The 144,179-nt window shown below is 40.9% G+C and overlaps 1 protein-coding gene across 3 annotated transcripts; it reads right to left on the bottom strand.

Moving 5' to 3' along the window:
- Positions 1 to 47,539: 47,539 nt before the first annotated feature.
- On the bottom strand, positions 47,540 to 103,548 carry TUBGCP3 (tubulin gamma complex component 3). Of its 3 annotated transcripts, XM_075708273.1 has the most exons (23): positions 103,459 to 103,548; positions 91,922 to 92,029; positions 89,986 to 90,053; positions 86,580 to 86,647; positions 86,534 to 86,544; positions 85,729 to 85,915; positions 78,276 to 78,448; positions 76,013 to 76,131; positions 73,190 to 73,315; positions 69,561 to 69,629; positions 66,128 to 66,260; positions 64,612 to 64,778; positions 62,710 to 62,820; positions 62,189 to 62,297; positions 57,789 to 57,978; positions 56,363 to 56,498; positions 55,651 to 55,719; positions 54,223 to 54,358; positions 51,510 to 51,598; positions 51,244 to 51,375; positions 50,721 to 50,861; positions 50,035 to 50,151; positions 47,540 to 47,749 (listed from the first exon to the last, which is right to left on the bottom strand). In XM_075708273.1, the coding sequence occupies exons 1-23, from the start codon at positions 103,532 to 103,534 to the stop codon at positions 47,591 to 47,593; spliced, it is 2,694 nt and encodes an 897-aa protein (XP_075564388.1). In that variant the 5' UTR covers positions 103,535 to 103,548; the 3' UTR covers positions 47,540 to 47,590. The 3 variants fall into 3 exon arrangements, with proteins under 3 accessions (XP_075564388.1, XP_075564399.1, XP_075564377.1); XM_075708284.1 differs by lacking the exons at positions 51,510 to 51,598; positions 86,534 to 86,544 and adding an exon at positions 53,511 to 53,515 and having other exon boundaries at positions 54,208 to 54,358; positions 85,729 to 85,946; positions 86,570 to 86,647; XM_075708262.1 differs by lacking the exon at positions 86,534 to 86,544 and having other exon boundaries at positions 85,729 to 85,946; positions 86,570 to 86,647.
- Between the last annotated feature and the right edge of the window lie 40,631 nt (positions 103,549 to 144,179).

Raw genomic sequence — 144,179 nt, 5'->3', positions numbered from 1 at the left:
ACATGTGTGTGTGTGTATGTTTGTTCACATTCATAAAATTAAAGCTTTTGATCCATATACTATAAATACAAATGCTAGTAGCCATACAGGAATGTGAGCAATCCCCATGACTTGTGGTAAGAATATGCATAAACAGTTCAGGATCAGACACTTCAGCTGACTTTTCCATTGAGTGTTCTGCTTCTAAGGTGACTACAGCCATATAAAAAAAGCCTACTTAGATAGGGAGAGGGGTATGTACCTGCTGATACAAGGGGCCATTACAGCTTGATGTGAAGTTGCAGAAAATACCAGTGAGCAGACAAAGAGTAAGAGAACAGGGAAACCGTGAGTTAGTCACTCTCCGTAGATCCTGATACTGTAAACACTTCCACAAGGCAAACCAACGGGACCCTTCCCAGGAGCGAAGCTGGGCACAGGTTTAAGAGTTGATAGGACCAGGGCTCTTAAAATTTAAAAATGTTATGTGGCATAAGGTACAACTTGGTGGTGGTATAACAATCCCACCAAGAAGACTCAGTAGATACTGAACATACACGTGGGCTGCGATCTTCTCTGGCAGACCCTGGTCCTGCCGCATCCCACATGTCAGTGCAACCACGCTAAGGGCACCGGAGCAGTGGTGCATCCCCAGGCTGCGATCCAGGGCAGGGGGGAGCTGGGCTGTAGGTGTCCCAGGTCAGTCCAGCGTATCACTAGGGAAATCCGGAGGGCATCACTCCAGAAGCCAGCTCACTTCCCATGGGAGGGTTGCCACTTCTGCACAAGCATATACCCAGAAGCATACTTTCCTGACTGTAAACAGTGTCTGCCCCAGAAGAGAAAAGTTTGGAAATCTCAGCTGCAGGTATGCCTCTCCTCTCTGATTTCCAGCTCCTTCAGGTCTGCGTTGCTAAGGCTGGAGGAGGATGCCCTCCTCTGGCTACGCATCCCCTTTTCATCAAGCCTCGGCGACTGAAGAGAAATCACTTTGAACACTGAGGCGGGGAGCTGGAGGCAATTACTTGTGATTGATAGCACTAAATATGAAACCGCATGTACCTCATCCATGAAGCATGGAATCAGCAGCATATTGTTAGTGGGGGAGATGAATGGGGCTTGAGATAACCTTGGCAAATTAGGCATATGTTAGCATTAAGCTTTGTCAGTAAGCAGGCTATAAATTACAGACATATTGTAACTCCATAAACTCATCTAATGAATTGAATGACAGTGGTAATTTAAGGCAGAATGGAACTGTTTAACCCTTTTAAGAATTTAGCTGTATTTCTATATTACGCAACAATCCAAACTGTATTAAAAGGTTGGTGTTTCCTATATACTGCAATATACCATAACCATAACAGGGAAACGATTCTTCCATGTTTCATGTATGTTTTAACAAACAGTTGGCAACCCGCAAATTATTTTACTTACAAGTTGATTAAAAAAGAATGGAAAAAGAATGGAATAGCTGGGAGGGATATTCCTCACACATTCTCTTGCTTTATCATTATTCTTCTATATGATCAAGCTAAATATATTTAAGCTATAAGACACAGCATGCCATGCATTTCTGGACTGCTGCTGAACACCTTCAGAGGTGTTATAAGACACAAGGCTAAAGGGCAAGTGACTTCAGTCATAAGAGAAGTGCAATAATCCCTTCAAAATGCATGGCCTGCAGTGTCTTATTGCTACTCTGAAATGGAATTAATAAATAAAAATAAGAGGAAAAAGTCAGTCTCCCGCATTTACTGGCTGCTATTGACAGACATATGCCACCAGTGACAGCTAATCCAGGATTCTGAAGCCATTTTCTATTTTACTGTGTATTTCAGCCAAAGTAACATTGGAAAATCACTGGCACATCAATGGCATAAAAGGGCTTAAAATATAAACCGGAAAATTTAATGCAATATGTTATTAATTAAAATGTGTTGACATAATAAAAAAGTATTTTTGCTTTTATTCAGTAAAAGTAACTGAAGAAATGAATGTATCAATTATACTACAGATATAGTCCACTTCTAAGGAAATTTTAGGAAAACACACTTTTCCACACACTTCTAGGCACTTGATCTTGGCACTCATACAAACCATGGAAAAATTCCTCATCAAACTTTTGTAGAATATTTGCCTTTACACACATCGTTCCCTTTAAAAAGATGCATCAGACGAAACAAACAGGAGCATTCATCTCAGTACAGAAATCAGGGGAGGCAGTCCTGTGGGATGCAAGGTTGGAAGGGGGCCTCAGTGAAAGGGACAGTAAGCAGAAAATGAAATCCTCAACATATGTCATTTTTTATTAAGTAAATAATCATTACTTCTGCTGCCCACCCATGACAATAAGCCATATAAGAATTAAAATGATAGGATTCAGTGATAGCTCAGTGTGAAAAAAGGAGGGAGAGGTACAGTTTCAGATATTTTTTTTCACGTGTGACACTTTGCAGTTAGTCCTTCACACACATTTCTTTTTAGAAAAGAATAATCTTTATCACAACGTCAGGAAATACAGCTGCATTGCTAGCTCTGCTTTGGCCAGTGAAGAAAAGAAACCTCTTTGGGGCTCACCTGGAGTTTCATGAGGAGTCTGCAAAAAAGCCAGGAGGAAGCCCAGTCATCATCAGTCCCCTTCTTTTAACACATGTAGTGTTAACCCTGTGCTTGGGAACGTGTCTGAGATCAAAGAGAGGTTTGCTGCTGCTACTGCTGCCAAGAGTTGCAATAGAATAAATTTGAGAGTGCAAGGAAGATAGCAGGCTATTGCAACAGCCAACAGAGATGTGAACCCTGAATAGGTCAGGGTAAAAAGGTGATCTGTGAGCAGCTGGCATGGAGAGCTTAGAGGAAGCAGAATTTATCAGGCACAACTACGTGCCCCTTCTTCCAAACCCAGCTGCCTCCTTTGCTTGTGTTTCCCATATGAACTGGGGCTTTCCTTTCCCCAGAGTTCCCAGCCCCACATTACCCTGGAACAGAGTTGAGGGCTGTAAAAGGTAAATAAAAGTGTAATAAGGCTTGTTACCTTGCTGTGGAACCAAATGTAAAAGGATTTTTTTTTTTCTTTCATACAGTGCAATTATAGCACACTTTTCTGTTGACACACGTGGAGCAAAATTTGGGAGGGCTTCCTCAAGACACTCATGGTTATTACTTCCTTCAGTTCTGTCCATGTTGGTTTTTAAATCATGTTTCAATAAATAGGACTAAAACTTAAGTCTCATGGTTCAAAAATCTACTGCTTTTTCTCCGGATTACTGCTTTCTTCCAAAGGAAAAAATTCTGCAGAAAACTCCATGACTTTCATATATATTTATGAAATATATATATTATATTTTCTTATAATAATAGTGCACAAACTTATGTCTGCATTTTGTGGGTGTTCAGTGTACCACAGGTTCAAGGATGTTGGCTTTTGGGACACAATGTAAGGAGTACAAGGAAAGATATCAGCATTCTGATTGAAAGTAAAAAGGTGTAAGAAACAGCTAAATGAGGCAAAGGGCGTTATGTTCATAGTGAAAGAATTTAAAGTAAGAGCAAGTGCGAAATCAATATAATTCCGGTAAAACTGACAGAATGAGATAGGAATTTACACAGAAAATGCTCCATTTACTCAACTCCGTTTTTAGCCCTGGTACCTTGAGCCAACTGGTGAGGACTTTTATGAGAGGAGCAAGTAAAAACATTCAGTAGCAAGTGGCCTTTTGTGCAGTACCACAACAAGGAGGAGACTTCAAGTACTGCACGTTCTGTAACCACGCTTTGTTAATTCAGAAAGGCTACACCCTCCCGGCCAGAGGAGAACAAACCCCATACTGTAACAGCTGGTGCTGCAACATCCTTCTTCTAGCATGGCATGGCTGGCACCAGCCTTTGGGTGCAAACGGTTCACCACAGCCTGGATGTGGCCACGAAGCTCAGTTGCTGATGATGTTTGAGCTGGTAATAAGATGGAAAGGGAGATGCCGGCTGTGGCTGAAGTGAATATTGTCTTCTAGTACAGACCTCCAAACTCTGCTCCCAGTGTGGCGGCTCCCGAGTGGTGGAGCACACTAACGCAGGCGAACGGCTGTAGTTAAGCCTTAAACTCAGGGGATTCTGAAAAGCAGCTTTCTGCACAGCCTAACCTCCGCGTTTTGACAGCTCTGACTCGAGGCTGCCTGCTCTCAGCTGTCCCTCACCTCTTAGCACAGAAGCTCCAGGGAAAGTGGTGCAGGTGCCTCATGCCATCAGGCACCCTGCGCAGCTGAGACATCAGAGAGGCTAACAGATCTGATCCAGGACCTACTGGAGACTTACTCTTGCCTTACAGGATAGCTGGGGAGCCAAGTCATGCATCCTGAGGCCATCTGCATGGCTCTAGACCCCTGTGTTTAGACATCTGAATTTCTCCCAACATTTATATGCTAAGGGCTTAAAAGGTGTTTTCAAGCACTCAACAATACCTTGTGGTTGTAAAAGCCAGTCTGTTTTTCCAAGAAACAAATATTTAACTTTCATACTTATACTGCCTTCTTTTAAATGTGAAAAGGTTTTGTTAAAACACATTAAATATCTTCCATGTGCAAAAAGAAGAAATATTAAATTAAAGTCAATAAATTCATTTTATCTCATATAGCAGAAAGTATTTTCTCTAAGTATCCCTGGAGGAAAAAAGTGACTGCTCAGAAGAAAAAAGTGATTATTTGTGAGCTTATGGGTATGTGTCTGAGGCAGATCCAAGGTCCTTCTCCACACTACGGTCAGAGATCACACGGCCAATACAAACACCTCGGTAGGATGAAGGAGTACAAAAATGACTATGAACAATTGTCCTGCTTGCATAACATGGGAAATTCACAACCCATGCGTAGAAGGAAAGAAGTTGCTTCCCACTTTTCCATCTTCTGTTGAGCAATGTTGTGTTTCACAAATGTTGTATATCAACAAAACTTTGTAAATGTTTAAATAATGGCATAGTGTGAGTGTTTCAGAGTTTTTGGTATAAATCTGACCTCTGAATAAAATTGGTTCTTCATTCCAGAAAAGATTACTGTGACCTTTACTTCTCCATTTTCCTAATGGTTTCTTCACTACAATGACAAAATTGAATGACTATCTTAGCCATCTGTAAGATTTGGAATTAAATTTACCTAGTGCAAATCAATAAAGTGGAAATCAAAACTAAAAGCCTAGGGTTATTTTTGCAATACTCTATGTGTAATACAACTTTGCATTTAACCTCTGGACTAAATGGTGACTCCATAACTGTCAGTCACTGAATGCATGCTTTACATACTTCAGTGGGATCAAACTGTTTAGATCAGCAATGATTAATGAGAAGATCTGTTAAAAGTGGTTTAGAAAAATGATACCTACTCAATCCCATGACTTTGTTAGGCCACCAAGTCAGAAAACCTGCTCAAGATGATGTTAAAGGTCTTTTCCAACCTAAATGATTCTATGATTCTATGATTCTAAGATACATATAAATACTCCTTTTCCAGTCAGTGAAGTTCCCACTGACTGGAAAAGGGGAAACATAACCCCCATTTTTAAAAAGGGAAAAAAGGAAGACCCGGGGAACTACAGGCCAGTCAGTCTCACCTCTGTGCCTGGCAAGGTCATGGAGCAGATTCTCCTGGAAACTATTGGGATTGAGCACACCCTCAGCAAGTTTGCTGACAACACCAAGCTGTGTGGTGCAGTTGACATGCTGGAGGGAAGGGATGCCATCCAGAGGGCCCTAGACAGGCTTGAGAGGTGGGCCTGTGCAAACCTCATGAAGTTCAATAAAACCAAGTGCAAGGTCCTGCACATGGGTCAGCAATCCCAAGCACAAATACAGGCTGGGCGGAGAATGGATTGAAAGCAGCCCTGAGGAGAAGGACTTGAGGTTGTTGGTTGATGAGAAGCTCAACGTGACCCAGCAATGTGCGCTTTCAGCCCAGAAAGCCAACCATATCCTGGGCTGCATCAAAAGAAGCATGGCCAGCAAGTTGAGGGAGGTGGTTCTGCCCCTCTACTCTGCTCTCATGAGACCCCACCCAGAGTACTGCGTTCAGCTCTGGGGCCCCCAACATAAGAAGGACATGAACCTGTTGGATTGAGTCCAGAGGAGGGCCACCAGGATGATCAGAGGGCTGGAGCACCTGTTCTATGAAGACAAGCTGAGAGAGTTTGGGTTGTTCAGCCTGGAGAAGAGAAGGCTTCCAGTACCTGGAGGGCCCTACAGGAAAGCTGGAGAGGGACTTTTTACAAGGGCATGTAGTGATAGTACAAGGGGTAATGGCTTTAAACTAAAAGAGCGTGGATTTAGATTAGATATAAGGAAGAAATTCTTCACTATGAGGGTGGTGAGGCACTGGAACAGGTTGCCCAGAGAAACTGTGGCTGCCCCATCCCTGGAAGTGTTCAAGGCCAGGTTGGATGGGGCTTTGAGCAACCTGGTCTAGTGGAAGGTGTCCCTGACCATGGCAGGGAGGTTGGAACTACTTGATCTTTAAGATCCTTTCCAACCCAAACCATTCTATGATTCTATAATAAAATGATAATATAATCTTTTCAATGGAAAATAGGATTAATTTTGTTTCAGCTGTACAATGATTACATGTCTGAGTTCTAGAGAGGGCATGTCTATGGGGGAAGGAGTCCCCATCTCAGCAGTGCCAGTGGGAAGTAGGGTAAGACTGCAGCAATCTCCCCCAATTCCAGCTGTGGGAATCTCACAGCTGTGGCCTCAGGTCTTCTCCTGGTGACAGCCAGCTTCTCAGTGGCACTCACAAGACCATCTGCATAAGAAACTCCCTGTTCCTAGGGCTACCATTGAGCTGTTTATCAACAGACCTTGGAAAAACCTGCGAATATCTGATTTTACAGCTGGCAAGCTGTACGTGTAGAAGAAGCTGAAAGAATTTGCCCAAAATAACGTCAGCAGGGAAGCAGTGTCACAGGGAGCTGAACCCCACTTTTTCCAAGCTCAGCCCCCTGTGTCTTCTGGACTGCAGTGCTGCTGTGCTGTGATGCTGGAGGATCACAGAAAACAGGCAGCAGAGTCAAGACCCTCCAAAAAGCCTGGTCTGTGGTACCAGCACTGCCTATCCCACTGCCCTTTCCCAGTGACAAGAGAACCTCATTTATCTTAAGGGAATAGGGGTCAGGCCCAAAAAATACTGAAGGTCACCAGGATATACTGGCAGCTACCACTTAATGAGACTATTTATTATTACCTTACCCCAAGAGTCAGTAACCTGTCTGATGTTTTCTTCCCCAACCTAACATTTAAGTACATTGGTAGACACTCAGCAAGAGCCAGGGCACACAGCTGCTCCAAGAGAAGTGATGCCATGAATCGCATGACCTGCAACACCTCATCCGCCTCCCCAGCAACCGACCCCAGCGTTCACTGCGATCCAGGCGCGGCGACAGCCAGGAGCAGAGAGGTGCTCACCCTTTCGTGGCGCTGCCAAGTGCCACGCAAAATCTGTCTGTTCACCAGCCTCAGGCTGCTTGCCTCAAGCTGCTGGTGCCGGCTCTCCTCTGGTTCTTCAGCAGCACAGGCACCGTACGGAGGAAGAAAGAACCTGTGCTCCTGCTACCGCAGCTGGAAGTCTCTCAAGGGCTCTCATCAGCTCACAGGGGCTGGGAGAGCTCCTCAGGCTGGGCAGACAATGGGTAACCAGCTCCTTGCAGGTCTCTCCCCCTCTACCACGCTGATGTAATTAGCCAGTGTTTTGCTGGAGGTAAATATTAATTAACAGAGATGAGCTTTCTTTTTACCTTAAGGTTTCAATTTAGATTTTATTCTTGCATCCAGGATATGTGTCATACAAGAAGAACACATTAGTGCATTAAAACTGAACATTAGTGGAGACTGTGAAAGGATGGGAGGTATAATTAACTTTCAAATAACATACAAGTGTAAGTGGGCAATATGATAATATACATTAATAATATTATATTACTGATTAAGATAAAAACATCTATTTTAACAAAGGACACAATTAAGATGATTTCTAAATATGATTTTGAGAAGTGCCTGTTCATCCCAGCCTTCTCTGAAACAGTCTACAGGAATGCTCTTGTGGTCCAAAGTGCCAGCGTGGCCGTGTCCCATGCCCAGTCAGGGGAAAGACCAAAACAAAATGTCCTCCTTCATCCCACCACCTTCACTTTGGTTTCTCCTGGGAGCACAACTCAGGCAACTAGGTTAAAAGAAAGCCACAGCTTTTTGGTGAAAATTATTCTGGTCTTAAGTCCTTGTCTTTTATAAAGACCTCAGCCTTATTCCTGCAAAATAAACTTTTTACAAAAATGGTGATCTATGCATCTCCTCAAGCACTGAATAGAAATAGAGTAAGTTTTTGGAAGTTCTGGATGAAGACCGTTTGCCCAAACTGGTACTGTAGTGTTAGTTTCTAAGTGCAATTAGACTAGGTCTAAATCCAAAACCATGATCACTGACTCCAGATGCCTTACTGCAGATGGCAGCCTATGTTGGCTGAATTTGGCTCTTACCATGCATTGCTGGAGTAAGAGGCTGGTCAAGCAAAGGCGGGAAGCCTCACCAGATCCTATAGGTGGGAAGTTAAGCCCTGGCTTTTCATACAACTTCCTAAAATCTTTCCTGCGTGCACTTTAGGACTTCAGTCATGTCTGAGGTGACATTTTCTGGATGGGCTTGTGGTACCTGTTGACTTTGGTGTGGTCAAGCTTTCACAGTGTTTCATTCAGTAGGTAGCAAAGTTAAGCCAAAACTGAGGAGGCATGTTCTGAAAAGTGGAAACAGTCTGTCAATCTTTGATAAGATGGATTTCAGATTACAAAGAGAGAAATCCTCTAATTCAAAGTTCATGTGAGTTAAGAATAGTAAATCATAAAAAAGAATATTAAGTAAGTGTTTGTATAGTTTCAAAGTACTTCACAGGCATGAATTAATTAGCTGTAATATGAGTAAAAGCACTAGATGTCAAAACGTTCACGGATTTTACCAGGGCCTTGGATGTCATTACATAGAAGAAAGCCTACAGATAAAATAGCTTGCAACAAGCTCTGACCCCATGGGAGCTTTGAAGGCATTAAAAGGGTCACATTTAGCCCCATGCCAAAGGGAAGGGAAGGGAAGGGAAGGGAAGGGAAGGGAAGGGAAGGGAAGGGAAGGGAAGGGAAGGGAAGGGAAGGGAAGGGAAGGGAAGGGAAGGGAAGGGAAGGGAAGGGAAGGGAAGGGAAGGGAAGGGAAGGGAAGGGAAGGGAAGGGAAACAGCTTAAAAGCAACAGCACTTTTGAGCATCACAACCAATTTGCAACATTTATTTTCAAGGAGACAAGTGAAAAAATACTGCAATTGTTTTAGAAAATGAAGAGGAACAGATGCAGCTAGTAACTCAGAAAACAATGATTCATTAATTAAATTAGGGATCAGAGTTCTTGAAACAACATGTGAGGAAAGAAAAATAGGTCTGATGGATGACATTAAACGTCAGACGATTAGGATCACATTTGGCAGAACAGAGGTTTAGCAAAGAAACCTAAAGTTTATAAAGAATACTGCAGTAGCTTCTGGAAATATCTGCATTACAGTAGATTTTCCCAGATAAAGCAGATGAAGATGGAACTCTGTCAGCAAAGGCAAGTTTGAAATTCATACAAATTAATTTTCAAGACTGTTTTAATCTCGGTTAAAACACTTCCCATAACAACATACTGAACTTTGACCAACACTTTCTTGTTTATCTCAAAATGTTTGTTGCCCTTTCAGACATAAATTGCTAGCCAAAATTCATAGACTTGAAGGTTTGTTTCCATTATGGTCAGAAAATGACTGTATTTACTAAAAATGTTCACACAGGCCTTTTCTCCACAGTGAAGAGACAAACAACAGTATTTCTGACCCTGAAATCCTTGTATTAGTGAGAACAGGCCCCAGTGCTTCTTTTAAGTGTAGTACAGGTGTTGAGATGGTTTTTCTCATTATTTGAAGATGTCACTCCTTACACTTTCTCCTGTTTTCCGCTTACCTGTGATTCCTGCAGCCTGCAAGCAGTATACTAGACCTGTTCATCTTGCGAGCAATTGTGAGGTAAGGCTCTTGTCTATTACTACCTCCCTTCCCATAGCAGCCACAGGGGCAAAATGAAGAGGCAGACCTAAGGCTCTGTGTTGAGGTATCCAGACTTCACCTACAGACCCTTGTCCCCAGACTTCATGTGATCCAGCCAATACATTCTATTTAATCTGGCCAGAATTACCTGATCTGAAATCACCATGATAGGGGATATTAAAATCTTGCTCTCCATTGAAAAGTTTTGTCTGAACAAAGATTTCAGGCTAACCCTGAAAAAGTGTTCTACAGCAAGTCCTGAGATGTAAACAAAAGGGTCTGTCCAGCAAAGTACTCAGTGCACCTTCACTCAGTGTACCCTCACAAGAGTTTCAAGGGTTCTGCACTCCACAAGAGGCAGTCCTAACATTTCTGCTTCACATGGGTTCCTAAAAAATATCCAGTCACCCTGGGTGAATTCCTCACTTAATCTAAAGCAACAAGTCTTTCCACCGACTTCAGTGAGGGGACAATTCCCCTTTTTGAGTGAAAATTAATTTTACTGTATATGACTCAATGACCCTATATTGTATTTATCAAGATCTTCCTTCATTTTCTATCACACTTGCTCCTTTTCAATCCACCTCACCAAATCATTTTAGAAGGAAGTTCCTTTTAGGCTTCAGTGCTATGTATAAAACAAGTGATGTCTTTAAATGGTGAGAAAAGTGAGTTAAGTGACTGGTAATCATTATATATTCTAACTAAATGTTGTCATGTTAACCATAGGGTGTGGCACCACTTCTCTTTGTCAGAGAATGGGGCTGTCCCCATATTTATAGGTTGTGCAACCAAGTTGTGTGCTCTTGTATCCACAGACTGCTTCTTCTGTTGCCCGTGTCCTGTGGATTTTCCCTTCCACTTTCCTTGACAGCAGCAGTACAGCTCACCCCAAGGAGGTGGTGGTGTTTACAACTACAAGCAAGTAATACTAGAAGGGAAACAAATTTTCTGGCCTCCAAGTAGCTGGTGGTAGTGTCTAGTAATTAAATACTAGAGGCTCTACTTAGGTGACATGCATCCTTCCTTGTGCAAGGCAAGACCTGAAACAAGGGCAGAGGAGATGAACTCTGCTGCCTTCATGGCTGCTGTTAGCCTTTGATGGGTACTGTAGCAGGTGCCCTATCTCCCAGTATTCCCCCAGCAAGGTTATGGGCTCTGGAACCTGTTTGTATACTGGTAAACTGATCCTTCCCTGTTCTTGATAGCATTCCCTGAACTGGTCTGTCCAAGACTGTCTCCACAAAACACCGGTTAAGGTAGGTGAGCTCCACAGTCAGATTGCTCTGCCAGCACCTCCACGCACACAGGGTCAATCCACTACCAGGCCTCTATGTTTCATCCTTTGCTAGAACGATGGAAAGAAGCATGTGCTTTCTTTTCTATAATAAGTGTTTCCACATTTTTTAAAAACCTTTATGGTTTTGATTAGGTTTTGTTGAGTAAATAATAACTAGTGTATTTTCTTATGTGTGTCAGGAATTACAATGTACGCATGCCTGATGATGAACCGGGTACAGAAAGGTAACACTGAGGCAAAAATTGCGATCTATGAACTTCATGAAAGAAAGAAGGCAGAAAAAGAAAAGGAAAGTAAGAGGTCTACCTGGGCCCTGGTACATGGATAGTCATGTAAATTATTAAAGTGCATAAGGGGAGTCATGGGCTATAAATGATTGTTTCCCTCTGCTGACCATAAAGCAGCCTTGAGTGACTAGTTCTTCAGAAGACATATAAATGATATCATGTCCTATGAGCATCTACAGTTAGGTCCCGTCCTTTGTGCTTTGCTATAATAGACTGATGAGCTTATTAAGAAAATCTGTCCATGCCTCTCTTCTGCACCAGAAATGTATTAGCACAGGGGAATAGATTTACTAGAAACATGGAATTTTCTCCCTTTGGAAAATAAAAATATCTGCCTGGAGTCAATGTTTTTTGTTTCCTTTCTTTTCAATTTTATTTTCTTTTAGAGGGTTGGGATGGAAGGTTGGCAATTCAAGGGTTAGTACTACAGTTGTTCGGGTTTTTTTTTTAGTGGAAAGGCATTTTCAAAGAGGACATTTTGAAGAAAACCCCAAAAAGACAACCCTTGGTTTAACTGGTCTTATTTGGAAAGTTGTTTCAGCTCCTAAGACTTTGATCTCACCTCTCACAGGGTTCATCCTGGCTTTTGTGATGTATGATGATGTAAAAGAATATGACTGCATCAATGATTCACAGAAATGTGGTCTCCAGTATAGCAGGGGCTTTACTGGAAATTCTATTCCATTTTTAAGGTTAGAAGCAAAATCTTACACTATGTCACAGGCTGCCCAGGCAGAAGCGAGGAAAGCTGCAGTGACCCCAGCCAGAGAGGTGTGGAGACTCTTTTTATATCAGATTGCATGCATTACACTTGCCTTTCCCTTCAGACCCAATCACTCAGTCACTGTAGTCACTGGAAGTGACACGACACAGCTTTAGTTTGAAAGACATGTCACAAATACAATCAGAGTTCACAGAACAGGCAAAAGGGATACTTTCTGGTCCAAAAAAAAAAAAAAAATCAGAGTTTAACTAGGCTTTGGTTCCAAAGAGAGGATGTGTACCTACAAGTCAAGTAGCTGTGCATAACTTCAGGGTGCTGACTTACAGACTGGAGTTCAGAGTCTATCCAAGGATTAGAACCATTCTTCTCATTTCAGATTAAAAGAACTCAGGAACAACTTGAATACATAAAGTAATATGCTGGCGCTTTTCACATCTTCCCTGTTATTTACTCCCCAGAAAAGTGATGCTGAGCACTCCGATTTCTCTCCTGGTCTTCATTCAGCTAGACTAAGCAAGCTCAGCTCTTTAGGTCTCCTGTTAAACACACAAATTCTTTGTCTTTATCATCCAAGATCTTGCCTGGTCATTTTTTAAAAGGTGGATACAGATGCATTTGCAGACAGTGCATCTTGTTTCAGAAATGCGCTTAGACCACAACTACCCATTTAGGCTTCCTAAGGGATTTGGACAGAGCTTCCCCTTGAGCTAGATCAGACACAAGCAGATTAACAGGGCCACAGCAGCTCTGGGTGATATGCAGCACAACTGCAGGTATCTAGACAACCTTCAGGACAAAGAAAGACCTAAGGGTTTGATGAGGAACAGAATTGTTTCAGGGTTTTTAAAGTAACACACCTCAAGTCCACTTAGTAGTCCTGCTGACTCATCCAGGACAAGGGAGGGCAATGTTGTCATCATCATCTGCTGAACTCGCAAATTCCCAGGGCCCAGTTTTCATTCAGAAAACCATTTAACACATGCTTGGAGCCATTCGTATTCAGGAACTGACAAGCCAGCTTGTCCCAAATACAGCACTACAAATCTGTTCTGTGGTAGGATGTGGCTCAGAGGATTCGTCCATCCAGCTTGCCACCTTTCTTCCCAGGAGACGGGAAGGCTGCTCAGAGCCATGGGCTGCCCAAAGTCCTCTCTTATCCCTGCACACAGCATGGTGCTGAGGCAGCCGTGGATACCTCCCACCTAGCTCCAAGCATAAGACTGATGTTCTGCATTAGAAACCCTTCTCCTGCACTACATGCCCGCCCCTGCCTGGCCATCTGCTTCTGACCCACAATCAGACCCCAACCTGTGGGATGACCTTGGCCCATCCTCATCACCACAAACTTCCTGATGACCTGCGTCTGGAGCAAACACTATTTTACCAAGCCCTTCTTCTCTCACTCTGCCATCACTGTTGAGCACTGGAGATGACTGGGCATGGCAGAGGTTCTTCTGTTTCCCAGAGGAAAGCTGGTAAAAGCTCAAAGGCACCACCTTGTAGCTGTGGTGCCTTCCAATAAAACAAGATAGGAAATAAGATTAATTCATATAACATATTAAAAAAAAACAACCTGATTTTTGACATGGCTAATCTGCCCTAGTGACACTTTACAGGCCTTTGTACAAGAAAAAAGTAGAAAGGACAATTACATAAACTGCATGAAGACAAGAAATAGAAAGTAAAAAAGCCAACAACAATATACGACAAACAGCTCAGTAAATAATAGTGCAATTTTCCTAGCTAATAGAATGGTTTAACACCTGAATACACTCACACGCCTGATTAAACGCTAACAACATAAACCCATGAAAGAAGATTATAAGTTGTAATATCTCTTTGCAAATAATAGCATATTAGCCACTGTTGCATACTTCTCCAATTACATCCCTTTAATTCTTTTCATCTGGAAAACAGTTCACAGTATAATAGTCAGCATCATTTGTGTTTTAAAACAAGCGATTACTTTACATGCAGTGTATATTGCCAAATTGCAGGTCTCTTTCTATATATATCTACTAAGTATACTCTCAACGTTAATAAAATCAGTTATGCAAGTTATCTTTAACTTGGCTTTCTATGAAAAAATGTTTAAACTTCAATGAAGTGTTACCCCCTGTCACACTGGATGCTTTTCCCAGGCTTTTTTCCTTTTTCTTACTGGACGTTGCCAGGAGCATGAATGATACCTAACAGGAGCACCCTCATGTTTACCAAAATGCGTGAGCCTGCCCAGATCCGAATACATACAGCTTTGCTTAGCTTCTGTTCGGTTGACTTGAAACAAATGTGGGGTGGCTTGGAAAGAAACGTGGGAAGCCAAAGCCTCTGGTTTCAGTAACAGCAATCTCTGTTTACCACCTTTTCTAATCGATCACCTCTATCCCTTCTCTTTTCCATCCAGCTCCAGCTATGCAATTCACTGTCTCTTCTTGCTTGGACATTCAACAACTGTAATTTACTGACCTTCAGGCCTGCCCTCCTGCTTGAGTTTCTTGGAAATCCCCAGCTAACTTGAAAATCCCCCGAGTGAGGCAAGAGAAGAGAGCCCCTGTAGATTATTCTGCTCTGGAGATTTAAGCTAGTAAACAAATTTTCCAACCCAACAGCAAAACACTGGAAAGGTGTAACTCAGTGTGCTGTAGCATTTCTACTGCTGGAGATTTTTAAGGACAGGATAAACAAACATTTCTCAGCAACACTTTGGGTATACTCCATCCTGTTTTAGTGTGCTGGGTGAGACTCCATCATCTGCTGCATTTCTGTGATTCCTTCGGAGCACAGAGCGCTGTGGTAAATGAAGCCTGCGGCTGAGCCAGTATGGCAATTTATGTGTTTCAGAGCATGTTCAAAGTGAGGAGGAAAATCAGCCCAGTCTTTTTAAAGCATGCTGTTTAAAAAGAGGTGATACTCATTCACAAAAGGTAGCCTAGGTGGAAGTATCTGTTAAGAACAACGGTACTCTACTTTGCAGATAGCTGCTCTCTCTTTTTTCTTGGAATTTTGTATTCCAGCTATTGAGGCATATGAAATATATGGTCATGATTTATTCACCATCATACAGGGAAGGCTCTGTTTTGAGATTTTCTCCATGCTCTTCTAAAACATCAGCCATTGGTGATCTACTGAGACAGACCAAAGATATCTGAACCAGTCTTCACAACTGATACGGCTAATCCCATGCTTCCTACTAAGAAAGTTCAAATAGGTTAGATTTATATGATTTTTTTCCTTCTACTTTTTTTGACTCCTAGAAGTTTGCAATTTGCAGGGTCTTTATTGTCAATCTATCCACTAATATGCCTCTAGTTCATTTACTAACTTTCCAGTGAGTTTCATGACAAGGTATTTTTAAACTACTCTCATAACTGGGCCAAAATGAGAAATTACATCCCTGATATTTCTAGTAAACATTTGTCCTAGACTGTAAACTCTGGGGTGGATTATCCAGTATGATCCTGATAGCACCCCACACACCTCTTACCGAAGAGCCCTTAGTGTGCTAAAAAGTCTTATTGGACACAGTTTCCTTGGAGATAAATCAGATAAAACAGAAGAGAGAAGAGGAAATGTAAAGACTGAGAGATTCATGAGGGAAGTTAACATGTTTTGGGGGCCTGCAAAAGAGAATTTAACCTGACTCTAGTCCCCTTCTACCTCCTCTACAGGAATGAAAACTATTATTGAAGGAGACAGATTAGCTAGTTTTTCTCTCTTTCTTATAGAGAATGACAGATACTTACTGCTAGTTTATTTTGCATTTTTGTTTTCTTGTGCAGAACTATGGGTCTGTACAGAAATGGTGTTAGAATTGAAAAGCAGGTAATACAAAAGGATGAATAAAAAAACAATTGAAGAAGTAGGAGAAGGCCTGAAAATAGTTGCCTGGTGTAATCTCACACCCAACACCCATCTCAAGAGCAACAATACCTAACTGAGAGCTGACACTGTCTGCCAGAAAGCTCATCTGACCCACATGTAGGTGCTCCAGGTTAGTAGATTAGGAGTGTCTTTTATCATTGTTATTATTAAAATAGGTGGGTACAACAACAAGACAATAAGACATCTACAGGACCCAAAGAAAATGTAGGTTTTATTCACCTTTTGCTACCTGCTCAGATGAGAGCTCTTTTAAGCTCCACATTTCTCTTAAAGGCTCTGGATGAATTTATGTTGACTGCAACTGTCTTAACATTTATCAGCATAAGTACAGACTATATAACAATGTACAGACTTCTGATTTAGTGCAGTAACTGAGGACTGGGAGAAGGATGTTTTAGAAATGCCAGTGCTGGGCTGGAAGGTGCTTCAAGAAGTCACCTAGTCCATTTCCTGTGGACTACTGTGAGATCAAGATGGGACTTCCAGGTGGATGCTGCTCAGGCATGGCCATAGCATATACAAAGGAAGCAATAGCAGACGGGAGTTTGAGACTAAGTGACCTACCCCACTCCAGAGCAGGGTTCAACTCAGCTGTCCTCACCAGCAGGCCACAGTTTGCCAAGCTGGTCTGTTCTCAGGAAATCAACTCGCCTAAATTATTTTAGGAATCTTTTCTTTACAATTGGCCTCCAAAGTTTTTATGGCAAATTAAGCTTCTTGACAGCTTCACACAGGACAGGACAGGATAATCATCTGTCCTCCTAAGTAGTGAAAGACCACCATCATGGCAGTCTTCCTTGCTTACCTCTCTCTTGAAGTCTAGGGTGCAAAGCCAGTCAGGGGATTCCACTGCAAGTTTCACCAGCATTTTCCCATGTCTTACATTTGATGTTTCTTCTAAGACAATGCAGAATTAGGTGCTTCTGGAAGAGGATCATGTCACTGATTCAGATTAGGCTTCTGATCTCCTGCAAACCCATGATCCCTCCCAATGATGCTGTTACTTTGAGAGATAATACATATTCTCCACATTTCATCGATTTCTTCTTCCTACATGTAGTGTTACACAGTTCATATTGAATTTGTTCTTTTTTTAACATCGTCATCACTTCAGTTTGTCAAAATCATTCCAGATTATGAATCTGTCCTCCAAAGTGCTTGACAGACTGCCCCAAATTTCATCTTATGAAAATTTTATACTCATCTGTTGTCTTTCAATATCAAGGTAGTTAATTGAAATATTGCATGAATGTTGGTTGTGAATATAATAACTGGACAGTTTTAAAAAGCTGTGCATGAATTCAACATAAGAAAGTCTACAATATGTGTCTGTCTGTATAGCTTTATGTAGCAGTATGAAGCATTTAATGCCCTGACCATTTTCAGCAAATATAGCGTTTTTTGAGTTGCAGTAATTAGTAGTCACTGACATAGAAAAGATGCATGTGAACAGCTTCCATTGAAAAACTCACCAGGAAGTTATTAAATAATAGCAGTGGAAAGGTTAAACTGCTCAGAAATCCTCAAACATGTTAAATGTGCTGAGTACTCACATCTCAGTGATCTGATTTTATCTTAGATCTGCAACCTCCTCAGGGCAAGTCTGTACCCTACAAGAAATCATTTCCTAAACAGGTCTAGCAAAACGTTGCTGTCTCAAACACAGATATTTAAGACCTCTTCAAAGCATATTGTTGTGGTTGTAGCTCAAATGGTTCCTGATGTTGCTACTAATGTTTTCTTCTACATCAAAATGAACTCTGAAATATATACCTTCAAGATGTATACCTTTTTGTTCTTGCCTCTTTGCTGCACTCACTTGCACTTGTGCCAACATTGCTGGTAGCCTGGATAAGCTCCAAGGCAGATGACTGAAATGACCTGCATTGAAAATAAATGAAGACAAGGGGTCCACCACACCATCCCAGCAATCTTTGTTAGGACTGTCTGGATGAGAGGGCAAGTACCCTTGCTCTGCCACAGAGACAGCAGAACCACAAGGCTGCCAAAGCTTGCACTTGCTGCCAGAGCAAGCATCATCCACCCTTGGTACTGGGGGAATGGAAATGCCAGTGAGAATTAAGCTCCCAGCTGGACTCCTAATAGTCTTTTAAAAACAACACCACCAAGGCATGGAATCAGAAGCACCAAATACTAACTGAGCTGAAAAGTAGGATTAATGATTCTTAGTCTGGCTGGTGTACTTTAGAGCCATACCTGGGACCCAACCAGAGCATCTGCCTCTGCAGAAGAAAAAAGAAAAGAAAAACATAAAAAAAGAAAGGACAACCTTTTCCCTGGAACAGTTGCTCCATGGGAGTTACCCTGGGTACACAGCAGTGGGAAGAGTCAGGAAGCAGACCTGCAGTGTCTGAACTGAACCACTCAAAGTCAATTCATTAAAATAGAAAGCCTCCTGGCATGTTAGCAGCTTCAGTTTTATTCAACTCATTCCTTACAAATAAGCTTTGGAAGAAACACAGTATAATGATGTAAAAAAGGAAAAATATATATACTTTATTTTTCATACATATATGGCATGCCTCCCTACTCTGGAGGTGGGTAGCAAGGGAAGGCAACAAGGTAAGAGCAAAAACATAAGTAGTCACTATTCGCCCAGTGAGGATTTGAGCACCACTTCAAACAGCTAGAATCTCTTGAAATGGATGGGGGCGGTTGCATGCTAGAAGATTGTTTTGCACATCGAAAGGCTGTGGTCCAGCCTACAAACTCTTCCATGAGCCCTGCTCTCTGCAGCTGTTACATGCAACGTCAGAGCCCCAGTGACAAAGCAGTTGCACAAGTGTTCATGCCCTTCCCGTTCACTTATTAACATATTGTTTTCCCTTGGCTTCATATTCTTGCCTTCTCTTTACCCTTCCGCATTGCAGTGGTGTGGCTGGCTGGGATGCATTTCAGGTGGGCAGGGGTGCAGATTTGGGCAGGGCCCCTTGCCACTCCTGCTTCGCCCTCCGTCCCCGCTCAGGGGGATGCCCTGAGAGCAGCCGGCCTGGAGCGCCCGGTGGGTGCCGCAGCAATCGGTGAGGGGCCGGTGGGGGGGTCAGGCCACACCGTGCCACTCCCTGCCACCGGGTAGTTGTAAAATAGAAATGTGTTAGAGCGTAAGCTCGCTGCCTGCCTCGCACAGTGTTTCTGTTGCAATTACGGAAAAGGCGCAGAGTCAAAACAGTGTGTCTAACAAAGTGCTCGTGTGATGCAGCTGTATCCGCTCTTAATCCTTCATTAATGCCTCATCAAAAGAGTACTGTACTTTCCATTTGTTTCATTTACCGAAGGTCAGCATACTTGGAAGCTATTGTCATACAGCGTTGCAGACTTTTACATATTTCTCTGGTATTGTTCCAAGCTATCGTATACGCAAATGAGTCAATTGGTATGCAGATTGTCTATCATTAAAACCATTTCAAAATCAGCTTTGTCGCTGGTTTAGCGTTGGAGCTTGCATACCCTTCCTGAATGTAATGCGTTGTTCTGCATGGGTGTGGTGAGGTGGTTGTGCCAAACTCCCGCGGGACCGGTCCTGGTTTTCGTATTGGCAGAACTTCCACTGAATTGAAGGGAAATTTTCCCCGGGACCAGGCCTGCAAGCTGAAGTCCTCAGCTTACACTGCCTTCTCTTTGTTAACCATGTAGCCTACGTGTGACCATAGCAGTGCCTGTGCTTTTCATATAATCATAGAATCATAGAATGCTTTGGGTTGGAAGGGACCTTGAGAGATCATTGATTTCCCTCCTCTATTCACTGGGTTGCATTTTGCCTCAGTGTCTGAACACGTTTATATGAAAGGCTGCAAAAGTTTTTCCTAGCCACCTTGGAAGAACTGTCAGCCCCGGAGCTGGTCGCACGTTTCCAGCAGGTTTTCACGTGTCCCACAGCTACTGGCACTGCCTGCGCCAGCAGCTGCCTCCCTGCCCATGGCACTGAACCCACACCACATCCATACACAGCCAAAATTCACGCACACCCTTGGCGGGGTGTTCTGCTTTGTTTTTACTATTGAATTTCAGCTTCGAGCAAGAAATAGTGCTTCAAAAAATGAAGGCCACTTGCCTTTTCTATTATCTTCACCCAGCTATTTAGTGTTTCCTCTGGGGTTTTTTTGGCAGTTCTTATTCAGGTATCACAAGCTCTTGGTGCAGAACCTGGATTCATTCATCTACAAAAAACTTCTTAGTTACTTCTATGTGGGGAAAAAAGAAGTATTTTTATTTGCAGCTGCATTGTAGATGTGTCAAATGGCATAAAAGTCCTCTCTTTAACAAGTGAACTATATAATCATAATCAGAACAAAATGAAAGTAAAAATTAAAAACTACATTTATATAAAAATATTCAGTGACAGGAAATAGTCATTTTAACAATGTGCAATTTTTCAAAGGGTTTAGAAGAACAGGACATGTAGATATACAATTCTTACCAATAGTGGGGGAGAGCTAAGTTAGGGACCATCTGTAGAAAACCAGTATTTACAAGTCTATGAGACCTGATGAGATGCAGCTGAGGGAGCTAAAAGAGTTAGCTGACCTCACTGCAAAACCACTTTCTATGATCTTTGAAATATCATGCAGGTCAGGGAGTCCCAGACAAGTAGAAAAGGACAAAAAGAAAGATCTGGGAAACTACACACCAGTAGTTTTTCCTGGGAAAATTGTGGATCAAGTCCTCATGAAAGCTATTTCCAGGCAAATGAAGGACAAGAAAGTGACTGAGAAAAGCTACATAGTGGGTGATAGAATCATAGAATTATGGAATCATTTAGGTTGGAAAAGACCCTTAAGATTCATCCAGTCCAACCATTAATCTAACATTCTATGATTCTATGATTCTATGATTCTGTGATTACCAAATCCACCACTAAACAAATTAAGGGTAGAGTAGCAATTTCATGTTTCTGGCTTGGTGGCTGGATTATTTTTTAATGAAAGTAAAAACTAGGAATCATTAAGATTGGAAAGGATCTCTAAGATCATCAGTTGAATCATCAACCCAACACCACCATGCCCACTAAACTGTGTCCCAAAGTGCCACATCTACCAGTTTTTTGAACACCTTCAGGGATGGTGACTCCACCACCTCTCTGGGCAGCCTGTTTCAATGCTTGACTACCCTTTCCGTCAAGAAATTTTTCCTAATTTCCAACCTAAACCTACCCTGGCACAGCTTAAGCCCATTTCCTCTCATCCTATCGCTAACTACTTGGGAGAAGAGACTAACACCCACCTCACTACAACCTCCTTTCAGGTAGCTGTAGAGAGCGATAAGGTCTCCCCTCAGCCTCCTCTTTAAGCTAAACAATCCCAGTTCCCTCAGCCGCTCCTCATAAGGCCTGTGCTCCAGACCCTTCACCAGCCTTGTTGCCCTTCTCTGAACACGCTCCAGCACCTCAATGTCTTTCTTGTATTGAGGGGCCCAAAACTGGACACAGTATTCCAGGTGCGGCCTCACCAGCGCCGAGTACAGGGGGACAATCACCATCTTGCTCCTGCTGGCCACAGTATTCCTGATACAAGCCAGGATGCTCTTGGCCTTCTTGGCCACCTGGGCACACTGCTGGCTCATGTTCAGCCGGCTGTCAGCCAGCACCCCCAGGTCCTTTTCCGCCAGGCAGCTTTCCAGCCACTCTTCCCCAAGCCTGTAGCATTGCATGGGGTTGTTGTGACCCAAGTGCAGGACCCGGCACTTGGCCTTGTTAAACCTCATACAGTTGGCCTCAGCCCATCGGTCCAGCCTGTCCAGATCCCTCTGCAGGGCCATCCTACCCTCGAGCAGATCAGCACTCCCACCCAGTTTGGTGTCATCATAGCCTTCTATGATGAAACAACTTGCTTGGTAGATGAGGGGAGAGCTGTGGAGAACACTATCTTGATCTTAGCAAGGCATTTGACAGCGTCTCCCAAAATATCCTTGTTAACCAGCTGGAAAGTTCTGGACTGGACAGATGGACCAGAAGATGGATGGAAAACTGTCTGAACTGCTGTGATCAAAAGTGGTATTTAATGGTTCAATGTCAAACTGGCAGCCACTCATGAGTGGAGTTCCTCAGAAGTCAATACTGGGTTCAACACTATCCAAAGTTTTTACAAACAATATGGATGAACAAGTTTAAATGCACCCTTGCCAAGACTGCAGACAACACAAAACTGGGAAAAAGCCACCGTACAGATAGGCATCAACTGGCTGGAAGATTGGGCTAACAATGCTTATGCTAGTCAAGGGCTTTTCAGCTTCCCATGCTCTGCCAGGTGCACAAGAAACTGGGAGGGGGCACAGCCAGAATAGTTGATCCAAACTGACCAAAGGGCTATTCCATACCATATGATGTCATGCTCAGTATATAAACTGGGGGGGAGTTGGCCGGGAAGCAGCGATCGCTGCTCGGGAACTGTCTGGGTATCGGTCGGCAGGTGGTGAGCAATTGCATTATGCATAATTTTCTTTGTATATTCTTATTATTATTATCATTATTATATTGTTATTATTATCATTACTATTTTACTTTATTTCAGTTATTAAACTGTTCTTATCTCAACCCAGGAGTGTTTCTCACTCTTACTCCTCCAATTCTCTCCCCCATCCCATCGGGGTAGGGAGAGTGAGCGAGCGGCTGTGTGGTGCTTACTTGCTGGCTGGGGCTAAACCACGACACAAGACTTGCATGAGATTTAAGAACAATAAATTTAAAGTGCTGCACCTGACAGAATAATCCCAAGCAGCAGTACAGGCTGGGGTCTGACTGGCTGGAAAGCCACTCTGCTAAAAGGACCTGGGGGGAAGCAAGCTGAACATGAGCCAGTAGCGTGCCCAGGGAGCAAACATCCTCCTGGGCTGTGTCACCAAGCACACAGTCAGCAGTTCCAGGGATGTGATTATTCCACTCCTGTTGGCACCTGGAATACTGTGTCCAGTTTTGCTTCCCCTAGTTCAAGAACAGCATTGAAAAAGTGTGGAGGGTCCAATAGACGGCCACAAAGATGATTAGAGGACTGGAGTACATATGAAGAAAGGTTGAAAGAACAGAGTTTTCCCAGCCTAGAGAAAAGAAAGCTCAGGAGAGATATAATCACAGTCTTCCAATGCCTAAAAGAGAGTTATAGAGGAGATGGAAGTGCTCCCTTCACAAGGATGCACAGTGCCAGGATGAGAGGCAATGGATGTGAGTTCCTTCAGGAGAAATGCTGTCTGGATACAGGGAAAAAGCCTTTGCTGTGAGAAAAAATAAACATTGAAATAGGTTGGCCAGACACATAGTAGAATCTCCCTCACTAAAAATATTCAAGACTCATCTTGTCAGGGCCCTGGAAGACTTAACTGAAGTCTCTGCTTTCAGCAGAAGGTTGGAGCAGATGATCTACAGAACTCTCTTCCAACCCAGACTTTTCTGTAATTTCCAGGGTTTCTACCACAGTAATGGCTAAGTAGCATGTAAGCTATGCAAAAAATCTAAGTTAGGCAAATGAACAGCCACAGGAAGTACCACCTTAGGTTACTTAATGGAAATACACTCTTGGAGTTGGAAACCACCTCCCAGCATCCCCTGAAAAAACGTAACATTACTTAAGGACAAGGCTACGTGCACTAGTCCAGACACCCAGTCACCACAGAGATTCTGTCTGGAGAGATTCTCTTTTCATTCCTGGGGGGGGAAATTAACCAAGATGGGCACATGCTCATAAAATACAGTGAAGGCTGAAGAGGTCGTCACTCAATAAACTAGGAATAATACAATACAATAATCCCATAAACTTGGGATGTTCTGGTTTCTGGTCAGTGAGAAAGTATTGGCCGGTCACAGTAATTCTGACACCACACAGAGCAGAAGCTGTGCAAGTGATTTGCCCTGTGTGATGTTGAATAGCAAGGTCACCCACGTCTCGGTGTCCCAGCTTCTCTTCCAGCTGGGTGTGTTGCTTCCCACACTCTGTTGCCTGCAGAGTAGGTGGTACCACGTGGCCCTATAGCACTGGAGACATGCTATGTCAGATGTCAGACCTTTGTAGTTCTTGCTTTTTGACGTCATACACAGACCCATTTCTTATCATAAGATTACATTTTGCTTATATTGCTAAATACCCAGTTCAGAATCATGTACAGGGAGTTTTGTGCCATCTTGCCACTCTACTGCAAGCATTTTCACTGGTAGTAACTACTGCATGCCCTTGCAGTTTTATTAAGTAACATATTTTAGGATTTGCTTCTCTGTCACAGGGATCTTCTAGTTGTACAAGAGACCCATGACATACCTCACACACATCCCTGCTGCTGTCAGCATCTGCACTTGTGTTGTTATGCTATTCCTGTAACTGAGGAAACCAGTACACCATTCCAGGACCATCAATATATTCATAGCTATTCTAAAATATCCTCAATATAACACTATGTGAAGGTGCAGTCTTCTCAATTTCAGCATTGCAAAGGCATATTTAATACTGTACAATTTACTAAAGTAAATTTACTTTGGGAATAATTTCTGTACTTATTTGACTTGGGGCAATTCCATGGTAAAGTAATAAAAAGCTATTTATTTGAAAGAATAAAAATTTACTTTTAAATACTTTATTCAGGCGAGATTTAACTTAAAATGTTCTCTTAAGACACTCAAAGAGAAGGTTATGAAGGTATAAAAGCAAAACATTCTGAAGTGCCAGCTGAAAGGATGGAGGACTTACTGTAGGAACTGGGGGAAGCATGATGGGTCTGTTTCTGCCTGTGTGAACTGTAAGACTTGTAACCATGGGCTTTTAGAAACACGTATGGATAAGCTACTGACGCAGCAGGAAGGGATTGATCAGAGCTGTGCCGCAATGACGGTCTATGTCACAATTTGTGTTTGCTGGCAAGCCGCAGAGCTGTTCCAGAGCCTCTTCTAACAGTTCCAGTCTAAGCCCCAGAGGATGTTGCTACCCCTGCTTTACAATGACTGCTCAGAGTTGTGCTCTGCAGACGTTGGTATCCAGATGTCAGGAACTGGTGAGTGTCTTCAGCTCATGCATGAGCCCTGCCTGCAGCTGGACAAGTTCAAGGCAGGAATGATGTTGAAAACAATACTGGCTGCCCTTTCCTGATGCAGGAAATCAGGTCACAATGCTGACTCTGCAGGCATTGCTATCAGTGCTTAATTTTCAGTCTGCGAACTGTCATGTGCCTCATCACCAGAAGTGTTCTAAGTCAGGCTGGACAGGGCTTTGAGCAGCCTGATCTAGTGCAAGATGTCCCTGCTGGATTTCCCTGCCCATGGCATCATGGACTAGATGAACTTTGAAGGTCCCTTCCTACCCAAACCCTTCTGTGATTCTATAATTGTGGTGGGATGAATGTGGCTGTTGATGGTGCTTACACCGAAGTGCACAGGGGACTTGATGAGAGGCCAGCTCTTTATTAGCTGTCACAGGAGAAGCAGCCTTACCATTGCCCAAGGGGAGAATGGCCTTGGGCCTTGGAGAAGATACACAGCCAGGTCTGGGTTGCTGAGAATGGCAGACTTTGCCTGGCCTGCAGGCAGTGTCCCAGCCCTGGAGTGAGCCAGGCTGGCCCAGCACCCTTCTTTTCCACTACCTCTGAGGACCTTCATCAACATGTCAGAGCAGGATGTTACCCATGCTCCTGCACTGTGTGGCCCAGGTTAAAGAAGCCTGCCATGTCAGAGACGTGTGATCCCCTGCTGGTTTTGTGCTTCATCTGCTTTTGCATTTGCAGGGACCTTAACACTTCTCATATGTGTGGCTGTCAGACAGAAAGCAGTGGTTGCTAGAAGAAGTCCTACCCATTGCCCCAGTGTGAGGGTCCGGTATAAGCAAGAGACACAGTCAGCGCACAGAGCCAGGACCTGGCTCACCAGACTGGGTCTTGCGTCCTGTCCCCGTGCAGATTACTGCCTGCTAGCCTTGCGCTCCTTTTAGCTTCTAGCTTTGTCCCTGGGAAATGAGAATGTTTAAAACCTGGTAAAGTTAAGGGAAATATCAGCTCATGATACAATTGAAGAAAAAATTATCTACGTTTTAATAAGCATGGAATTACAGCAGTTCTTGACTACTGAAACCTACTGCCAATAAGACATATTTTTCAATCATGGCTTCCAAAGACCAAAGTCAAAATAATAAGTGCCAAGTCACTTTCCATTACTTTCAACTATTTCTTTTTTCAAGATTTATTGATGCAAGTCAGCCATTCATACCATATGATTTGTCAATGGTCTTTTTTTTGTCACATCTGAAGAAATCTGTTAAAATAGATACCCAATCCAGATCTTACTAAAACATTGGCTCTTAGTTGCAAAAAGACTGCTTCCGTCAGTGCTCATCGGTGTCTGGGGGAGAGATGTCACTCTTTGACATCACTGTTTGTGGTGCAGGTGCTAGTTAGAATGCCCATGGGCATTGGGTTTGCTAATGTCCCTTGAAGGCAAAGTTTAGCCCAGCCTTGGAGCATGATTTGTGGTCTACTGCAGTTACATGGACTGGTGGTTATTCATCCCTATCTCTGTTGGATTTAAGAGCAACTTGTGCTTTCCCAGCAGACTGGATATTACATACTGGTTTAAAAAGGTACTTGCAGAAGCAGCATCTTCTGCACAAGTAAATTTTTGTCCTTTGATTTGTGTTTTAAAGCATCATTGCATAAAGGGAAATTATTATTTATGTTCTGAAAGCACCCTCTGCCCTGGTATCTGTTAAATTCTTGCCAGACAAAATCTGTCCAAGTGAATCTTCCTGCTAGAGAAAATGGCAGTAAGTTGTACATGGGCATGCAATGCCTGATGGTGCACTTCTCTGATGGAAACTTCAGCGGTGGATGGGTGCTGAATGCTATCAAAGTAGCTGCACCTAAACCATCTGTCTGAAGAAGGAGAAGAAGGAACTAGGGTAATCTACCATTTGTGCTCCATTTCCCCCTGACAGGCCTGAGAGGAGAGATCTACCCCCTGGTTCTCCGGGCGTTTTGAAGAACAGGGAGAACTCCTTCTCTGTTGCCCACCAGCAGCCTCTACCTCCCTATGGCAGGGGGAAGAAAGGGGCTGCTGGGAGCTTCTACTAGCTCTGCCTAGTCCTAAATAAAAGCAATTAGATCACTTCAGTACACGGAGCAGCAGCACCCAAACAGCACACAAACACACATCCCAAAATGTCAATTTATGGTTTTCAGCTCCAATGCAGCAACCCAGCAACTCTGGAGCCCTAGCATAATGCTAGGCACCTTCTGCTCCTCATCATCTCTTGCCCACTGTGGTGTCCAACCTCATTTCAGGTTTTCAGCTGCAGTATCCAAGCTAAGTGGTCACCAGAGACACCATCTGGTCAATGTGGAAAATAGTCACCTCCAAGCACAATTCCCCCCAACTAAAATACTAAAGTTATTAATTTTCCTTCTGTTTCCAAGGTCTTTCTGCTTGAAACATTCCTCACATTTCACTAGGCAGAGTAAGTATTTCCCAAGGCCATTGTGGAATAATTGCTGGAAGTGACTTAGAAATTAAACTGATATTCACATTTTTAGGAAAGGTACAGCACTGAAGAAGCTTCCAGGATGGAGTGCAGCTGGCATGCAAGGAATCCATTCCATGGAAAGTTCCCTAGGCCTGCAACCTTAGATGTCAGCAACACCAGGGGAACTTGGTGTACTGGCTCTAAGAGGAACTGTCCAGAGGGTGGAGCAGTGTGGAGACACCATGGCCAAGCTCTGTGATGATATGGGAATTTGAAGGTACCACGGAACCGATAAGCTGCATATTTGTTAGCCTGGACCAACAGTCTGTCATGATTTTGACAAAATGCTGTCCTTTACGTGAACTTTGCTCATTATAATATCATTATAATACCAAAAACACACCTCCATCCCAAAAGCTACCCGCCTCTAAGGTGCGACCACCCCTCACTGAGCTTGAGCTTTGCATTTTCCTAGTCTATAGCTTTAAAAACAAAGCAAAAAGACTTTATGCCAATCATAACAAAGGTATGCATGACTAGAGTCACTCAAGCTCCAAAAAAGTACTATAAAATAACTTCAGAGAGAGAGAATGTTAGGGAAGATACCATCGCGTACCACTCTGACTTCTGGGATCAGTCAACGGGCCGAGCCTCTCTTCCTCCCCATTGGGACACCTTTGGGTAAGATTCAAACACCTGGTTGTACGAAGTGCATCCCCAGGAAACTTAGAAACCGCTATATAGAGTCACTTTATATCTTTTAATGTATCTGTAGCGAGGCTGTGTTACTCATACTTTTGGTATTTGCACGTGCTTTGCAGACAGTGAATTTATCACCGGTAATCCAAAAGAACCTGTGTATCTGTTGCTTTAATAAACTACACTATTCATTAATCTAGCCATGATAGTTCTCATTGAACACGACCAGATGCTTTAAGTGTGGCCATGGTAGTTCATGGAACGCGACTAGATGGAAGTTGCCTACGTTATTTGTGCATCCGTAATCATGACAGTTCAGTACACTGAATGCAACCGGACTTATAATGACAAATTGGGCATCTGCCAAATTACTTTAACCTCTTAACACAACAGCCATCCAGTCAAGATTGCCTGCATACTAGCAATACTAGACTAATGAATGGAGTTGGTGAACTTCAGTTTGTTCTTCCTGCCCATCTCTGTGCAATGTAGGGTTGTGTAGTTAAAATGATTCTTACCTAGTACAAAAGGGGCATCATTTTGTCCTTGTGGTCCTGTATTTCTTAATTTACTAAAATACAGCTATCCTCATGTTGGTTTTGAACACTTCCTTTGGGCCTTACAGTTGGGTTTTATTCAGCCAAAAGACAGCGAACATTTTTCTAGTGCTATATGACCTCAGCTACAGAAATACCAGGGCAGATTTTATTGTCATTATTGAGTTGTTTAGAATACAAGGAAAAACTCTGGTAAGGCAAGAAGTGAGAATTCAGACTGCGACACTGCACAAAACCAATGGTCTATTTGCTGCATTAATTTTGAAATCCAGCTGTGCAAATTTGGTTTGAGAATTCATCAAACAGACCCTAAGAAAACACTTTACAAATTAAAGCTCACTAATGGGTCTAGCTGAGCAATATTTTTCAGCTGAAATGTATTCTACACAACAAAGAAAGTTAAGTAAGTGCAGTAATGTTTTTATAATAATAATGCAGTAAAAGCGTATGATACATGAGTCTCTCATGCAGCACATCTTCAGTGAGAAGTGTACAGTTATTAGTTTGTAGGTGGTAGACTATGGAGAGATGGGCAGTAACAGTATTAGACAGGGGGAGGAGGACCTCGGTGGAAATGCTCGTCCCTCTACTGCATTGAGATACCTTTGTTTATACTCCCTTTTTTCCCCATAGAGATCCATTTTGAAGCTGATTTTTTGGATGTCAAAATAATATGGTGTGTTGGGCATAAATGGCAAGGGTCTGACAGCAGGGGGGCTGCAGGGGTGGCCTCTGTGAGGGGACTACCCCATGCCAGACACGACCATTTCCAGCCAGGTCTAGTGGACCCACCGCTGGCCACAGCTGAGCCCATCAGTGAGGCTGGTGGTGCCTTGTTGATAAGATATTTACGAAACAGCAAAAAAACACCGAACAGGAAGAGAAGTAAAAAAACAAAAGGTGGTAAAGAGCAGCGCAAACACCAAGGCCAGAGAAGGAGGAGGAGGAGGTGCTCCAGGCACCAGAGCAGATATCCACACTGCAGCCCGTGGAGGGAGGATCTCACACCAGAACAGCTGGATATTGCTGAAGAAAGCTGCAGCCCATGGAGAGCCCACACTAGAGCAGAAGAAAGATGTGGGAGGAAAGGAGTGGCAGAGAGAAACCACTACCTACAAACCATAAACAGCCCCCCTGCACCACTTGTTGCCTCGCTGAAGGGACTGACTATCTGCAGTGCTGACAAGGACAGGAGGTGAGGACTCAGAAGTGAAAGAGTGAACTTGAGCATGGGAAAGGGGGAAGAAAAGGTGGTGTTTTAATACTTGTCTTTTTGTTAATTCAGTAATTAAATATTTATTTTATTTGGCAATAGATTAATTTGCCCCAACTAGAGTCTGTTTTGCCTGTGGCAGTAATTGGTAAGTGATCTCCCTGGCTTTACCAAGTCCCATAAGCTTTCTCATTTCTGTTCTTCCTATTTTTTCCTCCCTCATCCCGCTGAGAGGGGTGTGCAAGTGAGAGGCTGGGTGGGAGTTTCTATGTTAGCTGTGGCTATCCCACCACGTATGGTTGTTGCACTGGAATTAGCCTAACAGACATCCCCCACCACCACCTTTTCTTTTTGCGAGCCGGAACTAGTGTCTCAGCTTCCATACATAGGGATTATTTCTGGAGGTGCCTAATTCAGTAGGGAAGACCCTGCAGAAAAGTGAGTGCTTTAGGTCTGTGTTGTAGCAAACTCTTAAGGATAGTAATTATTCTTTAAGAAACCCATCAACCCAAGAAAAGGAGTACTATAAAGTCTCTCACTTCTTTCACTTCTAAAAGTGTTGAAAAGGGGAAAGATGGTGATACCAAAATAACAGATGGCATAGAAAGGAACAAGAAAGCAGGAAAAAGACATATGGAAAGAAGAACTAATTAATATGAAAGTGGAAAGGAGGGAACTTTTTACTGTAGTGTCTGGATTTGCAAAGCAAGGGTAGTGCTGTGTTGAAGGAATGGAAGTTGTACCAAGCTAGGTAGGAAAAGAAAGATATTTCCTTATTTAAAACTGTCCAAAAATGCTTCAAGGGCCAAATGCGGGCCAAGGGTAATCATAGCTTCATATGGTCCTGTGTGAACGCATGGAGGGAAGAAGAGAAACTTATCCTTTAGGCTGATGTTGGCATAGGAACATATACTTTTAGGCTGCCCATGGAAAAAGTCTCTTTTAACAGCTGTGATGTGTAACCATTGAAGTAATTCAGTGGGAGATGGGTCTTCCAGTGGGAATGGTGTGGAGAAATGGCATTCACTGCTCTGAGGGTCAAGCTCATAGAATCATAAAATCAAAGAATATTTCAAGTTGGAAGGGACCCACAAGGATGACCAAGTCCAAGTCCCTGCTCCTCGCAGGAGTACCCAAAACTAAACCATATGACTAAGAGCATAGAAGCATAGAATCATAGAATCATAGAATCATAGAATCATAGAATCGTTTAGGTTGGAAAAGACCTTTAAGATCACCCAGTCCAACCATTAACCTACACTACCACGTCCACACTAAACTAATCAAGGGTAGACTAGACTAAACCATGTCCCAAAGTGCCACATCTACCCGTTTTTTGAACGCTTCCAGGGATGGTGACTCCACCACCTCTCTGGGCAGCCTGTTTCAATGCTTGACTACCCTTTCCGTCAAGAAATTTTTCCTAATATCCAACCTAAACCTACCCTGGCACAGCTTAAGCCCATTTCCTCTCATCCTATCGCTAACTACTTGGGAGAAGAGACCAACACCCACCTCACTACAACCTCCTTTCAGGTAGCTGTAGAGAGCGATAAGGTCTCCCCTCAGCCTCCTCTTTAAGCTAAACAATCCCAGTTCCCTCAGCCACTCCTCATAAGGCCTGTGCTCCAGACCCTTCACCAGCCTTGTTGCCCTTCTCTGAACACGCTCCAGCACCTCAATGTCTTTCTTGTATTGAGGGGCCCAAAACTGGACACAGTATTCCAGGTGCGGCCTCACCAGTGCCGAGTACAGGGGGACAATCACCATCTTGCTCCTGCTGGCCACAGTATTCCTGATACAAGCCAGGATGCTCTTGGCCTTCTTGGCCACCTGGGCACACTGCTGGCTCATGTTCAGCTGGCTGTCTACCAACACCCCCATCATCCAGACACTCCTTGAACTTTGAGTCCACTGACAGAAGAAGATCCTTTAACACAGCAGTAGCAATAGGATGGATGTACCAGCAAGCTCTTTCAAGGTCTTTCTTCCTACAGCCTCCCAATCTAGATAAGGTCCCCTTTGGGGTAACAGCTTTGAGCCCAGGCCTGAGCTCCAGAGCTCAGACTGCATGTGCAGAGATAAAAAAAAAAAAAAAACAAACCATTAAATACAACAGCAAATTTAAATTGTTATCAAAGCTTGGCAAGTATCCCTTGAACGTTGAAATTACAGCTGTCCAAATCAGTGCTTATTAAAGGCCCAGTTCCACACTGTTTAGTAGAAAAGCTTTTAGCACCTGACACGGGAACGAGGTATGTAGGAAGACAGTGATGACTTTCCTTCTGTTTGACCCTCTCTATAACTGCCCGGATAGGCTGTAAGGACAAGAGGGAATGTGGCTGCATCTCACTGAATTGGATCATTAAAACAGTCAGAACTGCTGTAGCCATAAAAGCGGTTCTAGAGAGAGTCTACGGAGAGGCTCCACAGCACATTAATTTGCAATGACTTGGAAGTTCCCTTTGTTGCTACTGAAATCAAGAGAATGTTTCTGTTCCGGGATTTTCACTCATTCAGAGACACTAACAAAGCGAAAAGGAAAATTTCCTGTCAACGTCGAGACAGATTACACAAGATTACACAAGAATGTCAAACACTCTGTGAGATTATCAGCAATGCAAGATCTCCCTCTCTAACATACGGATTGCATGATTTTCTCCCGGCAGAAGGAACATGAAGGCTGCAGATCATAAAGACATATGAAAACACCATATAATAGTCTCTGCAGCAGTCTCTAGTTTCATATTGGTTGGGACAGTGTTGATTTCAGTAGTTACTTCACTGATGGAAAAAAGAGAAAACTCAGTTGATTCCCACCCATGCACATAATTCTTTATTAGATGGTTGATATTAGAAATTAAGTGTTTATAGTTTATAGTTATAGTATTCACCACTGAATTCTGGAGTGCAGCATTAGCTGTTAACAATAATCTACTGAGACCTTTGCTGTAAGGTTTTTCTTTTTTTTTAATTTTTTTTGCCTTTTAATTCATACCAGTGAGTGTCCTTTTCTGAAACATTTTTGTTATTGCAGAGGACAAATATTAAGTACTTACACTGCCTATAAAAGAAAAGAATCAAAAGCAGAACAACAGAGACAAAACTCAGGAATATAAGCAAAAAAAAGGATGTGATTGTCATACAAAATGTGAATCTCAACAATAACTGCAGTCAACTATCTGTGACTGCCAGCAGAGGAATCCTAGGGCAACGGTATGGACTCAGCAGCTTCAGAAGGGCAGCCTGCTCATGAGACATCCGACACTAACTCAGCATCAAAAACAAATGATGAGAAGACCAGAACTTCTGCAATTCTACTGTACCCCATAACCAGCAGCAGCTTTCACAAATACCTGTTATCCATAGCTGCTGTTCAGAAATGAAAACTTACAAGAACCACAATGCCTGCCTCACAACAGTGGAGAAGTTGCAATCTCACTTGATCATTTTAGTCCTAGTCATTTTGTACCATGAGAGCTTAGCATCAGTAATTTTGGTGTGCTTATGGCTTGGTCCTACAAGTGCTGAAAGTCAAGTTTTCTTTTGTAATCATACTAATGAAAAAAAAAAGTTTTTCTATTAGGCTGGGGTACTTGCTGATATTAGAACTAATTGCATATTAAGAGCATCTTAAGAAGTAGTGAGAAATGAACTAACCAAATCTCCCTTTTCCTCTCCAAAATAAACATATTTGGCTAAAATGGAGCACATTCTTGGTGGCTGCACTGATTTCTGTCTGGGTATTTGGGTCCACCAACATAGAACTTGTTGCAAGCATGGGCTATATATGAGATCAGGTGGCAGAGAATAAATATCTGGGGCTCCAGAGACACTTCTGCAACAGTTACGGTAGCACATACAGAGACCATTAAATTATTTAAATGTGCTTGTAAATGAATATTGAGTTTTTACAAATGGCCAGAGCTGATGTGGCAACACAATTACTGTAACGGTGATACACAGAAGGTGCCTATACCGGAGAGTGAGCCAGTCACCAACCCTTCAGGATGTTTGTCAGAGGTCTGTAAATGCACTTTGACTTCCAGAGGCAACTTACTTTGGCAATTCTTTAAACCAAAATCCTCTGAATCCTTCAGCTTTCCCTTTGCGCACAAAACACCACTTGCCTCATAGACGGATTTTTCTTTCGGTTGAAATGACGCCTGCAAGTGCTCCCATTAAGTTGCATTGGCAGGTCCCTTAAGTGGAAGAGAAATAGAAACTGTACATGTTTTATTTCACAGGAGTGAAGGATTCAATCCCTAAACCGGGTCTGAACTCATAACTGTGATTAGTGAAGCCAGAGAGCTCCTGAAGTGGCTGAATAAAAATACAGGGTTTTAGTTAGTTGAGAGAGAAGAGTGAGGAGAAGAAAGCAAAAAGCCTGACTTCTTGTTTAGAGGAGAAACATAGCTCTACCTATAGCTAAAAGGAACAAAACTACACCCCAGAAGAGAAAGGGAAGTAAGACTTTCTGAAGTCTATCCCCAGGTCTCAGGTAAAAGGCTCAGGGAAGCACCAAGCAAGTCCCCGGAGCTCATTGCAGGAGATCTCCAAGGATCAGGGGGAGAGCAGAGGGATTTACTGCTGCCGGAGGGAGGACATGGCAACAATTCAGTTAAAGCTAGCTCAGTGAAGTAAAGAAGGGGCAAAACAGAGGGAAGGGAGCAGGAGAAAAGATGAGGCAAACTCTCTTTGTTAAATAAGCACAAGACCTGCAAGTGACACTGAAAAAAACACAACAGTTTGGTGTTACAGGTCTCCATCCTCTACGTAGGTCACAATTAGTTTTATCAAATACATTGCCATAAAGGATGTTTCTGTTGCAAAACTTGGAGATTTACATTCTATCTTGCTAAAAATAACTGCTTCCAAGCAAAGATCAGAATCTCAGCACAGCTTACCTAGGTCAGGACAGAGCTCAGCCATCCCGTAATGCAGGAAGAAACTACCCCTATGGGCAGAGTAAGCAGGCTGATGTAGGGCAGGTCCCTCTCCTGGTAGTAAAACTGCTTACTTAACCTTAGAGATTGACCTTTGACTGCTTCAGAAGCCTGATGCCGGTCTAGCCTACGTTTATACTACACCAGACCTTTGCATTATCAGGGAGCTGCTCCTCCCTGGCCTAAATCAGTGACTCAGTGCTGAGAAATTACCCTCCTCTGCAAGACAGCAAAATGACAGACAAATCGAACAGACTGGCAGTGTAAATTGCAGGTCACATAACCCAGATTCTTCTGGTGAAAAATACAGGGCACGTTATACTGGAGCTGGGGGGAGGCAAAACAGTGTCTTTGCCTCAACTACAGAATCCGCAAAGTCTTGGTCAGCAGATTTGTTTCAAGGGATTGGCGGCCTGCTAAGAAGTTAATCTGGCCCTTTTGATTTTGATATAAAAGGCTTCCTTTTGCGAGTGATACATCTAATTGTCCAGAAAGAAAATCGCATCGTGGCTGAATCCCCACCTCCCTCACCCTCTGCCACCCCTGTTCCTCTTCTCTGCAGGTCCATCCATCTTACACCACACAGTGCAACTGAAAAGTCTGTGTCCACCCCACCTGGGAAAGGCAGGTCGTGCTACACCATAACCTACTGGGGAGCACTGCTTCCATCATCAGCAGTGTCTGGATGTCTAGAGGGCAAACCTCTTAGTCTGGACCTGAGGGTTTGACTCACAGCAGCCTCACCTGCATGGCCTGGCAGGTGCCTCTGCTTCCCAGGCGTTCAAGTAGAGTAAGGGAAAGGGGAAAAAGGCCACAGACTTGGTTTATTTGAGGGCAGTGGTTAATTAATGAATTGCACGTAGTTACAGTTAATACTAGTACCAAAGCCTTGTAATGGGTTCGTTTGTTAGAGAGATCTGTAAACCGACTGCACTCCCAACTGGAGGCTTCTCCTGCTCAGAAATTAGTGTCTTTCTATTGTAAAATACAAAACAAGTTTTTGAAAGATAACTGTGTTTTCCTTTTTCTAAGCTTGTACTTCTGGAACATAATATATGGGTACTTCCATTACCTGATATAATGACATCCTTGCAAACAAAAAAAAGGATTCACTACCCTGGCATCTGGACAGCAATATACAAATATTTACAACAGAAAAATAGGCAAGGAAGGAGAAATATAGTAGTCTTGATGACCCAAGCCATTTTATTTTTAAAACATCAGATTTTGAAAATAATCTACACTTTCCTTTGACAGTATTGAGGTTTTAACTTCAGTTCTTAGGATAGTTCATATGCAATAAGGTCACCCCTGCTCTGCTTCTAGAGTTTGCTCCTGTACAGTAGCTATAGAATTTGCCTATTAAATTACTTTTATTTGTAATACTAACTTTGAAAACAAACACAGAAAAAAGCATCGAAATTTGTCATAAATATATCACAGTACTGAAAATGAACATAACTACATGCTTTATATAGCTTCTTAACAAGGACATTAGGTCTGAGTCCAAAACGCTTGGCTTTAACCAAAGTGATTTCAAATAGAACAAGTATATATAGAAAAAGAATCCTGCTTTCTTGTTAAAAAAAGGAAAGGGTGCTTTCTTAAACAAAAGAACATGTGATTTCTTGGACATAGATATAAGTTACAGTGGAGAGAGCTCAGAAAGCTTCAAATTAAATATCACATTTGTTAAAGATGATTTAAGAAGGTGATTGGAAGAGGTTCAATCAGCCCATTTAGTCTGGTAATTCTAGAAACGCCAGTGTAAAAAAAACCTACTTTTTTTGCTTTCTGCTATACAGTGTCACACAACTACATGACTGACAATGTGTTGCCTGCAGAAATGGTAGACACCGATCACGCACGATTTGGTTGCATTATGTCAACACTGATTGCCTTGTCCAACAAGAGGTTCAACATCCTTCGGATACTGAGGTGCAGTCCTTAGCAGTTGTTTCACATATGTGAGCTTCGTCTGCTTCTAGTGCCCAATGATACACAAAGCCTTGGCTCTCTTGCTTTATGATGTTCATTGAAGTCCAATCTAAAGCTAAGAAACCGAAGGCTTTCGTCAGAACTGGTTGTCAGCAGTTTTATCTTCAATGTCTGCTGTGCACTTCAGGGTCTCCAGTGCAAGCAGCTCGATCTTTTCAACAGACCCCCTCTGGCCCTGCTGCCACTCTCCATCTGTCCAAAGGCTCCCAGGCTGCAAGGGGAGCTGCCCCTGCACCACTGCCCTGGACCTCCCAGGGCAGCTCCACCGTACCCAGGAGACCAGTTCAGGATCCAACCTGTGCCAACAGGAGACCTCACCTTGTTTCTGTGTTACACATACAATGCAGGCCAGGCCAGCATTAGACCACTGCTTGCTTCAAAAATACGTATTTGATGCAGGCCATACAGCAGCAAGTGGCACGCCAGAACAGCAGAGCATCTGCCAAGTAGGGCAGCCGGTGCTGCTGACCCAACCAGCTTCTACCAATTTAGAGCAATACCCAACTACAACCTAATTATTGATAACAGCTATTAAAAATATTGGCTTAACTTCTTCCTTGGAGGGAGAAGGGCAATGTTTGGACCCAGATGGCAAATTTCTCACAGCTTTTAAGTCCCCATGTCAAAGCCCAGGATCACTACACCTCCAGCGACAGTGACCAGTGTTTTTTATCTGGGGACAATGTTCTCTTTTCCACTTGACCTGAACATGAAGCACTGAGCTCCTTTTGACAGTGCAGCAATTCATTCAGCAAGGCTATAGCTTAGCCAGGTGGAAACTGGAATTCTTAATGATTGAGAAGGCTACAATATATTTAAAAATACACAGCTGTTACGAGCCCCAACCTTATCTTAGAAAGCCATAGTACATAAACACCACACATTAATGCAGAAGTTACACTTTGCACTTTGAATCAGAACTCATAATTCATATAAAACCCCCCTGAGGATCTCGGATTATGAGGCCAGAGCTGAAAATGTGCCATTTGCAATTCTCCGCTGTCCTCTAAAGGCTGTTGCAGGAATTTCAGCCTCAGAGTTTGAACAGCAAATTGCTTCTGCTCTGTGTCCATGTACTAGAGTGCAGGACAGCAGGTGGAAGAAAAATGGGAGGTTTATGCAGAGCTTCAGCTGGGGCTCTACAAGCTGCTACAAGAGATCGGTCTGACCAGAGACACGGAGAGATCACATCTGTGAGGTGCATGACGCCACACCGGCAGCATCGCTGTCTCCGGCGAGGGATGGGATCAGCAAGATTTCTATTATTGTGCATCCTGATACAGTTGACTCTGCTGGTGAGGCTTGGAAGTCCCTTAGCATGTCTGGGTGCCTGCTGCAAACAGTAACGCGCATACGAATCGGCTTGGCAGGATGAACTTAAAACTTTGATCTAGTTTAGTACCTATCTATGCCTTTATAAGATGCTCTTGAGGAGTTCTTTATTTATAATGGAGAAAGGTCAAGCCTTAAAATAAGCCTACAATTATATAATTGCCCATTAAGAAACCCTATAGTTTAAGTCACAAGTGCCTGTAAACTTCTGTGTAGCTGTTTCTTCTGAGTCATTTACAGTATTGCCCTTTAATGGTCTTAATTAAGGAAACAGTAACATTTATTCTTTTCTTATACTTTCTGGCTACCATCCAATTACTCCTTTGGTAATTATTTCCTATTCTGTTATTAATGTCTGGTTTGCTTTTTTGGTTTGCAGGAGCTTTGATTTATTTTAATTTCCAAAACTTTTGCCTGTGAAATATTGGAACCTGTGCACATGTTCTAACTCTAGGATAAGTCTGGATCTGACAGGTACCATTCCTCCGCTGTTCCACCTCTCACGGTTGCTTTGCTGCTTTTCTCCTAGAAGATGGGATATCTTACCAGTAAAGGTGCCTCTTCACAATGCCAAAACTATGTTTTGCCTGTTCCTTTGGTGTCCCCTGAAGACTTTTTGAAAATGCATACCTGTTTCTTTTGCCCACAGGGGCTTATAGAATAGATCTAATAAACTAATTGCTCCTGTGGGCAATGAGGTAACCTGGTTGATGGAAATATGAAAGACCTGGAGTATATTGCTTGTAAAGCCTGTACCATGTGATGCTGGAGTACAAAGGCAATCTGAGTACTGGACTCTTCAGCATCTGAATGCTATTAGGAGGGTGTTCGGGGAAGCACGGAGGCGGTGTTTGTGTAGTGCTGTGGTTATGATTATTTGTTCATTTATGGCTTTCTAAAGGATCCACCTTTCCTGCAACTCTTGACTAACTTCATCTGTCCAGAACTGTATTTATAAGATCCTTTAAACTCTCCTTCCCAAGTGTATCAAGGATCCCAGAAGTCCCCTAGACATTTGAAAGGGAGAAATGAGGCTGGTGGGGAGGGAAACCAAGGTGAAAGGGAAGTTGTGGCATGACTTATTTTCAGAATGTATCCATCTTCGTTATTCTCAGTCGTCTTTGACAACAAGAATCATGAGAGGTTTAGGAAGTAAAGTCACTACACGTTTCCTCTTCAGTTGTTTTGGGAAACACAGATCTCTCATTGTTCTTGCAGCTAAATTGCAAATGGCTCTTGCAGAAGCGCAGCGCTTGTTTTGTCTGCAGTGTTTATGAAACCCATTTTCTGTAGCATCTAACGCCCTGTCTGGCACTTTGGAGAGAAACAGTGTTGGCTCATCCATTCTGTTGTAGTTAAGAAAACTGTATCATATCTTTCTCCTTAGCAAATAAAATGACAAAAAAATTCTATTCCTATTGGTCTACTAGCACTTTCATTAATTATGTGCATGCATTATGTACATACATATATATGTGCACAAAGAGCATAAATTTATACTGTGTTAGTCTCTTTTGCAGGATAATAAAATATTTCTGTTTATTTACGGATGTTTTGATAACTGTCAAAAATATATTTTGTTTTTGTCTTAAACTTCAGTTGTGTTAATAAAGTCGCAATGAGTGGGAATTCTCCTGCTTTTCTCACTTACCAAATACCATTTTCACCCACATTTTGTGTTCTCTTTATGCCTTCTGTTCTCCACTAAACAGTGTAATTTTAGTCCTCTCCATCTGATGGTTCAATTGCTTGCTTTCTAGAGAATTTTGTTTTCTTCATTTTCTGCCCATTATAATATGCTTTAATTCTTATTTTTTACACACCGGGTTGTTAAAGGAAAGTTCCCAGTTGCCTCTTTAGTTGCTGTTGTAAGCCTGTCTGTAACTTCCCTCTGTTTCTTTATGCCCTTCAGCACCGTTCATTAGAAACAAGAGGTAAAACTCAGTACAAATACCCTCTTTTAAGGAGGGAATGCAGTGCCTTGTTAGAAAGCAAAGCAGAAGACTCTGTTCTTTGCCTCTCTCTTGGCAATTTTTGGAAAAACTTTAAAGGGTGATGAAGTGGTCTTGACTAATTTTGAGAATGTTGCCATTGTAGAAGTGAAAGGGATCCTAGATGCCTAGCTACCTTGTTCTTGTGGCATGTATCTCAAATGCCAATAGTCGGTTTTCATTCTCTATGGCACCAGAAGATTTCATACACAGGGTAATCACCTCATGGCAGCTTTTTCCTATCATATCTTTTAATGTTCAGACTGATGGTAACAATCACCCCAATTGCATTTTCCATACTCCAATGCGTAGCTAACTTAATAGCTGTTCGGATGACTTCTGGAGGAAAACATTTACCGGAATTTGTTCCACAAAGAGCAAGTAAATTAACTGCACAGTGATAGAAATTTCACCTCCTACACTCCTCAGATTTTTCTTGGTGTGCTTTTCTTTACTCTTTCCTGAGCATCTCTTTGGTGACCATTTGCTGTCTTTCAGGATCCCTGCTCTCTTCTCTGCCCTTCTCTTTTGTGAGTGACTGTCCATCACGCCGGTTTCTTAACTTCCTGACCTCTGACGCCGTACACCCCTCCTTGTCTCTGTCCTTTCACTTGCACTCGAGTCTCTGTTTCCACTTGTGTGCAGCTCAGGTTTTGGCCCAATGGTTTTATGAAAGAATGTACAACATTAGGTAGTTAAAGTGCATTAGCAAAAAGCTAACTTTGGAACAAAAAGAAGGAAAACAAATACTGACTGAGGCACCTTTGCTGCTCTTCTGGTGAAAGAGAGTAAGTATCAAGTTAACCCTTACGAGTGATTATGATGCCTTAAAGACTGCATTGCTCCAAGCTAACATGAAGTAGTTAAAATACTATGTCAGGGAGCCTAGCTTAATACTTCAGAAAGACCGAGTGGTTCATACGTTAAATTCTTAGTATTCCCTGTCAACATAAACCTAATGTATTTTCATTATATTTTAAAATTGCAGTTCAGCAAGCACTCAGAGTGATAAATGATTAGGTAAATCAATGGCTGTAGAAACTTTTCACTCTGAACAACTGCAGACTAAAAAAGAGACTATCTTACTTGTGACTGTTTATTGTTATCCTTGGCACTGTAATTTTGGTTTGTTAAATTGGGTAGAGCAGGTGATGCTTACAAAGCCCTTTTAGAGCCCATACAGAATTATTTCCTACAGTTTCTGAAACAGCAAGTTCTTGTATCTGTCCCTCCTCTACTTACGAATGTTTGCGCATCTCTTGCAGCTCTCCCAACTCTTTTTTCCTCTCTCCAATTAGTAGAATATTCTTAGAGGTTAAAGTGATATTTTAGGTTTCAAGTAGCCAAAAGATGATTTTCAAAATGCATTAGGCACTTCTGAGAAGTCTCTGAGGACCTTTATGTGTGTGTGAAACATGGTCTGTCAGCTCTGAGGCTGCTCATTCGGGTGAAAATTGAAATGAGTACAAATGTGTACACCCACAGCTGGTTTCTAAGTTCAACATTAGGAAACATGCATGAAATGTCAGAGACGACTTCAATCCTTAAGACTAGAAGGTTTTAAATAAGCTTCAATTTTCTGTCCGGATATCTCCCTTTTTCTCAATCATTCATTACCTTTCAACTCTTAGCCTGTGTTTAAAAATTTACATGTGCACTTAAAGAGTGTCCTTAATACTGAAAATCATTATTAGATGTGGCATACTGGAAGTTACAGTTTTCACACTGACCAAAGGTAATTGGCCATTCTTGATAGAAGTGCTATTTTGAAGGGTTAAAAAAAGTTCTTACATATGTGACAGAATCCTCCCACAACTAATTTCAACAGAATAAATCATGTAGATTTAGGGGTTTTTGTAAAGAAAAGTATCCTCCTATGTAGAGTTGAAGGACCTTGGCATTTGTTCACTGCAGCTGGGATAGGAGGAGAAAATCCACAGGGCCTTGAGTGAAAAACAGAATCACTAAAGTAAAACCAGATTATGATTATATTCTGTCCTTGATCTCCTACCCTAAATCTATAACTAATTCACTGAAAAATACATTCTATCCTGGGCTTCTGCATTTCCTAGTGGATGTTTCTAAGATACTAAATTGCATTGTACTGTACCCTGAGGCACACAAGCTGCTGTAACTTACAGAGGGAGATTAAACTTTCAGGGCCTTTTCTTCTTCAGAGTTCATACTGGTTAAGATATAATTTCTGTATCAGTTACCAGGACAAATATCCCTTGTAGGTTAAAAGATTAATACATAAATACTTAGCAGTTCTTTTCCTTTAAATGCATTTATGATACCAGTAGCACCGCATGGATAGCTCTTCACCCCAGAAGACTTTGGCATCTTACAACATCTGGAGGTGGGTGACAGTTTTACTCTCAGTTTATGCATTTCTGCTTTTTACTGCAGTTTTTCAGAAATTTCTTTAGACCTTGGCAACTCTGAAAAGGAGGAGGCCGAGCATGCAAAGTCAGTTAGCGACGGCCCCGGGATAGGATGCAAAGAGCAGGAGCAGCTGGGCAGGTTTCAACCCAGAGACATGACTGCTCGGGCCCTCAGATATTTTTATATTTTCAGACACTGTAGCTCCAACAGAAGAACATTGGAATTACCAGCCAGAAGCCTGCATTACATACCTTACAAAATGAAGAACAGCCTTGAAAGAGTAAATGTGTTGTTAAGAATGATAATCTTGAACGCTGATTGTAGTAGATAAGCAGTTCAGTGTTAAAAAATAAAGTAAAAAGGTCAAACGCCTATGTTTCTCTTTAGAGGTGTACCTGAACAATGTTGCTGCCACCCACTGAAAGGTAAGGCGCTTGTGCAGTTGCAGCAGAAGCAAGTTGTCAACTCTTACACTAAGTACACATATTTATGTACAATTCAATATTGGTCTCCAGGCACAAATGAAATGTAAGATCATTTCTCTCTTGTTTTTGTTAGGAATTGCTGGAAGAGGCGAGGCTGCCACAGCTCCATGGCCCCCAGGTCCAACCAGTAGCAAGGCTCAGGGTGCATCCCCCATAGGCACACGCACACACCACATACGTACATGTATGCAGCTGGCCACACAGGTCCAGACAGACAGACAGACACACAGAGCACTCACACAAACACAGGCAGTATCAACAGCCTCATCCTGCTCCCCTCTGGCTGAGTAGGATGGAGGACCATTAGGGGGAGATATAGATATATATCTGTATCTCCCACTAATACATATTATATAGATGTATTACTTTTAAGTACAATTTTGTTCTGCACCAGGAGGTCAGTGAGAGAGAGAGAGAGAGAGAGGGTGCAGGGTTCTTTCTGGATCTCAATAAGAAAGGCCTGACAACAAATGGCTTAACAAAATAGCTGTTTTAATACAACAGAATAAAACCAGGAATATAAATAGGATAAAAAGAACACAGGTAGAGAGTAGAACTTATACCCCTTCAGATCCTGGGCATCCTGCCTTTGTGCAGCACTGGACAGAACCTGGACGGATTTTCCCGTGGTGCACTGCACAGATCCCATCCATGGAGGGTTTCCATCTTCCCGTGTCCTGGGGCGCAGGCTGGGCTGGCATGGGGCACTCCATCGGGTTCCCATACAGCCACTGCTCATGCTGACCTTCAGGCTGCTCGAGTGCCAGGTACGAGGCCCAGTAGAGCAGACGCGTCTGTTCAACATCACTAACTCCTTGAATACACCACCTTCCGCAGGGCTCGTAGTACAGATGCAGATCTCTCCGGCAGCTGAGCTTAGACGGAGTCCAGCCAGCAGCTGACCCCTGGACCCTCTCACCTCCAGATACATACATCCTCTCACTGCAGCATCTGCAGTTGCTGGCACCGCAGGCACAACTCCCACCCGCGCTCCCACTCCAGTTGCTGCACTCAGACCCCCATCACACACCCCCAGGAAACGAGAAAGGGATTTAGTAAGGAGACAGGACAGGCCACACTGATCAGGTGAAGGGCAAGGCTAGAAAAACGTACTGACCAGCACCCTATTTACACACAACCGGCCCTCTTTATCTGCTTATCCTATTTTCCCACACTTTCTCCTTCCAAAATCACCTTTGGGTCACCTGGTTAAAGTGCTGCTGAAGAAGAGAAAAAGGTGAGTTGGTTTTCCCAGCATTGTTGGCTGGATGGCTGCTCCGCACAGTGAAGCATTTCCAGGAGCATCCTGGAGCGCAGTTAGCTGTGGGCAGCTCTGTAAGCATTTCCGTTGTGAGCACTTTATAAAAGTCAATCTCCTCAATCATATCGATGAAGATTCTTCAACAAAAGCCATGCTTTGTGTTGCAGAGAAGCAGCAGCACCATGTAATGCTGACAGTGCCCCAAAGAGGGAAGAGCCAGCTGCAGGTGAAGGCAAAGCAAAAAAATCAACAAAAGGAGAAAAAATGGCTGAAATTGCCGTAAAAATTGAAGTTGACATTACTAGCTCCCATCCACCTCCAGGGGATCTTCCAACAGAGCTGGTCCAGTTACTCCATGCCAGGGATTCAGAACCAGCCTGCCAGTCAGAGGGAGTCCGAGAGTGGTGGTGGCTCTTCCCCAGGTACAGGCACAGGCAGAACGATTTCCGAGAAATAGAATGGATGCCATTGCCTGAGAAACTGATGTCAGAACAGTTCCCATCCACTTCCAGGGGCATTTTCCTGCAGAGCTGGACAGGTTATTCTATGCTTCACCTTTTAAATATTTATCAATGCATCGTCTCAATTTTCTGCTCTGGTTTGAAGTGTTGGCACTCTCATATAATTTATTATGACAATGCTGTTAATACAGTTATTTCCAAGCCCAAAGGAAGATTTGAAGTATTTATTGCTCAACTTTTGATCCACTCTCTTGATAAGAATCTGGCCCTAACAGGATAGGGCCAACAGACGATCACGAAGATTCATCTTTTTGCCCGTATATTTTTTTCATTGCTCCATCTTACTTGAAAAGGGGTCACTGGCTTCCTCAACCCATGCTTGTTACACCACAACTGCTCAGTTTTAAAATTGTAGGATCAGAAGCTACAGAAAATATGTAGATTGAAATAAACATGACAGCTTCTGGGTTAGGGGATGAAAGACTGTTCTCCACCCACACAGGAGCACTGAGGACAATGGCAGGTCCCCACTGGCCCAGGTATTCTGTGCCTTGTGCTCAAAACGTCCCCCTCAGCTGGGCAGTCAGAGCAGCTCCTGCAGCAGGAAGGACTCTTCCTAGATCGATGGATATCTGCGGAATCACCCCAGAATGATCATTTCCAGCACAGCCACTACTGCGAGTTCTTCCCTGCGTATTGCTGGATTCATTTTAGCACCGAAGGGAACTAAACCTTTGTCTGGAATTTGTCCTCTAGTTCTGACATTGATGCTGCCTCTCTGGCATGTGGATTGCCCAATGACACGTGGGATCATGCAACATGTCTCTCAAGGCAATGGCCAAAAGAGTGCCCATGCAGCTAATTTTTTTCCCACGTTTTGGCCAGAACACAATTACATAAGCTTTGTAGTTCTTTCAGACTTTATAAGAACAATACTCTCCCACCACACCCACAAAACCAGAGTACTCCTGCCTGTCAAGTGATTTGCGACCTTATGATGCCAAGCTCGGCATCCTTCAGCTTTCCTTTGGCACACACAATAACACTGGCTTCAGGGTCCATGATTTCTTTCAGCTGAAATGCTGCCTGCAAGTACTCCCATGAGGGCAGCTGCACTGGCAAGTCCTTTAAGGGCACAGGGTCAGAAGCCTTACATGTTTTATTTAACAAAAGCAAGGACTCCAAGGCCTGCACAGTAAAGGGAATCCTGGTGTCCAGAGGGCAAACCTGCTAGTCCAGGGCTGCAAGTCACTGCATCATTCCCATGAGAGCTCACCTCCCTCATGACTCACAGCAGCCTCGCCTGCATGGCCTGGCAGGTGCCTCTGCTTCCCAGGGATTCAGGTGGAATAAGGGCAAAAGGCAAAAAAAGGCCACAGTCCTGGCTGATCTGAGGGTAATTGTTAATTAATTAATTGCACACAACTCTAAGTATAGATAAGACTAGTACCAAAATCCTGTAATGGGTAGGGATCTGTAAGTCAATACACTCCTAACTGGAAGCTTCTCCTTTCTTACCCTGTGGAAAAATCATAATCTTTCAACTACAAAAAGCAAACCACTTGTTTGAAAGATAATTGTGTGTTTATTTTTCTAAGCTTGCACTTGTGGAACATAATAAATGACCTGATATAATGACAACTTTGCAAAAGAAGAATCCCCCCTCTCCCTAACATCTGGACAGCAATATATAAATATTTACAATGAAAAAACAGGGAAGGGAAGGGAAGAGAATGAAGTCAACATTAGCCAAGTCAGTTTGTTTCTACACATCCAAATTCAACATCAATTATTTCATTCAATTCAGTCTTAACCAAAAGTTTCGTTTCACAGTACTGAGGCTTTAACTTCATTTTTTAGATCTTACTGGCAATAGATACACTCCTGCTCTGCTTCTATAGTTTTCTCCTGTACAATAGCCATAGAATTTCCATACTAAATTTTTCTTTTTCAGTTTGTTAACTTTGAAAACAACAAAAAAATTAAATATAAGTTTATGTCTCCTGATACAAAGTTTCTCACACAGTCAAACACATCACAACACTGAAAATCAGCATAATGAAATGCTGTATAGCTTCTTAACAAGGACATTAGATCTGGGTCCTAATTTGTTGGCTTTAACAAAAGCTCTCTTCAAATAGAACAAGTATATATAGAAAAAATAACCTTCTTATTTTCTTGTTAAAAAAGGAAAGGGTGCTTTCTATAAACAAAAGATGCAATTTCCTTGACACAGATATAAGTTACAGTGGAGAGAGCTCAGAAAGCTTCAAATTAAACTGGCATTTGTTTAAAAGGATGATTTAAGAAGGTGATTGGAAGAGGTTCAATCAGCCCATTTAGTCTGGTAATTCTAGAAACGTCAGTGTAAAAAAAACCTACTTTTTTTGCTTTCTGCTATACAGTGTCACACAACCACATGACTGACAATGTGTTGCCTGCAGAAATGGTAGACACCGATCACGCACGATTTGGTTGCATTATGTCAACACTGATTGCCTTGTCCAACAAGAGGTTCAACATCCTTCGGATACCGAGGTGCAGTCCTTAGCAGTTGTTTCACATATGTGAGCTTCGTCTGCTTCTAGTGCCCAACGATACACGAAGCCTTGGCTCTCTTGCTTTATAATGTTCATTGAAGTCCAATCTAAAGCTAAGAAACCGAAGGCTTTCGTCAGAACTGGTTGTCAGCAGGACCAAGAACTGCTGGACGATTCCCTGAAGGAGAAAGAAAAACCCAAGAGACAGCTAAGATGACATCAGTAGTATGTTTTGCACAGGGATGCAGGTGGTCCCCAGGCCTGGCAAGGAGGCAGAGGAAATCTGGGAAAGGGCAAGCACAAGCATTTATAACCAACCATTAGCAAATGAGTTATGCTGGATTCGTTCTTTCTGCAGAAACCCAGAGCTTCATTTTATCTTCAAACATCTGCTGTGCACTTCAGTCTCCAGGGCAAACAGCTCAGTCTTTTAAACCACTTCCCCCACTTGCCCTGCTGGCACTCTCCATCTGTCCAAAGGCTCCCAGGCTGCAAGGGGAGCTGCGCTGGTGCCATTTCCCTGGCCCTCCCAGAGCAGCTTCACCGTACCCAGGAGACCAATTCAGGAATCCAACCCATGCCAACAGGAGACCTCACCTTGTTTCTGTGTTACACGTACAATGCAGGCCAGGAGAGCATTAGACCACTGCTTGCTTCAAAAATATGCATTTGATGCAGGCCATACAGCAGCAAGTGGCATGCCAGAACAGTAGAGCATCTGCCAAGTAGGGCAGTCACTGCTACAGACCCAGTAGCTAGACTCTAAGCATTTGGAGCAGTTTTTACGTGGGAATTGCACTCGGCATGTGGGAGGCACGCTCCTGGAGCCCACCTTCCCATTCAGTTCTAGCCAAGGGACTGCAGGAGCTGCACAGCACACAGGAAAACAGATGACTTTGGGAGGATGGGAAGACTCACTTCAAGAGCTCATTCCTGATCTCCTCTAAATACTACTGTGTCCATAACTGGAGCATTCTATTACTTCCAAAGATGACCAAGACTGGCCAGGGAACTCCTGCATGGAAAATCCATAGTAGGGCTTGGCAGGAATACAGTCCAAGCAGGCAAAAGCTACATTGCCAACTTGGAGCAATCCTGCAGAGCACACAAACTACAATCTATTCATAGCCCACTCTTCTGAAAGAATTTGGCTCCATTTTCTCTGTGAGGGAGAACTGCAATATTTGGACTCAGGAGCAAATTCCTCCCAGATTTGAAGTCCTTGCATCAGAGCTCAGGATCTCTACATCCTTCAACAAAAGTCACCAATATTTTATAACCTGGGTGCCCTATTCTGTTTTCATTCAAACTTCCATGTGAACTGAAGTCTTTTGACAATGTAGCACTTCATCCAGGGTAGCCATAGCTTGGCAACGCTATAGGCAATACAGAAATGGATCTGGTGCAAACCACCAGAGAGAAGGACTGGGAAGTGCTCTGCACATGCTGTACAGGTGCTAGGTCACAACTATAACTGCTATAAAGAACCAATTGTACTCTTACAAGGTAAAATGAATGTAGGGGTAACAACCCAGCAAAACCATTTCAACCTTGTTCATTTACCTAGGAAAACAATGCATGCTTACATGTCTAATATTTGTCCAAATGCGTGTTTGTGGATATTAAAATAGGAAAGAAAGATACAAGAAATATCAACAGCAAGATAGAAGAAAGCAGGCCCTACAGCTTTAAGTCAAACTCAGTATCAACATCATTAAAAAATCCTAACTTGAAGCATGCCAAAGGTGATAAATAAGAGAAGTTAAAAGGTACACTACACGACATCAAGAGTATCTCACATGTCAAAGTCAAGAGATGAACTAAGGTAGGGTTTTGGTTTTCAGTTGACTTGGGGTCTAATCCTGAAAGGCTGCTGTGGTACATAGCACTGTGTCCCTCCTTTTCATCGCTTTCTGGAATGCTTTCCCTGAAATCTAACAGCTGATTTTCCTGGGGCATGGAAGCTTTAGAATCAGATCTAACAAATTAAGACAAAGACAGAATAATTCCCATCAAAGACGACAGCCTGTGCGTGTTCCCCCAAACAGCTTGCCCACTGCACTTAAAATCAAGTGTTAGGCCCTTAATAAGGACCCTTTCTGCAGTCTTTAATAGCAACGGCTTGCAAAGATGGTGAGAAGAAATGGAATGCAGAAGAAATTCTATTTTTCTTTCTTTTCAGATTACACCACAAGATAGGTAATACTTCCACTACTGGAGGAAGGAGGAGACTTACATGAAGAGACTATTCCTCTTTGCCAGGGGAACATATACAATCACAAAACCTGCTGTCTACTGAGGAACAGTGAATACAGGCTTCTAAGTAGAGAGGCAAAAAATGAAGACCTAGATCCACAAACTGCACGCACAAATACATAATGTACACCTACTCCATATACGAAATTGATTTCTACACATCAAAGCTCAGCAACCATATTGAAAAAAAAATAATCTATGGCGCACCTGGTAAAAGTGAGTGAGTATTCGCAGCTGCGAGCACATTTTGGGTATTGAGTCTTGAAATTCTTTCATCCTCTTGTTCTCTTCTTCATCTTCTGATGCAGTTACACCCCACTTGCCCTACACAGAGACCAAATGAGTTAAGAGGTCAAGCGTCACATGATGAAAGTGGCTAACTGGGCCACATTCTGCCCAGTTAAACCACCATGTTTATACACACCAACCACTGCCATAGAAAGCGAAACATGGAATATTGAACCTATTAGTCCCTTGGTGGTTGTACAGCACATGAAAGAAATCTGAGTTTAGCAAAGCAGGCTAGTCTCACACCAGCACTGCATGTCCTAGAGACTAACAGTAGGGAGGCAGGCATGGAGCTATGGCATTTTTTGCAAAAGGGTTCAAAATATTAAAGCCTCTTCCATTTCCTTCACGTAAAGCAGACCTGAATTTCTCATCCTCCAAAGCCCACTGCAGAATCTATTCACCTAGAGGTTTTGGGCAAGACAGAAATGAAAAACACTGTTCCGCAGTTTTGTTTGAATTCACTAGCTACTGCTGATGACCTTTACATTTGTCCCAACTACACTTTTCATTTTTACTGTACCTCTACATGACATCTAAAATCCTCTGTATATCAAAAGACTGCCTGAATTAATTTTCATGTTCTAGCAATATCCTTACTGTACCTCAAGCTCACGCTGTTTTTTCCTCTCTTCAAATTGCAGTCTCAGCTGCAGCTCCTCCAAAGCAGCTCTGTACATTGCATCTTGGGCATTCTGGAGCTCAATGATCTGATCAAAAACAGCTCGAAGCTGGTTGAGAAGTACCTGTGAGACAGTTAAGCAACAAAACAATTGGAGAATTGTACAGCAAAAGAATTTTAAAGTTACTACCACTCTTCAGAACGTGAGTAAATTAAATCTTTTTACACACGGCTGGAGAGACTGTTTTGCAAAGCCCTAAGTCAGTTGTTGCATGATCACACAGCTTCTTAGGACCAAAAGCAACTGGCCCACACTGTAACAAGTTTTACAATCAGCATCTGTCACTGTGTGTGGGGAGTATGAACAGAACCTACCATAATAAGGTCTTATATCAGAGGAAGAAAAATGACTTTTCCCCTTGCTCCTACAATATAAGAGCAGATGGTTCCTAACACATAAGCCAAGATGACAAAGCTACAATTTAATGCAAAAAGAGAAGACTTACCCTGGAATCGCTATCCAGCAAGCACCGAGCTATGATTGTGTCTAGAAAAACCTCATGAGCTGCGATGATGTGATCCAAGTCCTGTGCTTGTTGGACCTTGTTCCAGAGTTCATCCCACGAACATTCAAGCACCTGGAGCAATGATTCAGGATTGGGCTGTTTTGATTTGCTAGATGACAAGCTCTTTGAAATTTAAGACACACAACACACACAAAATATTAAAAGTACTTCATTTTTAAGCAACTAATTGTGTGGATAGAGTATACCTCAAATGTAATGTAATACTGCATTTGATGAATGAAATGGACCATTTCTGATGCCAGAACGTGACACTGATGCAGCACCCCAGAAAGCTCTGTAAAAAATCCAAAGAGATGGCATGTTAAAGACTGCAAGGACAGGCACAGCCATCAAACCAGCTTGGTAAACTTTTTCTACCAAACTGAACACTTCATAAACCAGCCACTAGTCTTGGATGGTAGCAGCAATACTGGCTGGCAACAGATGAGCAAAGAACATTGCACAATTAACTCCTAGAAGAAGTGAGCCAAAGATGACACCAACTATGTGCTCAGACAGTGCTGGAAACTTGCTGAGCGTCCCAAGTGAAAAAGACCCTCTCAGTCCCAAGACCAAAATACAGTAAACATCCCATGCGTTCTTTGTTTGAAAACCTGAGGCCACAGATTTACAGTTGCTTCTGGGGCCTCTCATCTCTTACCATTAGCCTTCAAACCACAGACAGCATACTTTGCATTACTTAGTTACACTGAGACCAAAAGAGAGGGTGGTTGTGACAGGGGTAGGGAATGTGTGGCTCATGTGGTCCAGGCTCAATTCCCTGATCCACTACAGAGACCCACAGGCAAGTCACTAATGGCCTCAGCCGCTCGCCTGTAAGAGAATTTATCTCTGTTGTGCAAGGGTATTATCAATATTACCATCAACTGCAAAAATTCTCTGGAATGAAGATACTCAGCCTTGTGGATTCAGGCAGATACCCAGACAGAGGAAGTAATTTCTAAAAAGCTGCCAATTTGCCACTGCAGACAAGCTATGAAACTACTACAAAAGGAATTCTACATTTTTGTACCTTGGGATGCTACAGAACCTTCCAATGATTTGAAAGATATTACAAGCTACTCTGTTCTTCATTTCTTATGTCTTTGCAGGAAGACTATCCCTAACACATTATGTTCCATTTACTTTAAATAGGATCAATGAAAAAAACCTCCACAGTTGGCTAAACAACAGAAATTCCTCAACATTGGTGAGTAGGATAAATCTGTGTTTCTTTGTCAAATTACTGACAGGAAAAGAGCTAGCCTGACACTACCAACTAGAAGTACTCCTTTAGAGCACTAAAATCCCTGGCTGTTAAGATTTTTTGGGAATTGTGAATAAAGCTATCCTTGAAAGTCAATGCTACCTCTTCTTTATGGTTGAAAAACAAAAGACCCCGCAGCTGCTTCCTCCTATCAGTCACTGTCTTCCATTTGGTGCTCTGTGACTGGATGGGCAAGGTACTGTTTTGGAGGGAGAGAGAGAAAATAAAAGCACGTTCTACTACTTCTTCATAAATCAGTGCTGGGGTATACTCCATGTATTTCAGAAAAAATTCTACCCGCAGCTTCCAACTTAAGCATGCCAGCGAGCAAGAAAGACTCCTGTCCCTCCAGGCAGAAGGCAGTACAGATCTTTGTAAACATACTCTCCTTTGTCAGAGGCACAAACTGAGAAATACAACACTCCTTCTGACAACACTAGCTAAAAGAGCTTGGCCAGCATTTTAAATGTCTGCATTACTTAAAACACAGCCAAACCTAAAGGCGACAAGCAACTGAGCTTTTACTTTACAGAAGATTGCTCCATGGCAAAGCATGAGAAAAGCCTCCCAGGGAGGAGGCAGGGGGAGAAAAAACCCCAAACTTCCTTCTGAGAACAAAAGAATAAACAAAACCCTAGCAATGGGAGACAGCTCCAGCCTGAAGACCCTCAGGTAATGAGAATAAAATCTGTTAACTGCACCTTAGTCTCAAAGCGAACAGAAATCCAGAACGCAACAGACCACTGGTTTTGAGTCAAACAAGCACTTATTTGGAACACGGAAATGACAGTAAACTAAATCCTATCTCACAGAAACAGAAAGGAAACCTAGTCATCCTGTACAGTTCCAGATATCAGCCTTGTGCACTGGAGCAGACTTTACAAGACCTTGTTTCCCGGTGACCTTCTGAGGCCAAGATGTCCACTCCCACCCAGCAAACAGTTCCTAATTATAAAAACATATCTTTGTAAATATTACTATGCCACAAAAAAGCATAACCCTCAATAGCTATGTTTTACTGAGAGAAATGTAGCTAGGTAAACAAAGTCAAGATTAAGCCAGTACAGATGCTCACAAATATGACTATATTCTCAGCTGAGAAGTAAAATCAAAAAATCCCAGTCCATTAAACACACACCAGAGCCACAACACTTAAAAGCTTTCCTATTTCTTCTCAAACATCTGTTCCTCTTATCTTTGCCTCTTCTGTTCTTAGCTGAACAAAAGCACAGGGAATGAGTGAAGGTAGAACTAGTAAATTCAGAAGCGTGCATGTGTGAGACTTACTACTTCCAGCACATGAAAGGGAGACACAGGGTACGGATAGGAAGGCATCAACCAAGATGAGTAAAAGGGGATGGAAGAGTAACGGTCTCTTTCCAGAGACATGGGATGTTTCATCTGCTCACTGCTACAAAAACTCACAACCAAGGGTTAAGTAAAACAACAAACAGGAAACTTCCATGTACAACAATGTTATTTTATCTGCATCATCATCTACCATTAAACACTCAGTCAAGAGGAACAACAAAATATAACACTCATCTGTCCCAACAGACTTTTTTCCCCACCTTCTTAACATCCAGTTTAAAAGAAGATGCAGTCATCTAAATCCAGTTTACAAGTATGTAATCCACTTGGGCCTCTCTCACCTGGTATACTTTTCAGAAGCTTTGCATTGCACATGTGCCCTTTCCATATATCAGTAAGAATATACTCCATTCGCTTTGCTCTCCAAAGGAAATTAAATACTCTTAGATAGTGGCTCATGCACTCACGTGTAAATACCTACAAAACAAACAAAATATCAGTACAAATTTAATAGACATACCATGTGTTCTGAAGGACCAAGAACCTCTTCATAGTCCATCTATTCCGTCAAGGCAGCTTATTGGTAAACATTGTCTAAACAAAATCCCTGGAAACTCCAGAGCTTTTGGGAAGATCCTCCCCTCAAGGGCTGAACATTCAAGTAGGCACAGGGCACTGCTGAGGGCAGAGCTATATAGCACCTGCTCTGGTCCAGAGTGCACTTCAACAGCTCTGTCATTTTATTTTTTGCTTTTTGACACTAAAAGGATTCCCACATTCTCAATTTTTCCACATCATATCCTTGAGAAGACTGAAGACACTCTATGAGTAGAAATGCATCACGGCTTATATGCTTCTCTACATGAGTCCTCCACATAGGCATCTTTTCCATATTTTAAAAAAAGTTAAATAAAAATGTTGGTTTGGGTTTTTTTGGTTGTTTTTTTTTTTTTTTTTTTACATCTTAAGTGCTGCTCTGATGCTTTTGCCAGTTCCAATTCATTGTAGGCTGAGAAAGTACAACTGTATTTGTTGTCCTACCAATATGCCAATTAAAAAAGCTTGGACCCACATGCTAGGAGGCAATAATTTCTTGGAAGGTTTTGAGCACTTCCAATCCCCTATGGGAGGAAGTGTAAGAAGGGGTGAACAAGGCAAAGCCTAAACATTTTGCTCTTTTCAAACTACTTGAAAATTCTTTCTGCTGGTCAGACTCACATTTCGATGCCCTGTTTAAAAAAAAAAAAAAACTTCTTTATAAGTTCTTTACAGAGGCTAAATGCAGTCTGTATAATCTGTATAGTCTGTAATAGTGCAGTTATTTTCTCAGTAGTTCTAATGAACACTACCTATCAAATTTCATTTAGCTACTACAAATTTAATTTAGATAGTACAAATAGGTTCTCGTCAAATACATTCTTCAGTTCCTTGCAAATTATCCCAAATTAGCAGCTACAGCCTAGTAATAATGGAAGAAGAGGAGCACTCCATTTATTAAGTACTTGCTAAAATCTCTGCTGGAACAAATGAATTACTGATTTTCAGTAATGATTGTTTTAAATGTAGCTTTTTAGCACTCACGGTTAATTCATAAGAATTGAGATTTTGGCTCAACTGTTTATATAGTGGGTGCTTCCTAGATAACAAAAAAAAATAAGTCTCTCTGATCTTACACTCCAGAATAAAAAAAAGGTTATTACAATAAAAAAAATTTAGCAATTCAATTCAGTATCTGAGACCCGTTCACAGCCAGCAGTATAGGACATTACCGTTGCTATTGGCCCATCAACATGATAGTCCAAGCTGAAGACATCCCATCCAGTGTCCCCAGGAGATACCTGTATTAAAAAGATATGCTACTTTCAGTGTATAACCAGAGCATACTAGTGCTGAAGAGCAACTCTTGCTTACCCTTTCAAAAAGAGCATCCACATCTATGTGGGATACAGGAGTTCCTTCTTGAAAGGAAAAACTTCTTAGGCAGGACTCAGCCTAAGGTATAGACTTATTTCAGATGCTACAGTACATCAGTTAACTCCCACCTCTGGGACTGGAGCTTTCTCATTAACTCAAGTTTCTTACCAGAGGCATCCTTCATGAAATGCACTTTCATTGCTTCACTCTTTGTAACTAGTGGCAACAAAGAGACCACCCCCCAGATTCTTGTAAGAGCTGTTTGCAGAACCTCAAATCAGAGCCACCAGCATCAATTACTGTTGGACCCCAAATACTTAACTTCATCTTGTCAATGAAACGGCTGCAAACCCACAGCTTGAAATACAAATAGGCAATAGGCAGGAAATGGGAAAGGAAGACTTATTAAATGAGGTTTACATAATTCAAAGTAGACTTCAATGGAAAGGGGGGGAGATGTATTTACTATATACGCATATGAAAATTTTGTTTCATATAGGTGTCTGCACGTATACACACACACAAAAAAAGTATGTTTCAGGTCAGAGTCACCATGATGCAACAGACCTCCAGAAGTCGAACATCCAATCGTTTGAGAATCTCAGGATTATCAAACTGGGCATTAGTTGCCCTCACCGCTGTTTCAAGGATTCCAGTTAGGTTATGCTGATACAAGGTTGTAGCTGGTCGTGCAAGCTCTGGCCTGGTAGTTATGAAACAAACAGTCATGGCATATTACTGAGATATTCTGCAGCAGCAATTTGATAGTAACTGCAGCACACAATGAAACACTTTTCTGACAGACTTTCAAAACCTCTTGTATTATTCTTTCAGCCTTAATCACGAAGGAAATCAATGAGCAAAATATTTGAGCAGAATATGAGCAGAATATGTCTATTCATATGCAGTTATACACCTGAACATCAGCATGAGGAGTAACTTTATCCTCATTTAATGGCAGTAATTTGAAATTACCAGGATTGCTAGCATAACTATTCTGCAATCTGAGTTGCATTCATATCTAAAATGAGGCAGATTACATCATTAACAAATCAAACCAATAACTTCATTTCAGTTTTGAGAAACTTACTGATAGCCATCTCATGGGCTTAGAAGTACTGGCCAAAGCACACAAACCCCCTCTATGTAACTTAAACTTTGGAAAGAGTTGCAACATGCAAGTAACAAGCACCTTGCACTACGCCTCTCCCTCACAGTCAGTACAGGAAAGCCCCTCACTACTTCTGCCTCAAATGTTATACTGACTCCACAAACCAACCTTATTCTGCTTCATACTACTTTTCACTTAAAAAAGCATGGTCATGTACAAATCATCACCAGACAATGTTGATTTTTGATTACAACAAGTTAATAGAAGCTCTATTACAAAGCCTGCCTTCTAGACCAAAGGAAAGCTGTGTAAAGGACATTTTTGGTAGACTAAGTTTCATCAGTAGCACCAGCATGTAAAAGCAGTGAACTTGCAAATACACTTTAAGAACTGAAACTGATACTTGTGGGTGCACGTGAGTGCTTAAAACAGAGGCTGGTGAGGCATCGATTAAATTTTTAAAAATGCATTGAGGGGTTTTGACACAATGTTTCGGACCAAACACTTCCAAAATATAGAGGCCTAACATTCACAGCAATGCTAACTAGCGGCATCAAGAGCAACAGAACTTTTCTGCTTAAACTTGCTGGCAGGAGCAAGAGAAGCACTAACGTCCTTGAGGCTGTCACAGGGTCAAGTGCAACTTTTCAAGACATTGTGAAATGGTACTATATATACTTCCTACCAAAAAGGAAGAACAAAGTTTAAGCCTCAGGGTCAAAGAAATTAAACCCAAAATACAATTTAAGAGTTGTTCAATTAAACCTTTGAGTAATAAGATACTTAAATGGTCCTCTTCTAAAAGTGAAACAGTTTCTGTGCTGATCATGCACATTTGCAAGCATCAGAAATTCAACATAATTACCCTTCCTACTCTCTTACTTGAGCAAGTCCATTAAATGCCTGATAAAGTCTCCTTGACCAAGTAGTAAGTAGCGCCTCATGGCCTGCATGTGTTCCAGTAAATTGTACTTCTTATTGAGAACATCCAGCAGGTATTTGCTGGTCTCAAAATACGCTGCATCAATTTTCTCTTGAAATGCATTTTCCAAATCTGTGAACAAATCAGCAGCTAAGAAAAAAAAGAAAGAAAAAAAAAAAACAGAAAAAAAGTTACAATTAAATTAGTATTTTTGCAAAACTGAGGCAAACAAGCTTTGGAATTGAAACATACAAGCAGAGAAATTGTTGTTAATTCTGATCTACTATATTATACATTTGGCATAGCCAAAGTGAAAGCAAGTCTAAAGCAGCCCACACTATTACTTTTAATCTGTGCCCAGCTTGTACTTTCCAATAAGAGCTCATATTATTTCATCACTTTTACACAGAAAGTGATTTTTTTTTTTTTTAGCCTGCTGAAATACTGCAATTTACAGACTCAAATAACTTGAAGGAGATCTAAAAGCTCAGAGTTAGGGAAAAGCTTTGTTGGGAGGATCTAAATCAGAAGTCACTTCTAAGGGGGGGGTAAAAAAAAAAAAAAGAAATCAAAGAATCAGTCAGAACATTCAACAGAAAAGAGTTCTCACATGTAAGTCAGAATGAGAGAGGAGGGAATATGCTTGCATTATCTGGAGGACAGCCAGCAACCTGATGTTTTCTTCTCCACCATTAATGCATGGCAATTTGGAGGAAAGAAGTAGGACGCTGCCCTTTAGTAGGAAGCATATTTCACTCTTTTCTACAACTACAAGCTTATTAAGAAAGGGACTGCAATAAGGCTGTTACGAGATAGCAAGACGTGTGGCCTCTTCAGGCAACATGGAGCAAAACTCCAAATACTGGACTGCCAACTATCGTAAGATTCAGACTTTCCTCAGCATTAAAGGATATACTCCCACTTCCAACAATTTTTCATCACACAACTATTGCTCTACAAGTGCAAAATTAAGATCCAGGTACCAAATTAGTGTCAAGGCAGAGATCTGGTGTGATCTGACAAAGCGATTCTTGCATTGCTCAGGTAAGGAAGCATGCAGCAGTGTTCCCATTGCTAGAGAAAAGGGAAAAACACCAGTTCGTGCAAATGCATTTGTCTCACTGGTACAGGGCAACAGGGCAGTGAGAACACCCAATCAATTCTGAGTTTCTTCTAGTCCTTCCCCGTCAGCAGATCCTGTCCTCTTAACTGCTATCTTCAAAAGATGGGTTCAAGCATGGCTGCTTGCATGCACAGTGGTACCAGCCATCTGATCTGCCACATGGCTTCACTGCTGGCTTTAGAGGAAGAAGGAAGAACTCCCAGAAGGGGAAAAAAGCTAAAAGAGGAGTTTCACAGACAGAACACAGTAAGTTACAACACCCCAATGATCTGTTCCTGCAACTGCCTTTTCACAAGATGCTGTGAGCCTAATGGGCAAAGCAAAAGAGGGCATAAGCCAACCCAAAAAGAGTTACGAGCTAATACCTTCAAGCGACTGGACACAGAGGTCGGACCTAGGACTGGCTCAAGGCACAGGCAAGGCCAACAGGCAGCAGGCAATTGCCTAGTTTGCCTAGGGCAAGCCTACCAAGTCGCACATGCTGGTCCTGCCTCCAGTCAAGTAGGGGTGAGCATGTGTAAGGCAGTACCTATGGCTGAGTACACATGGACCAGTCTCAACTTGTTGTTATCCCAAGCAGAAAAAAAGCCTTTCCCCTCTCCTTAGTACTGCCCCTTGCCTTGAGGGAAGTGACCTGGCCACAGCCCTTCACCTCCGAGACTGGAAAATTCAAGTTTACATGTGTAGCTGTAACACACCATCTCTGCATACATGTACACCAGCATAGGCAATGCACCATCCCTGTTTGACGTGCAAAACTACTAAAAAGGTTGCTGACTTCAACAAACAAGAGGCATAGGCACAAGTTTTTAAAGCTGTGCAAAATTATCACAGGACACTGTGAAAAGCCAGAAATGGGTCAAGAAACGATCAGGCAAAAAGCACTGACAGACAGGTCCATAAGTTGCTACTGAATGTAGTGGTCTCATGTCATTCCTGGTTCAGAAGTTCCCAAACTGTGGACAGCTAGAGGTTGGAGCTGGGATCACTTTGTCTGCCTTTTTTTACTGTCCTTCTTCCCCAAGTGCCTGCTACAATCCCCTGTCAGGCAAGATGACCAACTTCTACACTGTTCTTCATCTCTGACTTCCTGTTTCAATGCACGTTCAGGCAGGGATTTTTACATCATGATTACTTCAGCATCAAAAGGAAACTGGGTAAACACGAGAGCTAAGGTTCCAAAGCAAATTAAAGAAATAAAAAATACAGCCAAACACATGAAACATTCAGATTTAAAATGAGAAAAAGCATCCAGAATTCAGGCCAGCATCCTAGCTTTCCATCGTCTTATTATAAGCAATGATCTGAAGGGACTCTCAGGATATTGTCAGATGGCACAAGCAAGGAGGACAGAATGCATTTCCAACATCACTGACACAGTGATGATTCAATCTTTCTGGAATGAATGGGTAAAATGCCCTAAATACAAACACAGTTTCATGCAGAATTAAGGCAGTGCAATACTGTGAGGTATTTAGGCTACAGACCATAAACTCAGCATGCCTTCAGCACACTGCAGATACAGTGGATAACATCCATTTCTAAAACTACATTTCTGTCTGAAACAGGTGTATTCAGCACTAAAGATAATGTTCTTGCTTTGAAGCTCTCGTACCATACATAATAGGGAACCTATATTTGTGCAGATCTCCCATTCAATCAAGGGGAGAGAAACAAGTGAAAATTAAAAGAAATACTGGAAAACCATGGCCATAAATGCTGTGTAAAGTGGTGAAAGTACTGTAGCTACTGTTTTTGCCTTTTTCAGGAGTAGCTGGCAAAATGATGGTTCAAATGCATTTACAGCCCTTATTCACTTAACCCTGACCCCTCTCTGCACTTTCAGTGCATCTTTGACTAGGCAAGCACTGCACATGGTACAAAAATCACATTATTAGATGAAATATTCTTGCAGACATGAATGCAATTTTGTTATGAGAACATCTTTCATGGAGGTACTCATGCTAAAAGTCCATGCTGTGAAGAGCTAATATCAAAACTAATCCAAGGTTAATCTGAAGGGAAAAAAAAAAAAAGACAATCCCACAAAATGAAGCTTCAAAGTTATATATAATAATGTCATATTTGAATACAGAAATAACAGATGTTATTGTTATTGTACAAGATGTCGAAAAGTGCCAAGAAGGATGTTCTTAGAAAACTAAGTAAAGAACTTGACAGAAAAACAAATGTTTAGATAATTCTTCTCTTGGCAAAAGCTGGATATATTAGTAGGATATCATTATACTTCTAGAAACTACGTACAAAATAACATCAGAGAAATTATTCCAGTGAGCTGTATCTTAACAATTAGACTCCCTTTGGTATATTAAATGAGTTATAAAAAGAAGTTACAGTAGTAAAATATCACCTTCACCAGAAGAAAACAAGTTGTCCTTTCACCCAGATGTAATAGCACCCTATGCATTACCTTCTTTGCTTAGTATTTACACATAAAGTCTCCTTGTTTTAGATGTTTATCATTTGCTATCTTTCATCATAACAATGTTAACTTCATTGCAAAGAATATGCCACCAAAGAACAACTGCAAATAGTATGTAAGTTCTCATTCATTAAAACTTAAATCTCTTCTAAAGAGAAAGAAATAACCTGAAGGAATTCTGACAGTTAAGTTTTGGTTTAACATTCAACAGCTGGCAACCCCAGTTTTAAGTCATTTTCAAAAGGAATTTTACTAACCTTCCACATACTCTATTTTCTTCAGGCATATTACCGTGGAAGAGTGCATTTACGGAAAGGCTTCTGTCCTGCCTGTTTTCACTTCTCATTCTCTTATTTACAACTAATGGATAATTTATTATTTGTTATCACAGAATTAATTCAGTATTCCTGTGGAATCATATGATGAAGTATATTTGATGAGAAGTCACTGGTACTAAATTCTTACTGCAGCACTCAAGAATAGCCCTGCCCGCACCCCAGCGCTCTCGACAGAAGTCAGCTGAAGGCAGACTGTTTTCTGAATGGTTTCATTCAGAAATCCAGTACATTAACAACCATCCAGCAAACCTATCAAATTAAGAAAAGAAAATTACACATATGCATCTTCATACATCTTCTGTAAAATGCAAGTATCCATTGAAATACCTGTATTTTAGGGTAGACAGGACTTCTGTACTCCTTTCCACCCCACTATCCAAAATGTCAGTTCACAGTCTAAACCACACATTGTACAGAGCTCAGTTCAAAGGGAAAAAGCTAACACTGATACTCTACCATCTTTTGAAGACTCCGCAGATTTTGCCACAGCAATCATCTTTGTGGATGGAGTTTGATCATGACAAACTTGATGTAAGAAGTTTATGGATTTTCCTATTAGGAGGACCTGAACAAAAAAAAGGAAATTTTTTTTTTTTTTTTTTTTTTTTTGTGAGTTGCATATAAGAAAGAAAACCCACCAAACAAAAAAGCCACCCACAACCACCAGGACAGCAGGGTATTTTGTCATCTTTCTGTGCTCTTAGCTTCACAGTCCTAAGTACGGCAATCCAGAACATCAATGCTAACACAAAAAGGTTTTAAACATAAACTTTTTTTCTCCCCTTGAGATCTCCTTAAACAAAGTTTACCATTTAGAGAATGGAAAGGAGAAACAGTCTTACAGTCTTCCTCTGCAAATAATTCTAAAATTCTTAAGATGATTATTTATTGTTAAATTTGGTCTCTATTTTCGTAATGGAAATCTAAGCAGCAGCATAGGGCAAACAAATCATCAGAAGATTATTTTGAATTCATACCTTTTTTGATTGCTCCGTTGTAATAAAAGAAGGGATCATTGATTTCCTCAAGGTGTATTTGTCATGCCACAACCGATCAGTTTTCACTGTAGGATCTGAAGCTACAAAAAACTGTAGATTGAAATAAATATTAAAAACAAAAGATAAATGTAAACTCTCTCCCCTAGTGTTTCACTTCTGTATTCAGAAAACTTTAAAAATATTCTGAGTTGTTCTTTTAACTAAAAAAGAAAAAAAAAATTTTTTTTCATAGCTAACATACAGAGTTGTCCTGGCAATTAATATGGAAATTGTATGTTGACCAACATGAACTCTGAAGAAAAAAGTTAAAGAACAGCTCACATAATTTAATGTCCTCTGTACATTATGAAACCTTGACCACCTCAGGGTAAAGCAAAGCATACTATCTGTAAAACATCCACTATGAAACACAGAAGCGTACTGCATTTGCCAGTAATTATACAGTTAGGGTAGGAGACAAAGTTCAGCATATAATATATATATATAAAATATGCTTTTATTTTACTGGTTGTATTTTTACTGAATCCTGTTTGGATTTCCTCCTACTTTAACAGAGGCAGAATTGCATAAAAAAACCAAAAACAAAACCAAGAAATACTGCGATTGAACTGGTGATCAAACGCTAAGATGTCTCAACTCCACGCAGGAGAATACTTTAATTTGTAAGAAACTAAAACCACGTGACTAGTTTTGTTAAAATGACTTGTGGATAGATTCTGTCCTCATCCTGTCAAACAAGAGATCCATTTTTTGGACAAGAACTTTTTTCACTGCCTCCAAATACGATTTCCACCAAGAATGGCCAATTGTCTTTGTTCAAAAACTGTGACTATGGTATGAAAATTGTAGCTTTCAGTACACCACATCCAACACTGATTTTCAGTACTAAGAACACTCTTACAGCGCACATGTAAATTTTTAAACAAAGAGTTGAAAGCTAATGAATGATATAAAACCCAAAAAAGACACCACCTCACATGTCTGAGGAGTAGCTGGAAAAAAAGGTAAAGTCTATTTTACATTTCTAGCCATAAAGATTCATAGACATTTCACACAAGCCTCCTAATGCTGACCTTAAAGATCAGCTGTGGGTGAGATCTGTACTCATTTTAATTTTGACCCAGGTGGACAGTTTCAGAAATCAGGCAGCATATTTCACACTCAAGTAAAGTTACTCAGATGTGTCTCAGAAGTGCTCAATTCAGTTTTAAAAATGATTTTTTGGCTTCTTGAAACAAAAAAAAGTAGTCACTTTAACAAGACTGTACTGATTAGAGACAGGAAAAAGAGTTGGGAGAGCTTAAAAAGGCATGAAAACATTTCTAAGAAGAAAAGGGACTGTTACTAGAACTTGCCGTTACAGAAGTCGGAACAAAAACTCTATAGAATTTCTAGAGGAACTCTGGAACCATAAATCTCTTCTACCCAGTTTGACAAACCGAAGTTATTTATGAAGCTGAGGGTAACCGTAGGTAGTCAGAGTAGAATATCCTGACCTTTATTCCAAATACAAGGCTTGCATTCTAAACAGTCACAAAGAACTCTGCTCACATTACTATTGCTACACTAAGCAAGAAAAGATAGAGATGACTTTGTCTCTCTTCAGAAGCAAGCATCTATTGTTAGTCCACCATTCTGCCTCTACTAAACAGACCCAGGATATGATTAATTGCAGATAATGTACTGCATCATTGCAACCTCCAGACATCACACTGACTGAATCCATGAAGACAGTCACATTTCATGTTGTTATTGTATATATTACTTATATTTTTTTCCATCACAGTCTACTTTTCAAATTCCCCTCTAAGCTTCCCACAGATTATACTCCCACAAAGCAAATGAACAGAGACAAAATATTTATTGTACCACATACATTACCTCATGGTATGTATCCTCCAGCTCTCCATCATAAATCCAGCGATAAAGGAAATTCAGTACAGGATGGGATACTAGGCCAAGAATGTGCTGAACCAGAGATCTCATGTAGGGATCTCCTGTTTTAGTATAGGCATGAACTGCTGAGGCTAGTTCACCACCTTTCCTCCCTGTAAGATCATAGGGGAAAGGAACAGAAATGTATGAAGGAAAAATATATACACCACACTTAAATTCAGCAGCCACTGATATTAGCTAGTCATATATCACTCAAGAGCTTGCTGAACAGCAATTCTAAAATGTAGCAAAAGTACATTTTTTTTTAATGTTGACAGGGAATTCCTAGGCTTAAGGCATGAATCATTAACCTCACTGAAGCATTAAGCAGTTATCTGACACTGTATTCTGTCTACTTTATGGTAGCTTGGAGGAATGCAAATTTCAAGGCATCAGATCACGCACAAAGGTTGACTTGTGGCTTCTTTTCTTAACCACCACCCCTACGAGAACAGCATTAAAGGAGCTTTAGTATGTTTTCCTTCTCTCCTGTACTTGACTCTCTCTCAGATGTTCTGTGTGCATACATGCACACAAACACATCTTTCCTGCTTCTTGGTTATAGAATAGTTCCTCCATAGCTCCTTTAGGTAGTATCTCCTGTCTTTTTGCAATTGAAAGGTAAGAGGCTGTCAAAAAAAAATTACAAAAATAGAACTAGTACTTGTTTTGCTGTTATGCTGCATAATTTAACGGTTCCTTGCAGCACAGGCTGTAGCATTCAAAATTTTCATGAATGTCTTAAAAGTAAAGTCCACTTTTTTTTTCAAAATTGTTACCAATTCCGATAATCAAGGTAAAACAGATGTTGTAAGCTTTTTTGGTTAAAATGCTCTTTCCAAAGGGCCACAATCTCCACTTATTTTCAAAGACAGCAAAGCTGAAGTACCCTTAGGGAGAAGCATAGCCTATGGGTGTTACTGGCCAAAGTTTTGGTCAACTCCGTCTTACACCACTCCTCAGCATTTTCTTGTGGATTGCCAACACAGCCACGCACTATCTGTAGATTTGTAAAGTTTCGTTGTTTCACATGAATCTGCAGACAAGTTGCAAATGACTCCTACATGCCATCATATATACAGGAATAGCATAATACTCATACATAATGAAGAGACTAAGCCAACCATTTCAGTGTATTAGTGAGTTTTTTCACAGTGTAACATTCTCTGAAAGATGACTAAAATTTAATAATTGAAAACAGCACAAAAAGTGTGTGCTTAAAATTTGAAGGATTTCTTAAGCATGTTCTAGTTTTTAAAAAAAAGTGAGAAAGTGTAAGTATATCAAAACAGAACTACAATTGGTCAGGTTTTTTGCTTAAACTAAAAGAATCCTCTGGATTAGCTACTTAAAATTTTCTAAAAAAACATAACAGTAATATTATTGATATCCACCTTTGGCATGCACAACCACCCAAAGTTACATAACTACCCCATAAATATTACATTCATGTTAAACAGACCTTGACAATGATCAACAAGTGCTGCAAGGGTCTTTAACCTTATTTTAGGATCATATGTCCAGACTAGAAGACGGCGAAGTGTTAAACTGCTCTCAAGTCCCAAATTCACGCCCTGATCATCTTCCAATTGCAACTGATCAAATTGGAAACAGAAAGACATATCAAGAAGCAAAACTGGCAAAACTGAAGCAGACATGATGTTTCACAGTTTTTGTTCTGAAGCTAGGTTTTTACTAATACACTTGAAATACCCAGTATTCTATGTTCTCTCATTAAATCATGGGGCCAAAACCTGAGAGCCATACAAGTGGAAATAGAGAATCAAGTGCAGGTGAAAGGACAGAGACAAGCAGAAGTGTAAATAGGGCAGACAGAGCACAAAGGCCAAGAAAGTTAAAGAAAGCAAGATGATAGATAGTTAGCCACAAAAGGAGAGAGAAGAGCAAAGGAAAACAGAGCACAGATCCTGAAAGACAGCAAATACTGGCCAAAGAGATGCTCAGAAAAGAGTAAAGAAAAACATCTAAAGGAAAGAAAGGGTGTAGGAGGCAAATTTTTTATTACTGCACAGCCAGCTTATTTTAGTTCAACATGGGACAAATTCTGTTCAATGTCTTCCTCTAGAAGCCATCAGAACTTAAGTTAGGTATATAGCGAGCATAAGGAATTGTTACCATTGAAAAAAATATTAAAAGCTATGATAAGAAAAATCTGTCACAATGTGACTACCATGAATCTTCCAACACCATGGAAAATGAAAGCCAAATATTTGCATCTAAGATGCAAATCTCATACAAGTAGAGATGGCATAAGCAGGACAAGAACACAACCTAAGAATGCAGAAGCAAGTTCCTAGAGCAGTCCAAGCAGATAAACTCTTAGAAAAGATGCTCTGTTTCTTCCTGCTGATGCCAAGTTTGGCACTGAAGAAGCATGCATTACATTAGCTTTCCTCCACATAAAAGATTTTGTACTTCCCACACTGGGGCTCCCCAGCACCTTTTTGCTTACACACTCTGTTTCATGCTGCTCCTTGCCATGGACAGAGCATCCAGAGTACCAACTCTAGCAAGCTTTCATTGAAAGACTGGAAGTTTTCACTCTGCCTTATCTTCTCATCAACATCAACTAAAATGAGTGCCAGCACCTATGTTTGGGTGCACACTACTGACCCTTCTCCATCCTGCAATGTGACCTTGTGCTTCCTGCCTTCAAGTCACAAGAGAATCTCTCTCTCCTCCACTGTTGGGTCTCCTTTCACAACCTGTGGGAAGGAATCTTGCCAGGGGCTTCCTGAAAATCCTCTGGGATCCCCTTCAGTCAGGTGCCGAGGGACATCCCCAGAAACTCCAGTCTGCTAGTGCAGCAAAACTTCACATTACAGACACTGTATTGACTGTTCCCTACCAGAATGCATTTAATCGATGTGATCAACATGCTCATGAACTCTAACACTGGAGATTAATCTGGCAAGGAACATGAAGAGCAACAACAAAAGCAGCAAAAGGAAGACTGGGGAAAATGTGGGTCCAACTACTGAACAGTGCTAGGAAAGTGGTGACAGGAAAAATGGAAAATACTGAGGTACTCAATGCCTTCTGTGCCTTGTTTTTTCGGCAAGATTTGCCATTGGGAATACCAGATGTCACCTGAGATCAGAGGGGAAGTCTGGAACAAGGGAGACTTACTCAGAGTGAAGAAAGATCAGGTTAGGAAACATTAAACAAACTGGATATACCTAAGTCTATGAGACCTGATGGGATGCACTCACAAGTGCTGAAGGAGCCGGCCAATGTCACTGCAAGGCCACTCTCTATTATCTTTGCAACATCATAGCAATCAGAGGAGGTTCCTGACGACCAAAAGAAAGCAAATGTCTCTTCAAGAAGGAGTATCCGTCAGACTACACACCAGAGAGACTCACCTCATTCCCTGGGATGCTGACAGAGCAACTAATCCTGGAAACCATTTCCAAACACATGGAGGACAAAGAGCTCTTCTCAGAAAGAAAAGCTCAGGGAGAGAAGGAGGAAGGGGGGACATTTGTGGTGATGGAGTTTGTCTTCCCAAGCAAGTGTTAAGTGGCTGAGGCCCTGCTTGCCAGAAAGTGGCTGGACATCTGCCTGCTGATGGGAAGTAGTGAATTAATTCCTTATTTTGCTTGCATGCACAGCTTTTGCTTTCTCTATTAAACTGTCACTAACTTGATTGACTTGTCTTTTTGCCTTCCTTCTATTTTCTCCCCATTCCCCAAGAGACAGGGGTAAGCATTTGGCTGCTGGCCAGGGTCAACCCACCACAAAGGCAAATGCAGTTTGAAAATAAGTGATGCCAGAACTTTACTTTCAGTTTCCCTTTACATGCTTCCCCTTCCACCACACTCATTTCTTCTTTTGAAATGTTTAGTGGAGCAGGAAAGGTAGAGGAAGCTGCATTTCAAAGTCATAAATATTTTCATGGTCAAGAAGTTTTAGAAGTTAGAATAAATCAAAGCTCCAGAAAACCAAGAGATCAAACATATTTTGGACAGAGCAGGAAATAACTACAAAATGAGTAACTGCATGGTAGCAAGGAAAAACAAGCAAAAAGCATGTATGACAGGCATTCCAAAGGTCAGGAGTGTTAAAGAACTGCAAGTGAGTCAAAAGGAATAGATCCTTTGAAAATGTTTACAGAAGACTATGACTTAAACTACAGATTTTTTTAAATCGGATTTTTAAATGGAATTTTAATTTAACTTTAGGTCAATTACCAGAATAAATTTTTCTTGATTATAAATAAGGAACTCATTGAAAGTCCCATATAAAAAAAAAGTAAGCAGAAGAAAAAAAAAATTCTAATGTTTATTTTAGATGTAGCATCTAGGTGCACATACTTGTGTAAATATTTGTGGACAAACTGCAAGATTATCAGCACTGGGACGGTCTATACATCAGAGAAAAATAATAACACACCAAAACATCTTACTCTCTCAATCCAACAGAAGGGACAAGGGAAATGCACAAACTGCCCCAGACAGAACAAAACATTGGAACTGTTGTTACTAGTTGCTGAACCATGCATTGCTTGAAATACAGAAAGACTTTTTTTCTCCCTTCAAAGATGTGCCATGCTGTTTGGGATTTGAGTGATAAAGATATCACACAAGATGAAACTGACAAAAATGATGCAAAAAAGGGACAGAGGCTTAGAAATACACATTATATCCCTTCCTTACGTAATCCATCAAATAACAGTGAATTTCTAAGAGAAAAATATTCATTGGTCCATATATCCAAAGAGTAAGAAATGTACACAGGGAATTGTGTCTACTGTCAATAGAAACTGCTATACATCCTTCCCTTTCCAAAGGGATGCCTAGGTAGACCTTTTCGAAGATATTCAGATAACGTAAAGCAAAATAAGAAAGTTAAATACAAACCACTTAACTTACCTGGGAATGTAAGACAGACAGAAGTCGGTAGTATTCTTTAAGTTCCTGATGTAAAGCTGCACAAAAACTCTGTAAGAGGAAAAAAAGAAAAGAAAAAAGAAAAAAAAAAATCAGGAAAAATCTTTCTGGTTTAATCTAGAGTAACTTTTATCCTATCACCACACCATGAAGGTTGTTAGAAATTTCCTAAAAGGAATCAAGCTACAAGTTTCAGCGCAAAAGCCAACTCTTAGAAAACTGGCCAACATGTAAGTGCTTGCCTAAGAGATGCACAGACCTTTTCTAAGAATATATACATATTGTCAAGCTACTTTCTGTTTCTTGCTGCAACTTTCTGTTTCTTGCTGCCTTAATTCTATCAACAGATTAAACTATGACAACCACAACTCTCCAAATAGATGTATCATCTCAATAAATATATTAATAATTACCATAGGGATGTGCAAATCATAACATGATCCAAAAGAAATTTTCTTTAATAATTACATAAAATACAGTATGCAGTGAAGTAACAGAGTTTCAGTTTCAGGAATGCCTCTAATAACAGAACACACAAGCTAGGCAAACATCATACTTACAGTATAGACTATATGACATGAACAAGAAAACACAAGGCTCAGAAAAGAATACTCCCAGTAAGTGCTGCTAGATAAGTACTCTAAATTTTTGGCCTTTTAACAATTGACAGTCATATACAATTCTTCATTTGACATGGAAGAAATAAATAACACTAAGTACATCCTAAGAAATCTGTAAAATGTGCAGAATTTAACAGGCCTGAACTAAAGCAAAGATTCCTCTTTGTAAAACAATTCTAACCACAGCTACTTTGGGTTGTTTGAAATAAATAAATAAAGGTAGATTTTAAAAACAATTCCTGAAAGAATACTTGTTTATTAACGGATAGTTTTCCATGGTTTGAGGTCCTGGGGTTTTGCTTTGTTTTTGTAATGTTCTTAACCTAACATACAGACTAAAAAAATTCCCACAACACATTTGCTAAAACAGAATTAGAAATTGGACTTATTAATTTTGGACTGAGTTGAAAATTTTGGACTTGGAGCACTTGGGGGGGGGGGTTTAAAATTTTTGTTTGGTTGGTTTTTTGAAGAGTACTTCCATGCACACACACAAATTCTTCAGAACTGATTTCTTAACGGATTCTCAGCTAATTAGTTTTATATATATTTTAATGGATTTTTAATAGGAAATTCCCTGGGACTTTCCCCCCCTCAACCCTTTTTAAAATCATCACAAAGTAATTTGGAAAAAATAAGGAAAACCTCACACAAAAAGAACTCAATAGCTTAAAGTAAAATATTTATTAACTAGAGTATGTACAAGGGAGAAATCATTACTACAAGCACAAGGCGGAAATAAATCTTCTTTCTGCTAAGAGGCTAAGAAGCCTAGAAAAAAAAAAAAAATCATTAATCTTGCCATTGTATCCTTTATAAGTAAAGAGGGTTCCTTTCTTCAACTCAACATTATAAATTGGAAAGAAATTTGAAATTCATTTTATTCCAGAGGATACTGAAGGGCAAAAAGAAATCCCCTTATGTGTAACCCCACTTTTCATTTCTTCTCACTTGCTTCTTCAGTACATTTTTGAACCTGTTGAAGTAGCACTTGCCAAGATAGAGGGCAGACTAGAGCCTCCAAGAAAACGTTCAAAGGCACTATACATCTATTCAAAAAGTGAGAACAGTAATCACTGACTTTAGTAGCCAAGAGGATTTAGGATCTAACTGGCCATCAACTTTTCAGAGAAGCTTTAGAAGTTAAAATTTACATCCAGTGCCAATTCCTGCATTATAAACTACAGATTTTTATTTCCCAAACTGTTACGGAAAACTGGACATTATCCTAGAATTCTGATTTGGTCTACAGCAAAAGAGAATTCAGGAAGGAAACAGAATGCTTGTTCAAGAGAAAAAAATTAAAATGCCCACTACCTCAACTGGGTCTAAATGGGCAAAATGTCAAAATATAAGGCAAGTTATATTTCATTGCTGATTATTCCTTTTGCTTTCTGAGGACAAAGTAGAACTTAGATACTAAGCAGCAAAGGTAGAAGAAGATAATGTTAAAGTGCAGTATATTGTTATATCTCTACTCCTAATAATTGTCAATACTTGACACTTTGCATGGTAAAAACAGTCACCAGAATCATATAAAAGAGGTGACAGACATCTTATCCTACATGTGGTTTAAACAGGGGTTTACACAAGCATTCTTTTAAAACATTAAGTAAAAGATGCTTTAGAATGCACAATATATTCTTATGCTAAATTCTTAATGCACAGTGTGCAGCACCTGAAATTGTCAGCTATAAAAGCCATGAAAAGCAATGGTACATACTCTTTTTGCCCAGATACTGACAGCAGGAGTAGAACATATGTTTTCATTTGTACACTTATGTCCTAGAAATATATATATACGTCCTTGCCTCAAGCAAAATTAACAGCATTAGAGCTATGCAGATTCAGCTAACTAACTGCACAGCCTTTTGCACAGGATCTGAAACCTGCATATGGTAGCTAAGATATTGCACATTTAAATTCACAGAAGAATTAAAGTTCTCCCCTTGCTGTAAACTTGAAGATTAAAAGCCAGAGACAGTACAAATAAGCATAGGCAGGAAGCTGCTAGATAAAGAATACGAAACTTTGCCCAGATATAAGGGGGAGAGTCTGAAGAAAAAGCATATACAGTAGCACTACCATATAAAACATGGAAATCAGCATTGGATCACTAGAAAAATAATTATTTATATGTAACTAAAAGGGTTACTAGAAATAAGAGACAGAAGGGAACAGAATAAAACATTAGAAAAGTAGGAAGCACTACAGTGTCTCTACTGACCTCTTAAGAAAAATTAGATTGAAGGGAGAAGCACTTCAATTTCTTGGCAGATTAGGTAGGATGTTATGGCTAGAGGCAAGGATAACATTTCTGTCGACTCAGAAGGGATAATATCCAGTTTTACAGAGGGAGCAAGTGAGAGGAAACGGGAATGCCTTAGCAGTAAATGTGGTTTTGGGTATTACAGCAGCTGTGAAGTTACTGTAGACTACAAATCATGATGATGAAACCTATAAAAACAAAAATTAACATTCTTTTGATGCTGTATTCAAACGAAAGGGCAGAGGATAATGGGGTATTTGCATTTTATGTAAGTTAGTGCAGTATTAATACATGAACATCAACATTAGCCGACAAGAGTGTCTCCTGCATAGGTCAACGTAACAACTGAATTGGTGATTAATTAGCTCAGATGCCACCATCCCATTTAAGCAATATTTGTGTTTATAAACATGCATGAGCACTTAAAAAAATATGAATTTTAAAAAAAAAGGAGATTAAGAAAAGGAATCTATGCATGAGACTTTCCAGTTACAAATGACAAGGGCAACTCCTTCTTACGAACAGCAAGAGCAAATGCCTTTCCCTTGCCTTCAGACTATGATCCATACCAAAAGTGGCAGTCCATAAAAGGAGTATATCAAAGGATGAATGATCCAGGCTCTGAAGTTTACAATTCATTCTAGTACTGCATTTTACTCAGAAGTTTCTAAGGGAAACAAGACCAAAACATTGTAGCAAAATCAATTTTTCAGCTGACCTACCTGTCCCACAAGTCCAAACGCACGATCCAAACTCCTCTGGTCTGTGTATTTTCTTATTTTGTTATGTAGCCATCCCAACTCTGCAAGTCTACTTGTAGTATCTCTGAGAGATTTGGACAAGCTCACCTATAAAGTTAACAGAAACAATAACTTGCAATTTAAGTCAAATCTGTGCCAATACTTGCTTCTTTACTTCACTCTGCAAGCCTGCCTTAGTCCCAACACCCTATTTAACTACTAACTACTATTTTCAACTGAGTCAGCACATTTCTTCCTTTAAATTACCAAGACATAAGACACTGTTCCTCTTGTTCCTACTTGAGATTTGCTTCTACCACATTTTGTCACATTACCCAAGAACACCATCATCCAGTTTTCAAAATTTTATTGGATAAATAAAAACAAACAATATGACTGACCCATTAGGTCAAGAGGCAGAGATTTACTTTTGCCCACAATGATTGGGCCTATCCCACCTCTACAGACAATTTTAACTTGGAGAGCCAGCTGGAACAGTCCAAACTAAAGCAAGGACGCGCACTAACAAGCTGAATGGATCACTAAAGAACTAGAGATCAAGCTCACCCATTAAGCCTTTTAATTAGCAGTACAGGCATTCTCTAAGATAAAAATCAGCTACAAGAACCTGTTAGCTACAGTAGTGTGGGCTTGAACCAGGCAGCAGCACTTGGTTGTAAGACCAGAGTTCAGTCCCTGGCCCTCTTGCTTAGATATACAGGCACAGCTTTAACTTCTTGAACAACTTCTATAGGATAAATTACAGCCCAAACAAACATGATTGGACACAGTTAGAAATTCTGTCTGCAGCTAAAACCAAAGAGATGACATAAGAACTATTTAGAATTCTACAACTATGGAGTGCTTGGCAAGTATTAAGTACAATACACATCTCCTGGAATCAAATGAGGAACAAGCAAAATTGGCTTAGTGTTATTACATTTATACCTCTTAGATCAAATCAGAAGCTGCTAGCTTATACAGTGCTGAATGTCACCAACAGACCTAATATTAACACTGATATTAGAAAACATTCAGGCAAGAATAACAGCTTGGAAAATGTGTTTCTTTCTGGAAGAAACAGACTGTGTAAAATGACATTTTCTTTGTGCAGCTGAAGGAAAACTACATGCTTTGACTACATTTTTGCCTAACAGGCAGTCAACACAGCTAAAGGAGGTATGATCTTGGTCCTCCTTGTTCATCAGAAAAAGCTCCAGCTGCAGCTCTAGTCAGGCAAATAATTCCATCTTCACTGGGTCCAGTAGCTCAGTACAAGTGCCAATAAGGAAGAAGTATGGAAGACAACTGACTTCACAAGAATAGTGGAAGACACGAAGTCCTCAGGAAAAAGCATTATTGACCACAAACCATCTGAATAATCAAACTCCCTGTATTAACAGAATTAGGAGTTCAAACTAAAACAGTTTTTCAGCTCAAACTAGCCTATTTGATATGAAAACTACACAGAAAACTAACGAAACCCACGGTGCCAATTTTGCAAACACCCACTAAGTTTTCCCCACATTCCTCTAGAAAAATCTATTATGCTACTTCCTTTGCCATATATAATCTAACTCATATATGGAACATAATTAACGCAGTGCAGGTGTTGAGGAATTACAAACTTTGCAGTATCTACAGGTGCAGAAGATGACATCCTTAAGAATCTGTTTATTAACAAGATTTAATGGATTTAAAGTCTTTAATTTTTTCCTCCACTAAGCAGCCCTAAATGTCATTGTAAAGTTACAGAGGGAACAATTATACATTTCACTTTTTGCTATTATTATGGAAGAGAAAAGAAAATTAGTTCAGTTATCATCAATATTAAGATAAGTCTACTGTGCTCTTGGCACATGAAATGGCCCAAAAATCAATTCCCCGCCATTTTAGGACTATGTCATATTGTTATAGTATAAAGTTCTTAATACAAGTGGAAATCAGAAGCACTGTCTTTCCATTTGAAGAACATGAAAGCCAATTAGCGAGCTGAAACTGAAATGTGAAGCAGTACTGCCTAAATACTGAATAAAGAGAAGATGCTAAAGCAACCAGCACCATTTTTCTTTTCTTTGCTCAGCTGACCCAATCTCACCCTTGTTTTTTTCTTCCACATCACAAATACGCTTAAGATCTCACCACCTTAAAGCCAGATCTTCTCTCTCTCAGGCTTCTCTCCTGTTCCTCTGTCTCCTGTTTGACACCTTCCTTCAAATTCACATGAGCTGGATGTTCTAGCAACAACAGGAGTGGAAAGCACTCCCTTCAGTTCTATCACCAGTCCTTTCTTGGGTGATCTGCATGATCCCATCTGATCACTTATAAGTTATAATCAAGCCCATAACATCAAGTGGCTAGCATCCATTCCACATCTCAGGCTGTTAAATTTAATCCAATTATAATGTGGTCAAAAGACTGCACCTGCTTTATATTCATTCTTATACACTGGGGAGGGAAAATGATGACAAAAATCCTCAAATTAAGCCATAACTTTGGAGTCTTTGTACTGGCTTATAGTTGGGAGTCTATTCACATCTTGTGAAATGCTACAGTTTCTTTCTGGGACCTAATCTACCCAATCAATTTTAAATTACTACTGTTGAAACTACTCTGTTGTACTAAATAATAATAATAATAAAAAACCCAAAAAACAAACCAACTGGGGGGGGGAGTAAAGACTTGTGATAATATTTTAACGTACTTTTTTTTTTTTTAACATATTTTTCATGGCTATTTTTCCCAGCTATTTTTCCCGTACATACGTCTCTGCTCACCTACGAAATACAAGTCACCATACAGTACCTTTCCCTCCACTTTATAGCAATTTTCAGAATTGCACATTTTGATGTTTTTGCCATCTATTCCCTGGAAGACATACAAAACATCTCTTACAAGGTTTGCTTCGGTTATTTCAACAGAGCCTAGAAAGAAAAAAAAAAAAACCAACCAGTGTTTAGATGTTGGGACAATTAGTTTTGATTGCAACTTCAAAAAGGTATTTAGAAGCCTAGCCAAAAAAGAAGAGAGAAAGCCTGTGTTTATAACCTGTAAAGAAATATTTTAAGTCCTATTAACAACCTGACAGGAAAGCCAAGAATTCCCTTTACCTGCCTCTACCGATACCTGGGATTCTCTCACAGTCGGTCAGCTTGTATGACACAGTGCATGTTATATTTCAACCAACACTTCAGCCAGACCTTAAACTTGTTATCTCTTCTGATTCTATCACCAGTGCAAGTTCTGAAGCAAGCATCATAATAACAGAACAGCATCATCTGCTTTTGTAACTTAATTTAAGATATCAAGAACTAAACCATTTCAACGACAGCTATCCAGAAATTGAGATGCTACAACATGCTTCTCCCAAATTTGACAGCACTCTTACTCTCATCACTTTGCCTCCCCAACAATCCACTTGCAAAGAACAAAAGCAACAAAAAATAAATTCTGTTCTTGTTTTGGCAAAAGTAGCCATCACCTCAAGATGCTGTTTAAAACTCAGACTCCCCTCATAATACTAAGATGTGCACGAGAGCAGCTAGTGCCTTTTAAGAACTCTTAGTGAAATGGTAGAAGATTCAAGTGCATGTTTCTTTAATTGGTAAATAATACAACAGGTATTGATATCAGCCACACAATGCTCCTAATTATACTGTCTGTGCAAGTGTAGCAATAAGAAAACTCCAATTAACAGCAACCAACTTTAGAAGGAAAAGACTACCTTTTAATTAGTTAGAAGTATTTCATATTAATAGAAATATATCTTCTTGACAATAGCCTTTTATATTCTGAATGCAGCACTATTTCTACATTAATCAGTGACTACATTTAAGATAACCATCAGTCCTTGTACCCATCCTACATAAGAAGCAAGAGTCACAGCTGCTGGCTGACTGAATGAAACAAGTTTGTACTGCTCTTTAGCACAATTAGTACAACAAAAATAAGAGGCAGTGCTAGATTTGATGTATTTGTACATATTTTTTCTATATTTATATACAGAAAACCTATCATGTATATAAACATAATATATATTTATAAATATATTTTTTATATATATATGTATATATACACTTCCTCTTGCACATCAACAGTATTGTTAATTAGGTTCTAAATGCCAAATGTTGCCCTCAGTTATACCAGTACAACTCTGTTTGGCCTATAAGATGTTGTTTTGTGCACTGTTACTCAGTAAGACGCAGGGGCTGGCAGACAGACTATATTTTAGCTTCTAATGACCCATACTTCTTTGCATAGGAGTTATTAAAAAAACCCCAAACATAAAAAAATGCATCTCTCACCTTTCTTTGCCAGAAAGTAACAGCACTGTAGGATGACAACATCTGCCATTAGCTCTCTTATTCAGAAAAGTCTCCCACTTTTACCGTAAAAGTAGAGTGGGTTGAAATTTACACAATTGCCACAGAGATAATCTGTTAAACAATTTCACTTGTGTAAATTCAGAACAGATCCTCTAGGCATCAGTTTCAAGTTTACAGCCCCTTAATCAAGGAAATAAATTAGTAATATTTATCTATTTTTTATTTGACAATATTTTATGTCAATTGCTCCAAATACAACCACGGAAAACAGTGTGCTAATTTAAAGAAAAAACAGTTTGAGCTCTACATTCCAGTGCACATTTCCAAGTTTTAAAAGACAGAATCACAAATGAATGAGTCTATTTCAACAAGTTCTATTCATTGAGATCTCTCTCTGACTTTCTAAAAGCAGTAGCATCTTCTGATCATCAAAAGCGTGATCACTACTCACAAATCACAATCACTTGATTCTGACAAACACTGCAGTGAAGTCAGGCTTTTAAGACCAGAATACATTATCAAAGCAATCATTGCAAAAAGAAATTAACAACCAGCCAAAGAGATTGTGGCCAAATACACTAGTCCTGCATATTTGCTTCTATCATTCTATCAAATACATCCCAGCAAAACACTCCTCAAAAAATTCAACATCCTATAAGGCTATTTCGAAATCATTAAAAAATAATGGAGGATATAGAAAACAATTGTAAAAAGTTATCTTTAACAAACGCATCTTTGCTCACCACTTGTATCCCCTTCTCGCCTTGACCTTGGCACACCACGGGAGACAGCATTTGAAAAGCCTTTTGAGGTAGTGTTTTGTAATGAAGGCTGGCTTGCAGTTAGAGTCCATGCGAGACGTGACCCCAACTGCTGACGGAGGCAATCACCAACACCTGGAGCTTGATAGGATTGTCTAGAAGGACAAAAGGAAGAAATATCTGTAAAAACTTTGATTCTATACTCATCACCTGGTTGGGGAATACAAATTTTGAAAAATGCCCCAAGCCTGAGTTTGGTTTTTGTGGATGGTTTGTGGGGTTTTTTTTAATAAAGGAATATTAAAAAAGGGTGCAGAATATACAAACAATTTAATGCTTCCTATACGCCTACACTTTGGGGAAAAAAACCTGTAGAAAAGAAAGGAGGTACGAATTTGACAAATATGTTTTCATATCAAAGACTGACATTGTTTACACTGAACTATGTAGACATACTGAAATGGATTAAAAGTCAATTCAACAATAATAATAATAAACAGTCACAATAAACAACAAATATTTTTTGTTATTACTTGAAACTGTGTTTACATGCCAAAGAACTAAAGGAAAGTAGAGATACTGGAGAAAATTCACTGCTACTCTACTGTTTAGAGCCACAGAATCGTTTAAGTTGGAAAAGACCTTTAAGATCATTTACGTCCAACTGTTAACCTAGCACTGACAAATCCACCACTAAACCATGTCCCTAACTGCCACCTATACACATCTTTTAAATACCTCCAGGGATAGGGACTCAGCCACTTCCCTGGGCAGCCTGGTCCAATGCCTGACAACCCTTTCGGTGAAGAAATTTTCCACAGCATCCAATCTAAACCTCCCCTGGCACAGCTTGAGCCCATTTCCTCTCACCCTGTCGCCTGTTACCTGAGAGAAGAGACCAACAGCCACCTCACTACAACCTCCTTTCAGGTAGTTGTAGAGAGCGATAAGGTCTCCCCTCAGCCTCCTCTTCTCCAGGCTAAACAACCCCAGTTCCCTCAGCCACTCCTCATAAGGCCTGTGCTCCAGACCCTTCACCAGCCTTGTTGCCCTTCTCTGAACACGCTCCAGCACCTCAATGTCTGTCGTGTAGTGAGGGGCCCAAAACTGGACACAGTATTCCAGGTGCGGCCTCACCAGTGCCGAGTACAGGGGCATGATTGCTTCCCTAGTCCAGCTGGCCATGCTATTTCTGATGCAAGCCAGGATGCTGTTGGCCTTCTTGGCCACCTGGGCACACTGCTGGCTCATGTTCAGCCGGCTGTCTACCAACACCCCCTGATCCTTTTTGGCCAGGCAGCTTTCCAGCCACTCTTCCCCAAGCCTGTAGCGCTGCATGGGGTTGTTGTGACCCAAGTGCAGGACCTGGCACTTGGCCTTGTTGAACCTCATACAGTTGGCCTCGGCCCATCGGTCCAGCCTGTCCAGGTCCCTCTGCAGGGCCATCCTACCCTCCAGCAGATCGACACTCCCACCCAACTTGGTGTCATCTGCAAACTTACTGAGGGCACACTCAATCCCCCTCATCCAGATCATTGATAAAGATATTGAGCAGAACTGGCCCCAATACTGAGCCCTGGGGAACACCACTTGTGACCGGCTGCCAACTGGATTTAACTCCATTCACCACAACTCTTTGGGCCCAGCCATTGAGCCAGGTTTTTACCCAGTGAAGAGTATGCCCACCCAAGCCATGAGCAGCCAGTTTCTCCAGGACAATGCCGGGGGAAACAGTGTCAAAGACTTCACTGAAGTCCAGGTAGGCAACATCCACAGCCTTTTCCTCATCCACTAAGTGGGTCACCTTGTCACAGAAGGAGATCAGGTTAGTCAAGCAGGACCTGCCTTTCATAAACCCATGCTGACTGAGCCTCATCACCTGGTTGTCCTGTATGTGCAACGTGATGGCACTCAGGATGATCTGCTCTATGAACTTCCCTGGCACCGAGGTCAGACTGACAGGCCTGTAGTTCCCCAGATCCGCCTTCCAGCCCTTCTTGTAGACAGGTGTCACATTTGCTAACTTCCAGTCAACCAGCACCTGCCTAGTTAGCCAGGACTGCTGATAAAGGATTGAAAGTGCCTTGGTGAGCACTTCCGCCAGCTCCCTCAGTACCCTTGGGTGGATCCCACCTGGTCCCAGAGACCTGTGTGTGTCTAAGTGGTGTAGCAGGTCACTAACCATTTCCCCTTGGATTACTGGGGCTTCATTCCACTCCCTGTCCCTGTCTTACAGCTCAGGGGGCTGGGTACCCAGAGAACAACTGGTCTGGCTATTAAAGACTGAGGCAAAGCAGGCATTAAATACCTCAGCCTTTTCCTCATCCTTTGTCACTATGCTTCCCCCTGCATCTAATAAAGGATCAAGATTCTCCTTAGCCCTCCTTTTGCTGCTAGTGTATTTATAGAAACATTTTTTATTGCCTTTTATGGCAATAGCCAGATTAAGTTCTAGTTGGGCTTTGGTTCTAATTTTCTCCCTGCATAACCTCATGACATCCTTGTAGCCCTCCTGAGCTGCCTGCCCCTTCTTCCAAAGGTCATAAACTCTCCTTTTTTTTTCCTGAGTTCCAGCCAAAGCTCTCTGTTCAGCCAGGCTGGTCTTCTCCCCTGCCAGCTTGTCTTTTGGCACATGGGGACGGCCTGCTCCTGCACCTTTAAGATATCCTTCTTGAAGAATGTCCAGCCTTCCTGGACTCCTTTGCCCTTCAGGACTGCCTCCAAGGGACTCTGTCAACCAGTCTCCTAAACAGGCCAAAGTCTGCCCTCTAGAAGTCCAAGGCAGCAGTTCTGCTGACCCTCTCCTTACTTCTCCAAGAATCGAAAACTCATTTCATGATCGCTATGCCCAAGACAGTCTCCAACCACCACATCACCCAGAAGTCCTTCTCTGTTCATAAACAGGTCCAGAAGGGGCACCTTCCCTAGTTGGCTCCCTCGCTAGCTCTGTCAGGAAGTTATCCTCCACACACTCCAGGAACCTCCTAGACTTTTTCCTCTCTGCTGTATTCTATTTCCAGCAGACATCTGGTAAGTTGAAGTCCCCCACGAGAATAAGGGCTAGTGATTGAGACTTCTCCCAGCTGCCCAGCTGCATCTTCATCCTGGTTGGGTGGTCTATAACAGATTCTCACCATCATATCTGCCTTGTTGGCCTTCCCCCTGATTCTTACCCATAAACACTCCAACCCTATCATCACCATCATTAAGCTCTAGACAATCAAAATACTCCCTAATGTACAGGGCTATCCCACCGCCTCTCGTACCTTGCCTATCCCTTCTGAAGAGTTTATAGCCATCCATTGCAGCAGTCCAGTTGTGTGATGTTTCTATATAACAGAAACTATATAGAAAACTATATAATAGTTTTCCTGCTACACAACAGCTTCCAGCTCCTCCTGTTTGTTGCCCATGCTGCATGCATTGGTGTAGATGCACATCAGTTGGGCTATTGATCCTGCCACCTTTTTGGGGGCAGAAGCCCTAATTCCTATGTGACCATTCTCAGGCACTTCCATGGTTTCTAACACATCAACGACCCTTGCATCTTTGCTGCCACATGGATCTCCATCCCCTATTTACACCAAGACAGCAGGCCAAATGACCTCACTAGCACACTGTCCCTCAAACACTGGCATGCCACCTCCTTATCTCTAGAGGATGTTAAGTCGAGAGACTTCTCTCTAACAAGCCTGGTTTTATCCCTTTTCCCCTTCAGATCTAGTTTAAAGCTCTTTCAATGAGCCCTGCTAACTCCTGTGCAAGGACCCTTTTCCCGCTTTGAGACAGGTGTACTCTGTTGCCAGCAGCCCTGGTGTCATGTAAACTGACCGATGATCAAAAAAACCCAAAATTCTGCTGGCGACACCAGGCTTGGAGCCAGATATTGATCTGCCAGCTTTTCCTGTGTCTTCCCTCATCATTCTCTGCAACTGGAAGGACAGAGGGGAACACTACTTGTGTTCCTGATCCTTTAACCAGTCATCCCAAGGCCCTAAAGTCTTTCTTGATTGCCCTTGGACTACTTGTTGCAACTTCATTGCTGCCTACCTGAAAAATCAATAATGGATAGTAATCTCAGGGCCATACCAGGGTAGGAAACTTTCTCATAACATCTTTAACCCAGGCCCCAGGGAGGCAGCAGACTTCCCTAAGAAGTGGGTCCAGTCTGCATTCTGGACCTTCTGTTCCCCTCAGAAGAGAGTCTCCTATGACAATGACCCATCTTTTTTTCTTCATGGAAGTGGTTTTGACGCAGGGCATAGGCCGACTTAACCTCACTGACACCTCCAACCTAGATGAACCATCGTCGTCGCCATTGTTTGGTTCCACTTGCAGAGCCTCATACCTATTATGCAAGGGCACCTGGGAAGGTGGGGAGTCACAGAGGAGACGTACCTGCTGTGCCGGGCAGGAACTTGTCACCATTGCCCCCTATCCCTTAAGTCACTGTGTTCAGCCAGGCAGAGGGAGGACAGGGAATCCTCCATATCATGTGTCCTGTCTGCCTGTTGGGCCTGTCTCGGGAACGTAGGGTGCAATTCCAGTGGTTTATCTCTCTCGCTCTCCCTGATACTCCTCAACCTACTCACCTCCTCCTGGAGCTCTGTCACTCAGAGGAGGAGTGCCCCTACCTGGGCGCACCTCCCACAGGTGTGCCACTGCTGCCATCTGGCACTGGCGTAAGAGCAGGGCACACCCTGCAGCCTGGCACCTGGGTGGCAGCGTGTCCCCACTGGAGCTGTCTGGGAAGCTGCGTCAGTCACGGTGGGGGCAGAGCTTGGAGAGGCCATGGCCTTCTGCCAGGTGGACACCACTGCTCCCTGGTCAAGCTGGCAGAGCTTCAACACCTTCCTGCCCACCCTAACTGCCATGTGAACTGATGCCCCACGCCCTGTTTGCCCGCCCTGTTGGCGGTGGTCCTAGCCACTGGCGCTCCCTAAGGGCTGCTTTTATACATGTGGGGGGCTTGGCCACCGTTGCTCCTTGCCCCAGCCCGGTCTCGCCAGCCACTGTCACACAAGGTGCGGGCTCCTGGCAGGTCTCTTGGCTCCCCCTGAAGCTCCCCCAGCTCGGGAAACCCCGCTGTGCACAGGGCTAGAGCTCTTCGCTGCTGATCCTACCGGCACTGGAGCTGCTCACCTTGGCAAGGATAGTTTGTATCAAGTGCCTGAAGATGTCAGCAAGGAGGGAACATCCAAGATACACCACACAAACCTAGTACTGACAAAGTCAATTAAGTATTTGTATTGTAAAGCATATTAATAACAATGAAATCCAGTTGTGCCAGCACTGGTTATTAGTTCCATAATATGGATTCTATAAATCACCTCAAATACACTGTATTAAAAAAAAAAAAAATCTTCAACTCAGAATAAAGTTGTGGTACTTTCTGAAAATGCATCTATTCCAATTTTGCATTTGTTTCACGACTGTTGGGGACGGGGAGGAAAATTAAGAGACAAGAATATGGTGTCTTTCTCTTTTCTGATCACGAGAAAGAATTAATAAAAATTATTAATAAAAATTTCCATAAATTAGCCTTATATTAGGAATTTGGTCAAATCACAACCCATAAAGCTTCTGTTAGTACAAAATAATAGGGTGTCCTGGTTTCGGCTGGGATAGAGTTAATTTTCTTCCTAGCAGCAGGCATAGTGCTGTGTTTTGGATTTAGTAGGAGAAGAATGTTGATAACATGCTGATGTTTTTAGTTGTTGCTGAGTACTGCTTATGCTAGTCAAGGACTTTTTCAGCTTCCCATGCTCTGCCAGGTGCACAAGAAACTGGGAGGGGGCACAGCCAGAAGAGTTGATCCAAACTGACCAAAGGGCTATTCCATACCATATGACATCATGCTCAGTATATAAACTGGGGGGGGTTGGCCGGGGAGCAGCAACCGCTGCTCGGGAACTGTCTGGGTATCGGTCGTCGGGTGGTGAGCAATTGCATTGTGCATCACTTGCTTTGTATATTATTATTACTATTATTATTATATTGTTATTATTATTATTTTACTTTATTTCAATTATTAAACTGTTCTTATCTCAACCCAGGAGTGTTTCTCACTCTTACTCCTCCGATTCTCTCCCCCATCCCATCAGGGTAGGGGGAGTGAGTGAGCGGCTGCGTGGTACTGAGTTGCTGGCTGGGACTAAACCACGACATAGGGCTTTGCTCATTTCTGCATCACTTAAGATGATTTTTTTTTTCCCTTTTATTATAGTCTCTTAAGTCTTTCTGACACTAACCACAGTTTCTTGAAAAGTGATGTCCCCACTGCTTTTGGACGGAGGCTTTATTTCCAGGCTTTTTCGTTCAAGGCTGAAAAAACTATGCAAACGAGTCCTCACTTCTACAAGTCTCATAACATTCTGTTCACTTATCCATGCTCAACTTCTATGAAGCAATGTATTTCCAGGTATATATTACAGAACGACCGTTGACCCACTCCCTCTCCCAGACTATAAACACATTCATTTTCCCTTCATAGAACGCAGACATCTCTGTGAAGAGAATGCAGTGCATCTCTGTCAGGCTTTGTAGAGCTGCAGGGGTAATACAACATGATATCCAATGGCACAAGAAGGGCTCTGGTTCTGAGCATGTAACTGCCTGTGTTGGCTTATTTAACAAAGTCAATAACTGGGTAGCCATCTTATGGCCCACAATGGCCAGCTTTTACTCATCAAAAAACTGAACTATCTGGTATTTGAATGTTTCAGTTCCAAATGTAGATTCATCTTGGTATGAACAGACAAATAAACCACTGCTGAACAGTAGGTGTTTTAGGATTTTTTTTTTTCCTAATAGGTAATTTTTTTAATCAACTCTTGTATAATTTTTTTTTTTTCAGAAAAAACCCTCTCTACTCAAGATGCAAGACTGCCTCTTACAACAGCCAAACTGCTCTGATCATGCTTAAAAGAAAGGCAGACCATGCAAAAAAGTTCACCCACTTGAAAATGGAGGATAGTAAGTCCACTAATTTGACACTGCCTGAGGCATGCTTAGTAAAAGGAACTTGAGTGAAGACTCTAAATCCAAGGTGTTTACAGAAGAAAGATAAAGACTATCTTAAAGGGTTTCAGGGAACTGAGAAATTTGGAAAAGGACTTGGCACTAGAATCCAAAGAGTGGATACAGTGAAATATCAGCTGTTCAGCGGATAGCTAAAATTAAAAACAGATACACTTGGCCAGCCATTTATGGCTTCATATGGTCATATGACAGCACTTGATATTCAAACTGTTCAGCTAAGGAACTCAGTTTCTACACACCTACAGTGGAATTTCCAATGGCATACAAATGGGGAGGGTGAGGGAAAGAAAAAAAAAAGGGGGGGAGGGGAATAAAAGACGGGGAGGGCAGGGAAAGAACAGATCATCTCTAGTATTCCCCCAAACTATTTGTAAGGTAAATCAGTTTAATTTACCCTGGAAGGAGTGATTGCGGAGTTGGCGTTGGCCCATTCAGGGCATACAGGCTGATGCTGCTGATCCCACTGCTTCCCATGCTGCCAGAACTCTGGGCAGACTGAGCACTGCGGTCTTGGTAATTCAACGGAAGGCTTTGAGGCCTGGCATAGTAATAAGGGGTTGAGTGAGCATCCCGTGGCAATGCTTGAGCAAAAAGTGTGGCATAACTTGATACCTGAAAAAGGAGAGGATTTGAAAAGGGAGGAATAAAAAGAAAAGATTTGTGAGTTGCTTTAAGTCATGTCTTTAGTTAACAGAAGCGTAATATTCAAGAACGTAAAAAAAATAACTGAAGACCATGTTTATGCAAAGAAAAGTTTGTTGTTACAACTATAATGACAGAAAGCAAGTCCCTTACAGTTGGCAAAAGTACTTTTAGCAACGAAGCTTACTTTTGCCTGTAAATTGTCATTAGCAATAGCTGCAAAAAGCACTTTTGTGCTAGCAGAGCTGCAACCAAAGGACAAATTTTGCTCTCCCTACTCCATTTCAAACCCATTAGCACATAAGCAGACATTACACCACCAAGCAGAAAGCAAACAAACAAAAAAATATCACCCATCTAATAAAGTCACAACTTCAGCTACAAATGTTGGACAGCTCATATGTTTACATTTACTTAGTATAAAAAAATTACACAGAAAAAAAATGCAGCTACTTCTGTCAAGTGTGTTCTTCCTTTCAGCCTCACACACAAACACAACCTGAGGTGTTGGTTAAGTCTGGATAGTGATTCTTAATGACATCTAAAATAAGTGACACATTTACTGTTTCTCAGAAGTAACAAAGGTCTCCTACCTTGTTAGACTGCTTACGTGGATCCTCACTAAGGCTAAGCAGGAGGTAGAGTATTGACCATTTGTTTTTCAAAATGCCCTTTAAAAAAAATGAAGACAAACAGAAATGAGTTTGTTTCAACTCGTTGATAATAATGGATTTTTTTAACTATCCAGCCTACTAACATGTACACATATAAATCAATTTTCCACACAAATAAGACCAACTCAGAGCCACACTGTTGAGTAAACTGGGAACGTGCAGTGCAGCCTCTGTATTGCTAATGTTATGAATTTTCTCCTCTGTGTTCAAATCATAAACTCTCACCTGCTCCGAGATCAGCATGTACACTCAATTTAAAATTCATAGCTACTAAGAAAAAGGTTTATACAGAGCTGAACTTTTACCAGCATTCCCACACGCTCTCACCATGTAAAACATCACCTTTAGGTTAGAGTAGCATCTGCATCTGAGAAGAAGGAATACTCTTGGTAGAATTTTAAGCAAAGAACTGTCTTTTCTCCACTTTCCCCTTTACAGGGAGGCTTCAGAAGTTTAAGGGTTTCAATTTCTAATACTTGAAATGTCATTTAAGAGAGCTACCAAAATTTTCACAGCTTAAGATAGACACAGTTAAGATGAAACTTGAGGAATGTGCAATATAGTCTCTAGCAAACAAATAGACAGATACATATAGACTGTTAAAATAACACTCTCAGCAGCTTTAGATCTCAGCAGAAAGCTTACCAGCAGAAGACAGAACAATGCTAAAGCCCAAGCTACAAAAAGAACACTTTGAAGAGAAGAGTTATGGCAAATATTAAAATGTTTTATTTTAGATATACATGTTTCTAGATATGTTACTCTAGTTCTGTGACACTAACACTTGCACCTGAATTGATCAGGGACATAGAACCTTATAATGGACATTAAGTAGTGGAGTAAGTCAAAGAAGCTCATACAAGTCCCCTCACAATATTGATCAGGCTATGGTCTGGAATACTAAGCAATGTTGAATATAAAGGAAACTTCAGTCATACCAAGATTCAACAAATATTCCATCCCTTACAAAGCAATGTAATTCAGTGCTCTAAGTCTTGCAAAAAGCACTTTCAAGGTAATTTTGAAATTCTCTTTTTTAAACACATTTTCATTCTCACCTTTTTCTATTTTTCCTGTTTCTCTGCAAATTATGCATTTTGTGTGTATATGTTACATGGTACAAAAGTTTTGGCCATAGAACATTTTTTTCTTCAGGATAGAGCCCACTAACCAAACCTACCAAAGCTCTATATTGTTATATAAAAGTAGAAGGAGACATTCTGTATTATTATGTAGAGCAGAAGTCTATTATCTTCTGCTTTGATCTCAACAAGAAGCAAAAAGTAGAGGTATTGCATCTGTTGCAAATAACTAATCCAGCAACTCATTAACAGCTGGTGAAGAAGGAGCAGCAACATTACTGTTTCTTTGACTGGCCAGGATAGAATAACTCCAAGTGCCTCAAGAAGCATGGTGTTTGCTCAACTGGCAAGCTGCCACTAAAATAAGAACTGACCTCCTTTTCTCTTTAGAGTGATGGATGAAACAAAGTTAAAGCAGATTCACACAAGCTTTTTTCCTTCTCCTAGTTGCTTTCAAGAGAATTGCTGGAGGAAGAAAAAGCCTCATTGATTCAGAAAAGGCATATTCCTTCTGTGCCCTTCCCCTCATGTGGAAAAGAAACGATTGTCCACCATTAGTAACAAACCTAACAGCAGACTGAATAATAATTGGTAGAGTGAATTTTAAAGAAGGAAGTATTCAGACGATACCATTTCATGTACACAAGATGCTAGCAGAAAAAAAAAAAAAAAACCAAAAAAACCAAGAGATGCAGAAGGTCAAAAGAACCTCAAACATTTGATCGGGCAGCAAAATATGAGGACATAGCCGATGTAAGCTTGTATTACATTCGGAAGAATAACCAAACGGATATGAACACAGACAAGGCATTTTGTTTCAAAGTTTACAGTTGCTTGCCAAATGCAATGATATGGCAACATAGTACATAAGCCACAGAAACACGTTACAGAAAATCTGTATTAAAAGAGCAAGATCACATAGCATAACACGTGCAAGAAAAGGCAAAACTAATGGCTGAGGTCATTGGAACAGGTGTTTGCAAACCAATGACACTTGCTTCAATGCAAGTACAAACCAATGCAAATAATACACAAATCCACAGGATAAGGAAAACACAAAGAGCTACAAGGTAACTTTAGTTCCAAGCACTAACAACCCAGGAAGTTGAGTGTGGATTGGGGGAGGGGCAGAACAGAGTTCTGACTAGTCACACTCTTCACAGAATCACTTTTGTAATCTCAAAATCTTACTATTATCCTGTAAAACTCAGCCATGATCTATATGTAAATGCATGAATAAAAAGCAGAAGAACAGAGAAAAACATCTCTCCTAAATACAAAGAGCAAAATAAGGACAAAGCTGCTTATATAGAAAACATTATCTTTTACATTAACTAATTTTTGTTGTCAAAAAGCAGGTATGGGCAAATGAGAACTGGGCATCTTTTTTTATTACTGCCCACCATACTCTACCTTGTTAAATACTCAGTTTTAGGAAGAATCCAGAACACACTAGCAGCAGTCATTTTTCACCTACCTCAGCAGAACTTCTATCCTCACATCTTCCCTCCCTTTCACCTGATCCATATTCCTGCATCATGGGCTTTCTATACACTCACATCTTGTGTCAAAATATCAACATGGAGTATTCTTAGATTAACACTGGTGTTAGCAGAATCAAAGTCAGCAAACCCTTAACCTTCAACATTAATGACCTGGAGCACTAAAAAAATTCAGAAGCATGAGGACTGTTTAAACCCTAGATAAATAAAATCAATATACTTGCAAGGCATTGCTGTAAAATAAATAACAACAAAAAAATGCATCAGTTTTACATATAAAAAATTAACACTGCTATTTTTACAGAGTTCCTTCCTTCATATGAAGTGCTCCTTCATGTAACTGGACTCTAACTAAACACGTATCCTTTATTCTCTTCTGATTTCCAATTAAATTAATTTCTAATTAGTAGCAAACAGCTCACAGTAAAAAAAAAGTAACTTGTAAACTTTTTCACAAAAGTTACAAAATGGTTGAGGTTGGAAGGCACCTCTGAAGATCATCTAGTCCAACCCCTTGGCTCAGAGCAGGGTCATCTACAGCAGGCTCCCCCTGACTGTTCAGGCAGGTTTTGACTGTCTCCAAGGATGGAGACTCCACAACTTTCCTGGACAACCTGTTCCAGTATTCAACCATCCTCTCAGTAAAAATACTGTTAATAACCCAAGTAGTCTCCAAAACAACTCTACAACGTCAGAAGTATGCATATGTGTGCTTTCAGTGTCTTTACTCTTTATTCACTTATTACTCTACCTGTGAACTGAGTTTTCTGTAGAGTTCTGAAAACAAAGCAGCATCTGCTTCCCTTCTTTGTCGTACAACTATTGGAAAAAAAAAAAAAAGAAGAAATATAGATTAAAAATTGAAAGAAATATAATGGTCATGTCTGAAATGATATATTTGTGGTAAAATGGAAAATGCACCCAAGAAAGCATAATGATGCTTAACTGTTTCAACTCTATTTACTCATACAATTTTGCTTGTTTTCATGTTATCTGCATTACAGCCCTGAAAATTCTTGCATCAAAAGTGATGCAATGTAAGTACCTGAGCAGTAAAAATATACACCTTCTAAATAAGTGCCCTTTTAAAGTCTAGTTTGCTATTCTGTAGGTTTAGGGAATTAAAACGTAACTGAAAGCAGATATGGCTTAAAGAATCCTATAAAGCCCTTCACAAAACAAAGTGTAATTATTCCTATTTTAGGCAGTAAAAGCAAGAAACAAAAGTAGTAATGCCACTTGATCAAAATCAAGCAGAATTCCAAGGTCACACAACTTTTATGTATTAAGAAAAGCAACAGTCTCAATCACTGCTAGTTACATAACAGAAGACTTTGCTGAGAGGAAAAACATCTTCAAGCTTTAAGATGTCTTCAGAAAAGCCATACTACATCAGAAACAGCCATGTTTTTAAAAAGAAAAACAAAAACATCTGAAGAAACCTTAATAATAAAAAAAATTGCTGTTAAATATTAGAAACGTTAATTAGCATCAAAAGCCACTGCTAAGTACATTTTGCCAAATAAGTCACTTCCTGCATGGTAAGCCCAGAATAAATGTAAAGTTAGAAGGATCTATCCAGTTACTTGTTACATGACCACTAACATCAGCCTACAAGCTGAAGCTGGGGAGAAGGAAGATGAGGGAGATAACCCTCTTCAAAACTCCTGGCTATAGGCCCAAAAAATATATGCTGCACTGGCTAGTAATAGCCAAAGCATGTAGAAACTCATGTAGAAAGTATATACTGTAGAATACAGTGTTTTGGAGTTGCATCCAGAGAAATTCTGATGGACTTACATGCCTATCAGCAAGTCATGGAAGCCCTGTGTCAGCAAGAAACACACATGTACTTTAAAACAGTTACAACCACTGAGTTCAGTTACCCTAATTCAATCTCCCTGACTGATTATTCAAAGCTCAACTATGAAGCTTTAATTTAATTAGCACACTTCAAGTAATTGTTTCTGGACATTCTACTGTAGAGCACATAATCTGCTGAAAGCATTATTTGGCTTTTCAAGAAGAATGCATCACATTCCCATTGGATTCACACAGTGCAGCACTTGACTCCGAGCAGCGTAGAGCACAATGGAATGTAACTGCAACATAACTTACACTGTCATGGAGTAATGTTTTGGTTTTGAGAAGGTGGCTGCAGATAAACTTGTAGAGAAACTGAAGGCAAGAAATACCAGGTGAGTCACATGAACAATTCCATCAATTCCCAGGATGCTCATTCAGCAAGTTTCACACAGGTGCTCATGAAGTTAATTGTGCCAAAGTGTAGTATTTCTAAAGCGCACATCACAAAAATATCAGTCTTCCAAAAAGAGCTATGAATTCATAAAGGCTGAGTACTATTAAAGTGAAATGAGTGCCATATTAATTGTTCTTTATTTTCATGGTGGCTAAGATACTAAGATAAGAAGTAAATGGCAGCAAGGGAAGTCTACACTGAGCATTCAGAAAAATCTGAGCTGTGAATATAAATAGCCACTCAGGAATACCAACTGGGGAATTAATGGAATTTCCATCATAAGATTTTCAGGGGGTGAGCATTAATAACAGATTAGGTAACTATCTGTGAGGCGGTGTTGTCCCACTTTCAGAGGAATAAACTGATCAAGTAACTTCTTGAAAAACTTCCATTCCTATTTCTAAGAAAGAAACAAAAATGCACGTACGTTCTTTCTTGATTTTCTCTGCTACAAGAAATTCATCCCGTTCAACGGTGGGAGCAAAGTTGCTTCCAATAACTCTCACTGCATACTGAAACTGCTGGGCTGCATCAGCTGAAAGAAAAAAGGAAAACTCTCTCAGTTAAGCAGAGTGTTAAAGTTCTATTAAAATAAATAAAAAACGTTAGGCATGAGATTGCATTGCTATGGCCAAATCTGGCATAAACATATCTGGTTTAGATCAGATAATGTTATACAATCATCCTTAGACACACTTCTAACCAGAGGACAGTAAAGTCCAGTTTACCCATGAGCATATTATCAATGCTATACTCCAAACATACTCACCTGTATACAGTCCACAAAATAATTGCACTTAAATCTGTGAATAAGCCTTTCTTATTCTGTGCTAACGGAAGAGACACTTAGGCCTAACCCATTTATTAGAGAGCATTAGCACACTTTAACCCGCTCTGCCCTTTTCCACAGACTGAAATGCTGCGGGACTTGGCACAAAATCGCACAATTCAGCTCACACAATATAGCCATGTTCACCAGGCACACTCTCTCATCAGGCACCAAAACTGGATTATCCTACCTGTGGATCTTTACTCAGATATCCACAACAGTGACTTTACCAGTTGACGTCTTGTTTTTAGGTTTTTTGTTTTTAAACCAGTTTACATGGTTTCACCACTTAGGTTCAAGCTAGCTCAGAGATAGCAGCATCATATTCCAATGCATAATACAGATACTACTGGAGAGGTCACAAGCCAGTGACTTCCCTCCGCCACGCCTTCATCAGGCAATAATGCTGTTTTTAATATTGTTGCTGAGCAGTATTGTTTTAGTGCAAGAATCTCTGCTTTTTGGGCAGATTAATAGTCTGGTAACACTGAGACAGGGCCAGCTCAGTATTAATGCCTTCACAGCATAGTCATGTTCCCATTTATTGACCTGGAAAAACAATCAGATTATAACCCTAAAGACATGTCAAGTGCCCTTACAAAATGCTGGATAAATTTCTACTCCTCTAAAGGAATAACTGTAATAATATGAGGGGAAAGGTACCTAAGAAGAAGTAAGTGTAAATGCGTGGTGTCAGCTACTTGAATCCATTAAACTCTCCAGAAATTTATGGAAAGGAGAAATTTGAAATCAGGATGTGCTACATTCCTTTTGAATGCCCGTTTTTGACCGTCTTGTGACATAAATGCTACCCACTGATCCTAATCTACTAGAATACAACTGTAGGCTAGCAAACATTGACCAGTTCACACAAAGCAGTACTTCACACAATCAGGAAAAAAGTCTGCTCAGACAGAATCATTAATATTTAACAGTATTTGACAATATTGGACTACAAAAGGACCAAGGATATCGTTCTACTTTCAGGAAAGAAAATGTCAATATCTGGCCTACTGTAAGGTCACAAATCTGCATGACTTAAATGCCTCCCAGAAAGAATAGTTCTACTGTCAGACTAAGCAACCTCTTATTTGCAATAAGGACTTGAAAATAGACATATAAAATAATTTCATAATAATTTAATTTAATAGTTCAGCTATTGATAGCTTAAACTGGACTGATGAACCAGGTGGGAAGAGTAACTGAGGAAGTGTTTCCAAGTAATTCTTAAGTACAATGCATGTCATACAGAACAACTCAAGATTTCCAAAAGTATTCTGCAAGGCCAATTAAAGTCAAATATTGGCACTAGGTTACCCCAAACAACAGTAAGAATTCTGTCGTTTGTTAATTCCTCAAGTGTATACCTAGCAGCAGTTAGGCAACATCTAGGTTTTTCTAGTCATTCTTACGTATTTTTGGCATGTTGCTATAGTGACTTAACATGGGCCACAAATTAAAAATAAAATTGCTACAGGAGTTCCAGATCAAGCATCTTGGATGAACTAAAGTCAGGAGAAGGATCAAGGGTAGACATCATCTTAAAGACCAAAACAAAACAACAAACACAGACACACACCCCCCAACCAAGCCACAAGAACTTCCCCTTACAGTTCCTCCTCACTCATTAGATGCATTACCCTGGTTTTCTAAGGAAAATTATGTTCTAAAAGTAACGTCTGCGTCCACCTGCACCACCCTATCCCCTAGGGATTGCCCTTTAACTCTTTTTTTTTTTTTTTTTAATAACAAATTTGATAGAGGCCTCAGGGATATCAACTTAAACAGCTTTCACAGAAACTGGGGACTGGTAGAACAAACATCCAAACAGCTCTCCCTGAGGCAGAGATTGCAGCGAAAGCTCAGTGGTTAAGTATTCCCTCTCATCTGCAATACCAGGTACTGCATCCTGCCTGGACCGCCTCCAGCAAGCGCAAAGGAATGGGAGACCTGAAGGATGAAGGAAGAGGGATTTCTGAAGAAAGCTACAGGGAATGAAAGTACAAGCTGGCAGTACTGCACCTGAGGAATGCAGGGGGTTTACTGAAGAGAAGACTTGTGACACAAATCCACAGGAAATAAAGACTTATTTAACTTTACTGAATGAACTCATTTTCTATACATTTATGATCTCGCAGTATATTACAGTATGTTTATCTTATTAAGAGTGTTGAATAAGAAAATATGTAGTTGACTAAAAAAATAATTCTGCTATGTCTGGACAATTGAGCATTATTCATTCAGCTGCTAACTTTTCAGTATATGTTATGACTTATGCTGCGATTATCAGTAAGCTTAATGCTTGGAGAAAAAATTAAAAATCAGAGCATTACATTTTATTCACTTACACTGAACAACAATGCACAGTTTTTCCATGTAAGCAACACTGTATTTACTGTGTTTATTCACTTTTAAAAAATTGTTTGGTTTCTGATCAGTGTTTCAAAAAGATTTAAGTGTTATGTTTCTTCTCCGTTGTTCCCTGTGGTTTTGGGCATTTAGATTTAATTCAGGTAAACCAAGATCCACACAATGAGAAATCAAATGGTTTTACTGTCTTTAGTCACCTGATGAGATAATTACAAAATCCAGCAAAGATGTGTACAAAGTCTAGAGACTCTCTGGAATTTCATTTCTCCAGAAGAATTGACTCAGAAAGACAGCTATACGTTGCCACAAGTTTGGGTGGGGTTTTTTTGGTGGATGATGTTGGAATAGAGATTTACCTCAAAATAACAGAAGAAAATTATGGACTTTGCTATTTGTGTGTTTTCCTATCTGCCTCTGATACTAGAGCTTTTAAAAGGCTACCTATGCTTCGAGTTCTGTAGTACAAGGGATTATTGATAGCAAGACTGAGACACAAACGCATGTGAAAGTTTCTGGACAGAAACCTTGAAGGTTTAAACATAAGCCCTCAATCTAATGAAAAACACAACAGATATATTATTGGTAGTAAGTAGCAGTGTTTTTACCTGTAATGGGGAAGTTTTAAGATAGATATATAACCTTCTATAATAACCTTCTATTTCAACACCAACCATAGCAAGACTAGTTAAAGCATAGACACTCAGTATAGTCTTTTCCATACTGCACTAACAAGGCAGCCGAGAGATATCTCTAGTTGATAGACTACAATTCCATAAAAAAATTCTGACTATTAAACCTGTTACACTACTACTGATATGGAACAAAGTTATCTGCTCTTTACACATACAGATTTGCACTGGCAATTCAACAGCATTGCAGCAAGGCTGGTTTTATATTATATTTTATCCAGATTTTCATGTTTTATTCATATCAAGTCCAGGTTCTCTTTTACAAACAAAACTCCCTGCTGTGGGAGTTTCTTCAGCAGATTATTTCTTCTAAGTCTGTAATATGACTTCAGTACCTAAAGTGATTAAACATAACTTAGTACGGATATCTGTCAGTAAAATAAAGATTCACATATTTTAGAACTTACAGACACATTTAATTGCTTCCCTCCTCAAAGAACAGCCATTATGACAGCAGATGGGCTTGAAATACACAACTACACATCTATGTATGTGTACGTCCTTCTTCATCAGAAAGTGATTACGGCATGAATCTCTTACGTAAGAGCAAGCTCAACATATCTGATGCATGAAATTGATGTAGCTGTTTGTGGGGTAAAGGGGGGAAACAACACTGATCATGACTTGTTTTCCAGAATCTGATCAGAGCCGTGAATGTGGCTAAAGACAGCTACTCTCCCTCAGACTATGTCCCTTAAGTAATGCACACATACATACAGAATTAATGATACTGGTAAGCAGCCATACAGCTGAATGAAGAAATAGCACTAGTGAATCACAAAAAAAAAAAAAAAAAAAAAATTAAAACTCTCTCCTTTCAGCACAGCAATCTATCAATACTTCAAAGATCCATACTCCACCCAGCCATTCAAACTTTCCTACAAACAATGCAGTATTAAAACTTAACTACTTCAAAAGGCAGATGACAGCATTTTAAAGCTGCAGAAAATACAAGAGTAGCACACACAAAAAGTATAGAAGCAATGCATGCAATTCAGTTGTAAAGAAAGCAAGAAGAAATAGGATAAAAGATAAAGTTTAAAGGAAAAGTTTAAGAGACAAAGAGACAATTGGCCAAAATACTTCCAAGAAGCCAGTATTTCAGAGGAAATGCTGAAATTCAGCAAGTCTTTTGCTGAAGTCACCTATAATTTTAGGAAGTGAACTGAAAGTCACTTTACAGTCTTACACATTTCTTTCAACATATCAGCTATGGGTCTATTGAAGTTTCCGGGGGGGTGGGGGGGGATCCTGAAAACCTAAGTACCAATTGAAACAGTGTTTCCAAATATTAATGTATCATTACTGTGAGAAACCTTGTTTCCTGGAAAGAAGATGTTTGGTTATTTCAATTTGTCTGTAAGCATAATTTCTAATCTATAGGACAATTCTAAAGAAAGTTTATCTAAACCAAACAGTAATCACTTTCTTTCTTGAAAGACTTCAGAGATTAGCAAACTCGCTCCACTAGCTCTTCTTCCAGTCAGCTGTCTGTCATCCCAGACAACAGTTTTGCTTAAATGCAGATGCAAAATTATTGTAAAACAATTACACTCTAAACTGTGTTCAATGCTTTTATGTGTAGCACTGACCAGCTAACAACTACTGCTACAAACTACTCAGATACGGATGCTGCCATCTAACACATGCTGAAGAAAAAAACCCAAACTTCTTTCCTGCAACAAAGTGTGTGCTAAACACCTAATGTACTACTGCTGCAAAACTAAGCCTGGAAGAAAAGCTATAAACCTTGAGAACCTTCTCACATATACCATGAACAGATACTGAGTTTGTCAAGACAGTAATGCTGCTGTATCTTCTCTGTTTTAACTACATCAAAAGTTCCACATCGGTATGAATTATTGGGGGGGGGGGGGGGGGGGAAGCAATTGCATTAATATGATGCCACATACTGATAAACTGACTAGTCTAGAATGCCGTTAGTGTTACTATTTTGGGTTTTATGAGAATCTACACACATTGTAAGCAAAACTGCTTGTTCCTCTAGAAAACATTGTGTTTGAGAAGCGTAATTTTAGGACTAGCCCAGTTATGAAGTATTCCAGAAAAAAATTAATTTTGCATCAGTCTTCTGCTTTAGCCAGCTATATTAAACTTCCCTGTTTTAAATTCATTTCTTTCAGAAGGAAAAATACCAGTAAAAACAAAATATAAAATGTAAACATAAAAATATTCTGTTCATGCAAGTTTTTCTTTGAAGCATTTTAAGTTTATTCTTAACTAACCATCTTTCCAGTCTCCACACTCCTCTCCTACAAAGGAAAAAAACCAACAAACCCACAAAATAAAATCCAAACCACACACGGTCCCATGCCTTTCCTTACTTAGAAGGTGTCCCCAAAGTTTCAAGTACTGCACAGGAAACATAACTATTCTTTAATTCTGTTAATATTGCTGGCTCTTGTTGTACTGTCAGTAAACAGATTTATTTGAGGAACGCGCCACTGGACTATCAGCAACTCAGTCACAAAGTCTTCTTAGAACTTTCCCCTCACCATGAGTTTTTGCCTAACTTGACAACTTGCATTTGCTTCTGTTACTAGCACAGGTAAAAAACCCTCCATAGCACCTTTTGAGTGAACTCTACGTTTTCCCCTCACCCTGAAAATTTAAGATCTATTCCAATAGTTCAGAGCTCACAAAAAAAAACCCCCACAACAATAAAAAAAAAACCCACTGAGATTACAGAGATTAAATTAAGGTCATATTATGGACTTCAGGTAGCAAACTGCTCTCTGATGAATGAAATTCTACTTTCTAGAGCATGTGCCCCTCCAGGAGCGCTTTGGCACACAAAAATCTTTTCAGGATTCAAAACCAAATAGATGTAGCTTGACTATTTAGAGGAATACCATTTGATTCCATTGGAGGCACTGAGAGTTCTTACAACTGACAGGCTTGTATGGCAGTCTACAAAAGTCTCTGGCTAAGATTAGCAAGAGGTTTGTGAAAGACAGCTAAGAACAAAAAGCTTTTTGTCAGAAGGATTAAATTCACTGTCCAAAGAGAGGCGTGCAACCCTGTATAACTGCTGGAGCCCACAAATAAGGGGGGGGGGTGGAAATCATAGAAATTACTGCACAGGCAGGCAAGCTCTCTGCAAGATCAGGAATTAGCATAAAAATGAGGTGGATATCCTGGATAAACACAGAAAGATTGATAATGTAAAACTAGTACACTAGTTCTTAGACACTGTGAGGACATGAGGAAGAAAGAGGTCAGCAATGGCTCCAACTGCAGAGATCCCCAACTAACCGCAGCGAGTGACTGCAGACACACAGCACCACAGGAAGCTAGCTTTAAGCCCTTAGTTGAGAACTGGCTAAAGCACAGGAACAAAGAGCTTTCAAACCTTAGATCTACCCAAAATAAAAAAAAAAAAAAAAAAAAAAAGATGAGGTAGATTTTTTTTTTTTATTATTATTTCATTTTAAATAGAGTTCTTCCACATAACTCAGCAGACCTTGTAATGAATTTCTCAGAAGCGGAGCTGTTTGCAAAACAATAGTAACTAGGTCTATGCAGCTGACTGATTTTGGAAACTAAGCAAGCCATCTACTTAGTGGATGGTCTCAAAAAAGTGGGAAGAGAGGATAGCTCCACCGCTGGGAGCCTCTGCAGTCACATTGCATCATAGCGCAAATTCACTTCAACATAAATCTTTAACAAGTGGGGAAGGTGGAGGCCTTCTAAGACCATCACGGGCAGAAGCAGAAGAATCCCCAGCAGACAACAGGCTCCATCAGGTTTACAGAGGACTTCAGGCATGGGATCGCAGAACGCAAACACGGATGCAGAGTAGAACCACTCACGCCGCATTAGCTGTAAGTGCGCTATTACGATACAGACACTATATAAATGGAATCCTTCAGCTCCTTCTGAAGCCATAGCTTCCTCACAATCATAATAAAACGCAAGTGCTGAGAAGGAACATAGCCAAGTAGATCAAACCTTCTGAAGTACAAACCCAGGGAACGTACAGGCAGGAAGAACCATTAGATCATCAAATCTCAACTCCTTTCTGTTATTTACCCATTACATTTCACCCAATTACTTCGGTACCTTGTATTTTACTAGAGCACTTATGCCAGGAAGATATCAAAAGCTAGGATTTCAAGACATTCACGGTATGATAACTATACAAATCATTAAAGATGGCTGTTTGTACCTAGCTTCTGCTTCTTGTTACTAATTTTTATGAGAAATTTCTCTAATTAATTTAAAAAGCTCCTAAGGATCTAAGCTTTTTTTTCCCCCTAAACTCTGTGGAAATAATTGAACATTATAAATCACTTATCAAAGACTAAACTGATAATACTTGTGAAGTCTTCTTCAAAAAGAGAATGTGTATACAAAGCAGCCTAGCTTCATCAGTACACAAGGAGCGGGGAAGCTGCATGTAGACCACTAACCACACACAAATACCATACTTCAAACTTACCCTGTGCTGAAAAGACATTAAAGTTACAAGTCTGAAAAACAGTGAGATGCTAAATAACTTGTCTGGTGGTTTCCCTGTCACCTAGGGATACGTGCATCACACCTCAACACAAAGGATGCCATACACACCTTTCATGACTGGGATTTCTTCCACAAAGACTTTTTGATTTATTAGCTTCTATGAGCTTTATATCAATAGCTGAATTGATGACAAACACACATACTACAGCTGACTGTCTCAAGAGAAGTCTTATGTTAGAAGGGCAAGTCTTCAGTGCTAGAGTTCCTCATAGCACATAAAGAGCAGGGTAAGGATAGGCTTCCTATTTGTCACATACATAAAAATACGGGTGATAATAAATGTGGCAGACAACCCGCTCTCATTTTTTAAAGCTGTTACTACAAAGAACTCCTCAGCTAACCCACAAGTGAACAGATGCAGTGGACTACAAGGTTGCATGCAGCAGCTTACCATGATTTTGGGCAAAATTTCCCCTTTCATTAGTCACACACATGCAACAGAAATTTTAGTTACGTGAGTAGAATCCCAGTGTACAGGAATAGGCTGAACACTTATTTTAAAAAAAAAAAAAAAAACCAAAACAAACCACAATCAGATTTCTCTTCCATGTTCTTTCACACATACTGCTTGAAAATAAGCTTATTACTCCAGTCAGAAGAGGGGGAGCTGTATAGAAGCTATGATTTCAAAAAGAAGATTAGATCTAAAGTCAGTAGAAGTGAGCCACCTCTCCTCAATACTCATACTGTAATTGATAAATGCAGAGTTTTCTGATTCTATTCTTAACACTCTGTTGAAGTTCTATGAGTATCACCGACCTAGACAAGATACTCAATACCAAGACACAAGCTTAGATTAAGTTTAGATCACAGCTCCTTTCAAATCTATGAAAAAGAGTCATGAAGAAAACGGAGGCCTCTGCTACTCCAATAAAGCAAAACAATTCCTTTTCCAATTTTTTTTCTTTTTCTTTTCTTCTTTTTTATTTTTCTTTTTGGGAGCAGACCTAGCACAATAATTTGAGATTTCTGGTAGTGAACAGTTTGAAGTGCTCTTAAATAAGAACATGTACCAATTGTATTAGAAAAAAAACTTCAAAATGTTGAAAGTGAAAAACAACTTTAAAAGCAAAGCTATAATAGCATCTTAGAGTTGTAGGCTGATGTGAAATACCCTTTAATACACAATTAAACCAGATGCTAAAAGAAATGTGTAGTTACCTAAAAACACAGTAGGTATTAAACCTTTTGGAAGCAAACATCGATTTTGGGGAGGGAGAAGAGTAGAAACTTGCCACATCCTGATAAAATCTCACATCACAAATTATTGTCACATTAGAGATTGACAATTCTGGAAATGGCACATTTACGGCTCTGCAGATGACTTAAACGTGCAATAAAGAGGGAAAGAATTTTGGAAAAGCAAAACAAAACCCACAGCAATCAACAGCTTTAGGCATGTTTCTATGAAGGGATCCCTACTCAACATTTCAATGAAAACAAGGAGATTCCAAATTTTTCCCAACTCTTCCCAGTTTCTCAGATGAATCACAGAATGTTTTGGGTTGGGAGGGACCGTCAAAGATCATCTAGTCCAACCCCCCTGCCATCCATGGGCAGGGGCACCTTTCACTAGATCAGGTTGCTCAAAGTCCCCTCCAACCTAACCTTGAATACTTCCAATGATGGGGCATCCACAACTTCTCTGGGCAGCCTGTTCCAGTGTCTCACCACCCTCATCATAAAAAAATTCTTCCTAATGTCCAACATAAACCTACCCTCCTTGTTTAAAACAGTTGCCTCTTGTCCTGTCACTGCAGGCCCTGTAAAAAATCTCACTCCATCTTTCTCATAAGCTCCCTTCAAGTACTGAAAGGCTGCAATAAGGTCTCCCCGCAGCCTCTGACTGTTTTCGTGGCCCTGCTCTGGACTGCTCTAAATGACCATGTCTGTCTTGTACTGGAGGCCCCAGAGCTGGATGCAGCACTCCAGGTGGGGTCTCACCAGAGCGGAGCAGAGCAGCAGAATCACCTCCCTTGACCTGCTGGCCACGCTGCTTTTCATGCAGCCCAGGGTATGATTGGCTTTCTGGGCTGCAAGTGCACATTGGCGGCTCACATCCAATTTTTCATCTGCCAGTATCCCCAAGTCCTTCTCCGCAGGGCTGCTCTCAATCCCTTCATCCCCCAGCCAGTACTGATACCAGGGACTGCCCCAACCCAGGTGCAGGACCTTGCACTTGGTCTTGTTTAACTTCATGAAGTTCATATTGGCCCACTCCTCAAGCCCATCAAGGTCCCTCTGGATAGCACCCCTTCCCTCAAGCACATCAGCTGCATCGCTCAGCTTGGTGTCATCTGCAGACTTGCTGAGGGCGTAGTCAATCCCTCTGTCTATGTCATTAACAAAGATATTGACCAGCATCAGTCCCAACACAGACCCCTGAGGGACACCACTTGTTACTGATCTCCATTTCGACATTGAGACACTGACTGCAACTCTTTGGGTGTGGCCATCCAGCCAGTTCCTTATCCATCAAACTGTCCATCCATCAAATCCATATCTTTCCAATTTAGAGACAAGGATGGTGTGCGAGACCATGAGGTGCTGTCTCCAATAGGTGGAAATGTGAAGTTTGAGAGACAGACAAGAAATATATTTGCACCCTGTCACTCATTTTCTAGACTTCTAAGATAGCAGTAATTCACTTACAGGCCATGTTTTAGTCAGTTTGAACACAATTCTTTACAACAGGTCAACACTCAAATTTATTAGTTACTGTCATGGAAATACCCAAAGGTAACCAGGAGTGACTTGTCAGAAGAGAGTAGCACAGAAGGAGGAAAGAAGACATAAAAGACTTTACAGCCACTGGTAGTAAGGAAGAAAGCTCTCTCTCATATAAGAAAATAGATACAACAAAAGCTATGGCACAAATCTGTCTGGTGAGCAATGCTTATAAACAGAGCAACTTAAAAAGGAGACTTCGCAGATGCACCTCTTCTTTTCCACCCTCCAACTGCTTACTAAAAACAGAGTCTTTGCCTTGATTGCAACAGATAGAAACATACAAACAGGCAAGACATTCATCCCCTTGCTGGAGGATCACAGCAGCAGCCGGATGTAGAGGACCTGTAGAGGACCTAGCAGATGTCAATGGCTCAACTTGAGCAGCCACCGGAGGAAGGCAGCGGCTCCTGAACGTGTACGTGAGCCACCTTTCGCCCCGAACACCCCGGGAGGGTGCCCTCAGGAGCCGGCGCAGGGGGAGATGGGCAGGACGGCGCCCCAAGCCCACCCGCCGCCGCAGGGCCCCCCGCAGCTCCGGCTCACGGCACGGCTGCCATGCCTGCCGGCAGCGGAGCCGCCCGGAGGCCCAGGGCGGATGGCCCGGGCTGCCCGGCCCCGCCAAGACGCTCCCCGCCGAGGGGGCGAAGGTGGGACGCCCTCGGCGGCCGGTCCGGCGGGGCCGGCACCTCTGCACCCCCTCGCCCCCCCGGGGCAGCCCCCTCCTTACCACCTCCCCCCCCGCGGGCTCCGACGGCTGTCGGTGGGGGGAATGGCGGGGACGGGGAGGGGAAAGAAATCCGTTACCTTCGCTTTTGCCCAGGATGCGGCAGCACAGGTTCTGCAGCAAAACGTTGGGGGATTTTTGGTCCGCAGTCGCCATCGCCGCCCGCGAGGCAGGAGGGGAGGGGGCGGGGAGCGGGGCAGCGGGCAGCAGAGCCGGGATGACAGAGGAAAGGAGGAGAGGAAGCGGCCCCCGCTCAGCAGCGCAAGGACCCGGCGACACGTCCCGCCCCGGCCGCCGCCGCCGCCTGCCGCCTAGGGCGCCATTTTAACAGAACCCGCCGAAAGCCACAGCGGCGGCAGCCCCAGCACCCACAATGCCCTGCGCGCGGGGCGGCATCGGAGCGCGCCGCCACGAACACGCTCCGCCGCGCCGCCGCCGCCGCCGCCCAGAGGTTCCGGGGCAGGGCCGCACCCCCTGCCGCCCCCGCCGCCGCTGCGGGCCTGGCACCGCACACCCGCGGGAGAGGACACGTAGGGCCTCCCCACGGAGGCCCGGGCGTCCTGAGGCAATGCGGCGGTGACCAGGCCTGGGCCACCACTGTGAGGCCTGCGATGCGTGCCAGCCCTGGCCAAGTATGTCCCTCAAATTCCCAAAAATGGAAATAGAAAATTCCCGTTCTGCAACAGCTTTCCACTTTGGGAAAACGTCCTCTCACCCCTCCCTCAAGAACGCGGGGAGATCAGGCTCACTCATTCCTCCCCAGAGAAGAAGAAGCTGGGTGCAGCCGTGGGGCGCCGGCGCTTGCTGTAATTCTCTGTCTTGGGGAGTCAAGGCAGGTCGGTAACTTTCCCACACAAAGCAGTTATGAATCATAGAATCATAGAATCGTTTAGGTTGGAAAAGACCTTTAAGATCATCCAGTCCAACCATTAACCTACACTACCAAGTCTACTCTAAGCCAATCAAGGGTAGACTAGACGAAACCATGTCCCGAAGTGCCACATCTACCCGAATCAATGCGGATCTCGAAAAATGTCTGAAGATCCTCGACCCGCGTCCTCTCTGCACCTCCTGCACCTCTCTGTGCCTTGTGGCCAGGCGGCCCCGGTCCCCTGCGGAGGTCTTGGCCTCCGGCCGGCCGGGCAAAGCGGGGTGCTGGGGGCAAGCAGGCTGATGGCTGGCCTGCGGTGCTCTCGGTGACCCGCTCCTCGGGCTTGTCACCCCCTGACACAGACACTGACTTCCATGATGCCTCTTTTCCATTTCTTCAGTAAATTCATGCTGGGTGTGGCCCAAAATACAGAATTCGGGAATAATTATTCTCCCTGTGCTGCTGGAGCTCTTTGCCTAACCCATCTCTGCTCTGTCCTGTAAGAGGTGCTTCGACATGCTGCAGCAGCCAGGTGGGCTTGGTGCACCGCTGGCTGTGAACAAACACATTCCTGCTGTGCAACACATTTCTTTCTGGCAACCCCCGCTGACTTCATTATCTCTGTGCAGCCACGATTTTGTGTGCGTGCCTTCTACGGACGCATACGTGCAGGCCTTTCATTATGGGAACATTATAGATGTAAAAGATGGCTCTAGCTATCTAGCATTACTGGTGAAACTGGTAGATCACTAGCATTGCTGGTAGAAACTAAACATGATGGCAAGCCAAGAACTGAAATTCATTGAGGACGTTTGGGTTTTTGTTACTTGGAATGTTGTAGCAGGACCATCATAGTCTTAGCACTCCCGTTGTAACTCTTCAAATCCTAGTGGTGCTTTCTTTAGACTCTTTTGAGAAGTGAAGTGGAACCCCAAATTAATAAAGCTATCAGAATTTTATCCCATGCGAATAATGGGGGGTTGTAATCTGCATCTCTAATAATTCTGAAGGAAAGTCTTCAAAGATGGGGTTGTTACCTGTATTATAAAATAACTCCCGAAACACATGAAGTATGTTTAGAGAGGAGACATTGCTTTATTCTGCGCAGGGTGCAAGGTGGAATACTTCCACAAATCAAGCACACCACTCAGCCAGGCAAGTACAGTACTTACACAATTTGATTATACGTATTCATTTTCTAAACTCTTCTTATTAGTAAGTGGTCTCTCATTAGTCTGTATTTTCCTTGCTTTGATTTAAAGCTACAGTGTGATTTTAATTTACTGCACATGCTCAAGGAGAGTGGGGGGGTAGTGCTTTTAGTCTCCAATTGAGTCAGTGGTCGCAATCTCCCCCGCCATCTTTACCTTTCCCCTAGTTACTGTGACTTCTGCTGACTTCATGTTTGTGGCATTTTTCTTTTCTTCACAACCTTCCTTGTAGCAAGATGTTTCCATCCTTGAAGTTTTTCTTTGTGAGTATAGTTGCTAGCAAGGCATGTGTCATTTCATTATCTCTTGCCTTGAATATAATGCATACCACAATTCTCACATGTTAGTTTCTATCCTTAAACTATAACCTCTTTCTTAGTTACTAATTTTTCCTCTATTATTTCTATTCTATCTAAATTAATAAAATATATGCACTTGAGGTAACAGTGTGACTTTTTTTTGTACCAAGCAGGAGAAGAATCTCTCTTCCATTCTCCATCTGAAGCAAATGCAGTCATTGTCCTACAAAGAGCCAGTGACTCACTGCTGCTGACGGTCACTTCAGCACCTTCCATCACAGAAGGTGTTCATCTATCAAGCAGCAAATATGGTTGCTCACACGGGAGAAAAAAACTTTGGTGATACTATCACAAAGTGGTGTTGCTTTATAGAATCTTTAAATTCCATGGGACTCCAGTCACTCACAAATATCCTGTTACTGCTTTTAAGTAGATATTACTAATTCTTTCTGGTCATGCTGGTTGTTCTACCTATGGCAATTGTGTCACAGTTCTGAAATCAGCACACACCATGGAGCAGCACAATAAGAACATGCCATTAAAATGGGCTCATTCGTGTGCGCCTGCAAGCAAAAGTACAATTACTAATCTAAGCTTTTCAACTTCAGCAAAACCACATCCTACCTTATGCTTCTGAAGTACTGTAATAACCAACCATTCTGCTACATTACTGGGAATGTATTCTCATTTCTAGCCTCTTTTTCCTAAGGAAATGAGGTGTATGCAGTTATTCTGTGTGTCAGTGCCTCCTCATAACTGTTGGATCTCTTCACCAATTTTAAACAAATTTAGTAGAGGGATAGAGTACTTAAGGATATTAACTTAATAAAAATTTTATGGAATTCAGTGGCTGAGAGTACTAAGGTCCACATTAGTGCCCCCTTGAAAAGAAAGGTAAGGAGAACTTAGTTCTCCCTATTGTGTTTGCTGTTAGCAAACCAGCTGATCAGTATGCACACCCTGGACAGCTAGGTACATACACCGAGCTCTGAACCAGCTACAGTACCAGCTACTTCTTGCCCAGCCTGATAGATGGATGATGCAGGAACTGAAGGTGTAAGGGACAAAGAGCTCTGGAAATAATGTGGAAGAGATGCAAATTGCTGGGAAATGGAGGAAACTAAGCTCCATTAGTTCTACTGCTCACAGATCTCCTTGCTTTTTTCTTAATGAAACAGATTAATCCTACAATCCTGTTTAGAAATGCTAATTCTGATAAGTCAGGTTGCTAGCGTACGCAGGTTATTGTGGTTTTACCAACTTCAGTACAGCTATGATCTCTTAAATCAGCTTAAGATATCCCCCAGCATTTTTATGGACAGAAAGAATCATATCTTAATTAATTTCATTTTTGAAAAGCGAGAAAGAAGAAATATCAACTATTTTTTCTTACTGTATTGCTATAAGCTTAGTTCACCTTGCTACTTGGCCTCTGAGCATTGGACAATAAAAAAAAAGTAATTGCGATTCAGATTTTTCATAGTACAGAAAATCCATCAGTTAGCATAGTTAAATGTGTGCTTTTAAAAATATGACAGTGACTTACAAGGAATTCAGTTTATCCATAGAAGCTTAAAGAGCCTTGTGTTCAGAGCTGCTACATAAAGAACACATTTCTGATAGTAAAGATCATTATAACAGAAGAACATACAATGAGATCCAGCAGGAGATGTAAACTGAAGCTTGCCAAAATAAGGCTAGGAAAAATGATGGTTTTAATTCAATAAGGATATTCAATCACTAGAGAGATATGTTTAAGAGAATGACACTTTCTCCGTATCTCCAACATTTTAAATCAGCCTTCTGTTACAGGCCCAGTGACCAGATACAGACTGACACAGAAACTCCCGAGTTGTGTGTATGTTGTGCACAAGATCAGACTGGAGGGCATCGTAGTCCCTTTTGGTCTTAAGCTTTCTAAATCTAAGCATTAATGCTAAGAAAAGATTCTTACCCTTATAAAAAACCTGAGGGTTAATTGCTCTGGTTTTCTTAACTCCTTAATGGTTATGTCTACAAGGCACAATACCTTAGATAGCTCTAGCTGTTGGTGGGACTCACCAAAATCAGTAGAGCATCATGCTGACACCTCCAGCATTTCACTGTGCCAGAAAGACTTTTTTTTTGTGTGTGTCATATAACCAATGTCAAGAATTACAGTGGCTGGAGAGAGTGGAGGATACTGTCTGTGCCTTGCTTAGGGTACGGCAGCCCTGGAGGAGCAGAAGCTGGGTCTCTTCTGGCTCCAGCACCATTTGGCTTCTGTACCTGAGCGTATATTTTCCACATAGGCAACCCAATAATGGCCTAGAGCCCTGCTATGCTGAGTCTACAGTATTAAAAGGGTATTAAAGGTGCCCACAGATCTAACTTTTGAAAGGCCATATGTTTTAGGATGCGGTGTTGTGACTTGATTTCAGAGAGATGTTTTCCCTGTGCACAAGTAGGGCTCAGATGAAGGGAGAGTTTGATCCAAACGGTTTAACCCTCCTGAGTGTGTTAGTCCCACATTGCAGCCTACTTCTTGTAACTTTCACAATATTACTACCATCTCTCCGTTTTTCAAAACTCGTCACTTAAGCTGTTCTTCTGTTGATTGAGGAGCCTAAATTGTGTTCCACAATGCCATATACCTACAGAAAGTCCATTGAATTTGCATGTATGTCAAAAAAGAAACCTGTATTTTGAAATACTTAAGAGATGTCAGAAACTATGATTTAAGCTATATAAGGGCAAAATTAAGGACATTTTCTTTTTTATTTTGGATTTTTTTTTCAGTTTTTGCAGTGAAATAAACATTTTAGATTAATAATACTAGCTATCCTATAAACAGGAAGCAGTACTAATGTTTTGCTTCTCAGAACAGTTGTCTGTCTTCTGTAGTGCCTCTGCTATCTGGTAAGTTTCATTTTTATCAGTCCAGTATTTCTTAGCCATAAATAGAATTCCTTTCCAACATGAAGATGTACAGACAGACACACACATTGAAGCCCACTCAATATTAAATGTTATTGATTACACAGGGTTGGATAGCATTCTATATCTTTCTAATGAATAGTGTAACTGCAGCCAGCAAACAGGCATTCCAACAAGCTCTGTAAAACTACCTGACATCTTCTGAGTTCCTGTGCTGCCTGTACTATCACAGTCATGTTACATATATGGAGCTGCAGTAAACAAATCACATCAAATCATCTTCTACCAGAACGTGATTTAGTGAAAATGTTTTGCAAGAACACGTCTACTTTGTCAACGCCCCCCCAAAATGCTGACAAAATATTGTTGAAAGTTAAAGCCACTTTGTGACAACTATTTCTTTTTAAAAAGCAGAGCAATAATTTTGGAAAGGAGCCTGGAGAATGAAGTTCTGTAATAAAACTGAGTTAATATTTCCAAATACATGTTTCATTTTGTATACATCAGCTTTTCAATAAAAGTTTTGACCACATCTGGCTTCAGTATTTTATAGCAAAGGCATTTGGTCTTTCTCAGTCCTAGACAAAGGAGGGGGAGGAAACTATCAAAATAAGACACAGAATACAAAAATGGTATGTAGCAGTCCAATCAAAAAAGATGTACTAATGTATTTGTGATGAGATTATTTCTATAAATGTGATAATATCACGAGGCAAATGTAACTCATCAGATATAGCATAAGTCAATAACAAAGCTCTACAAAGCATTGCAATACTGTGCAAACAGGAATGACAAGGTAATTTTTAGCTAATTTCACTATAAAGCAATAAGGTCAGAGATTTATTTATTTATTTATTTTATTAACCTTAGTTTAGTCATTTCCCCAGGTGCATATTTCTCATGCCAATAGCAACTCTCACATCTGTGTGAGCCAAAAGCCTCAAGGTCAAGGTTTGGGTTTTTCCTTACATCACAGGGGAGAAGAGACAGGAACCAGCTGGCAAAGGAGGAACTGATTCTTCCTGTGCTCTTGTTTTAAATGCCAAAAATATTCATAAACTGATAAGCAAATGTCATCTTTTGCTTGTATTTGAACTAACTGTATTTAGGCGGTTTTCTGACAGTGTACTCTTTAAGGGGTCCGTCTGAAGATTTCACTCTGTAATGCTTTTTCAAGTGTTTATTGATTTTTCTCCTCTCCTCTCAGTGTTTGGAGAGTTTTTCTGACACTTGTTTTTTCTTTCCAACGAAGTAGTCAAGAAAATGATGAAACTAGCTATATCTCTGGCTGTGTTAGATGTATAGGGTAAACAATTTTAAAAATAGAGGAAAACATTTTCATTTTCTTTCCTGCAGGTTTTTTTTGAGCATAGCAATTAGTCACTTTGTAACACTGTGTACCATACTTTCAGACAAAAATGACTGTCAAGGTAACAATATCCCCTGCAGAATACATCTTGGAAGAAAACATTGGAAGAAAAATTGCTATTCACTTTAGTGAACCATCATATTCATGAAGCTGATCATCCATCTCCTAAAGTCCACTTCATACCAGCCTGAACTTTTTCCATTACAATTCTTGAAGACTACTGACTTCATTCACAGTGTTAGGAGGAGTCTGTGTATATTACTATATATTTGTATGGAAAGATATAAACAAGCTTCAATCCATAGCCACCTTAAGAGAATAAGAAAAATTCCTGGTGTTCCTGCCTGCCACATTCTAGCCTGATGATTAATATCCTGTGTACCTAAATTAGTGAATTACGGTATTTTTCTCTGCGTCCTGCATTAAACTATTGAATGATTTTGCTATGCCTGGTTAACAAGTACCGTATTCTATTAAGTAAAGAGGTACAATAAATTGGTCTAATAAAGTGACTTTTAAGGCCTGAATTTACAAAGGGATGTGGGAATAGGTGTCCCCATGCCTGTTAAAACATTGGTGGGTTTTAGGTTTGTGAATGTCTTTGTGAACCAAGCCTGCATTGTGTGTTCCCAGATGCTCAGATTAGAGGATGCTATAGAATTTCAAAGTGCAGCTTATTATTACCACTGTTGAACTGGTAGCAATAGAGGATCTACAGACAAAAAGAGCAGCACTGGAACTACAAAGATTTGCCGGTTCTTAGGTGTGTGATTTAGGAGGGAAGCCACATTTGGTTCCCAACTGCAGGAATGTTGCCTTGTCCTGTGGCAGGATACCTTTTCTGCAGGTAACTTCTTTTGTGTTATACTGTTCAAAGATTTCTTAAATATAATAGCTCGTGGATTAGAAACTCCTGAAAATCTGAGGCAGTTAAAAGCATATTCTAGGAGAGTCAGGCTCCCAGAGAAAGACATCAATACACGAGAGATACAATCAGATAGTAACTGGAGCCTTTGAGAATGAGGTTTGTTAACTCTATTTCTTCAGTTTCCCCTGTGTAATTAGATCAGCTCTTAACTGAGAGCCTACATAGACATACCCCGTGTTTCCATTTATAACAGTCAGATAACACCTTCCACCTCAAGCTGTCCAGCTCTGCATAAACATTTTTAGTATTCTCTGACGCAGAAGAGGGTTAGAATCCCCATTTTACACAGAATCAAATCTGGAAATGTGGACAGGCACAGATGAAGCATTTTGCCCAAGGTTATAAAGGAAATATCTGCCCAGCCCAGGAATGTAACCCAGAACTTCTCTTTTTCTTATACTTTAACCACAGAACCATCTTTCCTTCCTACTTAGAATGCTTTCAGTGTTTTTAAATGCCGCAATTATCCTTTGACTGCTTTCTATTTAAAGACAAGGATATCTACTCAGCATGTACTCAGCACATCTCTAGAAGGCACACAAGCAGTATACATTTGTTATGAACAGATTGTTCAGGTTTGCTAAACCTGAAGAAAGAAGTCATTATTAACTTTCTAATGCCAAAAGCATTTTAAAAGTCAGAAAACCCTCTTCTCCTCAGTATAAGGAAAAATAGTGAACACTATATCCAAGTAACTTAGAAAGAATAGTTTTTCTCATGAAGATTGGAATTCACTGGATTATGATTACAGTTATGTAATATGCTTTACGAGGGAGAGAGTATAATAACAGTGGCATCATCTTTGTGTAAAAGTCTTCTAATAATCTTGTTCAGGAATATCTTTTTGCCAAAATAAGTTGCTGGTAATTTGAAGAAATGAGATTTGCCTTCAGTTGTTTCTGATTTCTTACAGAACCGAATAGCAAGAATTATTGTCCTGCCTTATACAGACACTATAAGACAACTAAATATGTGATCAAATTATCAAACAAAACAGAGTCCGGTCCAGGACACTGTGCAGGTTCATTTCATTTCCCAGTCACTTCCTCTGCTGGACAGAAACACAACAGAAACCAGACAGAACTGTTTATCAAACAATTAAGATTGCAAACATTACACTGAGTAATTCCAACACAGTCTACTGAATGGAGAAAGAATTTCAACCACAGACCTTATGTGTGCTAATGCTTGAAAAATCAGTGTTATCTGAAAATCAGAAATTTTCCTGGATTGTTTAACATAGCATGAGGCATCTGCCTTCAGTCATGGGCACCACAGGATTCCAGGTGCCTAGCTACGTTTGCCTAAGAGAAAGGCAGTCATGTTTATCATGGGAGGACTTCACAGTATCTGGAGCTGTTGGGAAAGAAGAACGTCTGTGGCTGTGTAATTATAGACTACGCTGCATATGTGAGGCAGGAGTACTGCCACGCATTCAACCTTGGCTCAGCGTTCTCAATTTCCATTTGCTGTTACTATGTAAGGCCCTATGATATAGGGAGCTATAGCAATTCTTTAACAAAGACAACACAACACCACCACTGCATATATCTAGCCCCTACCTATTACTTGTGTCGCACTGGTGTTGACTCTTTAAAAAGGTTTGGTAAGTATGAGAAAATATGTGTTTCCTCATGATGTAACCACAGCATTACAGCCTTACCTGTGCTTATCCCTTGACATTTGCTGCAGCGCATCTGTAGAGCTTACTGCCAGCAGACCAGGTGGTGCTGGTTACTTGGGAGTGCAGCATCGCTCACGTCTGGGCCCCGCATGTTGCCTGCTCCTACGTGGAAAGCAGGGCATAGGGAGGAGGCTGCGGGGTGCCGAAGGCTTGTTCCAGCATGAGGCTGGGAACTTGGAGGATTATGCTTGTGAGAAGTGGCTCTGGGTCTTATGTGTCAATGTAGCTATAATTCCAGATGACAGACTCCACATGTCTCCATGCAGAGACTTATGGAAACAAGTTCTGAGGGGGCTGTTTGAAAAAATTAATGTAATAAGGGAACTGTCTACATTAATGAGTACTGGCTCAGCTAATATATTGTGTGTATCTGCTAATCATGAATTTTCTTTCATTTTAATCACCTATTACATTTTAAGGATAAATTAATCATTGTTTGGAAATGGGCAAAGTTGTCCAGAGAAAGCTGACATTTTTAAAACTAAAACTCTCAGCTGGAAATGATGGAAAGAGCAAATAATCAGTGAGCTCTGGATTTCTGATGTCTAAAACCAAGTTGGTCTTCTATAATGTAATGTAATAAAAACATGAAGCCATTTGGCTGCATGATAAGAACAAGTTATAGTCTGTTGGGAGAGATCTCTCCTGGTGAGCTCTCCAGATTATATTTCTATCCAGGCTAGCTTCAGAAGATGCAGCTGAGCAACTGCAACCTGAGAACGCAAGAGTACCAGAACAGAGAGAGAAATGGGATAAGTAAAACACAGACACGGAGACATGACATTTGGTAAAATGAGCACCAGGATCTGAATCTAATATCCTCCTGCTGTAGACAACAGAACAACACTAAACCAGATCAGAGCTTGTGTCTGATCACACAGAGACCTTTTCTGTGTTTGACACGGCAACTGATGGGTAAGCTGTGTTACAAACCTGCTGCTGCTTATCAGCATGAAACGGTGAAATTGGTAATGTTAATATTAGTATTGTTATAAGGAACATGGCATAAGAACGTAAAAGCAGGTTTATTTGGAATAGCCAGCTGAAGTTATCTGGCCAGCAGAAAGGAGGAGAGCTTCAGTTAGCAGAACCATGTGCTTTTCCCCCAAACACTGGAGATCCCTAGTTCTGTGTCTGCAGTAACACAGGGAAACGATGCAAAAAGTCAGGCAAAAAGATGCAAAAAGTCCATGCAAAAGGTCAGGCAGGGCTGAGCTTTTGGGCCTTCAAAAGATCTATGTGTGAAAGATCCGAAGGCCTTGTAAAAAATAGTGTTTCAAGTTCATTCCCATTCAAGGAACCGACGCCAGGTGGCACTACAGAAGGCAAAGAAAATTTAGCAAGTTATTAAAAACCAACCCGTGCTCCCTCAGGCAACCTGCGCCTGCGCCACCGGGATCGTCTGCCAAATGTAAGGGCAGTGTCTTAGTGGTACTGCCCTGCCGCTGGCCATCATCAGCTACATTGCCATTTAACTCAAGTAGTTGTTGCAGATCAGCAGAGGTGAAAAGAAGAGCACATACCATCTAGTTAATAAAGGGCCAGAAAGATTTTTTTTTTTTTTTTTTTTTTTTTTTTGAACACGCTTGGAAGAACAGGGCTGCTCAGTTTTGCTTTGCTGTTACAGGATGCATTAACTGTTCACCACATATTCCTGGTTTCTGCCCGCTGTCTGAGACTGCTGCTGTTTGCGTACTCTAGAGACAGTTCAGACTCATCCAGGCAGCACACTCCTACGCACACCCCAGGGCACGGGCTCTTCCCAAAGCTTTTCCACTTCTACTCAGGCAAACACGCCAGCAGCATCTTAGGTTAGCGGGTTCACGCTTAATCAGCTCAGCTGTTAAAAAAAAAGTGTGGTGCAGTGGATGGATGCCTTTCCTTTCTACTATTGTTCATCTAAGGGAGGAAGACGAGTTATCCCCTCATGACTGGCCCAGAAGCTAAGTCCCTTTCTTTTCTCCCAGCAAGTGAAGCTAGCCAGACAGAGCAGACTGAAGACCAGGGAAAGTTCTGCTTACAGTGAGACTGCCTCAACAGTTGCAGAAGAGTATATCGGAAGGGGAAAAGGTCTTCCATCTGTACAGCTTGCTCAGGGTTCTGCATTACCCTGTCTCACCAGCCAAATCACTGCTTTTAGGGCAAAAGACAGATTTTGTGCCGATCACTAAACACAACAACACCCAGGCACAAGGGATATATGAACAAAATAAAGCAGGTCATTATACAAAGTGTGTTACTCTCAGCATCTCTGTAAATGAGCACATAGATCCCATTGAAGTACATCTTCAAAGATTCAATATAGCTATGATCTAGTTTATGACTTGTTAGAGCTATGATCTAGTTTATGTCTTGTTAGTGCCCATCCACTGTATCGCCCCCAGCATGGCAGGAACAGGGAGGTGATGGTGATGTCCTCTTCACATGCCTTCTCTTCCAATTCTTCCCCAGCCTTTTGAGCAAAATCTCTGATTTACAAAATACCAGATTGAATGCTTCATATATTCACAACAGAACAGTGAGCTTTCTTGCACCAGGAGCACGGCTCTTTGTGCTGTTTTGTCTATGTGACTCTAATTCTTGGGGCACCAGCCTCCCACGTTTCTAAGGGTTTGACTTGACAGACTGCTGCTGGACCACACATGTGCTCTGCATGCCCTTGCGTTCTTCTTCTCCCTGAGGTCGTTAAATATGGAGCAGTCCCATCTGCCATTCTGTCCTTCTGCCACGTATGATCCAGAATAACAGGACTCTGTAGCAGTGGGGGAGAACAGGTTGTGAAAAGAGAACGAGCACAAAAATAAAATTTGAAGGATTAAGATTTGTTCAGAATCCAACAAACTGCCAGTGCTGTTTCAGCAAGTATCTGAGATTTCAGCTTGTGATATCAGTGCTGCTCAGGAGAGACAATAACATTCAGTATTTAAATATCGAGAGGATGTTCTGTTTCAGACACTAGTAAAGGGTTTGCAGAAGACAGATCTAACTATAGAAAATATAAAACTGTACACCTCCTACATCTGTTTCCTTAGATGCCTGATAAAATGACACGCTGCGTAGACTGGGTTGAGCCCCTGAGTCTATCAGTGCATCATGTCCCAGGCCTCTGGGGATCTGCAGGGGAGCTGCAGATAACTGATCTTTTTTTTTTTTTTTTCTCCTAGATCTACAAATTCCCCAAGTCCATGAGAGGACATGACACTGTCAGGCATGCCAAAGGAAATATGTCAAATGACAAAGGCACAATGTCACATCAGGGTGAATAAGACGAGGTATGCAGGACGTCCACCTGCTTTCACTGCCCTGGTGCACCAGAGCCTGAGGTTGAGATGACGACCTTCAGGACATTCTGCGAGATTCAGCTGCTTACCCAACTCTTTTCTGCAGGTGTGAGGAAATGTCGTAAGATTTATTGCGTATGTTTTGTTGAAGTTGGTAATTTTTTGGTGTGTGTAGCTCACCCACAGGATGAAATGGGTCTATGAAAAGTCAGACTGTATCATTGCTTTCAGATGATGGGTTCCATCTTGTAATTTACAGTGATTTGTTTTTGCTAAAGGTGAAGAAATAAATCAGAAGTGCATTTTATAACCTTTGGGTCATTATTAAAAAAATTCTTTTTGTCTTATGTCTTTTTGTACATATTTCTTAGAAACATGAATGAAATTGTGGAAAAGTCTTGATAATATATTGGAATAGAATTTGTAGTATCATACTTAAATTAATATATTTATATTTTTACTAATAATAGATGTGAATTTGAATAAAAGCAGAGAATACTGTTGGCTGCTGTTACTTACACTAGTCTGTAAGTATTCAAAATCAGTCACAAATACCAGAAAAATCATAAAACTTAATACAAATAAGGAAATGAATACATGAACCTAATGTGAAAATGCATTATTTATGATACACTATATTTTTCCTATTTTGAAAGTGTATTATCCAGTCAAGAGGCACAGTATGTAGCTTAGATGATTAAGTGTATATACCAAAGAATGGACATCAAGATATAGAGTATAAGAATATTCATATACTAGAGCCTGTTTGGTAGGCAAAACAAGGCACAAATAGTAAAGAAAGCAGCAAGATCATCAGGAGCTTCCAGAGCTCATTGCAGGAAAGCACTAGGAAACAGTTAGCTTTATTAGCGCTACAATATAGAAAATTAACATTAATTTTGGACAGATATTTTTCACCATTATTCACTCAATGACATCATGCATTTTTGAAGGCACAAGCATATTTAACTAGGACATTTCACACAGAATTAAATGCACATGTCAATTAAACAGTCCTTAAAACATCTTACATCGGTATAACTGAGATCAATTTTAGGTGCAGCTGTCAGCTAAATAAAAGATTCAAAATTATTGACGGGGTTTACTTTGTAGTTTATGCAAGTTCATTTTCCATTGACTTTGCTGTCATCTGTGCATCGTTGCTGCTTCTCTTTTCCAGAATAGGTCTGTTCTGTTCCAGCATCTTTAGTTTTGTAAGATGCCATCGTAGAGTCTCAGTATTCTTTCCAGTAAGCAGATTCCTCTAGCTCAATAACACTTTTCTCTTGGTTTGTTTGATGAGGCCGAGGTCAGGAAACAAAAGGATTTTGTTCTCCTGATACTGGATATTGCATTGCTAGAGTTGTTTTCAGCAGTCTATCCTGTTCTCCTATTTCAAACTTAGATGAAATAAAAACACTCCCAGTGTCATTCGCACTCACATTCTCCTCACTGGTATCCTACAGCCCCTTTCCATGGAAAATATGTTCTTCCCTGATATCAATTTCCAGAGGTTCGGCAGGAGTTTTAATAATAAACGAAATAGGATCTATCTGGCCTGTACCAGAGGGGAAATGAAGGCTGTGCAGAACTTCAGACCTTGTTTGGTTTTCAGTTGCTTCCTCCCTTTTGTCTAGTGACACACATTTCATAAAGGAATATAGACACCTCAGCCACCTTCTCCACCTTCAGCCCATGCAATTTTAAAGGCACTTTTAGGCTCTTTACTTCCCCTTATCATGGAAATACAAGCTTTTGGGAAAGTAGAACAGACAGATAAGGGCGGAAACTATTTAGCTATCTTACCATAATCTGCCTGCATTCAATGGTATCTGAAATCAGAGCTCCAGAGTGTGGGCACATACTTCCGATACAGCCCAGACCATACCGCAGAGAGGCCCCAGTACATAATTATTATCTAACTTTCTGTGATATCTGGTTTGCCAAGTACTCTTAAAAAATGATGCATCCGGAAGCAATTATTTCCATACTATAAGTCTTTACCAACAAATTGCCTATTAGGAGAGACAGAATCAGACTTTCATCATGGTGATGCACAAAATGAAATCTATAATAGTTTTAAACAGCATTTTAACTATATTTCCTATACATTTCTTAAAAGACAGCTTAATGCTAACTGAAAAAACAGTCAAGGGCAACACCACCAACCATGGCATTTGTACCTTGCTTTGGTTTTGTAAAAATTTGTGAATAAAGAACAATCATAGAAGCATAGAATCATAGAATGCTTTGGGTTGGAAGGGACCATTAGAGGTCATCTAGCCCAACCCCCTGCAGTGAGCAGGGACAGCTTTAACCACATCAGGTTGCTCACAGCCCCGTCCAACCTGGCCTTGAATGTTGCCAGGGATGGGGCCTCCACTACCTCTCTGGGCAACCTGTTCCAGAGCTTTACCACCCTCATTGTAAAAAATTTCTTCCTTATATCCAGCCTAACTCTACCCTCCTTTAGTTTAAATCCATTACTCCGTGTCCTATCACAACAGGCCTTGCTAAAAAGATTGTCCCCATCTTTTCTGTAGGCCCCCTTTAAGTACTGAAAGTCTTCAGTAAGGTCTCCCTGCAGCCTTCTCTTCTCCAGGCTGAACAACCCCAACTCTCAGACTGTCCTTGTAGGAGAGGTGCTCCAGCCCTCGGATCATTTTTGTGGCCCTCCTCTGGACCCACTCCAGCAGGTCCATGTCTTTCCTGTGCTGAGGGCCCCAGAGCTGGACGCAGCACTCCAGGTGGGGTCTCCCCAGAGCAGAGCAGAGGGGCAGAATCACCTCCCTTGACCTGCTGGCCACGCTGCTTTTCATGCAGCCCAGGATACGGTTGGCTTTCTGGGCTGCAAGTGCACATTGCCGGCTCATGTCCAGCTTTTCATCTACCAGTACCCCCAAGTCCTTCTCGGCAGGGCTGCTCTCAATCCCTTCATCCCCCAGCCTGTATTGATATCGGGGGTTGCCCCGTCCCAGGTGCAGGACCTTGCACTTGGCCTTGTTGAACCTCATGAGGTTCACACAGGCCCACCTCTCCAGCTTCTCCAGGTCCCTTTGGATGACACCTCATCCTTCTGGCATGTCAGAACAGCCACACCACTCAGCTTGGTGTCATCTGCAAACTTGCTGAGGGTGCACTCAATCCCACTGTCTATGTCATTGATGAAGATGTTAAACAGCGCTGGTCCCAGTATGGACCCCTGAGGGACACCACTTGTCACCAGTCTCCTTTTGGACATCAAGCCATCACAATACTTAGTTTCTCTTCATAAATACCATCTTCTTTTCCCATTACAGTTTGACAATGAATTACTGTGCTCTCTGCTGCAAGTTATCATTGATTATATCCTTCTATCAGCTAGTTGGAAGCAAAGCCTTCCTCAACATTCTTGCCAGGAATTCTGGCCAGGGAAGCCTCTGTAGCAATCATGCCAGGCTTAGCTCCGTGCTAACAGAATTGTGCAAGGCAGAGTATGCATTGCATGCATTGCATACATTGTATGCATTGAGAAACAGCTACATGCATCTCCGTAGGGACCACAGAAACGTGCAGTTGGTCTGTATCTAGATAGCACAGGCATTATCACAGCAAGCTTCTGCAGCAACACTCACGCTTCCCACAGGCTAAGTCATGGTCACAGCCCAAACTTTTGATATGGCAAGGACTCTGACAGCAAACTTCCTTTACATTCAACAGGCCTGCTATATAGCTGGACAATCTGCCATGTATATGTTTGTGCTGCAACATTCAGTTGTTCATGATGTGATCAGGACAAAACAAATTTAAATGAGCAGTTATGATAATCCATTTTCAGAACTGTCAGCAAAGACATGTTTTCCCATAGGCTTTTCAAAACAGATTCATAATCTTATGTTCCTCTGCAGGCAAAGACTTTCTGGCTGAAAAACCTCCCTGGCTTCCAATTGGAGAAGCCAGCAGGAAGGAGAGGAACATTTTAGTTCCCTTTTGTAACATACTGTGTCATTGTGTTAAGTCTTGAGATCTGCAAAGTATTTGGAGAATATGTCCTTTTAGACCATCATCAGCTTCTCCATCACGGGATTTCTGCTCTTTCCCCTTCATGTCTACGGTTGAAGTAGTGTTAACCTTTTACACACACCAGTATATAAAAATGGTGCATAGATTAAAAATAATCTAGTTTTTCAGAAATCTAAAGCCACAAAGGCAGCCTTCTGCCTTTCCCAAACCTTTCTTTTGACATGCGTGCTAACCCATAAATATCTCAGCATTCAACATCACTAGAAATGTACTTCTTTGCATGTGAATTTTCAGACTGCATTGCTGAGTAAAGTAGGTGAAATGTTATTTTAACATCTGAAATGCTCATGTTCTGAAGAGCAGTTGTGTGCACATATAAGAAAGAACAAAAGAAAGGTGACCGATAACAATACCATTGCAAATAAAAGCTCAGAAAGGAATTCTTTTGTTAGATCAACCCTGTAAAAATGCGAATAGATTTTTCTGGATATGTATTGTTTTATTATTTTAATGATTTATATATCCTTGTTCCATTTCACTAATAGGAAAAGTAAGCAAGAATAAGGGCAAAGAGTTAAAAGACCTGTAATTAGAGGTCACTGACAGACAAGTTTTGATGACTCAGACACAAGATGAGCAAGTTTATGTACTGCTAGGAAGAGGTTCTCATCTGGTTTGCATAGTTGAAGCTGTCCTTATAAAGTCCTTGGCCATTTTCCTGGGAATGTACAGCTGCTGCCATAAAGACTCTAGGTACATACCACACAAGTCTATTTTAACTTTTTATGGCACTGGGATTCTACCTCATTTTGTTTCACAGTCTACATTTAATCCTGATGCAACTCCATGGACTTCAGCACAGTTTTGCTCACTTATGCAAAGGATGGATATGGATCATTCTGTTTGACTGAAATTCTGCTGTGACCTAGTCCTCCTGTAAGGAACACCTCTGAAGATAGACATGGAGTCTCCACTTCCATTCTGGCCCCTACAGAGGTTCCTCTTCTGCAGGACACTGTGCCAGTGCCCAGAGTGCATTAACAGGCCTTAATGACCCTGGCCAGCCTCGCCTGGGACCTCTACCCACACCCCCATGCCCATGGGGCAATGGGCTCTCAGGGCTGGACCTTCAGTCTGAGCCTGAATTATGCTGGAGTTGTGCCTGTCTCCAGCTCTGTCACAGTCATGTCTGCATCTGGCCATAGACTCTGTCAGTCCAGACCCTGACCCACAAACTTCCCAGTCTGGCCTTGGACCTGCCTTGTCATCAGGGACACTGGGCTGTGTCTGACCCTGGTTGTCCTCACCAGACCTGGCCCTGATCTGTGGATTGATTTCCTGACCAACGTGCCTAGTTTGGGGCAGTGGGACAGGGCCCTGGCTGGTGAGATCCCTACCCTGCCTGCCATGCTATCACCTTTGAACCACTGTCCCTTAGGAAGCAGCTGGCCCTTGCCGCTCCCTGACAGTACTGATTAAGGACTAGACACTGGTAGAACAACACCATGGTTACTCCAAGGACAGTGAAAATGCTTGCAAAACTGATTCTGAATTATATGCGTGCTTGTATTTGCTGGGAATCCTTTGGAAAACAAACAACCTGAGAGCTGTCAGAAAGATACCCCCCTCCTCCCAGCATTATGAAAGCACCATCACACAGTGTCAAGCAAATATAAGACAGTGTATTTCTGGGATTCCTACAAATTGCTTAGCTGATAAACTATAGTCATGCTTTGTGTCTTGACAGAGCTAAGAAAAGACAGGAAGAAAATTAGAAGTGTTTTGAGTAAATCAAGGCATTGTTATGGATAGGCTTTAACTGCCATGATGTAGCTATGGGAGAAACATTGTTATACAGATCCATTTTTTGACCATCGTCATGAAGGCTGACAGTGCTAATGGGGTAGGCTGTGAGGACTTAGAAGTCCTTCAGCCCATCCCAGTAAATCTGCCTCTGACAGATGATGAACAGATGATCTCTAACTTAAAGAATTAATAAAGTACTCTGTAAAAATGTTTGTGCATTTACGACATGCCCTGCTTGCATCTGCAAACTGAGTAAAGTAAAATAATGATTCAAACTGCTAACAGAAGAACCTTTGCTTAAGTCTCATTTTGAAACGCATCTGAAAACAGTCAGTACCAGCTAGGAATTCTTAACTCCCAGGGGTGACAGGTATCTATTATTAATGGAAAAGATGAGCTGTGGCAGAACCATCTCTTAATATGGAAACACTGATCCACACTCCATTCATTTAGAATGAGAATTGCTCATATAAAATGAAAATGTCCTGCTCCAGCTTCTACAAGTCTGAAACTAGTAAGAAAGATTTTGCATTAAATTAATTCTGAACATCTTCCCATGATTATGGTGATAGGATTTTGAAAGAACATATATCTATTTTATATATTTTGGAAGAAGATGTGTTAAATCCTCTTCTGAAATATGTATTCCTTCCTGCCCTGGCCACACACAACCCACACACACACTACTCTAGGCCAGTTGCAATTGCTCACCACCTGCCAACCGATACCCAGACAGTTCCCGAGCAGCGATCGCTGCTCCTCGGCCAACCCCCCCCAGTTTATATACTGAGCATGACATCATATGGTATGGAATAGCCCTTTGGTCAGTTTGGATCAACTATCCTGGCTGTGCCCCCTCCCAGTTTCTTGTGCCCCTGGCAGAGCATGGGAAGCTGAAAAGTCCTTGACTGGCATAAGCAGTACTTAGCAACAACTAAAAACATCAGTGTGTTATCAACATTCTTCTCATACTAAATCCAAAACACAGCACTGTGCCTGCTACTAGGAAGAAAATGAACTCTACCCCAGCTGAAACCAGAACAATAAGTAACAACAATTCTTAAATTTGGAATATTTTAATATTATAATGCATCAGGGTTAACTTATCTTAACACCAGCACAGTTACATTTTCTGAATGACCTTATTTACTGTGGTGAAACTTCTTGTCAACCCAGCACAGATGACTTGTAAGACAAGGTGGAAATTCCCCAAAGGACCATGTTGTTCTTTTCCACTAAAGGAAAAACTCTGTCATGGGAGCCAGTACCTTCAGGAGTTTCCCCACGTTAAGTACTTTATACCATTTTCTGGAGGAATAGCAGTACCGCAGGTAAGAACACGAGGTTCTAACTCTCAGTTTCCACAGGAGTCTGTGGAATCCCACAGAGATCCTGAACTTTTGTAAGAGCTATAAGCCTACCTGTTGCTCTTCTACCCAGAAACATGGTTCAGAACTACTAGCTATCCACTATAGATATCTGCATGACTGCATGCCTTTAAAAAGTTCCCAGTGTGGAAAAGGTATCAAAGGAAAAAAAATGCAGCATATGGTAATTTTCTGGACCATTCTCCACTGTGTACCAGGAACAAGGTGAAACACAGTCTTTTTCTTGTCTAAAACCATACTCCCATGATAAAAATTTTTACCAAATGCAGATCAATTCAAGGAGTTAATTTGGACTTTGAAAAACTAGATTTAGACACTTAGGCAATTCCTGTCCAGTTAGTGCTTCACAGTATCTTGAGATTCAATTCTTTATATTGGATCTAATTGTCAATAAACCAGTAACAAAGTATCCATATTTCAAAGAAGAAAATCCACAGATTCAATATACAGGATAATTTTATAGTCCTAATAGTTCAGCAGTTCAATATCAGTAAATTGAATACATGTCATTGAGTTTATTGAAGTCAAATGAAGGTAATCATAATTGTTACTATCCTAACTGTTGTGCCTAAAGGTTCTAGCAAGGAGGGGGAACCCCTTTTTGGCCCTGTTGTCATAGAAAGTCAACTTTTCTGGCAAAGGGCTTCTGATCCTGCGAAGTGCTATCTGAGTGCTCAGATTATGTTAATTTGATTTGTTCATGTACTAAGCAGGGAAAATGTGTAAGAGGGGAAAAGAGAACCATATCATGTCAATATTAAATTAATATCAAGATTCATCTGTTATGTTAGTGGTGGCTGTCACTAGTAGCATGTGTTAAATAATTCTAAGCAGAGCTATGTCTTGAATACTTAATTTACTCCCTCTATATTACATTTATGATTTCCTAATCACCTTCACACAAAGGCATTGCAAGGGTCAGTTGAGATGCTTCTTTGACATGATGTGTATGAAACAGGTGTGCTATTGCAACTCTAACATTATTTGTATTCCACTTTCAACAACTTGTATTTAGAAGACATGTAGACGTAGCGCTTAGGGACATGGGTTAGTGGCGGACTTGTTAGTGTTATGTTAACGGTTAGACTTGATGATCTTAAGGGTCTTTTCCAACCTAAATGATTCTATGATTCTATGACTTGATGACAGCTAGTACCATGCCAGGGTGGCTCAGCCTTACCTCTAGGAGTTACAGAGATTTACAGTAATTTTCTTGGATTGTGTTAGTGTTTAAGCTAAACAAGATTTGAAGAGTTTCTCAGTGCAAAGAAATAAAAATTGCCCTGGGATGTCAGGAAGGAGCACTAACTTGGGCAGAATTGTATCGTAAGAAGAATGCCTTAAATCAGGGCAATAACTTGAAGCTGTTTGATCTGTAAAACAACTTCTATGTATGTGACATACAAATATCTAGATCATCAGTCTGTATGATTGTATGCAGCTCAGTGATATAGAACATATATCTTTATGATACACAGGAAAAAAAGATGTATATTAGGAAAAATGCTAAAGTGGCAAATATCAGCTAAAACATCATGTAATAGCCTGACATTTAGCATGAATTAAAATGCAAGATAAAAAATTCTCCTTAAAACAAAGTTACAGCAGAGCAAATATTTTAAAGGCTGCTCTATATAGTACTCTCCTTTAAACACTTGAATGGATATCCATATGAAATTACAAGTAAAAATGAGTACTCAGTTAAAATGCAGGGTCAAATTGTCACTTATCATTGCATTATTATATAAAATGAATTAGCAGCCTCCATTAGTTTCACCATTTTGGCATAGCTTTCATAATTCCTGGATTTTTTTAACTGCCACAGATGTCTATAGGATATTATTCATGCTAGGCAGCTGCATATCAGCTGTAGTGGACAGGACAAAAACTTAAATAATTTTACTGTATTACAGTAAAATGATTAAAACCCAAAGCATTCTATGATTCTATGAAAATTAATTAATTTTGTTGCATTTGCCATTGTGTTGGATTTCAAATCCTTTTAATGGGTATGACCAGTTTTAAAAAATATATCCAATAAAAGAAAAATAATACCAGCTTTCTCTCATGGATGAGGAATGCAATCTTTTTATCTTGTTAAAAACAAGATTCCAAATAACCATGTTTATTTGTCCTTAAAAAACCCACAACTGTCTCAAATGTCAGTTTATATTTGATAGTACAGGACTGACCTGACTTTCATGAAGAATTATATATGATATTAGATACAAAATTAATTGCACATTACATAACAATAGGTGTGATTATTTCTTACTCTATTACATATCCTAGCTTTTCAAATATAATCCTTTTCAAATATTAGGAAAATAAGCTTATCCATCTGAAATGTGGCTGGTTTTGGCCGTTACAATGGCCCAATTTATACATTCCTATAGCAACAATATAAATGCTCTCTATAAAAAAGATTCATGATTAATATAGCAGATAAAGCCAAGATGCCTCTGTCCAAGACTCTATATCAAAACCCTGTTATACATATTATAGACCTTCTATCATGTGATCCAGTGATCTAAACATCTATTGACTTCTGAAGTAAGTAGAAAAATCAGTGCTGACACATGAAGTTACTCTGAAAATTGATTTAACCTGTACTTACCCTGTAGGTTTATACCTCTCTGGGATTTAGCTTCTTCTGAGGCAATGCCAGGGCAAATATGATAGATTTGGTCTTCTAATCCCAGCCAAGCAAGCAACCCAGGAATTAATAGTTTTTACATCTCTTTCTTCCTTAACTGAACACAGGGAATTCCATGTTCCTAGTGCTAAGTGAAGACAGTATTTCCTCCTGTACAAAAATCAGAAGACAATTGGACTTGATTGTGAGAGTAGGGATGCATTTATGTAAAGGTGCAGGAGAAAAAAACAGATATAATGAGATGTTTAAAAGCAATACTTTTCCCTCTCAATAATTAGGGCATCAATATATCATTAAATGTATTTACCAAATACAAAGCCAAAGACTGTTAAGAATGTTGACCTAAGACGCCCTCAAACTGACAAAGATTAAGTGTGTTGCACAGAGGATGCTGAGGCAGGTTCATGTGCTCAAAGTGTTATTAGCAGAGGCAATTATTTGCACCTGATGGCACACATTAGCTCTCATGTTGAATGTTACTTTTTCGGAAGGGGAGGGTGGAGGAGAGGGAGAAAAATAGTTTCCAGTGGTCAGCTGAGAAAAGATCTTCTTCTTGGCAGATCTTCCGATGAGCATCCTCCCCTGGACAGCTGGTACCACCCACTATCCTGCTTTCCCTGCAGTAATACTCCAGGTGACCTCAGGACCTGCCCTAGGCCCTGTAGGTTGTTTCTGCATGTGATGATGTCAGCACTGATTAGGGTGCGCACTGAGTGCTGTGTGATGACCAGTTGGTAAGCTTTGTGCAGTCAATCACGGGATCCCTTGGGTCAGCCAGCCGCTACCACCAAGGGGTGGGAGACGGGGGTGTGAAGGGGTCAGTCTTGGCCAGTGCCAGTTGCTCCCCAGGAGAACCTGCCACCACCACAGCAGTGTGTTTGCTGGGCTGAGGCTGTGGGAATAACAGCATGAGAACAACAGTGTGGGGGCAACCGAGAGAAAAGAATGGATGCTGTGGGGCAGCTTGGGGGCAGGAGCAAACAGCTGGGAGGGAAAGGCAGGGTCCAGAAGGGCCAACAGGATACCCTTAGCGATAGAAAGGGGAAGACACCTAAGGCACTGTGCAACACTAGGGAACACAGATCATGTAAAATAACGCAAGTCACTTCCAAAATCTCTCTCCACACATTCTAAGGCTATGGGCATGAAACTTTTTTACATCTGCCTTACATGATATAATACATACGAACTCTTCACAAATCACCCATGGCATCCTCTACTGCCCTGAATTCCCAAGTTCCATTCACAGTCATCTTTCCACACCGCTCCCAACCTAAGCCAGAGGCGTCTCTTTCTGTCTACCTATGCTACAACCAGGATACCACAACACATTTCCTTTTTTCCCTAGACTGAGCAAACTTAGCTCCTTTACTCAGAGGCAGAAAGAACATCTAACACCTGTCTGTCTCTTCTAATTGTATGCTCCTGGAAGCATCAAAAAAGCTATGCAATTTTGCACTCAATTTAAACTCAAGCAACATCCTTGATGCAAACACCATCCATGGTGTACATGGCAAACATATGGCAAGACTCCTACCCTATACTTCCTACCTCTTAAATCAGAGACTGCATCTTTTTTGCCTTAATGGATTTTTCTTCCATTATTTTTCTATACACTTTCTTAATTGTTCTTGAATCACTTTTTGAATCTAAACTTTTGGTCTCTGCATCAGCCTGTGATGATGATTTCCACAGTTAAATTATATACATTGTGAAAAGATGCACTTTGAGCATTGTTTTGAACTTGTTATTGGGTAATGTCATCTGCTGTCACCTAGTTTTTGTGTCATGACAAGATAAGTACAAAATTATTGTTGTCATGCATGATTTTTTAAAATTTTTTACTACCCAGTCATCTGTCATGCAAGCTGAAGTGTCCTAATCTGTTTTCACAACCTCTTCCACACCTTGGATCAACCCTGTCATCCTCCTCTGTATCTTTTCTAATTCCACTATACCCTTTTTGAGATGAAGGAACCAGAAATGCATAACATATTCAAGCCCATTTAAAATACACTTGCAGACTTGATCAGATGAGTAGGAAAAGGTACAAACATCCCTGAGAACAAATCGGCAATTCCACCTTTCTTAATCTTTTCTAAAGTTTCAGGTATATTCTAATAGTCTCCTGTTTAGGCACAATATAAAAGGGATTTTTCCAATAGAAGTTAAACTGGAACCGACAATAATTTTGCCTCTCTTCCCTCTCCCTTACCCAGTACTTTCTTTTTGTGACAGATTGGTGCTCCTTAACAAAGTGGCAGCATTCAAAATCATTCCGGGTTCAATGAAAACAGAGGTAAAGAGTCAACAGCCAGTTCAAGTTTTGTTTCTTAGTCTCATGTTAGTATATTAAATTAATGTACTTCAGAAAAACAAAAAATCTTTGTGAGACAGTTTGACATGGATGATCTAGGTGTCAAAACATTGGCGTTAGATTTGAGATGCCAGAGTTTGTTTACATTTTGCCTCAAAGGTTTCCTACATAACCCGTAATAATTCGTGTGGAGACAAAATCCCAAAGGAGTTTAGGGCCTGCCTCCCAGGGGATCTGGTCTGAATCACACTGTTTACATCTATATTATCCCATAGGGCAGTGAGTAGGGTAACAGCCAGAATACTTTCTGACAGAGTTTCATTCCTTTATCTGTCTAGCTCAGTACTTGGCCTGTGACTACCTTGTTTAAAGGACAAGGCAGCCTAAGCTCCAGCTACCTATAAATGCCACAAGTCTGTGCCACATGTGATGTGGGGCCACTGCAACTCCCACAGTAGCCACAGACTCGATGGCTGACATGTCTGTTCGCAATCAGCCACATGATGCACTGAAAAGGGCTGTTGCTGAATATTGTGATAGATTCAACCAGGATGCAGTGATGCCAGCATATCTGTCCGCACTTGAGGTTGCATTAAGGCCTAGCCTAGTTGTACTTTTTTCCCCAATCTGTCCTACAGTTTATGTGAGGCAGGGTTCAGCTTGACCAAACTTCACGTGTCTACAGTAGAAATGCCTGTGTATAAACAGGTGCCTACAGTTCAGTTAAATCAATGAGCCAGTATGGTCAAACACATGCAGAGTTGATTTTATCTCATCCTAAAGGAAGTACGTTTGGTCAACTAGAAGCCTCTCTGAGTTCCCTGCCTGTACTGACTAGCTCTCCATTGACTATAGTAGGAGTTTAGACACATTGTTCAGGTGGAGATTCTTACAGTGCAAACACTTAGAGCAAGTCAAATGGCACTCCTAGATTTCGTGCCATGGTGTAGACTTGCATTTAAATAATTTGGAAAGTCTGGGCTAAAATCAAGACATTGGATGACACATGAAATGCACCATGGATATTCATTCTTGGTTTCCTTTGGTAGGTGAGGAGAAAAGTACTTTCTCTGCCTCAGAGTGCTGTTCTAAGACAAAATACATGCCAGGCAATGATACAAAAAGATAAAATTATTGTGGACCATTAAAGTGCTTCTTTATATATAAAAGGGACAAATATTTCAAATATTTTAAGAAAGCATAGAAATTTCTAGTTTATTCTCTCAGTCTTCGCATGTTAAATAAGAGCTCATATAATACAGATTTGGATGAACACTGTTGGTTACCACTTATCGATTTTTCCATTAGAAGCCTATTCTTAGGCATCTACTATAGAACCTAATATTATGGTGTTCTTGCTTGTCACTGCTAGGAGAGACAAAGCTAGCAGTCTAGCAAATTTCAAAGCATTCTTGAAAGTATTTTTAGTATAATATCCTGTGTTAGTGTTAGTTAAACCCTTATTTATGTCCTTTAGCCCATGCTCTTGTAACAAGATACTGAAGGGAAAGCACTTTTTTGTCTATTGCTTTCTTGTCTAATGTCAAGTGGGAGACACCAAAGCCTAGCATCTAAGGTTTTATGATTTAATGTTTTCAGGTCTAACCCTGTTAGAAATTGAGTGCTGTTTCACGCCTGAAACTGTTCTACTTGTAAATCCAAAATACAGGAGTATGATTCAAATTATTTGCTCAAGAGAATGCTTATTAAAAGACTGAGAATCTTGTTAGTTTAGAAGAAACAGTAAGCAAAATATGCCTCTTCTGAGCTCCACAACAATTGAGTAGATGGTTAAAAATGTGGATAATTTCTAACACAAAAACATTTATCTTTCTTCCCTGTGTCTTTCTCTTGGTGGTCTATCAATTAAAAAACCAGACTTTTAGGCAACTTTCAGACTTGGTATTCTGATCCTCAGACATCTAGTATCAACCAAAAGAAAAGACCTGTGGCCTATGGTATCCAAAGACCCTCATATCCCAGTCCTTTATACTCTGTGAATAATTTTGAAGTTGAAGTTGTGAGAGACCTCATCACCATATCAAAGATGTCAATCAAAGATTCTTCAGAATTTCAGTAATGCAATGTTGAATCAGAGATATCATTTGGGTGAGGAAAAAGGTGTCTAGATTTTTTTAATCACTGTGCTTTTTGCATCTTACAACATTCTTGCCCATGTCTCTACTTAGGGTCCTCTCTGCCCTTCAATAAGCTCTGGACAAATTTCACAATTTCCCACAATAAAATCAAAGGGTTTAGGGGCCTCTTTGATCTTGCCTGCACCTGGCTAAGCATAGAAGAGCAAATGTTTTGGATGCTGATTTGCATGTCAGCTATTCCAGCATGACATATCAGACAGTATCAAGCTCACTCTGCCTTTGAAGCAACAGGATTTGAATTTTTTTTCATAGTTTAACTAGATATGAACTGACAGACTAAAGTCTATCTGTCACAGCAGGGCAATGGTTAGGATATAAATGTATTAGACCTGCCCTTCTTTGTGCTTGGAGTGTCTGGCCTTACTGGCTTTAAGAATTCCTTCCAGCGGGGCCTTATCTGAATTAGCATGCAGCAGTGTGCCTGGCTTCCTTCTGGAGCTTTGCTGGGAGTAACAGTTCCTAGTCCTGCTTTTTCACGCAATCATTTACAGCATTACTCTTTTCCAAATTGTCTGTGTGAGAGGACTGAGCTCAAGAAAAAGAGAGACTCTGGCTCTCAGAAATACTAGGCTAATGAAAAATCTGACCTCTCCTGATTTCCTGTAGCCTTCACTGGCTGCAGTCCATGATTTTCCCTCTCTCTGCCTGGGCTTCAGGCTGCTGTGTCCCATGCTCAACCCCAGCAGCTTCAGCCTTTCTAACATGTATCTGGTTCCTCTAGTTTGCTTTTCTCTGGAAGATAAGACAGCAGTACACATCATCTTTAGCATTTATAAGTAATGGAGCATGGTGGGAAAGGAAGTAGGTGAGAGAAAAGTACATTTTACAATAATGAAGATTTTGCACAGGTCATAGGTATCTTCCCACATGGGGATCCTTCTGGTCTACATCTTTTCTACATCCTTCAGACCCTTCCCCAGCTCAGACCCCTAAGGGTCTGGGCAATATAATCAGCTTTCTTAGCACATAAACCAATTACCTCCCTATCAATGTAGACCAGCGGGGCACTGGAAAAGCATTAACCCACAACGAAGTTAGTAATTGCATTAGTAGCTCTTTTGGTTTTCTTTATTAAAACTAGGCATGTTTAGTTATGGTAAAGAATACTTGTTAATTTGTTACTTGTTTAAGCCAAAGTGCAAACAGTCATACAAATCTGATGAAATTCCAGGCAAGGATTGTTACCCTGAGTTTCTTGAAGTGTCACTGTCCTGTATGACATCAATTTAAACCTGGTAAACACATAAAATCATACCCAACTGAGAGAGGAATGATGGGGAAAGGTCACAAAAGTTTAAATTACAGCAAACAAAAAATTAAAGGAAAAGCCTGAATAGTATGCAGAGCAGTGAAGATACACTCATTTTGCTGGCAGTACCAGCATATTTTTTAATCAGTTTCACTAAGCTGTACTTTGGCTGAACAAGCAGAAATTTCTGAACTGAACTCAGTGATCTAATCTTAGTCAAACGTGGTTGAAATCAAGCCATATACATGAAACACAGCCAAAATTTCTGGGTTTGGTACATCTGGACTCGTGGATTCAATATGAGACACTACAAAATAAATTACCTTGAAGGAAATGGTCCCCTGATAATCCTTTCTTGAACCTTAATATCTAGGGCATTAGAGAATACAGAATATGTGAAAGTTGCAGCTATATACTTAGTCAGAAATCTGTAGAAACGGTAGAAGCAAAACTGTATGCAAATACTTCCAGAACAGTGGAATCACTGACAGATGAACTAAGATGAGCAGAAATAGTCATGTTTTCTGCAGTTGCACAGAAAGGAAAAGAACTAACTCTCCTTCACACTTATACATTCACTATGTTCTCATGTAGAACAATTATTTTTTAATGTGTTTCCTCTGGAAAAATAATTGCTTTTATGATTGCCTTCTCTAATCTCTGAAATCTTCCCTGATCCAGAGATTTTCATAAAGGAAAGGACCTCAAATAAGATAGCAGACAAAAACTCACAATGATGAGTTCAGAGGCTGAAAAACCATGTCTATTCCTGATCCTCCCATCTTCTGCAGGAAGACTGACTACCTCCACTCTTCAGAGAACAAGTCACTTCCAGCTCTTTGTATCTCTAGCTCCAATCACCAGCAAAACCTTGGTAGCATCACATATGGAAGCAAGGTAACAGCTTGTAAAAGCAAGGAAATTTTGTTTGTCTCTTAACTGTATGCTATAATATTCTTATCTGACAGCCAATATGCTATTTAACTGCTTATCATTACACCTGTCTCTTCTAAACAGGACTGGCATATTCATTCTGGACAAAGCACAGTAGCATTTTCCAGTGATCTTTCTGCACTGGCAGCATCATGCAGGATTAATAAAATTCCATTTGGATTCCTAGAATATTATTGTAGAACTGACTCTTTCTCTTTTTATTGGCTATAATATATACATGCATATTTAATTTGCATTTGGCCTGTCACGTAAGAATCATCACAACTTTAGTATCAGATTTTCTAGCATACAGTATCAATTCTGTTGGCATCCTATAAATCACATTAGCACAAAGAACAATTTTTCCAGGGACCGTAGTGCCTACTAGATGCCAGAAGACTGTTTTGCCTTCTTAGTGTTTCCTTCCATCAGAGATTTACTTTCAGTAAGTGATCCTGTAAGTCTGGCCAAGTCCTTTAAAGTTTCGTTGAGCTTGTATTCCTGGCTCTGTAATGCTTCTCAGGGCTGTGATCTCAAACTAAGACCATCCCAGAAAGTCACTCCATTCCTTTTTCTACTGCAGAGACAGAATTATATTTATAATCCTTTTTCACAAATAGGACCAAAATGGTCTTTTGAAGCATTTCTGGAGCCTCCTTTCTCATTACCTAACAATTCAGATGGTTTTGCTAATACAAAAGATGACTTTTATTGGGCAGATGTAGGGAACTCAAGCCATTTTGAGATATCTGATTGCCCCTACTTCCCCTCCCATTTCAGTTTACCACTGTAGATTGATACAGACTTAAGACTTTCTCCACCTGTTCAATGGAAGCCAAGAAATAATGTAGCATGGTATTTGATATATTCTGCAGCTGCTACAACTGGAGTCCCCTACCTCCCCCTTGTCAGGTTCATGGTGAATCCTACCCTGAAACTGATCATAAAAAAAGTGATCTCAGTGTGATTGACATCAGATTATGATATCGTTGATACCTAGCTATCAGAAACAATACATCTCCACAGTTTTAAATGCCACATATAAGTGAGAAGAGTGCTATTATGCTATTTGCCCCTTACCATTAGACCCATGCTAAGTAACTGAAGTCTGCAGGGGCACACCTCCCTGTTTGCAATGACGCGCTGTGCAATTCCAGGCTGGTTTGATTTTAAGTTATAAATGTCAAGGACAAAAATACTCAAGCATGCTAAATCAGTTGCCTCATATGTGCCTGCATCAGATGTATGAAAAATCCACAGAGATCTGAGGGGAAGCCTTGCCAAATTTTCTAGCTTTTAATAAAAAAGCCTTGGCAGCCTATCAGTATAGGAAGAGTAACATGCAAACTTATTGAAAAAGGAAAGGATGTTTCCTCAGAAAGCACTTTTTTACTTTAGTCATTAAGGAAAGTTCATTGTCTTCACCTTTTCCTGGCAAACTTAACCGTCTACATAAAAAAGGAGACAACATGTTAGGTTTTCCCAGGAGTGGCTTGAACACCTGGAAACTGTATATAGTGCAGGATGTTATACAGAACCATATCACTGTATCATAAAAAGAGGAAAATTGCTGGGCAAAAAGGAAGCACAGTTATGCTTTTCTCAGTGAAAATAATACTTAAGTAAAAGCAGCAATAAGGAGTATCTATTTCAAGTAATAATGATTGTGTATTTGGAATCAGAGCATCTTTAGAAGTTTAATAAAAGTAGGGTTGTCTCATGCTATCTGCTCTTTGCTATTTTTTGCCCACTAATTAATATACAATAAAAATCGAGGCTTCTAAACTAGGCTTTCTAATGCATTTGTATAACATTACTGGCATATACAGCACCCCAATACTTCTTTAGGCCTTTGAACATGACTATAGTTTTATTACTAAATGCTATTTTCTTGCATTATTCAGTAAAGTTATTTTTACAGTATTTTGTTTATGTGATGAACATAAGAATAAACCAACTCAATACCCATATTTCTAGCAGTTTCCCATTTCATGCGTAAAAATGCCAAACCATGCTTTCAATGTAAAATAAAATGTTTCTTAAAAAAAATCCCATCAGAGTATTTCACTGACTCTTGCTGAAGTCCAATTACCTGTTTACTTTCTGTATAAACACAGCTAAATATGTCCTGCTGATACCAGCAGATGCACAGCCATGAGATAAAATTTTGTTTGTTTGCTTTTTAAAATTTTCTGAGTGTAACATAGTATTCCCACAGCCTTCTTTTGCCCTCTGAAGATGAGACTGAATAGAAAGTACTATGACTTAACAAATGCTTTTATTATCCAGGGTTTCAGTGCCATTAAGGGCTTGTCTACAAACTACAGAGCTGTGAAGGGGCCATCCAAATTCTTTTTACTCTCACTAGCTTGGGCAGCATTCTAGTCATGAGACAACGTATGTTGCTTCTTGACTAAAATTAGCTTATATGCCCCATAACTCTAACACTTAAGGGATATGTAGTATAATGTAGTAATACAGTTTCAGCTACCACTGTATTCCAAATCTTTTTTAGCAGCAAGTTCTTCTTTATGAATAGTGTAATGCACATATATATGCATTGCATCATCCTGTATATATGCTATATATACTTATATGTAATGTATCAGCCACTGGGTTATGCATTATTAGAAAGGTGCCATGATTTTGTATCACCATATGTGTGTGTATATACAGTGACTGGTACTAAAGGGCCTCACTGTAATCAAAATGTTAAATGGAAAAAAGGAGTTTGTATGCATGTGGCTCTGTACACATTTACAAATAATTAGGTCAGGATTTAATAGATAAAATAAAAAGTTATCAAATACTCATCCCTCCTCTGTACCATCTTCTCCCTTCCCTTCATCCCTTTTCTCTCTGGCTAGCAAGACCAAGTCTTGGTCAAAGTTTTTCATACAGCTTTGTTTCTGTCTCTACCGCCACCACCCTTCATCCTCGAAGCAGCTCCTTAGAAATCCAAGAATCATAGAATCATAAAATGCTTTGGGTTGGAAGGGACCTTTGGAGGTCATCTAGCCCAACCCCCCTGCAGTGAGCAGGGACAGCTTTAACCACATCAGGTTGCTCACAGCCCCATCCAACCTGACCTTGAATGTTGCCAGGGATGGGTCCTCTACTACCTCTCTGGGCAACCTGTTCCAGTGCTTCACCACCCTCACTGTAAACAACTTCTTCCTTATGTCCAATCTAAATCTACTCTCTTTTAGTTTAAAACCTATAAATAGAAGAAACCATTCAGTTTGACATGTGCTGAACGTAAGCAGCAAATTCATTTCAGTTACACCCATGCCAGCCCACTGACGTCAATGGGGCTACACAGTAGCAGACAAAGATGGGAAGGGAGCCTAAGAGCTAAATATTTCAAGGTAGGAATCCCTGACTCATGACCTTAAAGCATGGAAGCTTTCATAAATCACTTTTCCCACTACTGGTTTCTTCCCTTAATATCTTGCCTTTGATGAGTAGCCTGAGCCACCTCCCCTTTCCAAAGCAGGGGGGAGCACAGCAGGAAAAAGTGGAACAAACTGACATTTCCCTTACTCCCTTCTCTAAGCAATATGGAAAACTAAGGCAGAAATTTAAAATTCTCATGTACTTCTCAGTATAGAGGAGGCAAAGTGGTCACTAATTGATAGGATTAAATTTCAACAGCAGTATGAAAACATGAACAAATCCTCCCACATCCAGTTATAAATCAATACCCATTATACAACTCATTCTGCCAGGATGATTAGTTCTAGAAATGTCACACATGCACATACACTTCCCAGCTCAGATGCGTCAGGGCAGGCCTGTGCGATTCAGGACAGCACTCATACTTCATGTGGCTTCGAATCACAACTGTATCTCCATGTATAGGGAAATTCAGCTACATTATTTTCTCTGTGGTAACACCGAAGATCATTTGTAATGGTGGCCTAATTTGAAGCAGTAAACTGCCAGTAAACAGTTATTTTAGGAAGCAAAAGAAAGAGTTATACTCAAGAAGAAAGATTGTATTCTCTCCTTTCACCTGAGGATGTTAAAGCAATAGTAATGGAGGGTACAAATCATGCACTTATCACGCTTCTGCCCTTCCCTTCCAGCACCGGCCAGCTTCACAGAGGCAGTAGAATCAGAATGGGGCAAAGCAACAAGTGGCCTTGACTGTCTTAAAATCAGTCAACACTGAACGACTGCTGCAGGACTGCTCTAGTATACATGTCTATTTATAGAGCATCAAATACTGTTGCTGACACTTAATCACAGTATTTAGCTCAATACCAGATACACCCCTCTTAAATGTTTTTTTGTTAGTATTATCGATCCCCACTGTTAGTTCACTACTATTAAGCATCAGTTCCCCTGGAATAATTCCCAGCTAAAGATATTTTATTCTGTCCCACATTTCTGGACACTAGAAGGTCAAATCCCCTCTTTCAGCAGCCTCTGCCTGGGACCAGCAGAGATTTTCACCCACTGATAGTTTGGTATGTCTCTGATTTCCCTTGCCAGGACAGGCTATTCCAGCAAACAGACGTCCCAGGTTAGAATCAGTGTAAAAACAGAGTCAGGAAAAACTTTGGTTTGCCTAACCAGACCATGAGCCCAGTTACACAGAAACACAAGCTTCCTTAGAACAAGTCACCTTAGTCTGCACAGACTTAACATCTCAGAAGAACCTGGCACTTTGCAAACCGCAGCCTCTTGATAAAATCTGTTCCTCACCAGGCTTTTCACACTGTCTAGATGTTGTGGACTGGCTCTCCTTCCTACTCAGCCATATGTCAGGTGGGTTTCCTGCTTTCAGAACTGACAGCTTGGGGAAGTATCATGACAAGGCATGGATGTTGTCACCACAGTTTATTAATCCTTTTCTAATTAGCATGAAATACATACACCCATTACATGAAATAAAGTAAGACACACAAAACCCCCAAACTTCCAGTACAGCAAAAGCACACATACTGTGTGGGAGCAAGCTACTTTCGTAGTCACACAAATCTACCTCTGCAATCTCAGCAAGCTACACAAACTTCCTCTTGCTTATAAAATTTGTGAAGAGACCAAAAGATCTCTGTCACTTCCTAGATTTGCCACTTAATACGTCTGTCCATGGAGAATACTAGCCTCTATACCAGCCTGACTCCCCTTCCTGCTCCCCTCCACAAGATTTAAATGACTGGAACATTATAGGAGAATGTGGAATTCAAAATTCTGTAATTATACATAATATAGATATTTTACAAGTCAACAGGCCGTACCCTGAAGAGGAAAGATAAGACAATGAAAATGTTGATATAATTTTTATTTTTAGCTTTTTATGCAACTGTAATTTTTATTTTTATAAGCCCTTTTGCAAGGATGTAAAGGTTTGCATTAGTGCATCTCTGTCAGAAAGAACCCTTCTCCCGAGAATTATTGCCTACTTAACTAAAACAGTTTCTAGTAATATGCAAATGACAAGTTGGAGCAAACTTGTAACAGCAACTTTACTGCAATTATGGGCAAAATCCTGCAGGAAAAAAAAACCCAATGGCTGTCTCCATCACACATTTCACAGCAAGTGACATGATGGAATTGAATGTTGTCATGGTTGAAAGCTTCAGGGATCTCATACACTTCATTGAGCCTGTCTACACAATGCCAAGTCTCACCATGTTCCCTCACAGCAAGATTCCTAGTCCACACAATGCTCACCATGCCAAGCCTCTGCAGTGCTCAAGAAGATGAGCCAGACATAGCTGCAGTAAAGGGAAAACATAGCAGCATCTTAAGGAAGCACTTCTCAACTGAATAAGCTGTGGCCATAGCAGCAGGGTTTAATACTTGCTACATGGATATGAAAAAGCCATGTATAGAGCATTAATATTGAAAACATCGCCAAAAATTATTTTGAAAACATTTATTGGAATACCAGTATCTTTGCTAATCTGAGAGGAAAATATTGATGCCTTTTGGACAAAGGGAATGAAAGAGGTGTGATCTGTGTCAGTGCATCTAGAATTTACCTACAGGAAAGGAAAGAATATGGACCGTACCCATCCTCCTTCCATCCCTACTGCCTGTGGGGGGTCATCAGGAGGTCTGGAGGGGTGAAGAAAGGACCTCCTCCCGGACACCCTCCTCCCAACACTGCTTCACCTCTGCTGTGTCCACTCCCAGCGCATGAGAATGCAGCATCTAAGAATAACCAGGAGGGAGGGGAAGAGCAGAACCATGCAAAGGTACGCAGGACGTTCTCTGTGGGACAAGTCAGATTGCCCTAGACTGCACTGCCGTGTCCCTTTCTTAGGCATTTGTCCTCCAGCTGGTTCTAACTTTCAAACTGGAAAATCTGATGACTGTAATCACTGCATCATTTTTATCTAAGCAAAAGGTTCATTTTTGTAGTGTTTAATATTTCTGGTACTTTATGTATTGATTTGTAACTACTCAGGCTTCCTAAATAAACAGTTATAAAACAAATTGAACACAGTCAGGAGAAAAAGCAGATATTCTTGAGAAACCTGAACCACAGCTTTTTTGAAGCCCAGAGTGCTGATCCTGCTATATTTAGTGCCTTATTTGGTGGGAAAAAACCAAACCACTAAAAGATTTCTTCCAGCTTCCATAGAATGCTACATCAGAACAAAAGTAATTTTACAGATGACATTAGAGTAGCCAGAAAGTGATATCCTTTTTATTTACTATCCTTTTGGAGGATCAGCTACTTGCTTTTATTGCTAGAAAATATTGTCAAAAAGTATTTCCTAACCTGCAAGTATGTTGTGATGAACACTAGCTGTACTAACTTAGAAACTATTGCCAAAAAGTACTTCCTAACCTGGAAGTATGTTATGACGAATACTAGTTGTACTAACTAGTCCATATGTTTATTATCATGGAATATGACAGGAATTTTCATGTGCTTTTTGAAAAAGTAATCTCTTTTTTCTTGATATTTGGAGGGGTAGTGGGGTGAAGGCAGCCCGAAGACATGCAATTTATTTGGAATTTGACAGTTTCACAATGTAGAACTATTACACAGTTAGACAGGCTGATCAGAACAATGAAAAAGGTGAAAAAAAAAAAGCACATAAAAGGTGGGAACCAGACCTGTGAAGTGCTACCAAAAAAAAAAATAGAAATAGCAAAATAATGTTCTGTCCCTTTAAGATATCAAAAATAAACCAGAATACTCTCCTCATCTACATCCTGATACTGCATTCGGCTCTACAGTCACAGGAGTCTGACTGTGGGGCGTTCATTGCTGGACCGAGGCACTGAAGTGTAAAATAGAGACATAAAGCAAGACTAACATTAATGCAAATCCAAAGCAAAGAGAACACAAAGTTCACACAGCAGCAAGGACAGAATATTATTCACAATGCCTATAGATTCCAGCATTTTCCTTTCTTCTGTTTATTCGCTGCTCATTTGTATCTTTTTTTCTCTCTTTGGTTATGCATGGCTACCACTAATGAGGCTTGTCACTATTCCAACAACAAATATCTCTGGAGGTACTTGTGTGTGGTGTTTGAATGGCAAAGCAGGTGAGCGAACAAGGAAGTAAATGGAAGATCACATTAGTAACCATAGCAGCCAACAGCATTTCATCCCAGGAGAAGCTTCCTCGGGTGGAGGCTGGGTTTCCTTTTAATGAGTTTAATAGTTTCACAGTGATGGGGCAAGTCTTCCAAATGGCCCACGTGATGGGACCTACTACTGCTTTGTGTCACTAGTAAGACCATCCTGAATGCTGTGCCTTTCCTGATAAACAGGATTACTTTGCAGCAGCCAGGGACTGAATCTCTTGCAAAGATGTATTTGCTAATGACCAAGATTTCCCTGTGATTCATTGTTACACATACACAGGCAATGCAGATGAACAAATCTTGGTTGTAATTGCAGAGAACTGCCTGAGCTGGCAGAAGATTGCAGCCAAATTATTTTAACTGAGGTGCATTTATTCGATTGTTGGATACTTAGAAGCCAAACCCCGTTCTTTTAAAGGATTTTATTAAGAAACTATATAACAAAGGTCACCTTTCTTAGCAAGGATGTGGGAATTACATTTTGTCATAATGACAGTGCATTTAGCTTTTGATTATAACAGAGGTTATGCATTATTGCCAGAGGTTAGAAACAGAGAGGTCAGAAACAGAGAGGTCAAAGAGTCAGAAATACGTCTCATTTTCACATGTACTTTCTGGAAAAAAGCAGATCTAGACAAAGAATGTCAAGCAAGAGTGAAGTGGTCTTCAATCTCCAGTGCTTAATCCTCTGTCCTTTGGGCCACTCTACTTCTGCATAAAATCATCATCATCACAGTGGTTTGATGCTAGCCATTGTACTTGCTTTGGCTTCACACTTTGGCTTCACCTTCAATTTGTTAACTGTCCTGGACAGGTAAGTCCTCAGAGTACCACAATAACCGTTAATTACATTCTTCTTCAAACGAAGTACATCTATCACAAACACCAGGCGGTGAAATGTTTTTAACATAAAACAAAGACTTCAAAATTAGCGTTGCTATCTCTTTTCACAAACAATATTCAGAAGGATCTGAGAAAATCCTATTTGCAATAGATCAAAGCACAAACATCTGTTCCACTGAGGGAATAGTTTCCCTTGTTAATACAAATTAACTAGTTTAGCTATATGGTGTAGGTGCAAAAAAAGAGAAGTTGTTCTTTGATTAGCTTTTCAGAAATATAATAGAGGGAGAGATACAATTAAGAAGTGATATATTTGTAGGGGAAAAGCCAGGAACACTGCAGGATAAGTGATTTCACTCAAAGCATACACCCATTTTCTCAAGCAGATGAGCTGCATACAATTAATGGCTTTTTGATCTCTGTTTCCCTCTCCTCACACTGTTCTCACATATGACCAAGTCAACTCTTATCACTTCCAGTTTTTTCAAGAAGTATTTAGTCACTTAGACCAGAACTACTAGAGATACATAGTCACTAATGTAATAGGAAGTAGGAATCTAAACAGATGTTAAACATCTCAAAATCCAGAACTTTAGTCTACCATATTATGAATGTATACTCTATCACTGTTGTGCCTGTGATAACTGTGGAACTTTATTGGAGCCTGGCTCCTACATAATCTGTTAAAATCCTGCCTTCCCACCTTCCGAAGCTGAGGTGGACTAAACCACAGAGTATCACTGCCTTAAGAAGAGAATTCAGCATGAAGTGAGCTGCTGCCCTTGGACCAGTCTCTCAATGTTTTCACTGCAATTATGAAACAAGGGTAACTGAATGAGGATTGCAAAGTAGCAGAAAATATGTAAGAAGAGTAAATCTTCTGCAACACTAACATATTCACCTTGATGTCTAATGCTATTTAGGCAATGAACGGGATGTTTCAAGCAGAGCTGTACTGATACATTAAGTAAATCAGAAGGGATGGGAGCTTCTGCGATAAGTAGTGAGATCTAGAGCATTTGGCAATTCAGCTGGGCAGGTAGGAGTAGGCTGAGAGGCCAGTAATGGATCAGAAAGAATCATTCAGTAAGAATAGGAAGGAGAAATGGAGAGCAACAGAACAGGAGGTCTAATCTGCAGTCAGAAAAGAAGAAAGAAATTTGGAAAAGACAGCTAGGTCACAGAAGGTAGAGACAGTACACAGGTAATTTTAGGAATTTATTTCTACAATGAGAAATGAGGACTAAAATAAATGTGATGGCATATTCAAAGACGATTAGTTTAATAAATTGCTTAAAAGTGAAACATTGTATAATAGGCAGAACAGACCCATGACTGATATGATCAAGGTTCCTCTTTTGGCTCGACTGTTAAGTCACAATGTGACCTTTAGCAAGTTACTTCAGGCTAGATCCAATAAAGGACTCAGGCACCTTAAGCCTGACTTAGGCAGATTCGAGGTACCTAAGTCCAAAAGTATGACCTAAACACTCTGCTCGGTTGCTTACTAACCCTGGAGGAGCCTGTCACTCCAAAAAGGCATATATATCTGCTGTTCAGTTCTTGCTGCACACACACTGCTCAGTTGGGCAAGGGCATCCTCTGTTAACTTTCAGTGGCCTACCAGTGCTCTTTTCTGGGTTGCACATTTAGGCTTCCTTTTTTGTTGAAATATGGGCATAAAGGACAACTAACGCAGGCTGGGATTTCACCTCAGTATGTGCCCAGGATCCAGCTGTGCTCCTTTTCTTTCTTTTTCTTGGAAGCACAGTGCCACAGGTTCAACAGGAAGGGCAGAAAGATGCTGGTCAGCTTAGCTTCAGCAGTAGCCTGGAAATGGCAAATGCAAATCAGAGCGTGTGTGCCCCTTCCTCCTGCCCTTACCTGAAAGAGTCAGTGAGAACGGGAGCCATGGTTCCCTTTTCACCTTAGAGAACATAGCCAACCTTTGCATCCACGTGGGACCTACACCCACCAGCGGGCTCCAGGCTCTGAATCCAAGGAAACTGTTTTTTGCAGCCCCATCTTGGTTACCTAAGGTGAGGAGACAGCAATGAGCTCAGAAATATCCTGGTGATCACCATTCTCAGCACCGAGCTGTTGTCAACTGTTACTGGCTGATCACATGAACTTCCTTCCCTTCAGAAACTCTCCATGAGGTGCACCAAGTAGCGTAGGCACCTCACACAGGTTCTCTAATGGAAAAAGTGTATAGGTACTGCAGGTTTTAACCTGCAGGAGTAATTACCTGCTTCTATAAAGAAATGACAATTATGTGGAAAATAGATTGCGGTATTTGGATGAAAGGAACTACTGAAAGTACTAAAAGAAAGAAAACTTTAAAAAGCAATTTTCTGCATAATTTGAAAATTTGCTTTCATTCAAAATCTGGGTAAGAAGCAATGTCATTAAAACATTGGATTGATTAAATAGCATGGTTTGACTAAAAGTAGAATAAGTCATAAAAATATTACAAAATAGGAATATTCCATAGATTCTTTGAAAATGGAATGGCTAGACAGAGAAGTATGCTAAAACCCAGCTAAAACAATTTCCTGTTTCAGCTTCACAATCTGTGTATTTTGACATTATCACTTTATGTTCATGAATTAGGTTCCTATATGTTTTTTGTAATAAACAAAGTGATGTGTACACGGAATATTATTTTATTATGTAATTGCTCATGTAAATAAACAGTTAAGAGAGTAGTTTTGCGTTAACTCATGCAGAATTGCTAATTTTGAGAAAAATTCCTATCTTTTTGTAGCTCTTTTAATCCCTTTTCCCTTTCAGTTTCAGTGATGATTTCTTGAAAGTGAAATGTAAGTACAAAAACCTATGTTACAGAAGTGTTATGCCTGTAAATAGGAGCATGAGAGTGGGAGGTGCTGCAAAATGAATATAAATTATTAGTAGTAACTGAGACAAAGAAAATTGGGGTTAACAGCAACATCACTTTAGAGTTTGAATAGCAACATTAGCTTGACCACACTGCACTTACTGCGCATTAAATTATACATTTTGCAATCTAACCAGCAATAAAAAAATGCTGAACATATATAATGCATCTAAATTAAAGGTGACCTGTAAAGAATCAGTCACATGTCCTTTCTCCTTAGTATTTATGTGATGACCTCAAATAGTGTAATCTCTATTTTTTTCTGCATGTTAGTTATATTAGAAATTCAGGTACTCTCTAGATTAGATTTTATGGTGTCCAGAGAACTACTGAATTGTGACAACACAAAAATCAAAGGAGCAAAAATTGCCCAGTTTCAGCCATGAGCTAGGCGGTAAAGGGCAGCTTACATGATCTCTGCTAAAGAAGGG

The sequence above is a fragment of the Pelecanus crispus genome, chromosome 1, assembly GCF_030463565.1.
Source record: "Pelecanus crispus isolate bPelCri1 chromosome 1, bPelCri1.pri, whole genome shotgun sequence".
In the NCBI taxonomy this organism is placed as follows: domain Eukaryota; kingdom Metazoa; phylum Chordata; class Aves; order Pelecaniformes; family Pelecanidae; genus Pelecanus; species Pelecanus crispus.
The sequence above is the reverse complement of the archived record's forward strand: the minus strand, read 5'-3'. Positions and strand labels throughout refer to the sequence as shown.

Excerpts from the sequence above, each read along its gene's own strand:
- TUBGCP3 (XM_075708262.1), bottom strand. The coding sequence starts at position 103,534 with ATGGCGACTGCGGACCAAAAATCCCCCAACGTTTTGCTGCAGAACCTG. Across the intron at positions 51,599-54,222 it reads GCTTCTGAAAAGTATACCAG|AGCTTTCTGGGGTGCTGCAT; the intron begins GTGAGAGAGGCC and ends GATTTTTTACAG. Across the intron at positions 50,152-50,720 it reads AAAAACAGCGTGAGCTTGAG|GGCAAGTGGGGTGTAACTGC; the intron begins GTACAGTAAGGA and ends GTCTCTGTGTAG.